Raw genomic sequence first — 144,179 nt, 5'->3', positions numbered from 1 at the left:
TGATCCCCTATCAGCATGTGATAGCCCGCAAGTGGCACAAGCTAGTGTTTCTTCCACTGGAGTTGCAGACGCAACTTCAGTGGTGGCTGGAACCATCCCGTTTTCAGCAAGGAGTGTCAATGAAGGAGCCGCAGAGGATAGTGGTGACTACAGACTTCAGCCTGTCCGGCTGGGGAGCGCATTCTCAAGGGATGATGATTCAAGGTCAGTGGTCCTTGATGGAGTCCCGACAGAGCATCAACCTGCTGGAGCTGAGGGCTATTTGTCTGGGGTTGTTACGTTTTCAGACGATGCTGCAGGGGAGTCTCGTGTTAGTGAAGACAGGCAACGTGACAGCCAAAGCTTATGTCAACCGGCAAGGGGGGACCAGAATCAGGAAACTGCAGCGAGGCCAACAGGTTGCTGGAGTGGGCAGAGAAGTATCTGCTGTCCATAAAGGCGATTCATGTAGCTGGGAAGGACAATGGGCTGGCAGATTGGCTCAGCAGACAGAGGCTAAATCAGACGGAATGGTCGCTGGACAAGGCGGTGTTCCAGTCTCCTCAGCGCAGATATGGCAGAGTGACTGTGGATTTATTTGCAACCGCGAACAATCGTCAAGTGTGACGTTTTTTGCCAAACAGAAAGATGATCAGGCGGAGGGCATAGACGCTCTCAACTGCGACGGGCCGGACGGTCTTCTGTATGCCTTCCCACCACTGCAGCTGATTCCCCAGTTGGTTCACAAGATTCTTCAGCAAACAGTGGAGCTGGTCCTGGTTGCTCCCTTCTGGCCGAGACAGGGGTGGTTTCAAGACCTCATGTGGCTGTCGACGGAGAAGCCTTGGCGTCTCCCAGCATCCAAGACATTGCTGAGACTAGGGACAGTTTGCCATCCTCAGCTGGACATGTTACAGTTAACTGTGTGGTGGTTGAGTGGTCACAGTTAGTTAAGTTGGGGTTTGACAAATCTGTGATTGACACTATGTTGGCATCCAGAAAATGTTCTACCACTTGGGTGTATAATAACACTTGGCGTGTCTTTTCCAGCTGGTGTGTGGAAAGGGGCTGGGACCCCTTAAAGTTACCAGTTCGGAAGCTGCTGCTGTTTTTGCAAGAGGGCCTGGATAAAGAGTTGGCTACTAATACCCTTAGTAGGCAGGTGGCAGCTATTTCTGCTGTTCGTGGAACTAAAAAAGGAGGTTCCTTGACATTGCATCCACATGTTAAGTGTTTTTTGAGGGGGGTGGCCCTGTTGAATCCCCCTACTGTACATAGGTTTCCTACATGGAAGTTAAATGTGGTGCTGAAGGCGTTATGTCATGCACCTTTTGAGCCCATGGCTACTTGTAGCCTGAAGGATCTTACCCTTAAAACGCTGTTTTTAGTTGGGATTACCTCTGCCCGCAGGGTGTCTGAGTTGCAGGCTCTGTCTGTGGATAAAGATCTTTGTACCTTTCATGAGGACAGGGTAGTGTTGAGACCTGATCCAACATTTATTCCTAAAGTGAATTCAGTTTTTCACCGGTCTCAGGACTTGGTATTACCCTCATTCTGTCCCAATCCCAAACACGAGAAGGAAAGGGAGTGGCATCGGTTAGATGTTAAGCATGCCTTTTTATATAAACAGAACCAAGGACTTTAGGAGGTCAGAGTCCTTGTTTGTTTCCTTTAGTTCGCCCTCTCTGGGAAAACCAGTTACTTCTTCAACCCTGAGCAGGTGCTTGGGGCAATGTATTTCTGCAGCATACACAGCATCAGGGTTAGAGCCTCCAGGAGGAATTACGGCTCATTCCTTACAGGGAGTGGCCACATCAGCAGTGTACAGGCCCTTCTCGTCCCTGGAAGGCATTTGTAGGGCAGCCACCTGGAGTTCTGCTCATTCATTCACCAGGCATTATAAGGTGGATAGGTGAGCATCTGCTGAAGCGGCTTTTGGCCGCAGGGTGCTACAACAAGTTATACACTTAATGTAGTGGTTCCTGCCCGGAGTACATATTGCTTTTGTATGTCCCAGCAGTTTCGGACCATCTCACTACCAGGGACCATCAGAGAATGGAAGATTGGAAGCTCTTACCGTGAAGCTTCCTTCTCGGTGGTCCTGGAGTGGGACGGTCCATCCCACCCAGTGTTGTACCTTGCTCCAGGCTGGTAGCTGTGGGAGCTTGGTTGTGGGAGGTGCCGGGGCACTGGCAGTGGAAGTTTCTTATTATTTGCAGTTACTTCTGCTGTTGCAGTTATTAAAATGGCGTTGCATCATTATGGTCTCTGAGTGGTTTGTTACCATGATGCAGAGTTTGTTTTTTAGAATTCTACTGATGGGGGAGCATGGCTTTTCTATGGACTGGAGAGTTTCCAACGGAGCGACCCCTCCCCCAGGCCGGATCAAACGATCGACGACCCTGTTTCCGGAGGAGGAGCCTACTCCCAGCAGTTTTGGACTGTCCCGCTTCAGGACCACCGAGAAGGAAGCTTCACGGTAAGAGCTTCCAATCTTCCATTTACAAGGCCAGGAACAGCACGTTCCAGGAACTCTATGAGGTAAGGACTCAACATTCATAATTTTTGTACTGAGAATATCCTTTTCCCCATTTTAATGTTATGTAGAGTAACGCAAGATGGTGGTTTCGTTCAGTGCCCAGCAGGAGCTCACTTGCATATTAGGCCACACCGCCTGGCCTGGGAGCACATGGCGGCTGCATGGCGGGTTGGACCAGCTGAAGCCTGGGCCAGATCAGGCAGAGCTCCACTTTTGTGGGCTCCGGGAGGGGAAAACCCTCGTTTTGTTAATGTATACCCTATGTGTTTATGTATTTTTCCCTAGGAAGGATTCCAAACAAATTTACTTGGGGTAGACAACATTTATGAGCATATATGCCTACATACTGAAGGTACGGTATAACTTCACAGATTGTGATATGAAGTTAATGGGGTGTGCTGTCTAGTGCACTAACAAAACTATCAGTACCACAAATGCAAAAGAGATACTGGCAAAGGCTTTCTTTTAGGTTTTACATGGGGAAATTGTAAGTTTCAAATGCCCTCTTCAAATGGAATTTTCTGCAATTAGTTCTGTATAATCCTGTTACTTCCCCTAAGTGTTTTAGGGGTATCTTTCCCATGTTTCTCACTAGAGGGTACTGTGCTGCAGGATTCTCCCTCCCCATCTTCTTAGGCAACCTTTTCAGCTCAAGTGCTGGAGGGAGGGGAAACACACTCACTGCCCTGTAACAGTGTTGGTCAGCTTACCAAACAATTAAAAAGGGGAGGGGGCTTGGCTACAGACACTGGGAGTAAGCCAATTCCCACCAGTATCTCAGCGGCCTGTCGCAGACCCATCTGGTCACAATGGTTCTGCAGGTCCAGGTGACAATGGTGGGCGCAAGTCATACCCATCACGATCTCTCATGTAGCCAGTCACAGCGGCATTGCCAGCCTCCCAAAGGCTCACCTCAGCTGCTTGAGTTAAACTGCTTGGAAACCTAGCCTGGTATGTTGTTATTCACCACGCATGCCAGGGGGTGTACCACTGAGAGTGAAGGCTTGCCATGTGAGATACTTGTGTACACTTTTTTGGCCTGGTTTCTGTGATAGAGGCGGCCATGTGTTTGCAGAGATTAAGGAGTATATTGGTGATTAGACCCTAACTTTATTATTTGCTTGTTAAAGGTTATTGAAATCTGTTTGCTAAATGCTTCCCCCTGAGTCATGGCTCCCATACCACCTTCACACAAGGCCCTGTATTGTTTTCCCCTAATGACACCCTGCCTAACCTGCATTTCTATGACATCATTGCAGTGGCTACTGAGAAGACAGGGGTTGCTCCCAAATCCAAGACACCCAAGTTCTTACCTTTTACCTATATTGCATTGATTATAAAATTATAAAATATATTTCTTTGCTGTGAGCTTTGCTGCTTTACCACCCCAAACATTTTTTTCAGCTGTCCTTGCCTGAAACTGGGTTGAACAATGTGAGCCAGCATTAACTCAGAATTTGAACCCTTTTCTCTCCCTCCAAGGTCCAAACTTCACATGCTGTTCACTACAGAGAGCTGGAAATGTAACCAGTGTTCTTCACTAGGTGGCGCCACCACATTTCCAAGCGAGGCTCTGACTCAGGAAAATCAAACGTTTCCTTATATACCGAACAACTTCTATGGCCCTGTGGCTGAGCACTAATATCTGTGTTTGTGTCTCCAAACTGTCAAACATGTACAAGATGAATAAAAACTTAGATTCCAAAACTTGAATCTTGGTCTGCTGTGTATCTTCCATAAATAAAAAATTTACCTTTTAAAACACCTCACTATGCTACAGTAAAGCTAGCTAAAGCAGGATTTGGGCTTTTTGGTTGTTTTTTGGGGGGGGGGGCAGGGAGTGATCACATAACTATGAAATTCGAGTCCAATAGCATCTTAGAGAACAACAGGCTTTTAGGGATATAAACTTTAAAGAGTCTAAGCTCTGTCAGATACCTTTGTCAGGTTGCCAGCTGCGGGTTGGGAAATTCCTTTCGATTGGGGGGGCGGGGGGAGCCTGGGAAGGACAGAGTTTGGAGAGAGGAGGTACCTCAGCAGGCTACTAAGCCATAGAGCCCACTTTCTAAAATAGCCATTGAAATTAAATCAAAAGAGTTTCTGGCTCAACATTAGGAAGAACTTCCTGACCATTAGAGTGTTTCCTCAGTGGAACAGGCTTCCTCAGGAGGTGGTGGGCTCTCCTTCCTTGGAGGTTTTTAAAAAGAGGCTAGATGGCCATCTGACAGCAATGAATATCCTGTGAATGCAGGGGGAGGTGTTTGTGAGTTTCTTGCATTGTGCAGGGGGTTGGACTAGATGTCCCTCCCAACTCTATGATTCTATTATTTTCTCTGGGGAAACTGATCTCTATAGCCTGGAGAGCACCCTGTAATGGTACTTTCTCTGCACCTCTTCTTCCCCCCTCTGTTTGCCTTCCTTCCTTCTTTGCAGCTCTCAAACATCTGACATTTATTATATGTGGCTCTTAAGTTAAGCAAATTTGGCCACCCCTGGTCTTGAAGGTACTAGTGCTGGACTGGAAGCTAACTGTTCTGCTGCAGACCAATAGGACTACCTTCTGAAATGATACACATAACGATGGTGAGTGATAATGAAAAATCTCCCCTCAGTCATGAAGAAATGTGGGTAAGTGAAGTTGGGGACATCATCAGGTGATTATGGTTAGGAAGCCACAAGTGATTCTGATTAAGATGCTTCTTGGAACCTCTCTAACATTCCTCTTCTAAAAGTGGCATATCTATTGTTTAAATGGAAGCTCTTGGGCAGAATAGGGCCTTGGTGCACAGTTGCTTTGCCTGCGGAAGACCTGGGTTCAGTCCCTGGCATCTCCAGTTAAATGGATTAAGTAGCAAGTGAAGTGAAAGGCCTCTGCCCATCAAAGTAGACAGTGCAGACCTTAACTGATTAATGGTCTGGCTCAGTATAAGGCAACTTCATGTGTGTATCACAAATTTTGTATGTAGGATTGGATCCAATGTGTTTTTCCGCTGAAGAAAAGGCTCCCCTTTGACCCACCAAAAAAGGCTGTGTTTGGGACCTGCGTGGACAAAAGCCATGAGGGAAGGGGGTTGTAATGAGGAAAGGATTTGGCTGTATCAAGCCCATCTTCTTCAAAAACATGTTAGATGTGGCATATATCAATGCTTTTGGTGCACCCAGTATCATCATGCTGGCTATAGCTGTGGAGAAAGTATAAAAAGATTTTAACTTTAATTTCCAATTGCCTCCCTCACCCAATTCTTCCTTTAGCTACCTGTAGAAGGTGGATGTGGCTAGTTGTGCACAGAAAGGGGACTTGTAGGGGAAGCCATAGGGTGGATGACTCTGGCAGTTAGGGCATATCCCAGTCAAGTAATAAATTTGCCCTGTAGGTAGGGTATAGTGAGGGTCGAATGCAGATTGTACCCAAGGTCAGATAGAGAAAAATATCTCAGCCAGCACTATTAGGAACAAGGGAATTGGGTGATGAAGTACCATTATCCAAGACAAAAGACTTCAGGGTTATGTTGCCTTTATGCTAGCTTTCTTGGGGGGAAGGCAACAAGGCAGCAGTTCTTAGTGTGGCTGGTGAGCATCAGGCAGAGCTTGGGTGAGGGTGCTGTATGGCTGGAGGAAAAAATGGCTTTCATTGCCCCAGTCAGGAGTAGTTCTTTGCACAAAGGAACATTCTGCTTCTGTGTTCCCCTGAAGCAGAATGAGGGGGCAAATTTTGTCTAGGGAGATTCTGGGCTGCTTCCTTCTGGCAAGGGATGATTGGGGAAAGGGGGGGGGGATGGGTGGAAAATAAAAGTTTTTCAGAGCAGCCTTTTAAACTACAATGCATGTGCATGAGACTGGAGAGGACAAGCCCCAGAGAAATGATGTAGCCATGAGATAGCCAGAGTATATTCGGGAAGAAGAGAGACCTAGACCCAATTTTAAATACAGAGTAAAGCAAACAAAAATTGTGAGGGGTTGTATCATGTGCCCAGCACTACATTTAATCCTGGTCTTCAGATGCTAACTATGCCGTATTAGCACACCAGCACAGAACCTGCTCAGCTCAGGTTATTCTAGGATCCCTAGTATGCTAAGGGAGGGCATGTAGGCAAAGCAATCCCCATTTAGAACAAATACTAGTGTATCTGGAGTGCTGTGGAGGTCAGCTTTTGTTAGCTAGGCATCATGCTTAATTGGACCCTAGAGGTCTGCTGTGTGAGAGACAGAGCCATGGAATGCAGGAGGAGAAGAAATTTCTTCCCATTTGTGAATTTTGAGAAAAACATGAGACCTTCTGAGGCTCTGGAATGAGAACTCCAAGCTGACAATCTGATGATGCTGTTGTCTGCATGCATTCTGAAATGTAGTTCCAGGGGGGTGCTGTACTAAGAACTTTTTCTGAACCCATGCATCAACTCTAAATTGGCTCTCAAGAGAGAAAGTGCAACTTCAGATACTGTACAACTCTGCCATTTCTTTGAAGTTACCCAGCTCAAAGGAGCCATGATTTCTGATTTGATGGACGACCTTAGAGACCAGTGCTTCTGACATCTAGAGCTGAGTCCTCTGCTGGTGAGTGACACGTGAAGCAGGGTCCCTGCTTTTTGGGGGGGGCGGGGGCAAGAACACATCTTCTAGAAGCATGTTCTGCCCACATTTCCATGGTAGCAGAGCCTCAGAATGCAGCAGGAAATATTACGAAATAAATTTAGCATCCTGTAAAGTGACATTCTCTTTGGAGCTCCTGATGGTTGCTGTGGGAACCAGATCTTCAAATCTCAATACATTTGTGCACAAAATTCAACCAAGGATGGGCGAGGTTGAAGAGAGGCTTTGGTTGGCTTGCAGAGAGTGGAGGACATTCTTCAGCTGAAGTCCTTTTCCAAACTGGACAAGCTTTTAGGAAATGAACTGCCCCAGATGATGGTAGACATAATGCCTTTCCTGCCAAGTTGTATTGTTCTTACATTTCTGATAGCCTTCCTCTTGCTATTTTTTAAAAACAAATTCTGTTTTTCTTCTGTCCATTGGCTAAGGTTGCTGGAGTCTTAATTCTTGGACCATTCCCAACACAATGCTTATAAGCAGCCTGCAAAGTAATTCCTTGATATATAAAGGGTTTATCATGCATCTATTTCCCAAGACAGACCTGAATGCTTCCAAGCTGTTACACATTCTTGGCAAACCCATGTCGGTCTTGGAAGCAGATGTGTACAATACATAATGAACCATGTATGTTTTGTGGCCTGATTCAACTTTGTCCACAGGCAGCTAGCTTGTGTAACTATGGGTAGCTCCAGATGGATGCGAACATCCCTATATACATGAAGCTGTTTCAGTGGGGCCAAGATGAGCACTGTGATGTATATCCAAATATGACAGACTTCTGCATTAGGCAAATTAATGAATGGTCATTCTCAATGAGTGTTACCCAGGACAGCTAAATGGACATTCTGTGTAAGCAGGCACTTTTTATATATGATGCTGCCTCATACGGACAGTATTGTCTGCTCTGACTGGCAGCAGCTCTTCAGGGGCTTGAAGTTTTTCATAACACCTTGTATCTGGCCCCTTTAACTGGAGATACCAGGGACTGAGCCTGGACCATCTCTGCCACTTAACCATGTCTGATTGCAAGATGTTGCGGCTAACAACAGAAGGTTAAACTCCTACCTGGATAGGTACTGTTAATCCAGATTTCTTTACAAAAGCCACCTTTACACACACAAAAAAAGACCACCAGGTTTTGAGGGGAAATAAATTTGAAAATCCATCATATTAATAGTTTACAAACAGTCCATCACTCTGTGTCACACAGTGGCCAAAACCCAGGTGCAATCAGGAGGTCCACCAGCAGGTCCAGAACTCCAGAAGCCCTCCCACTGTGCCCCCCAAGCACCAAGAATACAAAGCATCACTGCCCCATACATGAATTTTCAACAACATTGCTTGAGACAGGATTCTGGACAACATGAATCTTTGGCCTGAACTTGCAAAGCAATTCCTAAATTTTAAAATGCATTTTAAAAATACAAATTGGAAAATTTGGTAGACATGATGTATCTTGAAATAAGCTGCCTTGGAGGGCCAAGAAAAAGGGACACCAGAGTCAAGGCCTTCCCCTGACACTGCCTCCTATCACTGGTATTCAGAGGTTTGCTGCCTCTGGATGTGGAAGTTCCTTTTAGTCACCATGGTTAGTAGTCATTGATAGACCTATTCTCCATGAATCTCTATCTTTCTCTCTTTTTGCCATCAAGTCACAGCTGACATGGTGACCCCATGGGGTTTTGAAGGCAGGAGACATTTACAGGGTCTGTCATTGCCTGTCCTGGACTACCTTGGTTGTCTCCCATCTAAATACTAACAAGATAACCACAGCCAACCCTGCTTTAGCTTCCAAGATCTTACTAGATTGGGCTAGCCTGGGCTGTCTAAACCTTTTTAAAGCCATCCGTACCATCACTACATCCACTAGCACTGAATTCTAGAATTCATAAGAACATAAGAGAAGCCATGCTGGATCAGGCCAATGGCCCATCCAGTCCAACACTCTGTATCACACAGTGGTCAATACACACACACACACAGAGTGGCTAATAGCCACTGATGGACCTCTGCTCCATATTTTTATCCAATCCCCTCTTGAAGCTGGCTATGCTTGTAGCTGCCACCACCTCCTGTGGCAGTGAATTCCACATATTAATCACCCTTCGGGTGAAGAAGTACTTCCTTTTATCCGTTTTAACCTGACTGCTCAGCAATTTCATTGAATGCCCACGAGTTCTTGTATTGTGAGACAGGGAGAAAAGGACTTATTCAATTGTTCAATTCAATTGTTGGTTGAATACAAAAAGTATTTTCTTTTCTTCATTCTGAATCTTCACTGGGTGCTTCCAAGTTCTCGTACTGTGGGAGAAAGAGAAAAGGTTCTCTCCATACCACCAAGGGATTGAACCTGGGACTTTCTGCATTTCCAGCAAATGTTATAAATGGTTTACCACTGAGCCACAGCCGTGCCTCATCCTTAGGTGGTCTGGGTATGGGCCACATTAATAACATAGTGTTTTAAAGAGGTATATATAATATTTTTTAGGATGGTGGGCAGCGCGGGAGCCTTTGCAAGCCAGATTTTGTACACATGGGTGTTGACCAAGAGGAGTCTTGCTCCTTATCTCAGCCTGTCTTCTAGGGCCTATCTGGGTGACAGGCCAGCCCTCTGGCTGCTGGTGTAGCCTTACAAATTCTCCTTAGTGGCCTTTGAATGAGAAGAGGGGGGCACTTCACCTTGACCCTTCTCTTTCCCTGGGGTGAGCCTTCCTTCCACTCACCTCCTGGTGTGCCAGCCCTAGTTATGTGAGAAGGTGGCCTTAAATATACTCTTGCTCTCAAGGCCTGCCCCAGCCAAGAGCTGCCATCCAACCTCATTGCCATAGTAAATGGGTCACTTGTTTCTGCTGACATAGCCAATCATGGCCACTGCATGGTCCTCTCCTGAGGGTGACTGGTGTGGGGATCTGTGCTGCAGGGACTGTGAGCTGGGCACCATTCCCTCTCCCTCCCCATCTTCTTCAGGGCCAGGATCCCTTTTCAGGCAGGCAGGCAGGCACAGAATACTCCTTGCAGCTGGAATGGAATCTCTTTGCAGGCCAGAGTTTGGCAGCCCCAGCCTAGGAAGACTTTTCCTGCAGCTCCAATCTCTTGCATGTATAAGATTTAGGAGGATCCATTGGGAAATATTTCCCTTCCCTTTGTGTCCCCTGTTGCACATATCATGAAGCTGCCCACAAGACATAAGATATTACCATATTTACTCAAGTGTTAAATGTAAGACAGCCACCCTAAGATGTTACACACACACACAAAATACATTAATGGATATGACTGTAACTTGTGTACAAATCTATGATGCCCCTCTCTTTTTTTATGGCACAGCTGGAAAAAAACCCCTTAATTTTGTATTTGGGTAACCTCTGTAAACTGAATTCTAGGCATGTATCTTTATCATATTTAATTCTTATGATTACAGCTATTGCTAAGAAGGTTTAAAAATAAATACTTATCTTTGTTTCCAATATATGGAACAGGCCTATGGAAGCTAAACAAATCCAACATGAATCTAGGCAGGCAGAATTAATTTCAACAAGCCCAAAAAGAGAAACTTATGTGAAGAATATTGCATTTCAGAGGCCACCCAGACCAGAAAGTTTGTGCCACAAGTGGAAAGAATGGGAGAGGAGAGACAGAAAAGGCAGAGATGCCTAAAGGCAAGGAATAAATCTAAGAAACAAAACCTGTTTGTAAATTAACTGAACAAAAATAGATAAAGTAAAACTTGTGCCCCTGTGCATATGTAAATTACAAGCCAATTTGACCTGATGCAGAATCAGGATAGCTGTTTCTAAACATGACCTCTTTTATGGATACTTAAATCTGGAGACTGGAGCCATGAACAACAGGACATATCTTTCTACAAACCTGAGAAATGCCCCAGGTTTCAGAAAAATCCAGGGCTTTTCTTTTTTTTAGCAGGAATGCACAGGAAGGCTGGCTTGGTGTCAGGGGTGTGTGGCCTAATATGCAAATGAGTTCCTGCTGGGCTTTTTCTACCAAAAAAGCCTGTGTGAAACCAGGGCTTTTTTTTTACAGGAACGCACAGGAATGCAGTTCCGGCTGGCTTGGTAGCAGTTCCGGCTGGCTTGGTGTCAGGGGTGTGTGGCCTAATATGCAAGTGAGTTCCTGCTGGACTTTTTCTACAAAAAAGCCCTGGAAAATATATATTTTTTTAAGTTAGAGGTTGGCACAATAGGGCACCTGCCCATCATCCTTAGAACAAGTTTGTAATTTGTGTGCGTTCTGTTCATGTTGAGGAAGGGACAGTTCTGCGCAACTGGCTCCTGCAACATTGTGCTGCTCATTAAAGTAAAACCCTCATGTGAACAGTTACTGGCGCAAGTTGGGGCATCACTGAAACAGCCTCCCAGTCTCAATCCACACCCAAGCAGGATGGGTGAGTGGCTGTTCAAATTACAATATGTGTGTGTGTATTCATGAAGTGGGTTTTGGTGTCATCCTGGTGATTTTCACCACACTAGTACAAAACTTAATTTCCCCCCCACTTGATGACCTAGTGGGTGAAAATTAGTAGTTAAAAATAGAGCATTAAAAGCTGCTGTCACACATGACTAAAACATTATTTTAAGTGCATGTGTGCATTAACTAAGGGGGGCAGCCATAGCTCTTGGACAGCTTAAGTTTGTCATAGGTAAGCCAGCACAATTAAAAATGTTGCATAACTGCAACGGAATGTGTCAATTTGGTTGGATATATATCCTCCATGTTGACTGCAGTGCCTCAGCATTTAAAATGTGACTACATAGCTGAGCATGATTGTAGTCTGATTGCAATAATGTTCTGAATGTTCTACACATCTTCCTAGTGAATTCTGATATTGTCTATAATGCATCAGTTTAAGTCAGCTCAGTTTTAGGAAACCCCCATGAATTTTTGATGGAAGACACTGCAAACTGACATGAAATTTATGAGTTTAACTCTGAGCTTTATTCAAAGACTGCTGGAATGTATAGGTTAGCAAGGTTGCTCAGAATTCTGTGGAGGCATTTCTAACTCCCTTGCGGGGCTCCAGAAAGAGAGAGAGGGAACTGCTATTACTTCAGTGCCAGTAGGTAGTAGAAATATGCCTCAGATCACAAATTGTCTTACTTTTGAGCATTCAGATAAGCAGGATCTCCATGAACATGGGTGCCCTCCTCCTATGCTTAAATTTAGCAGTCTTCTCTCTCTCTGTTGGTACAGTCATTGAAAATACCAAAAGGGGAAAAAAAACCCTCTTGCTTGTGTTGTTGGTATTTTAACCCTTTGATAGTGCTGAGATTCTCACCTTGTATCCTTTTTGGGGGGGGGGGGGGTCCTCAGGATCATAGAGGGGGGAAAATTAAAAGTCAGCTTAGGTACAAAAGTAAAATGGGACAAAATAAAAGCCAAATCTACATGGATCCTCATGGATATTGTATTTAAACAAAACAAAACAAAACAGAAAACCTCCCCCCTAATCAATTAACAAATCACATATCATAGCCATGTCCACAGTTGTTATTTTTCAGTTGCACAGTTGAGTCCAACTGTTTGTGACCCTATGGACAAAGTCATGCCAGGCCCTCCTGTCTTCCACCATGCTCAAATTCGAGTTTGTTACATCAGTAATGCTGTCCAGCCATCTCAACTTTTGCCATCCCCTTCTTCTTTTGCCTTCTGTCTTTCCCAGCATCAGAGTCTTCTCCAGTGAGTGCTCCCTTCTCATTTGGTGGCCAAAGTATTTGAGCTTCAGCTTCAGCATCTGACCTTCTAGGAACAGTCAGGGTTGATTTCCCTTAGGACTGACTGATTTGATCTTCTTGCAGTCCATGGGACTCTCAAGATTCTTCTCCAGCACCACAGCTCAAAAACATCTATTCTTCCGCGCTCGGCCTTCCTTATGGTCCAGCTCTCACAGCCATACATTACTACAGGGAATACCATCACTTTGACTATACAGGCTTTTGCTGGCAGGGTGATGTCTCTACTTTTTATTATACTGCCTAGGTTTGCCATAGCTGTCCTCCCAAGGAGCAGACGTCTTTTAATTTCATGGCTACAGTCACCATCTGCAGTGATCTTGGATCCCAGAAATCTGAAGTCTGTCACTACTTCCATGTCTTCCCCTTCTATTTGCCAAGGTGTGATGGGGCCGGATGCCATGATCTTGGGTTTTTTGATGTTGAGTTTCAAGCCTACTTTTGTGCTCTCCTCTTTCACCCTCAACAAGAGGTTCTTTAGGTCCTCCTCACTTTCTGCCATTAGAGTGGTATCATCTGCATATCTGCGGTTGCTGATGTTTTTCCCAGCAATCTTAATTCCGGCTTCTGCTTCATCCAGCTCAGCATTCCTCATGATGTACTCTGCATATAAATTATATAAGCAGGGTGACAATATACATCCTTGTCGAACTCCTTTTCCTATTCTAAACCAATCAGTTGTTCCATATCCTTTTCTGACAGCTGCTTCTTGACCCTTATACGGGTTTCTCAGGAGACACGTGAGGTGGTCTGGTACTCCCATCTCTTTAAGGACTTGCCACAGTTTGCTGTGATCCACACAATCAAAGGCTTTAGTGTAGTCAATGAAACAGAAATAGACGTTTTTCTGATACTCCCGTGCTTTCTCCATAATCCAGCGAATGTTGGCAATCTGATCTCTAGTTCCTCTACCTCTCCAAAACCCAGCTTGAACTTCTGGTAGTTCCCAATCGACGTACTGCTGAAGCCTAGCTTGTAGGATCTTTAACATGACCTTGCTGGCATGTGAAATGAGTGCAATGGTGTGATAGTTTGAACATTCTTTGGCATTACCCTTCTTTGGGATTGGATTATAAACTGACCTTTTCCAATCCTGTGGCCACTGTTGCGTTTTCCAAATTTGTTGACATAATGTGTGCATCACTGTAACAGCATCATCTTTTAGGATTTTGAATAGCTCAACTGGGATACCATCAACTCCACTCACTTTGTTGTTCGTAATGCTTTCTAAGGCCCATTTGACTTCACACTCCAGGATGTCTGGCTCAAAGTCAGTGATTTCACTGTCATGGTTGTCGAGGACATTGAAATCTTTCTTGTATAATTCTTCTGTGTATTCTTGCCACCTCTTTCTGATCTCTTCTGCTTCTGCTAGGTCCCTACCATTTTTGTCCTTTATCATGGCCATTTTTGCATGAAACATTCCCTTGATTTCTCCAATTTTCTTGAAGAGATCTCTTGTCCTTCCCATTCTATTATTTTCCTCTATTGCTTTGCATTGTTCTTTCAGGAAGGCCTCCTTATCTCTCCTTGCTGTTCTCTGGAAATCTGCATTCAGTTGGGTGAATTTTTCCTTTTCACCTTTGCCTTTTGCTTTCCTTCTTTCCTTAGCTATTTGTAAAGCCTCATCAGACAGCCACTTTGCTTTCTTGCATTTATTTTTCTTTGGGATGGTGCTGATTGCTGCCTTTTGTACAGTGTCACGAACCTCTGTCCATAATTCTTCAGGCACTCTGTCTATCAACTCTAGTTCCTGAAACCTATTCTTCACCTCCACTGTATATTCATAAATGTGATCAAGGTCAAACCTGAATGACCTAATGGCTTCCCCAGTTTTCTTCAGTTTAAGCCTGAATTTTGCAATGAGTAGCTCATGATCTGAGCTGTAGTCAATTCCAGGTCTTGTTTTTGCTGACTCTAAGGAGCGTATCCACTTTTGACTGCAGAGTATATAATCAATCTGATTTCTGTGTTGCTCATCAGGTGATGTCCATGTGTAGAATCGCCTTTTAGGTTATTGGAAGAGGGTGTTTGCTATGACCAGCTTGTTCTCTTGACAAAACTCCATTAGCCTTTGCCCAGCTTCATTTTGTTCTCCAAGGCCAAACTTGTCAGTTGTTCTGGTCACCTTTTGACTTCCTACTTTGGCATTCCAGTCCCCTATGATGAGGAGGACATCTTTTTTTGGTGTTAATTCTAGAAGGTTTTGTAGATCTTCATAGAACTCATCCACTTCAGCCTCTTCTGCATCAGTGGTTCGAGCATAGACTTGGATTACTGTGATATTGAATGGTTTGCCTTGGTTTTTAAAAGTTTTATTGGTTTTCTTAAAAGTTGAGGGGGATGGGTAAGAGGGAATAGAAAACTGTAGTTACAAATATACTCTAATCTGCATATAATATACTTTCTTAGAATACAGATATTGTCACATTATCTCTTAATATTAAATCATCAACATCAAGATAATGTGTTTTGATACATTTATGTTGTAAGTCTTCTTGTTAAAATATCTATTTAAGCTAACATTTCCAATAAAAATGATATTATAATAAAGGATACAGGGGAAAGGAGATATAAGTTTACACCAAAGAATCTTAAGAGTCTTGAGTATCTAGTCAGGTATATAGTTTCACCCAATATTTTTTTGCTTCTTCCTTAGATTTCTCAGCCAACAACTGGGATAAATAGTCCAGCTCAGCCGTTTCCAGAATTTTCCCCACCAAGTCCATTCTCACGGGGATCTCCTGAAGCTTCCATCTCTGTGCCAAAAGAATCCTAGCCACTGTGTTAATGTGCGCCAACAAATGTCTCATCTCTTTGGAATAATTATTAGGATATATGTTCAATAAAAATAGTTCTGGTTTAAATTGAATCTGTGTCTTCAGATTTTTTTGTAATAGTTCATGAATCTTCTTCCAATAGTCTTTCACCACCCCACAGGTCCACCAAATATGATAAAAAGAGCCCACATATTTAGTACATTTCCAACATTTGTTAGACATGTTAGTATACATCTTACACAATTTCTGTGGGGTTATGTATCATCTATAAAACATCTTGTACAGATTTTCTTTAAAGGTTACTGACTTAGTTAGTTTAATATTGAATTTCCACAGTCTCGCCCATTCTTCTAACATGATGTTACGCCCCAAGTTTTTTGCCCATTGGACCATACAATCTTTTACTATCTCATCTTGCATCTTCATCTGTTATAAGTATGAATATAGCTTGGAGATTAGTTTTTCTTGAGGACCTAAAAAGATTTTGTCAAATGGATGTTGCTCTGTATTAAAGTCAGTTGTTTTGTCTTTGGCATATCTAGATTCAACTTGTGTTCTCAACAACCAACTCATTTTAATGTCCATGTTTTCCAACTCTTCCCTGGTTTTCAGTTGGTTATCATTTTTTCAGCAGTTCTTCATACCTATAACTCTGATTAGGTTTCAAAAGATTTGGAGGAGTGAATGCTTCCACTGGAGATACCCATCTTGGAATTTTCTGGTAAATTCTCGATTTTAGCCACGCCCATGTAGGATACAGAGATTTCCGGAACCAGTGATTTTTAAAGTAAGAATGTCCTTCTAATCTTTGATACCATAAATATGCATGCCAACCCAAATTGAGGTTGTGTACCTCTAGCAACAACTGTCTCTTTTCGTTCAGTAGTACCCAGTCTCTTACCCATGAGAGCACAGAAGCTCTATAGTACAATTGCCAATCTGGGAGGCCCAAGCCTGCTCTCAGTTTAGAGACTTGCAATATCTTTAGTTTGCTTCTTGGTTTTTTGCCTTGCCAGATATAATTAGAGACCATCTTATTTAATTCTTGAAAAAACACACTATTTAAAAGTATTGGAATAGTTTGAAATAAAAATAACAGTCTTGGCAAAATGTTCATCTTTATTGAGACTTTTCTTCCCATTAGGGATAAGTTCAAATCTTGCCATTTTCCCAGATCTTTTTAATTTCTTTAAGTAGTTTATCATAGTTGTCCATCTTTAAGCTGCTACACTTATTTGAAATGTGTACACCTAAGTATTTAATTCTTTCCTCATACAAAAAACCTGATTTCTGTTGGAGAAGTTGAATTTGTTCTGTCGACATATTCTTCGTCAGGAATTTTGTTTTATGATAGTTAATCTTAAATCCTGCCTAGTGGCCAGACTGGTTAATCTTATTTATCAGATAGTCAATTGAGTCTGTTGGTTGCTCTAATATAAAAACCAAATCATCCGCAAAGGCTCTCAATTTGTATTGTTCACCTTTAATCACCGCTCCCTTAATACTTGTATCTTCTCTTATTTAGTTATTCAGTATATCTAAACACAAAATAAAAAGGAGTGGTGACAGTGGGCAACCTTGTCTTGTGTACCCTTTTGAACAGCAGTTGCTTCTGTTAGTTCACCATTCACCATCACCCTTGCCCTTTGCGAGGAATATATTGATTGTATTGTTCTCAAAAAATTCTCACAACATTCCATTCCCTTCAATTGTTGCAACATAAATTGCCAACGAACGTTATCAAAGGCCTTCTCTGCATCCAGACAGATTAATGCCAATTGTTTCTCTGGATGGTTCTCATAGTATTCCATTATGTTACATACTATTCTGACATTATCTTTCAGGTATCTTCTAAGAAGAAATCTTACCTAGTCTTGGTGTATTGTGGACTGTAAAACCTTTTCCAAGTGTGCCAATATTGCTGCAAAAATTTTGTAATCCACATTTAAAAGAGAGATTGGCCTGAATGGTTTGCCTTGGATACGGACCGAGATAATTCTGTAATTTTTGAGATTGTATCCCTTTACTGCCCTCCTCACTCTCTTGTTAATTATAAAGGCCACACCATTTCTTCTACAGGACTCTTGCCCACAATAACAGATGTAGTGATCCGCTGAGTTAAATTGACCCATTCCCATCCATTTTAGTTCACCGATTCCCAAGATGTTGATGTTCAGTCTTGCCATCTCTTGTTTGACTACATCCGGCTTACCTTGATTCATAGATCTTACATTCTACGTTCCAATGCAGCATTGTTCTTTGCAGCATTGGACTGTTTTCACCATCAGACACATCCACAGCTGAGCGTCCTTTCGGCTTTGGCCCAGCCGCTTCACTCTTTCTGTGGTTACTTGGACTTGCCCTCCGCTCTTCCCCAGTAGCTTATTGGGCACCTTCTGACCTTAGGGGCTCATCTTCCAGCACCATACTTTTAGCCTTTTGTTACTGTCCATGGGGTTTTCTTGGCAAGGATACTGAAGTGGTTTGCCATTTCCTTCTCCAGTGGATCACATTTAGTCTGGGTTCTCAGCTGTGGCCTGTCCATCTTGGGTGGCCCTGCACGGCATAGCCCACAGCCTCATTGAACCGCTCAAACCCTCTCGCCACGTCAAGGCAGCAATCCATGAGAGGGCTCAGTCCACAGACTGAACCACAAAAAACACAGATCCAGGGCTTCATGGATATGCAGTGATACAAAACCCAAGGATCTGAGGCATGAATCCTCATTATTTCATATGATTTTTTTCCCACCATCACAAAAGAAAACCACCATCATACTGTAACTCTTATCATGGTCAATAAAGAAGCATATGGGGTGAAACCAGCCTGGTGCAAAACCATGGATGTAAGGCATGGATCCATATGTATCCTTAGGATTTTTAGAATAACTCATCCAAAATTCACCAGCAACCCAGTCATCATGCCCATTGCTGCAAACTGATCCATGTTAACACATATCATTTTTACTCTGAAACAAAATAAAACTGCTATCATATTTCAGATCTTACCTTGGTCTATAGGCAGCACCATAAAAATTGGATCTATTGGTTCATGGCACTGACATGGTGCAAAAATATGGATCCATGGCACAAATGCTCATGATTTTTACATGGATCACCCCCAACCTTACTTTCAGACTATATCACAAAAAACTAAAATGGATCCACCATTTGGTGGCACCACCATGGTGCAAAAAACATGGATCCAAAGCAGGGATCCTGATTTTGTGAAGATTCCTCCAAAACACTATATAATCTCTTGAGGGTTTTTAAGGAACTCAGATGTGAAATAATTGATCTTCTAACTGGTATATGTAACCCATCACTGAATTCTGGAGCGTGGCAAATGTTGCACCAATTTTTAAAGGAGAATCAGGAAATTATAGACTAGTCAGCCTAACATTTTTCCCAGGCAAATTAGTAGAAACTGTAATGAAAGATAGAATTGTTGGGCACACAGAGGGACAAAGCCTGCTGAGGGAAAATCAGCAATGGCTTCTGCAAAGGGAACTCCTGCCTCATCAATGTTTTGGAGTTCTTTGAGAAAGTGAACAAGCTTGTAGACAACTGTGCCCCAGTAGACATCATATACTTGGTTTTATTAGGGTTTATTAGGAAAGGGTAAAGTTGCCAGTTCTGGGTTGGGAAATACTTGCAGATTTTGGGGTGGAGCTTTAGGACAGTGGAGTTTGGGGAGGGACCTCAGCAGGGTAGAATGCCATAGAGTCCACCCTCCAAGACAGCCATTTTCTCCAGGGAAACTGATCTTGATCATCTGCAGATCAGTTGTAATAGCAGGAGATCTCCTGGTGCCACCTGGAGGTTGGCAACCATGGGAAAGGGATTGAAAATAAAATGACCAATATTGTAATCTATGGTGCAGTCTCAGTGGAATATTGAGTTCTCAGTGGAATACTATATCTCAAAAGGGACATTGCAAACCTGGAGAAAGTACAGATGAGGGCAACCAAAGTGATTAGGTGCTTAGAGCACCATCCCTATGAGGAAAGGATGAGTCTTTTCAGTTTAGAAAAGAGATGACTAAGGGGAGACATGACAGAGGTTTATAAAATTATGCATGGGGTGGCGTGTTGACAAAACTTTTTTTCCTTCTCCCAAAATTCTAGAACTCAAGGGCATCGAATGAAGCAGTAGGGTCAGGTTGGATAAAAGAAAACACTACTTTACACAGGGAGTGATTAGAATGTGGAATTTGCTGCCAGGAGATATATTTATTTTTATTTATTTATTTATTTTGTGAATTTATAGTCTGCCCTTTCCCAAGATGGGCTCAGGGCGGATTACAACACAATAAAACAGTTAAAATCATACAATAAAACGGTTAAAAATTAAACATTTTAAAAAAATATTAAACCATTAAATAAAATGAAATAAGGTGGTGGTGGTATAAACATCATTCACAAACTGAGAGACAGGAATCATAGGTGTGATGGCCACAGGAATAAACAGCTTTAAAGGGGGATTAGATAGATTCATGGAGTCGAATCCATGCTGGGACCACACACGGATGGGGGGATTATTTATTAGTAAGCTGGAAATGAATTTATTAACTTTTAACTAATTAATTGGAGGGAGTATTAGGGTGGGTTTCTTAAATTAATTAATTTGAAACATATAAGTAGTGAGTCTGAAAATTGGGGACCGGAGTGGTTGGTGGGGTGTGGAACTAAATTGCAGGTTAAGATAATCTAGGAGGGGGACGCAACTGCTCTAATATTGGTGAGATCATTCCGGCCATAGGCATGGATGCTCGTCCAGGGGATTCCAGTGCTCCTGAGGAGGGGAAGGTATGACGGTGGGAATAGACAGAAGTGTAAGGGAAGGGGACGGAGACAAAATGGTGCTCGGCCCCCTTCCAGTCTACTTCCCATCCCAACGGTGACAGGTAGTGGGGCCAAGAGGAAATGCCCTTCTCTGTCCTTGGTGTTATGCAACGCCAGGTCCATAAATAATAAGACCTTGATCCTTAGGGAGTTCCTGCTTCGGCAGGACGTGGACCTGGCTTGCGTGACCGAGACCTGGGTGCGAGATGGGGAGACGGTGGCTCTCTCTCAGATGACCCCCCCGGGTTACTCGGTCTTTCACCAATCACAGAATAACGGGCGGGGGGGAGGGGTGGCGTTATTCATACGGGAGGGTTACTCCTTCCAGGCTCTCCCGGCCCCAACGATTGATGGTATTGAATGTGCCGGCCTGGCGTGGGACGTCGGAGAGGGGTTGGCGATTTGGCTGGTGTACCGTCTGCCTAACACACCAGCCAGCGTCTTACCATCCCTGATGGAGGCGGTGGCGGGCTGGGCGTTGGAGTACCCAGGGCTTATAGTCCTGGGTGACTTCAAAGTCCATGCCGATGACATGGCCTCCACTCAGCCGATGGGTCTAGTGTCTTCCATGGCGACACTGGGACTTTCTCAATTTGTTACGACCCCCACGCACCAGGCCGGGCACATATTAGACCTGATCTTTGCGTCCGGGATTTTGGTGAACGATATTGCGGTAGAAGCGGTACCATGGTCGGATCACTTAGCCCTCAAGGCCCGTATGGAGGTACCACCCCAACCCTGTATGGGCGGAGAGCCTATTTTGGCTGGCCCCCGGAGCCTGATGGACCCGGAACGGTTCCAAACGGCTCTGGGGGATCCATGGCCCCCTGGCGATTCCCTTGATGACCTGGTGGAGGCTTGGCAAGGCCGGCTATGCAGGGCTATCAATGAGATCGCACCTCGACGTCCTCTGCGCCCTCGAATGAGGCTGGCCCCCTGGTATACCTTGAAGCTACACCAGCTGAAACAAGGGCTCAGACGACTAGAGAGGCAGTGGCGGCGCACTCGGGACGAAGTGACAAGAACATCCTACGGATCGTTTATGAAGTCTTATGAGATGGCAGTCAAGGCTGCAAAGAAAGATTACTTTGCAGCCAAGATTGCATCTGCAAATTCGCGCCCGGCACAATTGTTTAGAATAATTGGAAACCTTACCACATTGCCACAAGGCAAACCAAATGTTAGAGAATTAGAGATAGGCTGTGAGGCTTTTGTGAAACATTTTGCAGATAAAATCACGTCGCTCCGCCAAGACCTGCCTATCACATTGGATACAGTACGGGAACTTGAGGCTCCGTGCCTGTCTTCTGGTTTAGTGTTGGGTCACTTCGACCCACTCAGCCTGGAGGAAGTCGACGGAATTTTCTCTGATGCACGCCCAACAACTTGTGATTTGGACCCTTGCCCCTCCTGGCTGATTAAATCTTGCCAGAGGGAGCTTAGATGTTCTTTACGGGACATCATAAATAGATCCCTCCTGGAGGGGCGCTTTCCAACACCTCTGAAAGAGGCTTTGGTCTGTCCCCTCCTGAAAAAATGTACAGCAGATCCGGCCGAATTGGCAAATTACCGACCGGTCTCTAATTTACCGTTTTTAGGTAAAATTATTGAGAGGGCAGTGGCGTTGCAGCTGCAGAGCTTTCTGGATGATGCTTCCGTCCTAGACCCTTGCCAGTCCAGCTTTCGTCCGGACCATAGGATGGAGACAGTGCTGGTCGCCTTGGTGGATGACCTCCAGCGGCAACTGGATCGAGGTGGCGTCGCAGTGCTGATGTTGTTAGATCTGTTGGCGGCGTTCGACACGGTCAACCATTAGCTACTGACCCGCCGCCTCGCCGACATAGGGGTTAGGGAGTTGGCCTTACAATGGCTCTCCTCCTTCCTCAAGGTTCGGGGACAAAGGGTGGCAATCGGGAGCGAGCGATCCCAGAGACGCACACTAGATTGTGGGGTGCCTCAGGGAGCAGTTCTCTCCCCGATGTTATTTAACATCTATAGGCGCCCCCTTGCCAAATTGCCCGGAGGTTTGGGCTCGGTTGTCATCAATATGCAGATGACACCCAGTTCTATCTGCTAATGGATGGCCGGCCTGACTGCGCCCCAGGGAATCTGGACCAGGCACTGCAGGCCGTGGCAACCTGGCTTAGGCTGAGTGGGTTGAAATTGAACCCGACGAAGACAGAGGTCCTTTGCGTGGGCCGTGGCGCTCCAGGGAGGGAAATACCTCTCCCGGTTTTTGATGGTGCGCCGCTGAAAGCAGCGCGCCAAGTCATGAGCCTGGGAGTTTTACTGGAGCCTTCACTATCAATGGAGGCCCAGATAGCAGCCACTGCCAAGTCAGCGTTTTTTTCATCTGAAGTGGGCAAGGCAGTTGGCCCCTTTCCTGGAGCGCCGGGACCTAGCAACAGTGATTCATGCAACGGTCACCTCAAGACTGGACTACTGTAATGCCCTCTACATGGGGCTGCCTTTGTGCCGAACCCGGAAGCTGCAGCTGGTGCAGAACACGGCGGCTAGGCTGTTACTAGGACTCCCGAAGTGGGAGCACATACAGCCAGGGCTGCGCGAGCTGCACTGGCTGCCAGTTACATACCGGGTTCGCTACAAAGTGCTGGTTATCACCTTTAAAGCCCTATATGGCTGAGGACCTGCCTACCTGAGGGACCGTCTCTCCCCATATGAGCGCCAGAGAGCACTGAGGTCAGCTGGGAAGAACAAGCTGACCATCCCTGGGCCAAAGGAGGCGAAATTGCAGAACACCCGTGCACGGGCCTTCTCCATCGCAGCTCCATGCCTATGGAACCAGCTTCCGGAAGAGGTGCGGGCCCTGTGGAGTCTCGACCAATTCCGCAGGGCCTGCAAGACCACCCTTTTTAGATTGGCCTTTGCAGACTGCTGACTATGGATCGCTGAATAATGGATCCGCCAAAATGATTTGGTCTTAGTGATCTCCGCTTCTATGTAAACTGACAGAATAGCGCCAGGAACATCACCGTTACTATCAAAATATGTTAATGTGAATTAGAATGGTTTTAAGACAATATTGATTTTAAAGTTTTTATATAATTACTGTATTGTATAATTATTCTATGAATGTTGTTAGCCACCCTGAGCCTGCCTCGGGGGGGGAGGGCGGGATATAAATAAAATTTTATTATTATTATATATTACAATGATGAAGCAGTGGACCCATGAATTTTGACCATGGACATCATTTGTGATTTGAGTGACTCTCCTTAAAAATCATGGGGACCCATGTTTTGGATGCTTGTTTTCACTCCATGTTGATGCCAAGAAGTAGTGGATCTGTGTTTTTTGTGGTTCAGTCTGTGATTTGGATGTGATGAATGATTTAATTGTGAATTCTTGTGAGCCTCGTGTAAAAATCATGAAGATCCATGAGGATCTGCACTTCGGATGCATATTTTTGTGCCATGACAATGACAGGAAGCAGTGGATCCATTATTATTGTGGTTCAGCCTGTGGTCATGGAGAAGATACATAATCTGCTGGTGAGTTTTGGATGACCCCATGTAAAAATCATGAGGATCCATGACTATTGTTGCTTTGGAACCATCTTTTTGAGCTATGGCAGTGCTGTGAAGCAGTGGACCTGCATTTCTTTGTGGTGCAGACTGTGGCCATGGATGTGATGAGTGATTTGATGGTGTGGTTTGGATAATGCAATGTAAAAATAATGAAGATCCTCGAGAATCCATGCTTTGGATCCTTGTGTTTTTGTGTTATTTGGACATCACCAAGTGGATCCATGCTTTGTGGTGCAGTCTGATTTGATTATAAAGTTGGGGTGATCATGCAATAATCATAAGGAATCTGTGTCATGGATCCGTGTTTTTGCACCATTTCAGTGCCATGAACCGATAGATCCATGTTTTTATGGTGCTGCCCATAGACTAAGATATGATTTACAATATGATAATTATATTTTGTTTCAGAGGAAAAATTATATGTATTCACATGGATTTGCTGAAAATATCTAGATCCAGCTCTTATCCAGTTCCACTAAAATGTAACCATTATGTCTTATCCAGGCCTCAGATTCAGTGGGAGCTCACCGGAGCTCCTAAACCTTTCTGAGAGTTCCACCTCCTTGTCCACTGAATAGTAGATGCTGCTGCATAACAATCCCTGGATGAGCTCCACCACCTATTTTTCTACAAAACGACCCCTGGTTTTATCTGTTGTATTTTTGTGTGTGGAGGTGTATCTGTTTTTACAGATTAATCCAAGGTTTATTAACCTACTCAAGAGTTCAGTAAGACAGAACAGAATTACACCCAAGCTTTGATCTTCTGAATTACAGATTCCAAGCAGGGAGAGGGAGGCAGGATAGTGGACATGCCCTGTTATAAAAAGGAACTCGTACTAACACTAAAACGCTCTAGAACAAAGTTAACGCTCTGTCTTAGTGGTAAAAGGACGTAGGTTTTCTCTTTACTTTCCTCGTGCAGTTTCCTGGACGTTGCTGATTTCCTTGCACGTTTTTGAATTTATGTAATGCCACAGTCCTGTGCTGCCTCGCGTTCCGTCCCCCTGTAGGCTTTTTGGCTCTCGCCGGACTACACATTATAAGCGCGCTTGCTTGCGTCTTGAGTGGAACTTTACTTCCGATTAGCTATGCGGTGCAAAAGAACAGCCTAACGCTCACTCAATCGGGCTCTGGATATTTCTGCCGCCGCTCTTGCTCAACCTTCATTCTCTATCCCGCCCCCCCCCCCCCCCAGCAGCATTAACTGGCTCCTACTTCAAGAGGAAGGTTCTTTCTCTTTAAAAGCATCTCTTCCAGGATGACGTCGACGCGAACGCAGCTCTTTTGGAATGTATGCAAATAAGCCTCGCGTCCTTCCGACCAATGAGAGGCCGGTCTCGACCTTCTTCAACCAACGGCGTGAGAGCACTGCTAGGGGATGGCCAATAGATGCAAAGCGCCGGCTCTCACCATATAAGGAGCGTTCTCTCCATAAAAGGCAACATTGTATCGCTTTATATGGGGGAAGGTAGCGCGGGGGGAGCCCCAGGCCGACGCAGGGTTTTACTGTAGTGTAGTGAGCAAGCGGATAGGCAGGCGGGTGGCTACTACCCGGAGAGGGGGCCGGGCCGGATCAGCCGGCGCTGGGGCCCCATGGCAGCGCCGGCCTGACCCAACGCGCTAGTCCCGCTCGCGCTTCGTGGGAGGCAGCGGCGGTACCATGCTCCCCAGCCAGGCCGGGGCCGGGAACGGCGCTGCTGCCCTGCCTCGGAGCTCAGTGATGGGCATGGCGCGGACATCCTCCGGCCGGCCCGGCCCCGGGATTCCTCGTGGAGCCAACGGCGGCGGCGGCGCAGGAATCCGGGGCCCCGGCAATGGGACAGGCCCGCCTAGTGGGCAGGGGCCGGTCGGGGGTCGCTTCGAGCGGGACCGGGACCCGGGGGTGGTGGCGGCGGCTGCAGTGGCCAGCGGGAGCGAAGGAGATTCGGACTCGGGCGAAGAGGAGGAGCTGGTCGGCGATCGGCGCGGCGTGAAGCGGACTTTGGGCGACATGGAACTCGGGGTGGTGGTGGGGGCGGAGGCGGCGGCAGCGGGTGCGGTGGGATGCTACGGCGGGGTGAGCGGAGCCGTGAGCGGCGCCAAGCCCGGGAAGAAGACCCGCGGCCGCGTCAAGATCAAGATGGAATTTATCGACAACAAACTACGGCGCTACACCACGTTTAGCAAGAGGAAGACGGGCATCATGAAGAAGGTACCGCGAGGCTTGGGGAGCCGGAGAGGGCCACCGGCGGGCGGGTGGGACGGGGACGCAACTCCGGAGGGTGTCCTTGCATGGCGAAGGTCTGCGGCACCAGGAGTCCTCATCTAGGTAGAAGGAAAAGCACAAAGTGGGAGATGCTGGGTGTGATGCTGCTGCCTCTGTCTTGGAGATTCTCCTAACCCTCATCACGAACAGGAGGATTTAAGAATGCATTAAAGATCTCTGAGTAGTTGCATTCCTTAGAGTTACTAAAACATGCTGGCTGATACGTTTTTTAATTTATTTATTTTTTTTTATTTTGCAGACCTGACATGCTCAGTGGCATTCACATTTAGTTTTTTTTTTTTTTTAATGCACGTGTTCTTGAGGATCATGGAACTCCCCGGAAAGAAGTTGCCTGTTGCTTGCTGCAGACCCGCTAGCGGGGCAATCTTGAAGCCGCTGCAGAGTTAAACTGTCAGGGCTGATCCCTTGACACCGGAAGGGAGACAGGCATGGGCCTAGCCGTCACCCGCTCTGATCGCCGGAAGGGCACGCCCCAGTCTGGCCTGGATTCAGCTCGGTGGCGGCCCTCTTCTAGTCCGGCGCTTCCCTGAAGTAGTTCAGGAAAGGGGTTGGGGCTCGTTCTCTTTGACCTCGGATGTTTTTAAACCGGGCTAGGTGTAAGTGAAAGGTCGCAGCCTTTGTCAAGCCCCTTGTCGCATAACTCAGTGGAAAGGGAGTTGTGTGTCGATATATGGACCCTCTTTTATGAAGACTGCTTCCCTAGGCATGCTCAACTGAGTTCAGAGAGGCTTAATTCTGGGTTAACGTTTGTAGGATTGGGCTGTGTGTTTCTGTGTCTGGTACCTTGGCAAATAGTACAGCAGATAAAGTAATTGGCATTTATGGTAACTGATCCATTAGAGAAGGAAGCATTAGATCTCTTAATTGAACCCTTGCTTTTGCGGGCAGCACATTGGCAAGACTAAGTAAGGAGATGGATGAGACTTTGCAACTTGCTAAAATTTTAAATTCAAGTAGAGGGATGGCTTTGGCCACTCAAGAATGCAAGTACAGATCTACTTGAATAAATTCAGAAGTTAGAATGATTCAAGCCTGCTTGCTGGTATGTTTTTAAAAGCATGCTGTCAATGACATGACAGTTTGCAATTGTGCCATCTATGTTAAGTTTGTACTTGCCATATATATTCCCAAGGAAGTCAACCCTCCCCTAAAAAAAGTTATACACTCCTACTTTTTTTTAACCTGGTGTTGCTTTAACTTGTGTTCAAATGTAGGAGTCCCCTCCCTTTTTTTAATGGTGTACGTGGGAGGGGGGAACCTAGTCCTGCAGTGAAGTACACACTTTATTATCTTTTTGACTCAGCAGAGCAACTTTCTTCTGGTTTTCACGGCCTGCTGTGGTGCTCAGTATTCACTTCTAAGTTTTGATATGGTATAAAAGATTAACAGCAGGCAGCATCAGGAAGAAGCCTTGTTTGTTGCAACAAACCAACCAAGAATCTTGTGACTTCTTAAAGACTATAAACCTGTGATAGTCTTTGGAGTGTCACAAGAGGCTGTGCTTAAAAACCAGTATTGCTGCCATATTCTCTCAACATTGTAATGTCTGAGATGTCAGCATCAGGTTTGTTATGGGGTGCTGCAAATTTTCCCTTCAGTTAATTTTCCCTCACCATAGTCTTGTTAATAACAAAATAACCATGTTCTCGGCGTAATTGCAACCAATTTTGTAAATAAAGTACATGGAAGTAACCAGAATAGGAAAATATTTCCTATTTTGAATGTACTTATTTCCCTCTTCATGAAAGAAGAAGTAATGTATTTTTGTAAAATTTCTAATCCTGGCTGGTTTACTTTTGCAAGTTTAGTTGCTTTTCTATAGGGTGGATGAAAATGTAGTATCCTGTGTCATATTAAGGAGCAGAAAGCTGATAGATACATTTTGAAAATCATTGTGGTGTAGAGTGGGAGAGACCTGAGTTCAAATGCATATTCAGTTGTTCATTAGGTGACCTTGGATCAGTTGCATACCTTCAGCCTTATTTAACAGGGTTGTTGTTGACAAAATAGGGGAGAGATTAACCTGGTGTATCATCCCTCAGGTCCTTGGAGAGAGGATGGGGATAGCTCAAACATCATAAGTTCTTGTATTTGCTTACTTACTCAGTCAGCATGCTTTGTATTTAAGCATGTTTACTGTGTTCAGATTATTACATTTAGAAATCATTCCTGCCCCGAAAGCAAAATCTATATGTATTTTTTTTTAATTATGAAAACAAACAATCCATTTTTAAGTAGTTATTTTAGCAGTTTGGAATAAAGGAAAGGGCGTTACAGTTTTCTATGGTGACAATCTTGGGCCATGCTTATCTGAGAGTAAGAGCCACTGAATTTAGTGGCACTGGGTTCTGAGTAGACATCAAGACCCTTGGGCTCTTAATCAAGGCTCCTAGTATTGACAGGCCTCTGTATAAGGTGCACAAGGCAGGCTATAGTTTCTTTAGATTGTATCTTCCAGCAGCAGGCAGGGATTGGCATCAGAGCAGTCACCTTGAAACCTGTTTTTATGTATATATCCATGTGATACTGGTAGTCTAGACCAAGGGTGTTAAACGTCTGTCCTGTGGGCCTAATCCATCCCCCAGAAGGCTCCAATCAAGCCCACCGGAAATTAGCCATCACCTTCTTCCTTCTCCTGCTTCCTTCAGTCGCCGTTTTTTATTTCTCCCCTGTGATGAGGCAGCCAAGAAAAGAAGCCTCTTGCTCTTGCCTTCTCTTCTCCTCAGCCAATGGAGGAGCTTGGCTCCGTAGCTCTCTCAATCACACTGCAGAGGTACTGAGCCATCTCTTCCTTCTGTTGGCTGAGGCTCCTCCCCCTCATACCCTGGGGAGGGAGGGAAAGTGGGAGAGTTTCCTTTGGCCAGTTCCCTTGATCGATCACATGGGAGAGACAGAAAGAAAGCACTTTTAAAATGAGCAATGTTTTCAAGGTATGAGCTTTTTGCCTTGCTACAGAGAGAGAGAGAGTGTTTTGTTGACTTTTTCTGCCAGGTGTTTCCTGGGTGCAACTGGGTTTGTCTCCTCCTTTATCACTATTAATGTTTAAAACATATTTTAAGTATGTCTTAAGTAAAAAAAAATCTTTAATTAATGTTTGTCTGTGGCCTTTATAAAGTATCTCTCAGTTACCTTGCATTACATTTTATGACACACATGGCCCAGACCAACAAGTTCTCTTTTATGTAAGATCCAGTCCTCGTAACAAATGAGTTCAGTACCCCTGGCCTAGACAGATGCTAGGGGAGGACAGTGGCTCAGTGGTAGAGCATCTGCTTGGTAAACAGAAGGTCCCAGGTTCAATCCCCGGCATCTCCAACTGATAAGGATCCAGGCAAATAGGCGTGAAAAACCTCAGCTTGAGACCCTGGAGAGCCGCTGCCAGTCTGAGAAGACAATACTGACTTTGATGGACCGAGGGTCTGATTTAGTATAAGGCAGCTTCATATGTTCATATGTACCATTTACCACCGGTGAATTGTAGGGATTATTATGGTGCATTGGGATTCTTCTTACCCAGGATTGATGGAGTATCTTTTTGCTGCTGCTTGACATAGTGGTGGCAGATATGTTCAATGACATATTTGTACAACAAACACAATTTGGTTTTACACTGTTACTTTTGCCCTCAAGGGAATTTTAGTTCTTTGGGGAAGATAAGATTTACTAAGTGATTTGAGATTATATTTCCAGAGTTACATGGGTAAATAATCTGAGAGTTGAATTGTTTTAAAAACTTTTTGTAGGTGTACTTTAAGTTCTCCTCGAGTCTGTCTTGATGCAGCTGTTGCTGCTTCGGACACAGTGACATAAGAACATAAGAGAAGCCATGTTGGATCAGGCCAATGACCCATTCAGTCCAACACTCTGTGTCACACAGTGGCCAAAAAACCCCCCAAGTGTCATCAAGAGGTTCACCAGTGGGGCCAGAAGCCCTTCCACTGTGCCCCCCCAGCACAAGAATACAGAGCATCACTGCCCCAGACAGAGAATTCCAAGAATAAGCTGTGGCTAATAGCCACTGATGGATCTCTGCTCCGTATGCTTACCCATTTCCCTCTTGAAGCTGTCTATGCTTGTAGTCGCCTCCACCTCCTGTGGCAGTGAATTCCACATGTTAATCACCCTTTGGGTGAAGAAGTACTTCCTTTTATCCGTTTTAACCTGACTGCTCAGCAATTTCATTGAATGCTCAAGAGTTCTTGTATTGTGAGAAAGGGAGAAAAGTACTTCTTTCTCTACCTTCTCTATCCCATGCATAATCTTGTAAACAATCTTGTAAACAATTCACAAAAGAGTGTGGTGTCTTTGTCTAATATATGAACTATGGCTGCAACCCATAACTCTGTACATGCATCGTTGCCCTTTCAAAATTTAGGTTAAGAACATAGTAAGAGCCCTGTTGGATCATGCCAAGGTCTGTTCAGCCCAGCAGTGGCCAGCCATCTGCATCTGAGAAATCTACAAGTGGGGTGTAAAAGCAGTACTTTCCCCCTCTCTCCCATAACTAGTATGGGAATTGTAGTTCTTTGGTGAAGATAAGATTTACTAAGTGATTTGATGCATTTCCTGTTTGGAAGGGTTTACAGAGTGTAATCTCCAATTTGCATTTGATGTCTTTACTCAAGAGTTCCTGAACAGATTCACTTTTGGCTTCTAAAAGGTTCTCAAGAATGTCCCAAGAAGGCAGTTTCCAGATTTTAAAAATCATTTTTATTTATAATTCACTTTTCTCAATGCAGATTACAAAATTTAGCAATTCAGTAAGAATAATATATAGATAGATAGATAAAATAAGCATAGTGATAAGATTGTTATGAAGTTAGAAAACAGTGCAATTAAAACAGCATAAAACATATTAAGAAATGCCAAGTGTGGATTATGGAAATTAGAAAACAGTGCAGTAAAAACAACTGCATACAATTAACAGCACCATAAAAGATAGCTCTTACTGCTTTATTAAAACGACCTTGTGAACAATTCCAGTTTTACTTCAGCCCTATTCTCTTAAATTGTCCTCATGAACACTTCTGTTTTATGCTTTCTGTGGAATGATGGAAGTGCTGGGAGCCACTGTGGCCTCCTCAGGCAGGCTGTTGTACAGAGTGAGAGCCACAACACAGAATGGGTATGGGCACGTGCTGATTTAACTCATTTGCTGGGTGGGACCTTCAGCAAACTTTGCTCAGATGAGCACAGTGGGACATGCTGGGAGAGGCAGTCCTTTCGCTGTGTCTGCCCTACACCATGAAGTGCTTTGCAGGTGATACATCATGTCTTTAATTGAACCTGGTAACTAATTGGTAACTAGTGGAGTGACTGTGGAATAGATGTCGTATGCAATCTTCACCTAATTCCTGATAATAATCAAACTTGCAGCATTCTGTACCAGCCAGAGGTTCCAGGTTGTCTTTTAGGGCAGACCTCATATGAAGTACATTACAACAGTCTAGGCTTGAGGTTACTGTGGCATAGATCCATGTGTCCAGATCAGCCTGGTCAAAAAAGAGAATCATCTGAGCTAAATGAAGGTGGGAGAGAAAGCATTTTGGTTGCTGAATTACTTTGCTTCTTCAGCAGTAATGCTGGGCAGGGTTTAGTAAGACCCCATGACTCTTTGACCGAGTCAGTGAGGGCCAGATGAACTTGCAAGCCTCGTAGGTAAGCTGAGATGTGTGTGTGGAAGGTAAGAGGAACAACATGCAAGACCAGCAACTTCAGATGCTTAATTTAGGAGATTCAGCAGAAGAATTGCCAAGTAAGAATGGCTTACCCAGTAGCAACTAGTTTGTACCCTCTGCTTTCCCATTGTTACCATATTGCTGAGTATCTTGGACCAAGCATATTGTGTGAATGTGGGCCTCCATACTCTGTCACCATTTCAGAAGTCTTTTAACAGCTGCTCTTGCTTTCCCCAGGCCAGTGGTGTGCGATGAAGAATCTGGCAGCTGTTTGTCATATGGACACCACTGAACAAGACTCTATTTTCCGTCAGCTGTCCTGTTTAATGGTTATGATACTTCAGGATATCATTGATCACTTTCAGACTCTTCGCAGTAGTTTGCAGGCAGTCTGGCAAAGCAAAAATTAAAGCGAAGTTCTGCTCTTTCGAAGCACAGATTTGTTCCAAATTCTGCCTTGTTGAGTGCTGAGAGGCTGTTGAGCAGCTGCAGGCCGAGATTGGCAAGAGGGCACAGCTGCCTCCTTCTGGCAGGTGGAGCAGGCACTCTAGGTTCAAGCTACTTGGGGAATCCATTGGAATGGCTGCTGTGTGCCTGCTTGTATTGAATAGGCTCTCCCAACGTTTGACTCATCAAGACAAATGGTCAATCAACCAGTATCTGAATCTGCCTTGTACCCAGTCAGACCATTGGCTTATTGAGGTTAATACTGTCCAGTTAAATTGCCAGTGGCTTCCTAGGCTCTTGAGTAGAAGTTTTTCATATCACTCTACTATCAGATCTTTTAAAAATAATAATTTAAAAAACCTGGAAATTTCAGGAATGGGACCTGAGATCTTCTGCATGCAAAAAAAATGCTGTTCTGCTGACTGTCAGCCCTTCCTAATGCATGGCATTTCACTGGGATCAGCACTCACTGGGAGACCTTGAGTAGCGATGGGCACAAAACCATTTATCAACCAAAGTTTGTGACTAACTTGGATGGTTTGTTGGTTTTCAGATGCAATTCAGGCAATTGCCTTGTTCGTAAACTGCCCATGAACTGCCATGTTTTTTGCAGCAGTTTGTTTGGTTTGCAGGTCTCTTTAAATGCCTTCCCTTCACTTGCCTCAGTTCATAAACAATAAACTGGTTTCAGAAACTGAAACATTTGTGGGGCTTCGTGGTTTCTCACAAAGATCTGTTTTCCCGGTTCATGCCCATCCTTAGCCTTGAGCATCTGGCAGGTGGCAATAGGTGGCAGCTGGGCTTTGTTTGCTTTGACAGTTCACAGATTGTGTGTGTGTGAGCCTTATTTTTGATCTATCCCAGATGCATTGAAAGAGACACAGGACAGATCCTCTGTAGGTGATGGAGGCGGAGAGTTTGGCCTTGCAGGTATGTATCTGTCTTGAATAACTGGCAAGTATTCAAACCCAGGTTGGCGTCATGTTATGTTGTCTTCAGGTACAGCACCTTCAGCTACATCACTTGCAAGTGTTACTCTCAAGGACTGGGTCCAAACATTAGTTGTATGGATGTTATGGTTCTGTGAGGTCCTAGGTTAGAGGCACTGGACTATTCTTGTCTACTCTGGGTATGGCAAAAGCTAAGCCTTGTTAATTGTCCCCTAATTAGGCATAGAGCTGCATTGATTTTGTTTGTGTGTTTATACTCCTCTATACTTAAAAAAAAACAAAAAAAACACAGGCAAGAAGAACCCCATTCCTCTTAACATGGGTCTGTGGCCTTGGGCCAGAAGAATGTGGAGGAGAAACTGCTTACATACAGTCAGCTTTGCTGCAGTCATATGGCTTTATTTTTTACTACGGTAATTCCTTATCGTACAGGCATGCCTGGTTTGTTGCTTTTTCCTTCTCTGATTATGACATTCTACAGCTCGGGTGATCTGGAGGGTTCCCAGTAGGAGAGGCATGAGTGAATCCTGAGCTTTAAGTGAGCTTCAGGTCCCTCTCAGGCTGGTTTTCGATTTTTATTCGTTAAAACGGATAAAAGAAAGTACTTTTTCACCCAAAGGGTGATTAAGATGTGGAGTTCACTGCCACAGGAGGTGGTGGCGGCCACAAGTATAGCCACCTTCAAGAGCACAGGTCCATCAGTGGCTATTAGCCACAGTGTGTGTGTATATATATAAAATTTTTTGCCACTGTGTGACACAGAGTGTTGGACTGGATGGGCCGTTGGCCTGATCCAACATGGCTTCTCTTATGTTCTTAAGACCCCCATACAAAAGAATGCTTTAAGAGTGGAGAATATCTCAAACTAACTTTGCTGGCCTTCTGCATCTCAAGGAATTCAGTATTTCCTACCTGACACTTTGATTCCTTTGAGCTCCTTGCAGAAGAACCCATGACAGTAGTAATGAATATGGGCAGCATGAGCTACAGGTGGGCTCTCCTCTTGCTTAGTTTTCTGTCTATTTTTGCATTGTTTCTTCATGAATGTAAATTTGAAGGCTGAGCTTTGGGTTGCTGCCTTGCATACATCTTTCTCCAATCCTTTTTCATTCTTCAGTGGAGTAGAAACCACAGGACCTTGGTAATGTCTGCATAGAGATCCTGAGGTTGTTGTTGTGATGAAAATGCAGATTTGATCCACATTCTTCCAGCTGTGTTAAGTTTGTAAGCAGCAAAATCAAACAGGAGTCCAGCAGTAACTTGGAAACTTGATGGTATTCTAGTGTCATTTTTCTTCAGTTGGAGCTCAGATGCATTCTGTGAGTTTACTAAGTGGATCTGTGTACACTGTGGTAAGTTACCAATTGGCAAGGCTTGCCCTCTGTGGCTATACTGGGAAGGTGAGGATGCCCTCTTGTGTGTGCCAATGCAAGAAGTTGCTGGTCTTACACTTGCTCCTCAATGAGTACTGAGTTTGCTTTGGTCTGTGCAAGACAAACTCTTGCATTTCAGTCACAGAGCTCTATAGCAAGAATGGCTGAGAGAAGTATGAGAGCAAATAATACCATCCTGATTAGTTTCTGAGTTTGGTAGAGCAGCATGGATGTAAATGAATACCCTTGCAAAACCATGTAATTAAATTAACTATTGTTAGTATGTGTAAGGATGTGGGCCATTTTGCTAACCATGGATAGTTAAGGACCATCATGACAGGATCTGAAGTTGGTTTAGCGGTCATAGGTAAACTTAACTGTACATTTTGTCTGTACGTTGTGAAGGTAAGATGTAAGATGGTTGAATAGTATTGCATGCTGCTTTTGGGTCCCTACTGGGATGTGAAAAATAGACGACTGTGGCTAGATGGACCTTTGGTCTGTTCCAGCAGTGCTTGTCTTAGTTCCAAGTTGTGCAGTGGCAGAACAGTCTCTAAGCAGCAAGATTTGCCAATTAACTGCAGGACTGGTTGCCTTTCTGCTGTCTGACCTTGTCAGTGGTGGTAGGGTAAAAGGGCATCTGCAGTAGGCAAGGCTGCTTTGGAGGTCAGTGTAGGCTCTGAGAGGTCAGGCTGTGGTCTGTTACTTGGTGATGACTCTGACTAATGTTCTCAAAGCTTTACTGTGACAGCATTTATTCTTGCTGAATGATGGCCTGTTTGGAACTGTCAATCAAAGTACATTTCCCCTGTTCATTGTGTCATTGCTTTCGGCCCAGAGACAAAAGGCCCGATGGGATGGGAACAAGGCTGTTTTAAGTTGAGAGGATGGGTGGGGTGTGGGGGGGAATCACTGGTGCATCTGACTTGATGTTTATCACTGATTCAGTGTGTGTGATGACATGTGGTAAAAAATGTTAATATATTTGGGATATGTGCAAGCATTGCAGTACTCTCTGTGTTATGTGTGCATATGTGCTAATTTCCTGTTTAAGTTGTAGTAGTGTCTACAGTGGGATTTCTTATTCCCTGGCATGAGTATCAGTTATTGATGGACAGGGGGCTGCAGCTAAATGTTTTACAGAATAAAGCAGAAGTCATCAACCTTTTATAATTAAAGAGCCAAACAGCATCAAAATTCAGAGCCAGAGATCAGCCAAGAGCCACTATAAGAGAGCCTATCTACATATCTAGAGCTAAACATTATTGGTAATTGACATGTTGATTAATAAACCATAACCTTTCTGGAGCCTCATCATTGGTTGTTGTGTATCTTTCCTTTATTAAGAAGTGGCACACAGCAGGCCTGACAAGTAGTAATCTGTATACACAGGAGGACCCTGCAGAATGGTTTTAGTGCACTGTGATTTGCGGTTGGGTTATGGCAATTCTTCGCCTCTGTAATTTCCTTTTCAGTAAATAATCCCTTTTCCAATTAATAATCCCTAAGAAGCCCTTTAGTCCCATAAAAATCATTGCCTGCCATTTCCTTAGAATGCAGGGTTTTCTGGCATTAGCACCTACCCTTCCAATATACCTTAGCTTAAAAGATTTGATCATCATTTTAAAAGAGCTGTGATTTGATTCCATATTGGGCCACATTTGGCTCTGTAATCATAGGTTGCAGACATTTTTGTAGGAAGAGAGGCATAAATTTAGGGCCTAATTTTGGAATCCAGAACCAAAGGTAATACCTGAAATAATGAAGATGCTGTTTCTGAACATGTGCATGTCCCTCCATGATTGCACAACAAGAACCAGTCCTCCCACATTGGGGTATCAGTAGTAAAGCCACAAATGCATGTGGCTTCCATGCATACTTGAGTATTATAATCTCTTATTAGAGTACAACCAGTTGCAGAAAAAATAGATGTATCCTGACTGAAATAAGTAAGCACAGCAAGATGATGGGTTGGACCTAGTGAGCCATAAACATAAGGACTGCAGATCTGTCATGCATTCCCATCCCCCCTTCTACATAATTTCTGACCCTAGGAAAGTTTAGTCCCAGATTATAAGACCTCACAAAAGGGAGAATTTTATCTCCTGCATCCCTCCTGTCCAGGCAGGTCCTACAACCCCAGTGTTGGAAATAGTTACTGGGACATGAGAAAGAGCCGCAATAGCCAGCATCTTCTGCTAATGGATCCCAGCCCATATTTTTCTGTGGCCTGAACAGAAAGGGAATTGACGGTAGCTGTTGACCAACATGGTGGTTTTGGGGGCTTGTAGGGGAATGTGTTGGAAGCTATTTTGTGCTAGGATGCTATCCTGAGAAACTTCTTGAACCTTCTCAGTGGAAAGTACAGAATGTTGGGTCTTCTTGGGTTGTCTGTATGCTGGAGGGGAATTTATAAACAAGTCCAGGAGTCCCTCTTCAGATGTCACCTGTGCAGGAATAAAGACTGTCCCTGCCTCACAACTTCTGGTGTTCCAAGGAAGTCTCCCATCCAAGTACATGCCAGAGTCAGGCTTGATTGGGCTAACCGAGTCAGGGCTCCTCAGTTGTCACCTTTGTCCTTGTAAAGTATTAGGCCTCTGGATCAGAAAGTGGGACTTATTCTAATGATTTCAGAAGTTAACATGCATATCTAATATCCAGTAGTAAAGGCCTGAAGGCCCCTGAAAACTATGTGGACAATGAAAATCATTACCCTAAGGTGTGTATATGAGAGATCAGTGAAAATGTTAATATCCTTAATGTCAAGCTATATGGGCCTGTTAACTGCTTTGTAAATTCACCCAGGTGAATGCTAGAAATGGGAAGTTGCAGGAAAAAAAGATGCACAGAGCAATCCTAAACCAAGGGGAAATCCACTGACTCTGTTTGGGACTGCATTGTTAGAGTAAGGTGAAAGGTGACTGAGAGATCCATTGCAAGACCCAAGCAGCTAGCTGGGCTGGGAACTAGGAGCAAAACAGCAAGGGGTCCCCATGTTCACTCTCAAGTTATCATACTCTTTTTGTTCTTATAGGCTATGCTTGAGTAGCTTATCCTGTTATAGTATTTTCTTACCGGATGTCTGTAGTATGCACTTATTTGATGGGTAGGTGGGATGCAGTTTTTGTTGGATTTCAATAGCAATCCTCACAGAGGAGAAACGTGCATACAGTTACGTTGTTTTGATTTAAAGTGCAAAGTAGAGTGCCTTGTGTTATGTTGTTGAGTGGAATTCATTGGGAATTGTGAACTGAATGGATGTCATACAGGAACCTAGCTGTACCTTTATATAAGACTAATTTCAATTGGATTTGTGCAAGAGAGGTTCCCAGTTAATTGTACCTGTTGCAGTAAAACCTGCCCTTTGTTCAGTTGCTTCCCATAGGAAGAAAGTAACAAACAGAAATATTCTGACAACTTGAGTGTGTTGGCTGATCATCTACCTTTTAAAAGAATACTTGTATGTTGCTCTTACAGGAAGGCTACAAGTGGTTTTACAACCAGAAGACTTATTAGGTTTACACACTTGTTTAGTTTCAGCATTGATGGGGCATTGGGTTGTCACTTGGCTCCCATCATCTGGTTTTTACCCAATTACTTAATTGGTTATGGTTCAGTTAATTTGCATATTGCCAAGGTCTCACTTTTGTGTGCCTTTTTGAGGTATGGAGGGATTATTGAGAACTTAGAATTTAGTAAACAAACCCATCCCTCAGTTTTAGAGGTATAAGGAGTCTTAAGATTTTCTTTTTCCCATTCCTTATTACAATAACCCTCCGTATTCAGAATAGTGCCAAAAAATTAACAGGTGTGACCTTGAGTCTCTCAGCCTTTTAAATCTTGCGCTCACCAATTAAAGCTGGCTCCCACCAGTTAATCAACTAAAGCTTCAGTTAATTATTTTACCAATTAAGCCAGCTAAATCTTGCAGCTCTGTTTTTGAGTCACTTTTTAGTCACCAATTACCACAGTGCCTTTGTTCTTGAATGTACACCAGAATTTAGATCAATATGGCCTCTTTGCCTCTGTACCAATTACTCCTGTCTGTCTACCTATCTGTAACTTTGTGGTGAGCAGATTAGCATTGTGGCAGCTGGGATACCCACAAGCCTGTGATACAATTGTGAACTCTGAGCACATCTGTCCAGAATTCCAAATATTGTACTTTCCATAAAGAAATTTTCTTATAATTCGTTAAATAACCAGTATTATTAAATACAGCTGGAGATGGGGTGAGGGGAAATGTAAAGCTTGTTCCTGTACTTGTCTAATCACATGGGTGATTTGAAAAGTTAAAATGTTCTTCATGTTTCTAATATGAGTATATTTCCTCATTGTTTCAACTTCTGCATTTGATAGTATTCTCAACTTTGATGACTTAACTCCAGATCAAAGAATTGTGTTCTCTGCTCCAGCAGAGGAAATTGCTGTTGACTGAAGGGAGCCAGTCTTTGCTCATGTTTCCTCTGGATTCTTAGCTGTTGACTTCTCTGTTAGTAATATGACTTTGTTTAGGGAGAAATAATTTTTTTGAGTGTGATCTTCCTCCTACAGAGGTTGGTAAGTAATTTCCATTGATTATAATGGGTTTAGCTTGTATCCTAAATCTGTATGGGGGATAACTGTGATAGAAGGCTCTTTACCTCAGCCTTTGAGCAGGGGACTGGTATAGCTTAGCAGCAAAGAGAGTGAGCTGTTGTGTGTGAGATCTCCAATTTTACCTTTTAGCTCATAGACAAGTCACTTTCTCTGTTAAAGGTGAGATTAAGAACCAGCATTTTGCATTGTGCCCAAAACAGATGGTCAGCCAGTGCAGATCTTTCAGCTCAAGGGTGATGTAATCCCTGTAGCCAGCCTCCAGCAATAGACTGGCTGCTGTATTTTGGACCAATTGAAATTTCCAGACAGTTTTCAAAGGTAGTCAATCCCTTGTAGAACATATTGCAGTAGTCTAACCTGGATGTGACCTGAGAATGCGGATCATTGTAGCTGAATTATATTTTTCAGGGAATGACTGTAGTTGGCGTACCAGTCCTTTGCACTGTGGTTTTCAATGACAAAGTGTTTTTCACTCATCAGCACAACTCTTTGAGACAGGTCAGATGGGATGGCAGAGATTTACTCAAGGTCACCATGGACCTTATGGCCAACATAGGGCTTGAGTCTGAACTTTAAAAAAAAAGTTTATTGGAAGGGGTTTGGCATACAGAGCCTGAAGAGGGTGCCTTGCAAGAAGGATAGGAATAAATTGGTAAGTTGGCTTGCCTTCTGGCGGCAGAGCCATAACTGCTTATGAGCCTACCATAGCGGTGTAGTTGAGAGTCTGATGGTGTGGAAGGAGGGGTCTAAACATTTGAAAACATTATTTAATGAATAAAACTCTGCAGTGGATTTAGTAGGTGGGCTTTTGGGCAGATCTCTCTTGGCCTCAATTCTCCAACTGTGCATTGGGAATCTGTTTCAGCAGGAAGAGATGGATGAGCTAAAGTTTTGTGTTGATACCTTAACTCAAACTACACGGTGTATTGGAGATCTGGCAACATGCGTAGTCCTAAAACAAACAAACAAACTGCAAGTCCTTATTTGAGGATACATTGCAGGACAAGGGGAGATAATTTTACCCTTCTGCTACTTTGCTGGTAAAATTATTCTTCCCCAGTTAGTACTGGTGGGAAAGACAAGTGCCCTATCTTGGCAGGTTGGGCACAGTTTCAACTGGGAAAATGATGCAGAGGGGAAATAGGTGAGTCCCTCCATGTCTAGCATTTCAGTCCTGATTAAAAGTAGGGAACTTCTTCCCCAAAGTTGCTTTTAGGGTGAAAGAAATCCAGTTCAGGGTCTTCCACCATAACTAGAAGGTGACCAGTGTGGTATATGTGATGATTTCTATTCAGGAACAGGAACAACTTCCTCTTACTTTGACTGTGGGAACCCCTCTACTGTTAGTCACAAGTTAATCCATGAGAGGGGTAACTTTGTAGTATCCCCTCTTAATCTTTTTAAAGTGCTGTGAGTGGGTTTATGGACATAGCCTCATCTTTTCAGAAACTAAAAACTCTTTAAAGCTATTCTAAAACCACTCCAGCCGTTGGTCAAGGAGGGAATTATTGTTATCATGAAGGTGTTTGTGTCAGTCATGTCAAAACGTATGTACCTCTTCTACAGCAGCATTTAAAGTGTCTCTGGAGCAAGCTGTAGCTTTACCAGCACTTTACCTCTGGAAGGACTGTGAAAATCAGTTTGATCTGAATCTTTGGTGGGACATGCAAACCCATATAAAATAATGTGTGTATGTGGAAAAAGGTGGCTCTGCAATGACACTTCAGTATCTCTGAAGAGCTGCTTTCATTACACAAAATATATTTATATGTATTGTGTTTAACACAGCTGTTGTGCTTTTTAAAAAAATACAGCAGACTTGGGTACAAAGAGAGCCAGTATAGATACCATCTGACTAATTGAAGTTTTAGGAATAGAAGGTTCTCCTCCTGTCTCTCCATCTTTTCTTTGATCAAACTGTGTTCTTCTTTTACATTTCACCCCACTTGCTTCTTGGATTGCTGCTTTTTAAAGCACGGGATGTGTCACTGAACAGCATCCAGCCCTTGTACTGGATAAATGTTTAACAGAGAAACTACACTGGAGGCATGGAAGTTAACTTTTGAATGCCCCTTGGAGTACAAAACATAAATTTAAAATCCAGTACAGTATCATTTTTATGTGTCCTTTTGAGTCAGAACATATCCTCAGCCAAGCCTATAAGGAGCATGTAGCAGTCTCCGAAGCATGAATTGTGCTGCGTTTTGTGTAGACACAAGGGAAGAAAATTGTACTTCTCTCTCTGAACAGGATAACAACAGGGTAAAGTGAGTCAGCTGAGAGAGGTGCCTAGGGTTTAAGAGATAAGTAGGCCTGAGGGTTGTTTCATGCTGTGCTAGTACAAAAAGTTTCTGTCTCTAATGGACAAAATAGATGAGTGGCATACACAAGTTTTTGGGAAGCTGAGTTTCTGTGCATTAAACATAGAAGCAGCAATCCTCCGCTTTCTAGTTGTTGGCCAGCAAAAAAATGATGTACTAGGGCAGAAGGCTTAGATGAGGCTTAAAAAAGACTGAGCAAATGTGTGGAAGAAAGATCTTTTAGATATGATAGGTAAATGGAATCTCCATATTGACAGGGATCATGGGAGGGCTGTTGCTTTTGTGCTCTTCCAGGGGAGAGGGGAGGTTGCTGACTAGGGATGAACACAAACCTGCCCACAATCCTATGGTTGCTACTAAAATTGCCTGGGCCATGGTTCACTAGGATCTTTATCTTTGGTTGCTGGATGTTTTTAATAGATTGTTGTCACCCACTTTGAGCCTGGTCACAGTGGAGAGCAGGCTATAAGTCTAATAAATGAAAATGAAATGAAATTTAAACCTAACAGCTGGGTGGGTCTGCCCATCAGCTGTTAGATTTAAATGGCTGTAAAGCATAAAAGCTGTCCATTTCACTCTTCTCTGCTTTGAAGCGGGAGGAAGTGAAACAGATGGGTTGAATGGCTCACAGCCTTTCCTGAGTGATCCCCCCTTCCCCTGGCTGTGGCTTGCTGTGGATGAGAGAAAAGTAGCTTAAGCTAGCTGGTTCGGTTTGAGCATTTTTTTTGCTGGGTTTGGAGTTCATTTCGGGTCCACCCCAAACCAAACTAGAATTTTCTGGTTTGTGTCCATCCTTTTTTGCTGACTGCTGGAAGACTGGATTTGGTGGACCTCTGGTTTGATGCAGCAGGATTGTCTATAGGAGGCTGCACTACCAAAAAATCCAGTGTTCAGATGATGATGATGATAATAATAATAATTAATTAATTTATATCCCACCCTCCCTGCCGTAGCAGGCTCATGTAGATGTTCCACTTGCACCTGCTGGAATGGCCTTGGGTCAGCCATAGCTTTCGTAGGAGTTGTCCTTGAAAGGACAGATGCTGTAAGAGCTCTCTTAGCCCCACCTACCCCACAGGGTGTCTGTTGTGGTGGGGAGGAAGGTAAAGGAGATTGTGACCGCTCTGAGAATCTGAGATTCAGAGTATAGGGTGGAATATAAATCCGAAATCATCATCATCATCATGTTGACACCAAAGGCTTAGGGGGTCACCATCTCTATCACTAGAAAGACTCCCCTGTAATGTACAGTGTTATCTAGTGGGCTCTTGGGCCATGAAACCCCTGATTTGATGTGTTCCTTGTCCCCATCCCCATTTTTTCATGTGTTTAGCATGAAACTCACAGTTTATGATATCTTTTGAACAAAGCAGGAATCAAGTCCACGTTTAAGACCAACCAATTTTTATTTAGAATGTAAGCTTTCGTGTGCTCTTAAGCACACTTCATCAGACGAGGAATCCAGCACAGTGAGCAAAGCCGTACATAGCTGAGCAGAACCATACATAGCTGGTAGGCCACTGCCTGCCAGCTATGTATGGCTCTGCTCAGCTATGTATGGCTCTGCTCACTGTGCTGAATTCCTCGTCTGATGAAGTGTGCTTAAGAGCACACGAAACGTATGTTCTAAATAAAAATTGGTTGGTCTTAAAGGTTCAACTTTACTCCTGCTTTGTTCAACTGCTTCAGACCAACACTGCTGCCCGCTTGGATCTATTTTTATGATATCATGTAAGAAGAAGAGAGGGAGATTCACAGGAAATCATGGAAGTCCTTGTTTTTACCCCTCAGCCAGTTGTCTATTCTCCACTTCACTTGGCTGATTAGATGGTCTTCCTCATCCTTCTTGTCCATCTTAGTCCTCCCCCTCTGCCACCAGTCTACTTGAAAAAAAATCTTCATGTATAACAGCATGGATCACTGGGCAACCCAATTTATTTAGTTTATATCCCACTTTTCTCCCATTGAGCACAAAGTGGCTCACAAAGGAACAGAATGAATTTAGAGAAACAGCAAAATTTAAAAATCTAAAGTACAAATCCCAGCTCCTGGTCTGGGATCTACTGGCTGGCTTATTCAGAGCCAAGGGCTACAAGCCATGAGCTAGGTGCCAAGACCCCTTGTCCAGGCTTAAGTACCAGTTTGGGGAAGAGCAACAGATGGTCAACCCAGATTTGGTACAGCTATCAGGCATGTTTCCAGAATTCCCTTTCTCTGCTTCCCAGGAGGTTGTCTAAGGCAGAGGTGTCAAATGTGTGGCCCATGAGCGTGATCTGCCATGGAAAGCTTCAATCAGTCCCACCAACAACTGGCCATCATCTGCTTCCTTCTCCCTCTCCTGCCTCCTTCTGTCACCATTTTGGGATTTCTCCTGTATGATGCAGCCTAGCAAAGCCGTCTGATCCAGTCTTTCCCAGACTCCCTGATCCAGTCTTTCTCAGTAGGAAGGCAATGTGGACTATTTCTTTTGCACTGTATTCATGCCCTCCTGATCCAATCTTTCTCTCTGTTCTTGCACTGCTTATAGGAGTTGCAGTTATTTCTCTGGGGAAGACTAGTTCTGTAGATAAACACATAACCCTCAGTCTGTTATGGTGGCTTCTAACGTTCTTGACCAGCACACAAAGCAACTTAAGCACAAAAGCTCACAATGCCAATCCATTTCACGTTTCCCTTGGGTCCTAAGGCACTAAGTATTGAGCATGAGATTTCTGTAATGAATGTCAATAAATCAAAAGTAGGTTTGCAACTTACAGATAAACACTGAACAACAGCTGAACAGCATACTGAAGATTACTACAGCACATTGTCTCCAGATTTTGATGCAGTAATTCAGAACAAGAGGTGTCAGGTATCAGAGACTGGTAAACAAAATACTGCAGATGTGCTAATGTGTTAAGCATGTTTTATTTTAAGTAAAATAAATATTTAATTGTGTTTGTCTGTGCCCTTTATAAAGTTTATCTGCTACCTGGCATTACATTTTATGGCACACGTGGCTGGTCCCAACAAGGCCTCATTTATGGATCATGTGCTGAACATGAGTCAACAGTGTGATGCAGTGGCTAAAAAGGCAAATGCAATTTTGGGCTGTATCAACAGAAGTATAGTGTCCAGATCACCTGAAGTGGTGGTATCGCTTTGCTCTGCTCTGGTAAGACCTCACCTGGAGTATTGTATTCAGTTTTGGGCACCACATTTTAAGAAGGGTATAGACAAGCTGGAACAGCTCCAAAGGAGGGTGACAAAGATGGTGAGGGGTCTGGAGACCAAGTCCTATGAAGAAAGGTTGAAGGAGCTGGGGATGTTTAGCCTAGGGAGGCGGCGACAGAGGTGATATGATCACCGTCTTCAAGTACTTGAAGGGCTGTCATATAGACTAGAGGATGGTGTGGAATTGTTTTCTGTGGCCCCAGAAGGTAGGACTGGAACCAGTGGGTTGAAATTAAATCAAAAGAGTTTCCAGCTCAACATTAGGAAGAATTTCCTGACCGTTAAAGCGATTCCTCAGTGGAACAGGCTTCCTCGGGAGGTGGTGGGCTCTTCTTCCTTGAAGGTTTTTAAACAGAGGCTAGATGGCCATCTGACAGCGATGAAGATCCTGTGAATTTAGGGGGAGGTATTTGTGAGTTTCCTGCATTGTGCAGGGGGTTGGACTAGATTATCCTTGAGGTCCCTTCCAACTATATGATTCTGTGTCGGATCTGGCCATAACAAATGAGTTTGACACCCCTGTTCTAAGGGTTTGGTGGGATTTTTATTCACCTCACTGGCTACTTGGGATGGTAAACCCAGGGCTGACTCTAGACTGTGTGGCATCCTAGGCAATGCTAATTTCTGGTGCCCCTGCCCCCCGGCACTGATAATGTCACTGAGTCACATGGGAGTACCCAATTCGGTGTCCCCAGAGGGTTGGCACCCTAGGCAATGGTCTAGTTTGCCTAGTGACAGGGTTGGCCCTGGGTCAACTTGCAGTCTTTTAAAAAAAAATTCTGCAAACCTGGTGTGGCAGTCATCCTTAAAAGTCCACCTAAGCTGTAAGCCAATCCTTGTGATATAGGACACATGCAAATCCAAGTGATAGCCAGCCAATTAGAGCCTATGGAAGAGCAATTGATAGGAGGAGGGTGAACCAACCTCAGCTTAAGAAGGGTTAGGAAACTTTTTAAAAAAGTTTTCAGATAGGGCTTTCATGACTTTGGAAAGCAGTGTCAGCTTAGCCAGACTTTTATTTGACTTTTAGTTTGTGTTTGGGGATTGGATTTGGAAGAAAACTTATTTTAGTGTGACAAATAACCATCCTGTTAAGGGCTCATTATGCCAAACTAGAGTGGGTAGGTTCTATGGAAAGGGGCAGTGCGGGAAAAGAACAACCTTGAACCTTGAACCTGCTTGAGGAAACCTGTCCAGAGAAAGGGGAATCAAATCTCCCCTCAGGGTTTATTTACGTTACTTGAGAGCCAGTTTTGCTTTACATATCGAACACATCAACCCATATTAAATAAATCCTTATTAAATAAATTCTTTTCTGTTAAATAAATCTTGTTCTTTTCCATCTTGTCTGACAAATCACAAATCTAAAAAACATGATTCTGTTTACTGCACAAATAAGTAGCCTTGGTCTTGATTGTGGACGGGTGGGGTTTAAAGGACCTATAGGAGAGTTCAGAATGGGGGCTTTATAGTCTTTAGTCCAGAAGGCAGTTGCCTCAGATCCTTCTCTCAAGCCACACTTGGGCAATAATGTTCTACATGGAATAGGCACCCCATTGCTATCAGATATATGATTGAGAATGTTTGCTGTACTTGTTGTGTGGAAAGGGTCCATGCCACAAATTGGTGGCATGTGGGAGAATTGGCTTTGTGTTTTGAAATGCTAGTAGTGGGTGAGGAAGGGAGTCAGGAACAGGCTTGAAGTTGGCAGATCAGGGTTTATCATGACAATAGAATCAAAGCTGTGAGGTGGAGGCTGTGGCAAATGTTGAAATGGGGAAGGAGTGTATTCACCAGATGTCTGGTGATGTGCCTAGCAAGTTGTGGGTGTAGAAACATGCATTTATACTCTGGCAAAATTGCAGTCTTTCCAACTTGGAGGCCACCTTTCCAGCTAACATATACCAGATAACATTAGTAACACCTGGGGCCATCTCCTATATTTCATCAGTCTTCTCCTTATTAGCCATTATAATCACCGGGCAATGGCCATTCTATCTTTGAGGTGGTATATCCTCATTTTAACCCAGTGTTCTCGGAAAATGGAATTTTAAGATTCCCCTTTCACTTTCTCACGTTGTGTTTTCAATGCAATGCTGCCCTAATATCTCTATGCTTCCCAGAATGCTTCACTACTTTGGTAATAAAATTACGTAAATTAAAAGTGGAATGAAGCATACTGGGTTGGATCAAACCAACTTTTCTGCTGGTGTAAAAGAGGAGAATGTCCTCTTTGACCACCCAAAAAGGCGATGCTGAGGATCATGGAACTTGCGTGATCAAAAGCCATGTGGGATGAGGGCTGTAGCAAGGAGGGAAATTAGATGAGATTGAATGGGAAAAGCCAGCTGTGTCCATCCCGTTGTAATGTAGAGCCATATCTTTATTGAAGGGAATGTGTTTGACTTTGAAACCTACCCATATTTTAGTGAAGAGGTAATTAAAGTTGGGTGAATGGTTGGGCAAGAAGATTGTTATGCCTGTGAACAAAAGATGGGAGTTGATGTGTGAGGGCTCACTGCTATTCTGACTTTGATTTTGTGGTGGAAGTATGTTAACAAGGATTTCAGAGGCAGTGGTAGGGAAGATTTCTTGCCTGGAAGGCTTGCTGCCGGTCATTGGATAACAGAGAGCAGTAGTCTGATGCCAGAGAAGTCTTAGATCTAGCAGCTTTCAAACCTAATTTCACAGCCTTATGGGACGGAGACTTGGGGTGCAGAATTCTGTGCTCCTGTAGAATATGCACAGCCTTGGGTGCTGACATAAATCAAGCTGTTACCAATGCCTCAGGGCTATATGGTATTTTGTAATTGCAAGTGTGGGGAAGGATGCCCACAAGGAATGTTGCTTTGGAATCCTTTTTTAATATTGTAATGGAGAGATATGCAAGACAGACCCACGTCTTGACCTTCTTGATAACCCGGTGCTTTAGTACATGTGCTCCTTAAAAGTCAGTGGAAAAACTTTGCTTCAACAATAGGAAGACAGGAAGTTTCCAAGGCAGTTCCAGGTTGCTAAATAGTTGTGACTTGTTTAAATTATTTGTTTTATTTTTTCCACCCATTTTCCAAGGAGCTCAGGACAGTGTACATACATGGTTGTCTCTTCCATTTTATCCTCTCAAAAGCCATGTGAAGTTGGTTAGTCCGAGACAGCAGTTGGCCACTCAGTGAGAATTATGGCTGTATGGTGATTTGAATTTGGGCCTCTATGTTAGTAGTTTAACAACCTATACCTCAGTGACTCCATGACCATGTTGCTGCTTTTAGGGGTGAGCTCAGAGTGAAATAAAAGGCGAACGATCCGTGTTGGCTAATGGTGGAATGTGTAATATCCTGTCAGCAGTGATCCTGGAGTTTCCCCATCTCTTTCCCTCAGAATCAGGATCCTAGTATTAGCTAACTGTTGTTCCTCTCTCTTACTCTCCTGTAGGCCTATGAACTTTCCACCCTAACGGGCACTCAGGTGTTGCTGCTGGTGGCCAGTGAAACAGGCCATGTCTACACATTTGCCACACGGAAGCTGCAGCCCATGATCACAAGTGAGACAGGGAAAGCGCTGATCCAGACATGCTTGAACTCACCTGACTCTCCTCCTCGGTCAGACCCAACCACTGACCAGCGCATGAGCGCTACGGGCTTTGAGGAGACAGACCTCACTTATCAGGTGTCTGAATCGGACAGCAGCGGAGAAACAAAGGTAAACCTCATTTTTAATATTCATTTTCTTTTGAATGGGAGTAGGCTATAATGCAACAAAAGTGTGTATTTGCTTTCATTTTCCAGGTTTGCATGTCCTTGGCCTCTGTGTGTACAGCTGTTACAAAAAGCTGCATTATTTCCTTCATTGCCATGGTGCACAGTACAGATAACATGAATCTGCTTGCTAACCCTCTTGACATTCTAGAAGTTTGAGCCTCCCAGCTCTCAGAACAATTTATTTTCCTTAAGACCAACACTGCTTGCCTAGAGAGGCAGAGGTATATCTTGAAAGGCTTTTAAGGACCTCATACTTCCAAGCCACTAATGTTGAAAACTCTTCTGGTGTCATGGAGAATGAAGGTCTTTAAATTGGAAGGTACCAGGCCGAGGTAGAGGAATGCACTCTCTTAGAAGAGACCCATTTCTCATAGAATAAAGAGAGAGACTTTCACTGAACACACCACTTTCTGGGTAAGGGGCTGTAGGGGCTCTAGGAACAAGGCAATTTGATAATTAGGAACACATGCAGGGTTATAATGGGTATTTCATCTTCATGATGACATTTCGTTTGATGTGGGCATCAAGTACTATTTAGATTACTAGTAAAGTATGGGGCAAGAGTCAGCAGTCATGGGCCCTGTTCACACAGCGCGTTGTGTCCATGTTAAACTGACCCGGTTCTGTTCCGAATATCTTTGTTCCGGATATTATCGATCAGACTGCCATACTGCAATTCGAATCACTCCGCGGTGAAACCGCCTTCTGCCATCCACACGACACCATGCAGTTCTTTTTTTCTCCACTTTTATGTGCGTTATGTGCATGCACATAAGTTGAAACATTATGTAGTTATGCAGTTATGTGCATATCGCTAAGTAGTAAAAAAAATGGCGACCGTAAACCAGATATCTGAGGCCTCTTTTGCTCCGGGACAGCCTTCAGACATCCAGAAGAACTATCCAGACGGGGAAACTATGAGGTGAAACAGGAGAACTCAAAAAACACCGCAAAGGAGCAGGTAACAAAATACTCTGATTCCGAGAAGGATTGGGGGGGCTACTATGAGTTAATTCTGGGAGGCAGATGTTGCTATCTGGTCAGCCACTTTTAATCCAGTATGAAACAGCAGTGACAACTGATTATACTGTGCGTCTGTACAGCCCCATGGTGTACCAGCAGTGTGGTGGTATCTAGTCCTGAAGAAAGAGAAACGTGTTATAGTGCCCTCTAGCACCCCAACTTAACATGTTTTGAAATGCTATTTCATGTGCAGGGCCAGCTAGATATGTGGAGATTATGGGGCTCGACGTGTGGTTGAAGCAGCAGTGTTGGGGAGAGGGGTTTTAAGTTAGGACTTGGGAAACACTGAAGTATATTGCTTGGAAGCTGGTTCAAGATGGATGAGAGAAAGTGCTTCTAAATGTACCATGCATAACTGAAACTTGCAGAACTTAATTGTCACATTATAACAGAGATCACCACTAGCTCAAGTAGCTTTTAAAAAGAGAGAATAAAGGTTATTTGTTGTGGTGGGCAAATTGAACCTCCATGTTCAGTTATAGTATACCTCTGAGTACCAGATTTCAGGGTCAGACAGCTGGAAGAGGCTCTTGCTTATGCCTTGCCTGTGAGCTGCTGGAGGCACACTGTTGGCTACTGCTGGAAAGAAAATGTTGGATGTTGGAAAATGTTGGACCTCTTAGTCAAATCATGCAGGGCAGTGGTTAACCTTCTTACAGCTTTAGTTTGGGTGCCAAAAAGTGCTTGAGTCTAAATTCTCTGTGAGAAGGGGGTCGGTGGTGAGGTAGGAGTCTTGTCTGGTTTTGGCAAGAAGATAGCTGTGGGCTGAAATTGTTTTGTATGTTAGGATTCATACTGCAACTACTCCTGCTTGTGTTTTGGAGTGCCGTTGTCCCCCCCCCCCCCGCCATGTTCCCTGAGACTTGAGTAGTTCTGTGCTGTCAACTGTGCTGGACATCTGCCGAAGTGGAAGCAGGGCTGTGCCTTGCCTTGTTGGCAGAAATGGGGGGGGGTGTTCTTTTGCTGGGGGGTGGGGGTGGGGAAGGAGAATGACAGGTGCTGTTAGTCTTGCCCATACCCTTGCCGAGCAGCTTGGCTTCTCCGTTATCTCTCCTGTGCTCGTGTTCATTGATAAAAATTTGATTCTGCCTCCATGGCCATATATAGCCTCGTTTCCCTCCCCGAAGTCCCTGGCTGGGCCCCTCACATTCCTTATAAGCTGCAGCTGTCTCTTGCTTTGGTACTGTTTTGGAAGGGGGCAGGGAGGACACAGGGAATTGAAACACTTGGCTGAACAGACTATTCCTCCTGTCTCAAATAATCTCTTCTACTGGTTTAACTCTTGACTACAGAGTCTCAACAAACGTTTGGGGTGATGGCAGTAGTAATGCTTACAGTACAAAGCAGCGGCTTTCCTACACGAGGAACCAACAAGGCGTTGGTCCCATTATCTGCTAGCTTCCTTTATAATAATTTCTCACATATATAAGCTCTTTAGAATGTTCACAACTACTCCAAGCAGATTATCTCAGAACTCCCTACAACAAAATGGTCTAGTTGGCCTGTGTTTATTTTTATTCAGAATACCAACCAGAGTTCTCAAGGCAGATTACTATAGAACAGTCAGTCAGTGCTGAAATGCAACATGACACAATCCAAAGGTAATGACGGCAGATCAGTCTTTTGGTTTACAGACCTATCAGCAAAATGCCCTGATGCCAGACCGGCAGACATGAGCTGGGGTGAGTTCCACAAAGAAGACTACATCACCTAGGAGGCCATAAGCCCTGGTGGCCATCTGCCTGTCCTCAGAGGGCAAGGTCCCCCAGATCTGAGCCTCAGACAAGGACCTTAACAGTTGGGCAGGCCTGTATAGCAACACACAGTCCTTCAAATTCACTGCATTTTTAAACTTAGTTTTGTCTTGCTGTCATCTTTTGTGTGCAGAGAGTATGCAGCTCACTGTATACAGAAGTTTCTCCAAGTTGCTCACAGTTCCTGCATCCCCTTCCAACCCCTGGAAAAGTTATTTCTTGAGGTTGCAGGATTTGTAAGGAAGAGCTGCTGTGCTGGCTGGTGGTTTGGAGGGAGGAAGTACAAGGAGGAAATTGACCTCTTGTGGAAGAGAGAGGAGCAAATTCTCATGCCCTTGTTCACTCCACTGCCCACCCAAGCTTATGAGGCTATTCTGCCCTGCTGGTCCTGTGACCCCAAGAATGATCTTCTGGTGGCTGAAAGGGACCTGCAGAGAGGAATGTAGAAAAAATCCTCATTCTATTATGGAGTGGTAGGGCACACATCAGGATGTCTGACTACTTGTTGCCTTAGATTTAAAAGAAACCACAACTAAAATACGAAGCATGTCAAAGAATGTACCCCAGTGCCCTTCCAATCACGTTCCAACCTCAAACGAGCATTTTAGAACTTTTAATATTGATGCAGAGACTGGAAGTAGATTGCTTTTGCACACTTAGTAGGGCTGCTCTTGGCCTTTCTGAGAATGGGTTGTGAGTTGGAGGAGCTGTTCATTCATACTGCTATGGAGTTGTCCTGAGCTTAGGCTCCTTTTTCAGAGTTTGGTTCTTACTCTTGATTATTTGACTCTCAGGGGTTTTTTTATTCTGGAAATAGTGGTGATGGGATTAGACAAAGGTCTTTTCCTGCCCTTTGTTTAGCTGACAGTGAAAGCAGTTGAACTTGGAACCTCATACATGTCATCTGTGACCTTCTGAGCTTCAACTCTGGAGGTCTGAAGGACCAGAACTATGATGGACCTCTCAAAAAGCAAGGCAGGCGACACATGTTGTCAAATGAAGAAGTAGAGGAGATTTGAATTATACTTTTCTCAGAGTCTGAGTGGTTCAAAATCTCTTTCCCTCCTTATCCCCACAGCAGACCCCCTGCGAGGAAGGTGGGGCTGAGAGAGCTTTTTGAAAACTGCTCTTGAGAGAACAGCTCTGTGGGAACTGTGGCTGACCCAAGGTCACCCAGTAGCTGCATGTGGAGGAGTGAGGAATCAAACCAAGTTCTCCCAGATTAGAATCCACTGTTCTTAACCACTACCCCAAACTGACTCTGAAGTGGTAGAATGGCTGTGGTACCAATACTGTTTTGGGGCAGAAAATTCTAAAACAGTCTTTCATCTGTATTTCTGTTGCAGGAGTAATGTTACAGATGGAAGCATTCAACAATGTGATATGCTGCCTGCTGTCTGAAGTAGTTCAGGCCATTTTATCATCACAAAGTTGCTAGTGAAGTCTTGAATTATTCACAAAAACTGCCAGTGGTTGTGTGTGTGTCCTCTTTTTTGTAGCTGAATGATATATGTGTAGTTGCTGATTTAAGAGCTTGAAGCTATGAGAATAGGACATGTCCCTCTTTCTTGTGGGTAGAGTGGCCCTTCACTGTTGTTGCTTTGCTGCACTGATCTAACTGATCTGTGCTCTGAGTCTCCCACCTCCCTCCAAAACACAACTTCCCACCTCCCTCCAAAACTTGTTGGGCATTAGTACATAACTTGCCATGGAAAACATTTTTAGCCAGTCACGTTCTGGCACACACAATAACATAGCAACAGAAGATTGCAGCTTAGCAACGGACAGTGTCTGGTACAGCATGAAAGGTAGAAAGTGAATGGAGAACTGCAGAGCCCCATACCCCTGTTGCAGGCAATCCAGTGGCATTCAGTCTTTAAGTATAAGTGCTCTGTCTTGTTTGCAGAGACAGAGTGAAAACATGGGTAGGAAAGGTGTAGGGTTTCTGTTTCCACAATACTGTTTTTAGGTATGATTCTTCTTAACTGTTGGGCCTTGACTAATTATTATCTTCTTAACTGTGGGTCTTGACCAATTATTTTGCACTTTTCAGTTAAAAAAAAATAATAATGGCAGCAGCACTGTATGATCAGTCTCTTTCTGCATCTCACTGACAGTTGCATTAGTGTACAAGGGGGAAGTAGTGATCCAAGTACATTCCAAACCAGGGGTGGCCAAACTTGCTTAACATAAGAGCCACATAGAATAAATGTCAGATGTCTGAGAGCCACAAGACATGAACATCAGATGTTTGAGAGGTGAAGAACAGGGAGGAAGGCAGGCAGGAAAGTAAATAGATGGAGGAAGATAGGTTGAAAGAAAGCAACTTTAAATGCATTCTCCAAGCTGCTGGCTGGCTTGGCTTGGAGAAGCGATTTAAAGAAACAAATCTCTTCTCCAAGCTGGCCAACAGGGTAGTGGGGGCTTCAGGAGCCATATGTCATGTGCAAAAGAGCCACTTGTGACTCCTGAGCCAGAGTTTGGCCACTCCTGTTCCAAACATCCCAAGGTTAATAAGAGATGCTAGTATGCATGTACTTGAATGTAGCGGGCATACGACCCCTGAAATTACTCCCTGTGTCTATAAAGTGGAGTACCCTTCTTGCACCGTTGTCTTGGATCCTGTCTTCCCCTCTCCTGCTACTTTTGGTTAGGTGTGCCTGTAAAGGAGCTATAGGGCAAGAAACAGCTTTTGCCAACCTAATTCGCACTCTCCAGCAATCAGTTCTTTCTGTGAAGTGGAAATGAACAAAATACACACAGCCTACTTTGACCCCTCTCTTCCTTCTGCCCCACAATTTTAGCATCATCATTTGGCCTACATATATTATGTCTGTATATAGCAACAGACAACTCTCTGGCATCAGTACTTTCTGAAAAACCCCTTAAGATATACAAATTGTTCAATATGTATGAAACTCCAGTAGCCACAGTACCATGCCAATACATAGAATAACTACTGGGGCAAAGCAGTAAAATGAAACATATTCTACCCTCACAAGACTTTGGAAAACAGCTGTTCTGTACCCTTCTTCCTTTCAGGGATGACCTGGCATTGTATTTTGGAAATAGTGGAATATTATAGAAGCAACCCCTGTGGTAGTTTGGCCAGATAAAGCAACTCCGTTGAACAGTGTAGGTTCAGATAACTTTATTTGCAGCCTGTCTTTCTCACTGAGACTAAAGGCGGATTACACAGTGTATGTCTATACGATCAGCAGGATGGAACATTTTTTCAGCCTCTTATTGTTTGCCAAAGGAAGCTCATTGGGAGTAAACGGTGTAGCAGGGAGAGGGCTGTGATAGGGTTGGAAGTTTACAAGTGATTGTCTCTTGAGGAGGTCTTTTTATGGTTTCTGAGGTTTGTATCCAAAAGCTTGGATATATATTGTTTTTAAAATCTCACCTGCACAGCCATGAAGAGTAAAGCCAGTGTTCTGTGCTGCTACCCCGTGGCCACTTTGTGATGCCATGACAGACCTTGGTTTGACTGTGGACACCAGTGTACCTTGTTCTCTTGCTTGTGCTCTCCCTCCCACCTCACCTGATGCATAGGGAGCTATTGAAATTGCCCTGGTTTGGTGAGCCTTGCATTGAACTCCAATTTGATGTGACGTCTGAATGGAAGTGCCAGGGCATGTTGAAGTGTGATTCCTTTCTGCAAACTAGGATTCTAAATTGGGAGTATACTGAGGTTTAAAATTCTGGTTTGTGGAGAAGAAGTTTGCCCAGGCATTTAATGTCGCAGCAAACTGGAGCTTGATTTTTAAGACTTCCTAACCAGGAAGTGTTCAGTTGTGGTCCAAGCACAATGGGAAGTGTGCAAGCATGACAGACTGTGTTTGTGCCAGTCATTGGTAAACAGAACTTAGTTTGTGACATCTGAACATGGCCACCAGGTTTTGAGAGTCTATAGAAAAGGGGGTAGGATTTTTTGTATAGCAGAGTGGAGACTCTTCTCGTTCCTAGTAACCTTGGCCAGCCTGGACTGTTTTTCTTGGAATGGTGATAGAGCCAGTAATGGAAATGCTGGAACTATATCTGGTTGGAAGGCTGAGTACAGCCTAGTGACATGTGCTCATTTTTTTTAAAAAGCACCAGCCCTAGAAAGCTCAAAATGGGCAAGCCTGTTCCCAATTCTGCATGGGTAGACCTTTTAGATGATTTTTCTCCTGCAAGCCTCATTTCACTAATGTGAAATGTTGACAGTTTTAGCTTACCTGCTGAGGAGAAAAACATGTAGCTTCCTTCCTTCCATTCTTCTTTTGCTGCTCAATTCATCATCTCTGTATAATCTGCTGGTTTAAGTTCTGTTCAAATTAGCGCTCTTGATGTATGGAGAATAGAGATCACTTCAGATACGGGATTTTCTTACACAGAATGTTCTATTGTGTAGCCATCATATCCTTTAAAATCTTTTTTTCTGTAGAATGCATGCATGTTCAGGAAACTATAAATGGCTCCACGCAGTGTACAAACCAGTTCCATGTGGAAGTACCATACACAACTTTCTGCCTGCGGCTCTCGTGCACTTTCTTATACAAAAATTCCTCGCATATAGACAAATCAGAACTTTGGAAGGTGCACATGTGATTGGTGTTTTAGTAAACATTGGAGTGAAAAATAGCCAGCTGGGTGTCTGAGGGCCCAAATTCACCTTACAGAGTCTGTTTTTGTAACCAGTGATAGCCATACCAAATCTTCATTAAGGTGCAGTAAAATAATTTTGCTCACAGCTTCCCTTGAAAGAAGAAGATGAGAATAGATGTTTGCCATCCCTCCTCTGGAGTATTAAATGGTCCCATCCCTACAGTAAATACAGTAACAGTTCTGGAATCTCTGTTTCAGAAAACAAAAAGGTGACATATTGTCATCTCTCTGTTCTCACAGCTGCCTACATTTTTGAGGAAAGGTGTGTCTGTTCTTACAGCAAAGAAGTTGTTTGATGTGCTAAATTTATTGCAGCAGCTTAAAAGATTGGAAATTACCATGGATTTAATTTAGTGTTCCCATAGGTTTAACTTTTTTGACACCCTCTTAGAGCGCTAGTGCAGTGGCTAAGAGTGCAAGTGATTCAGATCCCATATTGACTGAACCCACTAGGTGGAGTTCTCCATCCACCTGCAAAATGAGGAGGGTCATATTGGCCTGTTTTACATGTGGTTGTTTATATTACCGAGAAAATTGTGTGGAAGTACTTTGGACATTAAGAATAAGTACTATATACATGCAGGTGGTGGTTGCTGCTGCTTAACAATAGCTCACTTTGGATGGTGCTGCAATTGAGATGTCTGTCTTCATTTTCTTTGGAGAATTGCCCTCTTGTATATATGTTGTGGGATTAATCATTCAGTGCTTACTCTGATAATGAGAATCAGAAGATTGGCTACTCTTAAGTCAGGAGCAGGATGGTTAATGTCGGGTAGATGACATTATTGACTTGATCTGACTTTTGGGGGACTGCTAGTTCTTTGGTTGTTTTGGTGAGCAGAAATAACAGGTAAGAGCTGTGCGTGTCTCTATGTTGCAATTCTGTGGGAGAACAGAAAGTGCAGAATCCTGTCTTGATCACAGAGTTCAGCTTCCTTAGAATCTCATTTTCTTTTAAAAAATCAGGTTTCTTACCTCTGTGTCTACAAAGATGCTCTCAAACATGTATGGGCAATGCATATTGGAATATCAGAAGCTTAGAAAGATGCCCCTTACATAATTAGTGAAATAATGTTACGCAAAATAAGTTATTTTTTGCAGATGTGCTTAGTTGGCATGACTTAGCACTGTAACAGAATCCAGCTTTTTAAGTGCAGTCTTTAGATTAGGTGTGTTAATCCTTTTTTAGCACTCAGTTGTCACCTTGCTAATATGTCTAAAGTTGTGTAACTGTCCTAAAATCTTGATTCTAATATTGTGTTACTCCCTAGGGAGATCATTGCACAGCCTGCCAGCTGCTCCTTGCATCTCTTTCTGCAGGTTTCCATTCTCAAAGTCGTCATCGCAGTTCTTTAATTTAGATAGACCCTTAGTTGGTTTTTGCAAACTGTTTTTTCATAGGGTTAATTTTTTTTTTACAATTAACACATTGCAAACTGGGTAAAGTAGATGAATATAGTTACTGGGGTGGTTTGAAGGAGACAGAAGAAAGCGGACAAACAAAATATACAATAGAGAATGGGAAAGATGTATATTTGAACAGTTTTGCTGCATACATCTGTCAAACAGTCTAGACTAGAGGTGTCGAGCTCATTTGTTACAAGGGCTTGAACTGACATAAATGTTACTTTGTTAGGCTGGGCCATGTGTGTCTTAAAATGTAATGCCAGGCACTGGAGATATTTTACCACTGATGGTGACCCACACCGCTCCTCAGCACCTATCTAACCACCCTTTGCTCAATATTCGCAAGAAGTTTTGCACAGCACAGAGAGCTGCTGCCTGACAATCAAGGTACATCAAACAGAGGCTCTCATGGCTCAAAAAGAAGCTTTTGATGAGTTGGAGCATGAAGGTCTGCATTCCATTGTTGCAGGTGCAGCAGCCAGAGACAGGTGGCCAAGTGGCATCAACCTAGAAACCCAACAAGCCCTGCCTTAAAGAAACTGCTATGGTCAACAGGCTTTGGAGGGTGGGTGGGAGGGAAAGAGGCAGTTGCATAATCCCACACCTCCCTCTGTCAAATTCAGCAACAGGCTTGATTCACAAGGGGAACTGCAATGCTCCCCAATACCACAAGCAATCTTCAAGTGCTGCCATTCTCCAAAGATGCTAGTCTACTTTCATTGCCTTTTACAAACTTTTATTAAATGCCAGATCTGTGGCATTATCCAACCACCCAAAATGTTACTTCTCATTTGCAAGTGCACAGATGCACATCCAGCACCTGCCTCTGCCATGTGCAAACCCAGCTCACTTTTCTGAATGCCTGCTTCTGACTCTGACCTTTGCCTACCCCCCCCCCCTTTCCATTCATACTGTTACATAAAGCAGCGCTTGCATGCAGGAAGCCCAGGGAGTGTGCTGGTGTTCTGGCTTTGCCTCTTTTAAAATATTCCATGTGCTGTCGAGGGAAGGTGGCAGGACAGGAGCTGTGCACATCGGGTCAGCTGGTTAGCATGTTCTGGCTCACCAACTTGGCTGGCCTCTTCCGCCACCAGTCGTCAGTGGTTTGCATGCAATGTGTCCCTTATGTAAGTGGTGGACTTTTCTTTCTTACCTGGGCCTGCTGCGCATAGCACACCTAGCCTGGCCAGTTATTCACATTCTTACATGCGCATGCACATTTCACGAGCTGGCCAGCAGCTTTCAATGGATGCATGTGCCCATGGGGTGCCTTCAAGTGGGAAGCCAGTCAGCTGGGCTTAAGCAGGTGGGGCCCAAGAGATTCTGCCTGCCACACATGAATAGCCCACCATCTCTCCAGCAGCCAAGGCAGCACAGGTAGGAGACCAACACATTCTAGCCGGAGGCGGTGGCAGTCAGTGCATACCAGCCCAGTGCCTTGGTCAGTGGCAGCAGGAAGGGTCCAAGTCAGGCCCCAATACTGGATTAAGCAATCCCTAGAGATCTTGGGGAAGACCCTGGGAAGGGCCCACATTTGGGGAAGGGAGAGACCTCAGCAGGGAGTATAATACCCTAATATGAGCCTTTCTGGTCCACATTTGAACTGTTTTTCCCCCAGTTGCTTGCAGGCTGGATAAGAACCCTGGACAGACCTGTTCCTTCCCCTGGGCAATATGTTTGACATGTCTGGTCTAGCCAAAGAAATTTTTAAAATCAGTTAAGCCAAAGGCTTCTCTCAATAGATTGGCCATGTTGTTCTTTCCCCCCCCTTAAAATAAAGCAGTGCTGTTTGCAGCACCCATTTGCTCTTTCCAACTTAATGGTGCCATAGTAGGATTTAAAAAAAAATGGTTGGGGCGAATAAGCCTACAACCAATGCACAACCAACAACCAACCAAGCCTACAACCAAACCAGGAAGGGTGAAGGAACAAATCAGGTATATTCCAGAAACACATGTAATCCAAATAAAACAGCTGTCCTATACACAAAATGTTTGTAGGTAGTAATTTCCATGTAATGTCATAAAGGACCAAATATGTTTTGACTGAATAGTCTTTAGCAGTTTCAAACACTATTTCTTCCATTAAAATATGTATGTGTGTGCAGAATCAATACAAAGAAAAGATATCAAAATATTAATTTGTAATCAATATCCTGTTGAATTATGGCCATTAGATCTTTACAAGCCTTTTTGGAAACCATAACTTCCTATTTTTGCTGAATAACAAAAAGAAAACAATGAATTTGCAAACTTGTTCTCCTACTACCTGATTCCACTGGATCATTCTGCGGATGGTCTAATAATCATGGTCACCATCTCTGGAAGCAGTTGTACACGGCAGCTTCTGATTTAGTGTTGGGCTTCTTTTGCAAAGCTGAACTCCCGAACTACAAAAGGAGGATCTCCAAATGCTGATGCTTCCCTAATCTAATTTGGCAGTTATTGAGTGCAAAAATTATGGCTGTCTGCAAAGTCTTGACAGTATTTGTTTTTTTATTTAAAGCTTTTTTTTTTTGCCTCTGGGAACACTTTTCCGTTCTTTTTCTGTTCTTAAATGCAACAGCTGTACTAATGACCTGGCTACTTCCCCTTCTGAATCTATGGTAGGTTGTGGCAAGTTTGGCCTTGCTGACTTTTCTGTTTCTGACAACTGGAGAGTCACAGAACTTTCTCTGATTGTCTTGACCCATAGCTCCTGATATCCTTATCCTGCCCTACCCTGCAAGCGGGCTCAGGGTGGCTTACATCATATCACAGAGCAATAAATAATTCCATAAAACAGTAATACATTAAAACATTAATTTCAACAGGATTAAAATTTTAGGTGGCTAATTTAAAATATACTTGTACCTAATGATTGCTCTGTAGTTAGTTCCATTCCTGCATATGCTAAGTTCATGCCAGGAGGGAGTGGCAGATCACGTTTATTTCAGATTTTTATCCTCCCCTGTTCTTTCTCCAGACGTCTTGTAAATTCTTAATATATGTTAAAATGAAATGTCTAGTTAGCTTGTTGATCTCCATTTTGTGCCCCTTTGATAGCAGCCCCATTGGCCTGATGACATTCCTGTGAATCATTTTAGGGCTCATGACAGTGAATTTAAGCTAATAATATGCTGCTGAAATATTTCTTGTGAATTTGACAGGCAGTCTTGTCATATTCTGCTTGTTCTTGTATTTTGGGAACGACATAATAAAATTTATATGTCCATGTTTTCCACTCCATTCTTGGGCTTTATATATATTTGTCTTGCTGCCTTTTCCAAATAGGCTCCTTTTCTTCCCTTTGCTTGCTTGGGAGAAGAAGGTCCTTTATGTTCTTGAAGAGTCTCTTTCCTGTTGTACCATCTGGGAGGAATTTGTGCTACTGGTCAGATGTAGTGAAAGGCTTGCTGTGCTTGCGTTTAGACGTTGCAGACTGTATATCCTCTGCATACAGTTGTCTTGTGGAATGCAGAGCTGGGCTACAACCATGAGCATGTGCATCACTTAAGGATGGCAGGAAGGAAGTTTGTATCCCAAGGCTTCAATGTGGGGTCTGTGTGTACCAGGATTGGCTTAAAGGAGAAGCCCCTCAAGTGTACAAACCTTGTAACATTATTTTACATTTGACATTCGATAGGCAGGCCAAAAATGGGGATACTTCAGCAAAAGATGCTTTTTTACTACTTGGTGTTCTGTTCACCAGTTTATGAATTCAGCTGCACTTTTTGCCAAACTCAAAATACACTTTTTAAAAAATAAACATTTGGCCTTGGAGGTTATGAAATTTTAAAGAATCATGGCTTGGTTCCTCTGTCTTTCCCACTCTGCCATTCAGCTTTTGCCATCCCCTTTATGGTGTCCAGAGATTCATTTGTTTTCATATAATGTGACCTGGCTGCTTCAGATTCACCCCCACTCCATTTAACTCCCTGGGTATATTTATTGCCCTTGAACCAGACAGAGTTACCATATACTAAAAACCAAATGGAAGCCCTGTTGAACTGTTAACTGTTGAATCCTTTATGATCCCCAGGAGGTGGAGTGTGTGAGCATGACTCTTTAAATCATCTCACTTTTTCAGTAACTTGCTGTGTTCCTTTGGACATAAGCAAACAACACTTGATATTTCTGGAAGGATCACTGTAGATGTCGTGGTTTTCTGTATTCGCAAAAGGCTTCAGAACTACAGTATACAACACTTCTTGTTTTTTGCCTCCTGCTAGTACTGCAGTACTGTGGTCTGAACTCTCTGCGCACAACCTGAGTTCGATTCCGGCGGAAGCTGGATTCAGGTAGCCGGCCCAAGGTTGACTCAGCCTTCCATCCTTCCGAGGTCAGTAAAATGAGTACCCAGCTTGCTGGGGGGAAAGTGTAAAAGACTGGGGAAGGCAATGGCAAACCACCCCATAAAAAAGTCTGCCGTGAAAACATTGTGAAAACAACATCACCCCAGAGTTGGAAACGACTGGTGCTTGCACAGGGGACCTTTCCTTTCCTTTATAAGCAGAGTACATTTTTAAAGTATTCATTGAATTTTAACAATACAGAGTGTACAAAGATTCTGTTTCTAATGTATCATAAGCCAAACTGCTGCTTTTGCTCTCTCACAATAGTTGATTTGCAGAAGTCAATGAAATGTTCATCAGAGAATGAAGAACAGAAGAAAGAAATTAAATGGGAGAAGTTGGTTAACCAGTTGAGGGCTGAGGGGACTGGTAGAAGGGCTGTTGAATTCTTGGCTAATTAGTTGAGTAGATTTGCATATAACTAAAATCTCTGTATGCTTAAGTGTGCACACATAATTTAGTTTATAAATTGTTGTTATTGGATTTCTTGTGCTGTCTGATTGAACAACAATTAATTTATAAGTTGTTGTTACTGGATGTCTTGTGCTGTCTGAACTGCTTTCTGCAGGGCTTTTTTTGAGCAGGAGCACACAGGAATGGAGTTCCAGCTGGCTTGGCATCATGGGGTGTGGCCTAATATGCAAATAAGTACCTGCTGGGTTTTTTCTACAAAAAAAAGCTCTGGCTTTCTGTATTTTCTAAACTGCCTTGAGCCTCAGTGAAAAAGGCAGGCTATAATTAAAGTAAATAAATAACATTGTTGGAAAGAAAAGCCACATTTAATGTCTACTGTTACCCAGAATGTCCTCAAAAGAACAACAGTTGTACCCTAAACTTTGGCCCACTGATCAAAATTGAATTATTGGTTTTATCAACATTTTAAAAAATAATCTGCTAATTTATAAACTAGCCTTAGTAAAGTCATGTGGGTATTTTATCCTAGACTACTTTGTACAACTGTTGTGGGGAGCTGTTGACTTATATCCAACATTCTCCACAGAATGCTGATTTTCCTGCCTCCCTCTCCTCTTCCATAACTCCTTCCAGCCTCCTGAAAAAAACCCATTCCTGGCAGGGTGGGAAAGGCATTCAGACTGTGGAGTACACTGAGAAGGGAAAAGTGCTAGAACCTTGCTCCTCTCTGCAGCCTCCCAACCCATATGGTGCTTCTTTTATGTGAGTCCCACAACTTCAGGAATTATCTTTCTGGGGATCAGAAGGGGCTGCAGGAAAGGCCTGGAGGAAAATTTCATGCACTTTCTATGCACACATTGTTGGATGCAAGCTATTATTCTTTTAAAATAGGAATCTGCAGTCCAATCCTGGGTTCTATGGGGAGGGAGTATCTAAAGGGTATTAAGGACTTAAGTGTGTTATCTTAAACTGTTAAAAATGATCCATGCTCTAGCTCAAGGGTAGGCATGTCCCCTTTTGGCCAAGTTGCTGCTGTTCCACAAAACATTTGTGTTGTATTTCTGTTTTCTGCTGATTTCCTTCACTGGCTGTACTGAAGGCCTTTGCCTCAAGAGGGCTTTTTAACAGATGTGGGTCTAGCATCAGGTTGCCAGATCTGTGTTGGAAAATACCTGAAGACTCTGGGGGTGGATCCAGGAGAGGATGGGGTTTGGGGAAGCGAGGGTCTTCAGCATGGTACAGTGCCATAGAGTCCACCATTCAAAGCAGCCATTTTCTCCGAGGGAGCTGAACTCTGCCAGCTGGAGATCAGACATAAAAGTGGGAGATCTCCAGGCCCCACCTGGAGGTCAGCAAACTTAGGTAGCTTATAGTTGATTGGGACTGGCGACAGCAGTCTAGGTTTTGGACCTCTGTGCCTCAGGATGAAATGTACTTCACGACCTCTATACAATCCCAGATATGAATCCAATGTGAGATATTACTGTTCCAGTGCACTTCAGCTTCGGGGCTGGGACTTTGCATCTAAAAGATAATAGTCTTCTGTCCATATGTGGAAAGAGTTCTGAGGCTATGAGGTTGCTGATTCTTTGGGAGGGCCAAGATTAACCTTTCTAGGAGTTCCTTTAGGGCCTTTTGCATGCGTGATTGAAACGGTGTCACTGGATCTCAATGGAGGAGTTTTTGCCTGGGAAGTTGCCCCCCTCCCTCAGGCATGCAAAGTTGCTGGCTGGCCGTGTCTCTTCATGTGCCACTCATTCCCTGACAAATGGAACAGCTGCAAAGACTCTCTTGAGGCAAGCTGCTGGAATGTCCCATGGCAGGTGTGCGGGGACCATTCCCTTAAGGCCCTGGGGTGCCGTCTGCTACTACCCTATCCTATCCCTGCTCTGCTTGGACATTTCTTTTGCTATTTCCTAGTTCCCATTCTCTGCAGAACTTTTACTGAATGTGCATACTGCATAGCCTTATGTCAAAGAGCTATTGTTTTAGTTTACTTGGTGGAGTTACCAAATAACTTTCATAGCAGCACACATGACTGCCTATTGCAGCTTGCAAAGGAGAAAGGATAGGGTATTATGATTGCCGATTTGTAGGCATGGTTCACTATTCTAACTGAAGCAACTGCAGTGTAAAAGGATCAGAGCTTCCATATCCAGTTACTTCTTTATCCACTTCTCCTTGGAGTATTGTCTAGATCTTTCCCTTTTTAATAACTGCAAGGAATATGACTGGTATTTTTTTCCACCTCCAGTTTCACATCACGGTTATTACAGTAAAACTTGGCAGCCTTAGCTGATGTTGCTGAGCCGCCCAGCTATGTGGCTTCTATGTTAATCCAGTGAGAATGACACCCTCTAGACCAGGGGTGTCGAACATGCAGCCCGGGAGCCGAATCAGGCCCCCAGAGGACTCCTATCAGGCCCCTGAGCAACTGGCTGTCATCTGCTTCGTTCTCCCTCTCTTGCTTCCTTCTGCATTACAGCTTGCTTTGCTAGACTCTCTCAGTTGCAGAGCTATTGAGCCAAGCCTCTCTTCCTTCTATTGGCTGGGGCTCCTCCCCCTGCTGGTCCCCTGGGGAAGGAAGGAAAGAGCCAGTGCTTCATTTGCCCAATTCCATGGGAGAAATACAAAAGAAAGCACTTTTAAGAACAAGTGCTAAAGTTTTAAGCATGTTTTAAGGTTTTTTTTTTAAATTATGTTTGTCAGTGTCCTTTATAAAGTTTATATCTCTGCTACCTGATCTTAAAAAGGTACACACAAGGCCTGGCCTGACATGTACCGGCCCAACAAGGTCTCATTTATGTCAGATTTGGCCCTCATAACAAAATGAGTTTGACACCCCTGCTCTAGAGCAGTGTTGTTTGAGACCCAATGTAAACATTGTAGCCCCCATGTGGAGGCTGCTAAACATTTGGTGGTGTATATGGTGTGGGTAATACATAAAAGGAGCAGATGTGCTGCATGGCATTGTGAAGGGGGACTTTCAAGAGTTAAGCTTACCATATGCAAGGCTGTGTTAGGGGCTTTTTAAATTGGCCCTCAGTTATATTGGTGAACAGATTCTGGTTTTTTGATCCAGAACTAAATTAGCATTTGAGGTCAATTTGTGCATTAGTTGTTCTATTCGGTATCTTGTGGGAATACAATAACATATTGGCACTTGGTGGTGGGAAGTACTATCTGCAGCTGACATGGTGACTCCAGTAGGTTTTTCAAGGCAAGAGACAAATAGAAGTGGTTTGCCGTTGCCTGCCTCTGTGTGGCAAGCCTTGACTTCCTTGGTGGTCTCCCATCCAGGTACAAACCAGGGCCAGCCTTGCTTAGCTTCTGAGATCTGGCAAGATCAGGTTAACCTGGGCTATCCAAGTCAGGGCAATGGGCTCATCCCTTCCAGCTATTCCCCATTATTTCAGAGAACTGACTATTTCCACATCCCTTTTCCCTATAGTTTTATGAAGCGGCAAACCACTCTGGAGGGAGTTGCCACAGAGCAGCTCTAAAAGGTTGCGCTGGTTCTCTGAGTGGGCTTTAAATGCTCCTTTTACTAACATTTTAGTTTTAGATCATGAAGAGAGCCTATGAAGTGGGTTTGTTTGGGGCAGGAGTCTGTAATAAAGACCTCTTGGAGGTGGAAAATAGGCTGTGACAAGATGTTTGGGGAGAGGAAGCTCCACTATGAGGGAGCTTGGGATTTTAGTGGAAAGAGGGCCATTCCACTTATTAAAATAGTATTTCTACCTCACCTGGATAGCCCAGGCAAGCCTGATCTCAGAAGCGAAGCGAAGCTAACAAGTACTTGCATGGGAGACCTTCCAAGGAATACCAGGACCGGGGCATTGAGGCAGGCAAATAAGCCTTCTCTCTGAACATCCAAGCCACAATAGGGGTTTGCCAGAAGTCAGCCATGATTTCCAGAGATGCACACACACGTAGATGTGCACAAACACATAATTTTAAAAAGTGTTTCTCAGCAGAAAAGTGTAATGTGTAACAATTGCCTACACATCTGCCTGTATTCAGCTTGTCTTCTGCTGTGACCTATAGTTTCATACAAGGAATTGATTTTGGCGTGCAAAATGCATGAAACCATCCTTGTACTCAGAATTTTAAATGTGCATTTTGTAACATGGTTTTAACATGTTACCTTACTTGAGCCCCTGTGGGTTATAACCTCTAACTATACTGTGCTGGCCATATGATGTCCAGATGGCAGCAGATGGATTCTAAATCACTGAAGAATGAAAGTACATCTTGTGAATTTGGGGCATGGTCTTGAAAGCCTGCTGAAGCTAAGCAGATCTGGTCTGGAGTGGAGAACACCCATCTATTCTGCTTTCAGTTCCATGGAAAGAAAGAAGAGCCCTGCTGGATCAGACCAGTGATCCATCTAGTCCAGCATTCTGTTTGACACACTGGCCAACCTCATGCATTGGAATACTAACAAAACAGAGCATATAAATATAATGTAGAAATAAAATTTCTTGTACTTTCCCCTCATATCTTGCCCCTCTCCTGACATGCTGCCCATTCCTTAAACTCCTATATCCCTCCAGCCAAGGGATATAGGAGTTTAGGAATGAGCAGCATGTCAGGAGAGGGGCAAGATATGAGAAAATCCAATGTACTTTCTTGAAAGGATATGTCATATAATCTCATACCTGCTTTAAAAAATTCAGGCTGTGCACATGTGCTAGTAAAACTCCACCATTTCCAGCCATTTTCCTGCTTTGTTCCTCCTGCAATATACCTAGTTGTATATTTTGAAAGAGAGTACATTGAGGAGATGTGTTAAATCTATTTGTTTTGGTTTCTAGGATGTGAAAAAGCCCCAACCCTATATTTTATGTAGCATCATGAAAATGAGGAATGTGTAGAAGCTAGCTGCATCATAGTGATATCTGTTTAGAAGCTCAGAAAGGGAAGGTGATTATTATTCCACTTACTTATTCTTCTTGGCAAACTTGGAGAAGTGTTTTATATATATATGTGTGTGTGTGTATCTAATCCTTACATGCATATACACACATCTCTTGCCCTCTTGATTAATTGATGTGTCATTTCCAAGCTTGGCTTCCCTGTACAACTTTTGGACTGAATGTAATGGACTAAATAGCCTCAAATGCACCAATACTTTCCCACATTACCCACTGCTGTTAGTACCAAGCATTAGTCTCTGTACGCTCAGGCACTACATGTCTCGGCTTCCCCTTTCTTCTTTTTTTGAGTGTGTCTGTGGGGGTGGGGGGTATCTTATCTTTTAACTAAATATAAAGGCAACATTGAGCTGTCTCACCAAATGTGAACCCCACTGAGTAGTTGCAGTGCTCTTGGGTGGTCTGATTTTTCTTCCTTTGCTCATCCTTTTCTCCCTTCTTCCCCCTTTTAAAACATTTTTATCCTTCTGTCCTTTTCTACCTTCCCAATCTCCCCTCCCCTTAAACTTTTTTTTTTTTTGACAGGGGGAGTTTGAGGTTTTGCACAAGAACAGCCTTGTCTTTGCATAAATGAGGAAGATTTTTTTAAAGGCTCTTCAAGCAGAAACATGTGCACACAATCTCTCTGGTTACAGTCCATGTATTGTGGTGTGTGTAGCTGTGTGTGAACACAAGCAAATCTATTCATCTTGGAACAATTCTAAATGAAGAAAAAGGTTACTAAGTGAATAGACCCTGAAACAAAACATACAAGCCAGAAGCAAGGCATACTTAAAGGAGATGAATTCCAGAGGGGTAGCTGTGTCAGTCTCTTGCAGCAAAAACAGACTCTCCAGCCAGGTCTCTGGAGAGTTGGGATATACATTCTCTAAATGAATGAATGTGCCATACTAAATGTTCAGAGTGTTATGAAAGAGGATAATGGGACCAAAGCACTTGCTGCTGGCAGATGAATTTGTGGATGTCCTGTTGAGTAGCTGCTTCTTTTCTATAATGTGTGAAGTCTGTCAGGGCCAGGCTAGGAAGTGTGAGGAAACGTAACCTCCAGTCCTGATTTGGAGCGTACATTCTCTTTCTGAGGTTGTTGGAGCCTGATGGAGTACCTTGTGCCATCTTTCCACTCAAATAGGGTCCCCAAAACATTAGAACAGCATTTAAAAGGTATATATAATTCAGTTAAAGCATATAGACGCACTACATATAATAACACAACCAGAAAGAAGATAAAGTATCGTGGTCCATTCCTGGCCTTTATTCCAGGCCCTGGTAATCCAAAAGCTTCATCCTGCAGGTCAATCACAAAGACTTATGGTGCATCCTCCAGTCCTTTTCTGAGCCAGAAGAGGGCGCTGGACACACAAACTGCTGTCTAATTAGGTGAAGTCTGAGCCTTGGGCCACAAGGCTCTTGGTTCAAGTGTTTGAGTCTTTACCTGTGGGTAGCTACACATTTTCTGTGTAGCTGTGTAACCATGAGGATGGGTACAAGAAGCTGCAACTTTGAACTGGTTCCTTGATGCGAGGCATATAGTCACCCTGCTCCTTATGGGGAGGAAAAGCAGTTAGTGTCTACTTGTACGTCTTCATGCTCTGTGGCTCTTGGCCACTATGCGATATGGTATCAGGGATTGTTTATCTCTTCTCTCATGGGGGAATTTGGAAGTGATGAGATAGTAGTCTGAGGGGTTGTGTGTGTCAGTTTCAAGTGTGTAGGTGGTCCAGCCATAAATGCAGTCAGCTTCTGAGTACCACCCCAGAGAAGCAATGAAAATGAGTCTGTGGAGGCAATACTGCACCAGCCTTGGAAACAAATCTTCAAAAATAAATTGTGGTCATGAATTTTCACTAAGCCACCTTGTCTGCATTTGTTAGCCATGTAAATCCTTAAAAGAAGGAAGCCCCCCCCATAATTTGTAAGCTTGTATGTCTGATCACCTGAAGGATATTTTTACTTGCTGCAGGTAAAAGCTGTTCACAGACTAGCACTGTACAGCAGTTTGGGAACAGGTGACTCTTTTGCTCCCCTGGTAGAGTTGGCAGGGGACACAGAGTCAGCCCTGGTTAGTACTTGGATGGGAGACCACCAAGGAAGTCCAGAATTTCTGTATGGAGTTGTTACTTCTGTTTGTCTCTTGTTTTGAAAATCCTGTGCGGTCTCCGTAAGTCAGCTGCATTTTGAGGGCACTTCCCCCTCAACCACTGTAAGGGTCCCTCATTTTCCCTAACCACAGTGACTGGAATGTGTATGTGTACAGTATAATAGCCTGGTCATGCCTTTCCTTTGGGACAGGCAGTTGTCCCTGCTGTTCTAATGAGTAGTGTGTTGGTGGTGGGTAGCAGACTCTCTTAACAGAAAGGAGTCTGCTGCTGAGATAATGGAAAGTTAATTTTCCCGACTATGCACCATTATCACATGCTCATCCTAATTCCATCTACACAGCTATGGGTGCCAGGGCTGGAGAGGAATCAGGGGCAGGCGTCTGCTGCCCAGCCCTCCCCCTTCTTCCCCTCCCCTGATGGAGCTGGGAAGGGTGCTCTGGATTGGTTGTCTCTGTCCAAAATGGGCTGCCTTTCCTTTTTTAGATGTTAGTGGAGCTGTGAATTCCTTGTTTCTGGCAGAGGATCAGGTCAGGAGCCTGGAGAAGCACATGGGAGGGCCAGCCTTTCCAGTCTGCATGGGGATGGTCAGAACTCTGACAACATAAGCATATTAACACTTTCTAGACTAGAAGGTGCTGAGCAGCTTGGTGGGAACCAAGGGACCAAGTTGCTGGGTAACTTATGTAGTTAAGTAACTTTTAGCTGGATGTAAGCCCTGCTGTGCTTGATGAAAGCAAAAGTCATTTCCAACATGCTGATTTTACTAAGAGGCCAATTCAGGATGGGTTCTGCGAATAGGAGCAAGTTTGAGTCTCAGTGGCAAGGGCAGGGAGCAGGCCTGGCCCCACTGATGTGGAATCTCAGAGTACCCTGTTTTCTTATATGGGTGCTATTCATTACAGCAGAGAAATGTAAGGAGCTGCTCTTGGGGGACATTGTTGTAATGAAGACAAAGTCATGCCAGTGTAGTTGTAGTTATTAGAGAATTAGGCTAGAATCTGGGAGAGTCAGGTTCAAGTCTCCAGTTTGCCATGAAGTTCATTGGATGACCTTGGGCCAGTCACTTTCTTACCTTGTCCTACCTTGCAAGACTGATGGGTGTTTTGTTACTATACAGTGATAGAGGCTGTGCCTGATATCTTAGCCATGGGATCAATTATGTTCAGAAGCTGCAGTGCCCAAAAGGGGAGTATCCAGTCTTGCATGTTGTATATGTTGCATCTGAATCTGCTCCCTACCTGTAGTAAGCTAGTGGAAGGAGTCTCCACGGTTCTCAAGGCTCTTTTCTCACTTTTATGTTTTGATATCTACAAGTCATGTTCCTGAATGAACATGCATATAATGCTAATGCTTTAGCATGACTCTGTCAGTGCTCTTATGTGCTTTGCATGTGTCTGGAATCTGATTCTTGCATCTCCTGGAGCCAGTGTGGTGTAGTGGTTAAGAGCTACGTACTCTAATCTGGAGAACTAAGTTTGATTCCCCAATCCTCCACATGAAGCCTGCTGAGTAACTTTGGTGCAGTCAACAGTTGTCTTAGAACTCTCTCAGTCCCACCTACCTTACAAAGGTGCCTGTAGGGGGGGGAGAGGAAGGGAAGGCAATTGTAAGCACTTTGAGACTTCTTAGAGTAGAGAAAAGCAAGGTATAAAAACCAACTCCTTTGTCTTCCTTCCAGATGCATGTACAAAGCTATTAGAAGACATCAAAATAGCCATTCCCATCTTTCAAAAATATGTATTAGGTTTATATCCCACCTGACATGCAAGATGCTCTGGGTGGTGAACAGGAGGTTTTCCTAAGAAGTAGTATCTGCCCTAAGGACACTCAGTTGCTGTTTTGCAACTTAGCAGAACTGCTGAACCAGTGGTACTCAGTGGCTCAGGAGTCACATGGGAGTCTTTGACATAATACCTGAGGATCTTCTGAGTAGAGATGGCACAAACAGGGAAAGTACTTCCAGAAAAGTACTTTCTGGGGAAATGCCAGGTGCAGGTTCAGGAAATCCTGTACAAACTAGAGACATCATAGTCACAGGCAGGGCTTTTTTTGTAGAAAAAGTCCAGCAGGAACTCATATTTTAGGCCACACCCCCTGATATCACCATTGTTTCACACAGGGTTTTGTTGTAGCAAAAGCCCAGCAGGAACTCATTTGCATATTAGCCCCCCTGACACCAAGCCAGCTGGAACTGCGTTACTGCTCAAAAAAAAGCCCTGGTCACAGGGGATCTCTGGTTGACGCTCCTCTATCTGACCTCCAGGCTTGGTGAGGATTGGATTTACAAGGTTAAGTGCTTGTAAATCAGAGTTAAGTGCTTTCTGGAGAAATGGCAGGTGGAGGTTCAGGAGTGTATAGAACAGATCCTGTACTAGCTAGAGACATCAGAGGTGCAGATGACCTCCCCTGGATGCTGCTCTACATGCCTTCCAAGATCCATTCCCTGTGAATTTGAAGTTTGGTAAACATTTAGATTGAGCAGAGACAGTCTGAAAATGTATCTGTTCATGAATAATCAGGAACAGCTTGAAAGTTCATGGAAAGTTCGTGCCATTTGACCTGCTACGAATTTACTTTTGTGAACCACAAACTGGCCAAATGTTGTCACAAACTTTAGTTAATGAGACAGTTCATGCCCATCCCTACTTTGAGTAATGTTCTCCAATGTGACACCTTGGCCAGTTTCCAGGAAAGTGAACAGGGTCATTGCCCAGCAAGGCTTGTAGCTGCCGGTTGGCTCCCACCTTCAAATGGTCACCACCACCACAGGGACTGGAAGAAGGTCAAGCTGTGGACCTCCTTGAGCTGCTGTGTCTCATGCTGTGGAGAGAGCAGGAAGGCAGATAAGGAAGCTTACCTTGGAGGTCCCTTCCAACTCTATGATTCTTTGAAGCCTTTTTCCTGAGTCCAGATGCACATGGACTGGCTAATGTTCAATGCTGATGGGAAGAGACAGCTATCTGTCGCTGCTCAGAAGTAGTATGGTAATTTAAAAGGTTTATTTTTATATGACTTATATCCTGCCTTTCCTCTTAGTTCAAGGTGGTTATAGTGGTATATTTAATATTTCTAGCTGTATCTTTAACATTATTGTATGTGTGTGTTTGGGGTGTTCCCAAGGGCATACAGTACTGGTTTGGCTCTTTTGGTTGATGGCAATTGAGCATGTGGCTGTCCGCAAGCAATGGAGTGAGTACCACTGCACTAAACTGTGTTCTCTATATGGCTGCTGATTCCTGTTCCCTGTTGGAAGAAACAACAGGAGATGCCGCCTGTTCATTCTTCTGTCCAAAGGTGGAGCTGTATCCTGATGGTACTCTGCAGCCCTGGGAAATGTTTTGGCTCTGGATGATTTGTGTGGCCAGCCAGACCATCACAAAGATGTTGACAATGCATTTCTGATTTTCACTCTGCATTTTTGGCACAGTGTATATTCTGAACATGTTCTAATTTCGGCAGCAGCCATTCCTAATAGCAGGTGCTTTGCAAGCAGATTTGATAGCCCAATTTTTCTCTCTTGAAGAAATTATCTCCTTTCCATTGTTTTTTTTTTTAAAGTTCAGTTATTCCTGATTGTTCTGTATGTTCTTTTCCTGACCAGGTATGCATTTTTATTCGGGGGGGGGGGGGGGGCCTTGGAACTATGTGCATGTACACATGCGGGGTGCATGCACACGGTATAGTGGGTAAGAGAGTTAGACTAGGATCCAAGAGACCCAGGTTTGAATCTGCACTTGTGCCATGGAAACTTGCTGGGTAACCGTGGGCCAGTCACATTCTCTTAGCCTAACCTACCTCAAAGAAGTGCTGTGAGGATATAATGGAGAAGAGGAGAATAATATAAGCTACGTTGGGTCTGCATTAGGGGACAAAGGCAGGGCATATATTAATCAAATAAATAGTAAAAAGAGAGGTACTTGGGACTAAGGAGCCATGCAGCATTGGATCACACAGGAGGGCTTGCCTTGGTAGCCAGACAGAATTTGTGCTTGCCAGTGATAGTTGTTTGAGTGGAAAGGGCAGGGGAAGAATCCTGCCACTGCTGTTGTGCTGAGTTGTGGAGACACTGGAATTGCTGCTGAAGCTGAGTGCAGCTGCAGGGACAGATGCCCTGCCACCCTCCCCAGTTCCATGCAGTCATGTCCCTTTCATAGTTTGGAGTGGGGGGATGCTCACTTTGGTAATAATTGAAAATAAATTTGTGGATCCCCTTTCCTCCTCAACCTAATTCTAGGTGGCTGGAAGGTAGCTGTAGTGATTTTGTCTTTGTGGAAGGAAATGGGTATGCGTATTTGGATACATTTTTCTTTTTAGAAACAAAGGGACCCCCCTGACAATTTTCACTGTTGACAAGAGTGCCCTTTTTCTCCCTTTGCCAGTACATATCTTAATCCACTGTATGAACGATGAAAAAAACAGTCAAGGCAAATGCCCCCTCTATGAGCAGAGTTGTGTAATACTCTATACAAAATAAAATCCAGATTTCCTCATGAAGATAAGCCTGATAATGTATTTGTACAAATTCCAGTGAATCAAAAATACAAAAATGTGCTCTTGTGCTTGATTTTATTGATTGATTTCGATTTATTAGGCCACCCTACCCTGCAAGCTGGGCTAAGGGCAGCTTAGAACAAAGATGTATAAAATAAAAAATTTAAGTTAAAACCAACATTAATATACATAAAGTATATATTGACAAACAATACAATACAGATTCCAAGATGGTGGAAAAAAATTCATGTCCACATGCCTCGGGGGGGCGGGGCGAGGTTTGCAGAGAAGATTATGTACAGGCCCATTGCTGTCCTCAACCAAATGCCTGGAGGAACATCTTTGCCTTGCATGCCCTGTGGAAAGGCATGGATGTTCTCCTGCAGAGTTCCACCAGGCAGGGGCCAGGCCCAAAAAAGCCCTGGCCCTAGTTGAGGACAGCTGGATCTCTCTTGGGCCAGGGACCACCAGGAGGTTCTTATTTCCTGAGCGTTACGCTCTTTGGGGGCATTCTGAGAGAGGTGGTGCTGAAGGTATGTGGTTTAATGATTAAGAAACTTGCTTCAAACACTGAGATTTGCAGGAATCTGAACTTCCACCCACTGCTGAAGTTTTTCACTTTTCTGATGTGAAAATGTAGCATACATTCAGACCTGACAATGGATACTTCTCCTCTGCTTCTTTTAAGTGTGGTGGTAGTAGTGAAATCCCTTTGTTGGTAATCTTCTAAGAACTGTACTAATATGCTCTTCAGATCTGTTCCCCTTCATGTGCAATTCTTTCCATACATGAGATTGATAAGGATGGGTTATGATAGTTCAAATGTTTTTACAAGGGAGATCCCAGGGTCTGTCCATTTTTTAAGCAGAATCAGTTTACATATTACCGTGAATGTCCATACACTCCGCATGTAGTCAGTGCATTACCTGTTTGTAGGAAAGAGTCAGTGTGCATTTACCTTATAAATGAAACCTGGGACAAATACCTGGATAAATGCAGCATTTCAGTTGCACGTTCGACTGCACATGAGCTGAAAATAACATGAAAATTATTCAGTACACATATAAAGAAAAATCAAGCATTCTATACATGGATTGTACGTGCCTGCACTTGAACTTATGAACAAGGCTTAATTCTGATCGCAATGAACCAACTATTATTGCAGTTTGGCAGCTGTAAACAACCCTTCAATACACAGCAGACACTCACACAATTTAGAGCACTCTGTTGTGTTACAGATTTTATGTTCCATACATTTTGAAATGAGACCTGTTTTTCCTGGTCTGGTGTAGAGCAATGCTGACCTTTCTAAACCCATTATGGGGGTAGGGGGAGTGATTTGGCACTCACTGTCTGGATGGAACTTCTCCTGACTCTTGCTACACTCTTCTGAGGTGGCTGTTATATCACAATGTCTTGCTCAAAACCTGATCCCCCCCCCCCACAAAAAAGTGACTAGTTCAAATCAATAAATTAGTTTCAGCAATTGCTTCAGCCCACTGCTTCTTACCCTGCCTGGTCACAGTGTTGCAGTGAAAACAGCAGCTATGATGAGCAGAATCTCTTTTTGAAATGGTACGTAAAGTTTTAGCAGCTCAAGGTCTGGCTTCTAAAATCAGCCTGCTATGCTCCTTTGGTTTCTTAACCCTTATTCTCCGGATACCCAAATGTCCCTTTCACATTCTCTGCTGTCTAGCTGATTGCATGTCTTTATATTGCTAAAAATTATGGGATATTTTATTCCAGCACTCATCACTCTGTCCTGCACCCATTATTTTGTCAGGTCACTTCCTATTTTGTCCCTTTGCCTTTAGCCATGTGCCTGTAGTTGGACTGTGCTGATCTGAAATGCCAGTAAGAAACCGTATTTCTACCTTTGGTTCAGAAACCCACTGAACACATGATTCTCTCTCAATACTTGAATGCTGTAAGATGATCACAACTTGGTTTGTGCTGGGTGGAGGAATAGGGTACATTTGGATTGGTTCTTCTTACACAACCTTCTTTTGCAGGACACCTTGAAGCCTGCCTTCACAGTCACCAACCTGCCAGGGACAACGTCAACCATCCAGACAGCACCCACCACCTCCACTTCCATGCAGGTCAGCAGCGGTCCCTCGTTCCCCATCACCAACTACCTAGCACCAGTGTCTGCCAGTGTCAGCCCCAACGCAGTCACCAGTGCCAACGGGACAGTGCTGAAAACCACTGGAACCAGCGCAGTAGCTTCTGGAGGGCTAATGCAGATACCCACTGGCTTTACGCTCATGTCAGGTCAGTTTCTCTCTTGCCAGCTAAGGCTTTTCCAGATTCTTCGTGTGGATTCCTCCAATACCATGGGCATGCTTTGGCCCTCTTGTTGGTTGTGAGGGGCTAGAATTGGAATGCTTGAAGCTGCATTCTCTTGAATGTGATTGGTACAGAGCTGAGTAGGGCTGAGGGTAAGATTGGTTGTAAGGATCAGTGAGTGGTAAATCCCTGGAGTGCATGAAGTTCCGTGGAAGCTTAAATGTTGCTGTCCCTGCTGCCAGCCCAATGGCTCCTGTTGGAGAGAGGTTTGTGTTCCCAAACCTCTGTTTGTGAGAATTGTAGAGTTCAGAGCTGGGACATGGAGCTGAGGGCCTGTGGGAGGAAACTTGGCATGAGCTGGGGGCTTGAAGGAGGCATTTAAAAAGAACTGGCTCCTCTAAAGCCTTTTTTCTCCCTCCTTACCGGCAGGTGCTCCACTCCCTCCTGGGACCCCTACTATTCCTCTCACTCAGTTACAGCCACACTCACTGGCTCTCTCCAGCCAGCAGAGCCAGGTGGCGGTCACAGGCACACCTGGACAGCTACAGCAGGCACAGCAGACAGTCTTCCGATTTCCAGCCACAGCCGGAGGGCAGATTGTGTCTCTGACAGGTCAGCGCTCTCTTCTCTGCTTGCTCTTGGGAGGTTGGTGTGGGTACTCATTTTGGCTGAAGCCTGTTGCCCTGCGCAGGGATGAGCTGCCTGAGACTCTTAATGGGGGAGGGGGAATAGCCAGTGGGGCAACATTTGCAAGTGGAGGTGGGAATATATCTTCTGTTAGGTGTTGAACTCAGGGAGGAAAGGAAGGAGGAGGCTGACTTTTGGGATCAGTTTGCTGTTAGACAGTGATCTATTTTAAGAAGTCCACCTTGTGGTTATATTCCATAGTTTTAAATGACTTCGTGAAAACAGGAAAAGTAAAATGGAAAATACTCAAAATGGGATTAGCAGAACATCTGAAGCAGGACTGGATCTTCGTTTTTTGAGGGGGGGTGCAAAATTAAAAAATGGCACCCCTTTATGGGCCATTCTGTTTTATGGTCCCATAGAATACAATGGACTCTATACCCAATTTGGCGCCCCGCCTCTGTTGGCGCCCAGGGCAAGCACCCTCCTCTCTCCCCCCTAGATCTGGCCCTGATCTGAAGTCACAGTGTTCTTTGTGTATGAGCCATTTATCAAAGCAATTTTGGTTTTTAAAAAACATTTTTTTTGGAACATGAAATTTCAGCCTGGATGACAGATCTTTCTTGTTGGTGTAGTGTAACAGGTAAGGGACTGAACTACATATGGGAAGTCCCCAGCTTGAATCTCTAGGTGCCTTTAGGTCACATATATACAGTATCCCCCCAGTACAGTATGGGAATAATACTGACTTGTTTTGGAGAGCTGTTGTAAGGATTACAACCAAGTAACATGTGTGAACTGCTTTGAAGATCTGAATGGCACTGTCCATATGCTGAGCAGTGTTACTGAATGTGCATGTAACATTTCTACTTGTGTTATCAGGATAGCGAGGACTGTATTGTATTGTTCAAGAGCTTTCATTGTGACTGTGGATTTTCTCCTGTTAGTGCAGCTGTTGGGGCTTATTGGCAGGGGAAATGTCTCCTTCTGAAATTGTCCCACAGTGTGTTTTTACTGCAGGGGTAGGCAACAGTCTTTAGTCTGAGCGAGGAAGGAAGTGCAACCTCTGTGATGATTTAATTTAATTTTTAGATTTATATCCCACCCTATCCCACAAGCAGATGTTGGATGTGCTGGCAAACGAAAGGGTGGGGTAATAATACAGGTTGTGCTGGCCCCAGAGGTAGCTCCGTTTGAAGGAGCAGGTGTAGTGGCAGACAGGTGGTGGCACTATATGTGCAGCTGGTAGCTTTCTGCACCTGCACTGAGCAGCAATGCTTATTTACACCTGTGCAGTACAACATCACCCACTTACTCGGACTGAGACTGCATGGAGCCCCAATTGATGATATCACTGCTTCAGCGCCCCCCTCCCCCAGTGCAAGAACTGTACAGTGGTCTGGCCTGGCTCACCTATATCTTTGCTTTGGGTGCAAGGCAAGGAGGCCACTGTGCTGAGAAAATGTTCTGGCATGCCATGTTTGCACATGTGCCAGGAGTTGCTTTCTTCTGCTTAAACGCATGTCTCATTTGTCACAGTTACCACTTTTAAGGGCAACAAAGGAAAAGCTGCTGCTGCTGTTGGGGGGCAGGGGGTTGAACCTCGAATTATGTGTCGAACCTCAGCTTTCTTTCAGAAGTTGGAAAAGAAAGCCTTAAGATGTGATTGAGGGTCTTCTAGATAGCAAACAGTAGCTTCTGTTGTTTTTTTTAAATGTGGTAATCAGGTGGTTATAGGAGGCGTGTCCTGCATTTCTCTGAGTGTTTAACAACTGACTGAAGCTGTTGCAGTTCTCAGAAGATGCCCATGAACTCTAGCAGTGCCTTGTGTATGTGCGGCCCTGACTCAGAGCATCCCAAGAATTTATGACAACCCTGATTGCAATATCAGATCTGGGGTGGGGTGGAATGAGGCCAGTTCTCACAGGAGTAGCTGTACTCGGCTACACATGTGTGGGTGTGAGTATAGGACCTACACTCCAACTATGAGTTATGAAACCGGCATGCATGTACTTTTAGTAATAGCTTTGTTATTGGGCACTCAAGGGTAGTGGGGGTTGCCAGCCAATTAAATATGCCAGATGCTCAAGCCTATTGCTCTGCTCTACCCCCTCTGTATAGGAATCCACAGCAGCCAAATCCCACCCAACTGGGAACGCCACAGCAAAACTCTGTATACCTGGTAGGACCTTCCCCCTTCCACCCAAGCCCTGGAGCTGGGTCAGCTGTGCAGTAGCCTTCTGGCAAAGCTGACTCCTGAAAGCAAAAGGTAGTAGTGGGGCACACCCCTGCCTGAAGGGACAGGGATATTGCCTTCTGGCCAGTACTGGTTATTTGCATTCTGGATAATCAGGTGCTGGATAACAAAGCTTTCACTGTACATGGGATTGATGACCAGATTGATTTCCCCGCTTGCATTCACGCATACAAGCATGTGCTGCTTGTTTGGCAGTATGAGTGTGCATAGTTTTTTCTTGGGTATGCATATGCAAGTATGAAAAGCTTAGCTTAGTAAGAATTGGTTTAAAGACTGAGAAGCTGGGAGAATTCTCTTTTGGCCAATCCTGGAAAAATATGTTGCCACAGTTAATTTCTTTTCTTTGCCTTTAGATGACTTGTGACCTTACTGAATTCAGTTATCCTGTAATGGGTGGCACTGTCTAGCTTCTGCCTGCAAAATATTCCTTGAGGGCTGATTGGGATGTCCTTTATGCGGGACTCTTCTTCTGTTCAGTGGTTTGGACTAGATAACCTAATTTGTTTTTCTCAAGGTGTTATTAAGGATTGAAAAAAGGTGGCCGCTTGCAGCGTGGTGGCCTTTATAAAAATGTTCTGTGTGGTGACTTTAACCAGATGGAGAACCATTTGGGTACAGCTTGCACTGATGTACTGAGCCATGTTTTGCTATGCTTCCTACTTATTGGATTTGGGGCTACAGCAGATGACTGATGAAGTTTGGCTTATGATCCAGCTAGATATACTGTCAGCCTGCATTTGAGTAGTTAATGTGGTAAGCAATCACCTTAATTGTAGAAATAAGGTGCAGCTGAAGTCGTGGTGGGAAAGGTAGAGATTGTTCCAGTTCTGAAGGCTTGTGAAAGAGAGAAAGGAGTTTTCTAAGTTGCAGGAGGACACCCGGGAGAATTGTAATGGAGCTGCTTAATAGATTGAATTTGAGGAAAAAGAACACCACTGAGCTGGTAATGTCTTTAGAGTAGTATAATGAATTGGATTAGGCAAAACTGAGAAAGATCACAAGGGAAGAACTTGGTGACTGGGCAGAGTAATGGCACTGGAAATTCAGGACTTGCTGACATATTTTAACATACTGTGCTGGTATGCGTTCTCTTTGGTGGCACAACCTATGCATAGGGATAACTTTAAGTCAGTATGCTGCCAGGCTGATTTCTGATTCTGTTCACGCAGTTGTTTTATGCAAACTGAAACAGCTGCCTCATCATTTCAAGATTGTTTGATTTAACCCTTCACATGGTTTTCAACCACCACTTTTATCCTGCTGGATCTGTGGTTCATGTAGATTAGCATCTTGTTTTCCACAGTACCCAAACAGATGGCCTGCATGCATATCACAGAGGCAAAAGCTTACCCTGTTGTCCCCCAGTAATTGTTTTTCTGAGGTACACTGCTTCTAAACATGGAAGTTCCATTTAGCCATCATGGTTGTTATCTATTGGTGGACATGGCTTTCATATATTTGTCTAATCCCCTTTCAAAGCCAAACTAGTGGCCATCACTACATCTAAGGGCAGTGCACTCCAAAAGTTATGCATTGCATGAAGAAGTACATTGTCTTCCTCTTCTGGACATACTGCCCATAAAGTTCACCAGGTGCCACATTTTTCAGTATTTGACGAGTTGGAGAAAAAGTTCTCTATCCACTTCCTTCTTGTCATAAAATTTCATGAACCCTTTTCATGTCTCCTCCTTAGTCATTTGTTTTTGAAATGGAAAAGTCCCAAACATTTTAGCCTTTTCCTGCAGAGAAGGTACTTCAACCACTTGGGTGAGTTGTCTGTGGCTTTAATTCCAGGTGGTGATGGTACAGGCATTAATTACTGTTGGGACAAAGTTGTCCCAGTTAAAATGGTAAAGTGAAACCCAACCTTCTGCAGTGCCTTCACTTCCTGGATAGCGTGAGTGTAGGAATGATTTGTATGGCTATGTAGAAATACAGCCAGCAATTTGGCTTATTAGCACTGCCACTGTATAGTTTTCTAACTTTTTTCTTCCAACCTGATTATGTTTCAAAAGGTGGTCTTTCTGCATCCTTGCCACTGCCTCACTGAATTAAATAATTTATTTCCTGACATTATCAGGAAGTAGGTAGAGTGGCTTGTGAGCTATAGAATGAAAGTAGGTTATCTGTAATGAAAAGAAGCTACTTGAACATTGTTTTAAAAAAAATCTGCGCAGTTCATGTGTATCAGCAGCCATTGTGTCAGTACCATAAAAATGCTACTTTCTATTAGGTGTTCTGTATAGCTCCTGCAGTGTATATACAGGTTTGGCATGTAGATCAGGGGTGGCCAATGGTAGCGCTCCAGATGTTTTTGCCTACAACTCCCATCAGCCCCAGCCAGCATGGCCAATGAGTGGGGCTGATGGGAGTTGTAGGCAAAAAACATCTGGAGAGCTACCGTTGGCCACCCCTGATGTAGATCACCAGTATTACATGGTAGTGCTTTCTTTCCTGGGACTTCCCAGGTAGTTAAAATGCAGAAATGACAATCCACATAGTGGTTTGGATCCTGGCTAATAGTTCAGAGTGTGAACAGGATGTGTGTAATTTTTGCTAATTCCCCCTTCCTGTGGCAAACTTTGACCCTCCCCCTTCCCAAGCTATTCCTGGGGATCCCTCAAGAGGAGTGTTTTGGGTGGCATTTAGGGCTGCAGAGGGGAGTGGTGGTGAGGTACTCCACAGATGAAAACACTTCTGTCTGTAGAAGTTTTAGGTGTGAGCCAAGCCCCTTGTATACATCATGGCAACCATATAATTTGTATGTGTATTTTGATGGCATGTGTGCTTCTATCTTAACATGAGAAGGAGCTCATAGAATGCTTTTAGTTCTTAAGAACTAGCACAGAGTTGAGATTAAGTCCAATGTGGAGGACCTGTTGGTTTGAAATGTTTTTCAGATGAAATGTATGAAATGTGGATGGCACCCTAATTGACTGTTACCTCTTAACAAACACTGTCTGTGTTGTGGTATGGTGGATGCACCTTGTGTGGCCCTTTTACCTTTGCTCTGCTGCAAGCTTCTCAAGGAAGCATCCTTGTGCAGCTTTTAAGAAAGGAAGAGAAAACAAGAATTTGTAAAAAGAAATAATCTGAAAAAGAAATTTAGATAGAGGAGTTTTCATAGTATTCTGTCAATCTTCATTTGCCTTTCACCTTTCTGTGTAACCAAGTTCCTCTTTCCCTTGTGGCCACTGTGGGAAGGCTGGAAAGAGTCTGCTTAAAATAGGTAGAAAATACTTTTAAGTGGGGGCATCTTAAAGTATGGAAGTGCATAAAATGGAGATCTGTGTGCCCTGTCCGATATGTCTGGTTGAAAAGGACAAAAATCCATGTGTGTGTCTGCTGAAAGACAATAGCAAGCTGAATGCATAAGTGCCAGTGGAGCTGACCACTTCTCTTTTGACCTCCCAGTGTGCTGTTTGTGTGTACAAGGTCTTGGTTGCTGCTCGGATGTAGAAAATCTTCTTGGTTAGGGCAGTAAGTATAAATATTTCTTCAGATATAAACATCCTGTGCACCAAATGGGATGGGAGTTCCGATGGAGGAAATAAAACTAGATTTCCCTCAACCAGCAGCTGAAGTACAACCCCCAATTTCCCATTTTCTGCCTCATTCTCCTCCTTCCTGCAGATATATACTCCATGTTTGCTGGCAGACTCTCACTAGGTGATAAGAGCTAGATTTGATTCCATTAGCACCTTAGAGACCAACAAAAATTTTCAGGGTATCACCTTTTGAGAGGCAAAGCTCCCTTTGCTACTAGATTATAAATGTATCTTTTCAGGTACAATATATTGTCTAGTATGGTTGTGTCCAACTAGAAGTGGAGAGTTGCAGGTTCAAGTCATCATTCAGCCATGAGCTTTACTAGGGTGACTGGGCCTGTCACCTTCTCTCTGTTTGACCTGCCTATCCAACAAGGTTGTTGAGAGAATAAAATAAAGACTTTTGTATATTATCCTGAAGGAAAGATTGAAAAAAGATATAGCAAGATAACATTTGAATTGTCTGTGTAATCTATCTCAGTGTTACAGCTAGATTTTAAAAAAACAACTTAAGTTTTTGCAGTAGCTAGATAATGGTGCTCTGAGATGTCAGAGACACTCATCTACCTCACCACTTAGATTTTAGACCCAATCTACACTATCAGCATGTCTATATATAAGGTATAGATTGCTGAACTGTAGCACTTCAAACTGCAGGTGGGAAATAAAATATTTGGTTATTTCCCATATTTAAAAAAATGAACTTCTTGCCCATAAACATACTAATGCATCAGGGAGAAGTCCTTGGAGAAGATTTCTTAAAAATAAAATATTGGTTTTTGAAGGTTTGAGATGTTCATATAGGATAAACTAGCTACACAGATTGTAATTATGGAAAATGTGAATATAGAAAACAATTTGGTAAAAAAGGGTTTGTTTTTCTGGACTACATAAATTCTAAGGGGTCAGAGGATTGTAAAATACCAATCAAATATGCAGATTTTGTGATATACTAATGCTGTAACTGCTTATGGTTATGTATTACTGCTGGATATCTTGATAATGTTACTTTAATGCTACCATGCTATTTTGCCCATATTTTAGTATTTTTTCTGAAGTTTGTATCAATAAAGGTTATTTTTCTTTAAAAAAATAAGAGGAGGTCTTCAAATATTTTATCAGACTACAGATGGAGGGAAGTGCCCTATTTGACTGCCAGTTATGTCCTGCTTGGGGAGGCAGGAGCCAAAGGGCTTACACTTTCCACCATGTCCAGGCTTAAGTATCTGCAAGGAGAGGAAGAAACACAGTCAGTCTCTGTGGTACACTCAGCTGTTGCTAAGAGGCTGTTCCCAACTTCTTCTCTGGCACTGCCCAGAAGCATCCAACCAGCCGATGTGATGTACAGGATTCTAGAGCAGATGGACCCTAGTCTGATCTAGCAGAACTGCTGTTATACTGATGTCTAAATATGCTAGAAATGTAAGGACTGGCCCATATGCCAACATAGAAATACTATGCAAAGCTGCTTGTGTGCCTGGTCCCCGAGCTAGTTTCCTTGGATATCCAGTTTTAATTCAATCTGTGTGAACATTAATCCTTGAAAAAGAAGCTGGTTTCTCTTGTTTGTTTTAAGAACTGGTGCTAGATATATGCCTGTTCCTTGTAAATTTTAAACTTGCCTTCCTCCTTGCCTCTCCTGTGCCCATGACAGAAAAAATAGTTAGATATGCATCTCAACTTTTTGATATCTCATTCAGCTATTCAATGCACATTGCATGCATTGATATTTGCATTTCTTGGTATTGCCGTGGCCAGTGGTCAATGCCACTGAATAATGTCCAACAATTTTTAAAACTTATTTTTAATATACTGTATGCTTGATGTACATTTACTTTGTGGTGCTGGAAAGGCAGCTTAATAACTCTTGCAGACAAATGAAGCCAGGAGTGAAAACAATGCTGTCTTTTCTTCTAGGGAGTACTGTGGCTCAGCAAGTTCCTGTGCAAACCATCCAGCTGCATCAGGCCCCCCAGCAGACGTCTCCCACAACTGATAGCAGCACTGACCTCACTCAGACTTCTTCCAGCGGGACAGGTAAGTGCCAGGCTTTCTCCCCAGCACACCTGAGAGGCAAAGTGGTGTCGTGTTCAGAGCAACGGACTAGTGATGGGGGACAGGGCCATCAAGTTGCAGCCAATCTATGGTCAGCCCAGAGGGTTTTCGAATGATGATAAAACAGACACACACAGTAAGAGCACTCGGAAAACCCAAAAACAACTGTGCTAATGCAGTCAAGGCCACAATATAGATAAATTCATTTGTGTCTGATTATTAAGAATAATTATGAAACCTATATACATGAGACATTACATAACATATGAAAGCAACCAGTCTGTGCAAAAATGTCCTTCATAGAGATTTCAGTCTATCAGACTCTGTAGCAATTCCATCAGTAAAGACACCAAATGTTCAAAATTCCCAACAGTCACCATTTATATGTGTCCCTGGTGGTCTTCTTCACTCCAGTCTGTCCTCTTGAAATATGTTGTATGGAAATATACTTCTGTAAAAGCTCACTTCCATAAATGCTCAACGAATTTGCCAGCTAAGTCATCCTGCATTTCACAGCCATCTGTTAAAGCCACCACTTTATCACGACCCAGTATAGTTTGGATTACAAACTCAATGCAGAAAGGTTCCAAACCTTGGCAAAAATTGGAGTGTATGCCCGTAAGAAATTATGCAGACAGTGGTGGACTGCCATTGTCTGTGTAACAACCCAAGTCTTCCTCAGCAACAACCCAACTCTCCCATCCAAGTACTATCCACGGCTGACCCTGCTAAGCTCCTAAAATCCAGCTAGAGTGGGCCATCCAGGTCAGGGCAAGGATCTGGGAAACTTAGATTCAGCTCCCTGCTCTGCCATGAAAGCTCATTAGGTGATCTTGGGCCAGTCATACTTTCTCAGTCTCGCCTACCTCACAGGGTTGTTGTGAGGATAAAATGAAGGGAGTGTGGTGATGTAAGTTGTTTTGGGTCCACACTGGGGAGAAAATTGGGCTAGAAAGAAATAGTTCTGCGCCTTGTAATCGCTTGAGATCTTCATGCCTTTTGTCGGGGACATATGAGAGTGTAGACAGTGATACCTGAGGCTAATTTTAAATAAGTCCTGTCTCTGGAGATACTTTGTGCAAAAGTGAATCACTGCCTGCAAGACTGAGTTGCCCTTGAGCTTGGCAGCTCTTGTCTGGATCATGCTGAGAAGTGAGCAAAAGAACTCAAGTAAAAGCACCGGTTGTTCTAACACAGCGTAATTCTGGTGCCATCTAGTGGGGCTAATGGGAATCTGTTTATTGAGAAAAATTCTGTACTCTCCTTTTAGTCAGATTATATAAACTCGTTTTCCAAATTAGTCAACTCATTATTGTGTCTGGATTGTTCGATATATTATCTAGTAACAAACTGGCAGACTTTGAGCAGACGTTGGAGGATGGTGGAAGACAGGAGGGCCTGGCGTGACTTTGTCCCTGGGGTCGCAAAGAGTTGGATTCGAATGTGTGACTGAACAACAACAAAAACAAACTGGCATGTGCCACTCATTGAGCTATAGCTTGTCACTATGAGTGTACTTGTTTGGTGCACATGTTTGCAAACATGGATTTGCTGTATTAAGTCTTCCTTATAGGTGTACACATGTGTTAGATGATAATCTTTGTGCACAGAGAAGGACCATGTATGTCTATGCACCCAGTAAAATGTTTATAGATAAGCTAAAGCAATCAAAAGAATCTCACTGCTTACAGTAGAACAACATTAAAACCAGCAATAAAGGCAATAAAACAGGCAGTGGGGGAAAAATCTTTAAAATCAGGCATATGGTCAGCTGCAAAAAGTAACAACCAGCACCACAGTAATAAAATGGACTATTCTGTTTAGGGCAGGAGAAAAAGCAGTATAAGACTGAACGTCAGGGAATGATATCTCACTTCCTCCATATGTATATGTGTTCTCTGTGTGTGTATATATATGTGTGTGTGTGTAAAATAAATAAAATATAAAATAAAAATATAACCAGTAAAGTAAATGTAATTAAGAAGAGCCAGTGGTAGCTGGCCAGACTATAAAAGCTGTTAAATCAAAGCAATCTAAAATGATGTTGATAAAATAATCAATGGGCTAGGAGCTGACCAGAGGACAACTAAAAAGGATTAAAAGTTTGGAACCTGAAAGAGAATAAGGTGAGCCTTAAGGGAGAGGGCATTTGAAAGGTAAGGTGCTACCACTGAAAAAGCCCTGTCACCTGTTGACATCTGCCTTGCCTCTGAAGGCAGGAGCGCAGAGAAGTGGCAGTCTGGACAATATGGGAGGAGACAGTTTTTCAGGTGCACCATCACCAAGCCATTTAGGATCACAATCTCCTTCCAGCCGTAAAGAACAATTGCCCTGTGTATGATCTGCCAGTACATTATATAGAGTCCTTCATGTAGCAAGTATACAAGAGGGACTTGCAATAGACTACTGAGCACTATGTGGCAATTTCTCATTTGCCCCCCTCTCCAAACATTTGCTTGCTGTGTGAATAGGCCTTCTGATTTTACATTTTGAAAAAGTGAAGCAACTGGTTCCATTGCTGCAGTGCAGAGTAGGAGACTGAGGCCGTATAGGGATTGACACCTTTGTGGCTTGTCTTGCCAGTGACCCTGCCAGCAACTATCATGACTTCATCGGTGCCAACCACAGTGGGAGGCCACATGATGTACCCCCCTCACACAGTGATGTATACTCCTACATCAGGCCTCACGGATGCTGGACTTGCTGTTCTCAACGCCTTCTCTCAGGGGCCATCAGCAATGCAGGTTTCACATGGGCAGGTCCAGGAGCAGGGTAAGTCCAAATTAGGACCCAGGTGTATAAAAGTGTTTCTAATATAGTGTGTTGTCGTCTTATTCTTTCTGTTGATTATTGGGTGCTTCAGAGGAATGAGGGTACTGCTAGGAGGAGGTTAACAGTTACTGGAGGGGGGTAATGGGATGCTGCTGATTGCTCCATGTATTAGAAGTACTTCACATCTTCGTGGTATCTGTGCAGTCCCACACATGGGTTATCCGCCTGGATCGAACCCGACCTCGGAGAATTCAAAGCAATCTTGAGCGTTAATTTTGGCGCACATTCCCTCCCGTTCTGGGGAGGAGGCATCCACTGCGCATGCCTAGAACGGGAGAGAGGCGCTCCAACCACCCAGTTTCTTTTTTACTGCTGTCCGGGATACTCCTACCTCACTGAGTCTCCTTTTTTCATTGCAATCTCACCTTGTTCCAGCTGCATTCTTTACCATCTGTTTTCGTGTATATATAAAAAAAGAAATCCTTCTATTCCCTTTTTTCTATCCTTTCGTCCCTTTCCTTCCTCCCCCCCCCCCACCGGGCGGATGGAAGGGAAAGACGCCAAAATCACTTTCAAAAAGTGTGTTCGGTGTGGGTCAAAAATTCCATCTACAGACGGACATGCTTTATGCTTTTTTTGTCTGGGGGAGGCCCATCGAATGGACACCTGCGTGCATTGTAGCCAATTTGGAAAGCAGGCCAAGAAAAACTGCCCGGCTAGACTCAGAAGTAATTTGTTAGAGTCATCGCTGCGGCCCACTATGTCCCACACTTTGGGATCTCATACCTCGCCTTCTTCCCTAACTACGCAAAGGGATGGGGCGCGACTGGCAGCTTCCGTGGCATTGGCTTCCAGCAAGCATAAGTCTGGGAAACACTCCAAGAACTCTGACAATTCCAAAAAGAAACATTGTATGGAATCGACTTCTAAAGGCCGAGGACCTGCCTACCTTAGGGACCGCCTCTCTCCATATGTTCCCCAGAGAGCACTACGATCTAGCTCACAAAATCTTCTGGAAGTACCTGGGCCAAAGGAGGCCAAATTAAAAATAACTAGAGAACAGGCCTTCTCTATAAAGGCTCCCCAATGGTGGAACCAGCTGCCGGAAGAGGTGCGGGCCCTACGGGATTTTAATCAATTCCGTAGGACGTGAAAAACTGCCCTATCCAACTAGCCTTCTAAGATGGAACCTGGCATAAGCATCACGCTATCTTTAACACAACTGAGATAGTAGCACCACTAAATTATATTGTTTTAGACTGTTTTTAGATTATTTAATGTTAATTGTGAATTGTATTTAATTGTATTATCCTGTTTTTATTGTTATAACATGGCTTATGCCATGTCCTGTAAGCCGCCCTGAGCCTGCCTCGGCGGGGAGGGCGGGGTATAAATAAAATTTATTATTATTATTATTATTAAAGATCCCTCGGGATCAACGTCACTAATAACCAAGTCAAAGACGGGCCATAGGTCTTCGGACTCGAGGTCTCCTGCCACGACTTCGGCACTGCACTGGACTGTCTCCACTTCGACTTTGATGCCGACGGCACCGACCCTATCTGAGGTCTCTGCACCCATCAATACCATACCTGTTGAGGTTGTCCATATTCAATCTTGATCTCCATCAGTTCACAGGTCCCTGCCGGAGAACATTCTCGACACCGAATCACCGAAATCCACACATCGAAGTCAGAAAACTAATCTCCTTGAAGCACATTCCTTCCGGGAAGTTGTGATGCCTCATGAACAGCAAACAGTCTCACCTGTGTCTCCACTCCTACAAGAGCCCTCGACTCCAAGAGAGCCAGCCAATCGAGTTCTGGTTGAAAGATCCCCAAGACATCGCAGGGAGTGCTATTGCTATTATAGCCCATCACGCTCCAGATCACCATCTCCTCGTAGGTACTGACGATACTACAGGTCACCTTCTTCAGATTCGCATTGGTATCGGCACCGTGAGGAACCATCTCTACCTCGGTACTGTGAAGTAGCTTATCAACCTACACATCGAGAGCCCCTATACTGTGAAGATCGTTCTCGGTTCCATGAGGATATTTCTTACCGATCCCATGGAAGTCCCTATCGATGCCCAAGGCATTATACTATGGTATCAAAACCATTATCACCAGCAAGATCGACTTCGGCTTGTTCGGTTTCTTCGAATCAACAGCTTGAACAACCTTCCTTGCTGACTAAGCCAGTGTCAGCATCTACTAAGCCCATGGACACCCCCATTGAGGCTCCGGAAGATTCTGAAGCTGAAGTTGAACACTCGGATTCCTCCCACTCAACAGCATTCACACCACCTTCACCAGCCTCTGACATAATCAAGCCAGCTGACCTTTCACCATCAGAGGGTTCCAAGGCCTGCTTAGACTTATTCTCCAATATGGCAAATTCACTCAATATCAAACTGACCACTGATTTACCTAGAGTGTCAGATGTAGTCCACGATTTGGTGCATGCAGACCTTCCGGCAGGCTCTTTTCTCCCTATGCTTCCAGTCCATTTGGAAGGCTTAAAAGAGGCATGGGACAAGCCCGCTTCAGTTCCACCTATGTCCAAAAGGATTGAATCTCTGTACAAGATCCATGCCCCTGATTCAAAATTTTTGTTTAATCATCCGGCACCCAATTCCATGATTGTACATTCGTCTTCAAAATCCAAACAAACACGCCACCCGGTTCCACCTGAAAAGGAAGGAAAGAAATTGGATACTTTAGGGAGAAAGATCTATTCCCTCGCCACTGCTACCTCCCAAAATTCACAATTATTTGGCTTATTTTTTCGGCATATACTTTCAATTTGACCTCCCAACTTACCACTGTGGTCCCTTCCTTACCGGACACAGCACAGAAGCAGGCATCACATATCCTTCAGGAGCTCTCTCGCGTCAGCAAGCAGCAAATTAATTCAGTGCGTCACGCAGTGGCGTGTTCTTCTAGGACCATGGCTACATCTGTCACATTACGCCGTCATGCCTGGCTTAGATCATCGTCACTGCAACCTGACATCAAATTCAAAATTGAAGACTTACCCTTCGACGGTCAAGGACTCTTCAATGCTACTACAGATGATATTTTGACCACTGTCGATGACAGTAGAAAAGGGCCAAGAGATTGGGAGTTAACCAACAACAATCCCAACCGAACTGGCAGAGAACCTGGAAACCGTCATATTATAAGCGCCTCCACTCACCTCGACAGACTGAATTCTAAAAACGCAAGGCTCCTCTGGCAAAACAACCATTCCATCAAAGGGCACGTCCACAAACCTCAAAAAAGACACCCCTGGCTTCAAAACAGTCTCTTTGACTCTTCTCTTCCATATCTCAACCACCTACAACGTCACCCAGACAGCACCAGACTACTACCATTCTACCCCATGTGGGAATCCATAACATCAGATTCATGGGTCCTGACGATCATCCACAGGGGCTACATCATAGAGTTCGATTCGCCCCCGAAGCTCCACAGATTCATCAGTACACCCCCCTCCCTTCCTCTACTGACAGAAATCGCCACCTTGCTGGACAAGAGGGCTATAGAACCAGTTCCACCACAGTTCCATCACACAGGATTCTATTCCCGTTATTTCCTGATTCCAAAGAGGGACGGAGGGTGGCGCCCTATACTGGATCTCCGCCAACTCAATCTTCATATTTGCTACAAAAAATTCTGCATGATTATTTTGCAATCTATCCTACCACTGATTCAAGAGCAAGCCTGGATGGCATCGATAGACCTGCAAGACACCTATTTCCATCTCACCATCAATTACCATCACAGAAGATTCCTCAGATTTGCTGTCCGAGATCAACACTATCAGTTCCGTTCTCTCCCCTTTGGCCTATCGACAGCACCGAGAGTCTTCACAAAGTGCATGGCGGTGGTGGCAACTATATTTCGACAGCGAAAGATCTCCATCTACCCATACATAGACGATTTTCTTGTGGTAGCTCAAACCAAGGAACAATTACAGAAGGACATCTCTTCCATCCTGTCCCTCCTGTCTGCGCTAGGTCTTCAGGTCAATCGCGCAAAATCCATCCTGATCCCTACGCAGAACATTCAGCTCATAGGGGCGCACCTGTCAACTGTATCACACAAGGCCTATCTTCCAAAGGACAGAATGCACCACATCCAATCCTTGACCAATACTATAATCACACACCGTACTCAAACAGCCTTCATCTTCCAACAGATGTTAGGTCTCATGGCGGCCACCACCTCCGTACTCTGTTTTGCGAGGCTTCATTTGCGCCCTCTTCAGCTGTGGTTCGTCCGGACATTTCACCCAAACCGGCAACACCAAATGACCCTACTTACAATGCCATCTCACATTATCCCATCTCTAGAATGCTGGGTGTTAGAATGCCATCTTTTGACAGGAATGCCGTTCATACGGATGCCTCCGTCTGTGATTGGTACAACTGACGCCTCGAAGTGGGGATGGGGAGCCCACTTGGGAACGCTGACAGTTCAGGGTCAGTGGACGGACTACGAAAAATCCCTCCATATCAATTGCCTAGAACTCCGCAGAGCTCTGAGGTCCTTTCTGCCATCTCTTCATGGTCGTCACATTCAAGTCACTTCTGACAATGTAGCCATTGTCTTTTACATCAGTCGACAGGGAGGCACAGCTTCTGTTCACTTGTGCAGACGAGTTCTATCCCTATGGCATTGCAGTATTGCTCACAACATTTTCCTGACAGCTATGCATCTACCAGGAGTCCAAAATGTTCAAGCAGACACACTGAGTCGTCATCTAGTCAACGACCACGAATGGACCCTCAACCGTCATTATCTTCAGAAGGTCTTCAAAATTTTCGGAGTTCCAGAAATAGACGTCTTTGCCTCCCCTCACAACACCCAGTGTCCACGTTTTTACACTCGAGGTCCGCCATCCCTGCAATCCGCGGGAGATGCTTTTCTCCACGTGTGGTCGGGACCACTACATTACCTATTTCCACCGATTCCTCTCATCACAAGAACACTGCAAAAAATCAAGCTAGATAGCACCAATTGTATCCTGATCACTCCATGGTGGCCCCGTCAACCTTAGTTCACCACTCTCCTTCTACTTTCCGACAACACATTCCTCCGGTTTCCCCGAGTACGCGACTTAATCTCCCAACAGGAAGGCAAGGTCCTACACCATGACCCTGCTTTTTTAAGACTGCCTGCCTGGAAGATCAGTTTTTGAGTTTTCCTCCGGATGTTCACCATGTCATGCTCAATGCCAGAAAACCTTCCACCAGAAAATCATACTCTCTGAAATGGAAACATTTTTCAGCCTATGCTTCAAATCATAATTTCCATCCTGAACTTTCCACTATAGCCCAGATTTTAACATATACGTTGTCTCTCTCTAAGGTGGGACTAACTTGTTCTTCTTTAAAAGTGCATTTAGCAGCCATCTCAGCCTTCCATCCTCGCATTGAAGGATGCACTGTTTTTTCCCACTCTGCAACTAAGGCCTTATGAAAGGAATCCTGCATATCCAACCTCCAATTCGTCAGTTACACCCCACTTGGAGTTTATCTCTCGTCCTGAGCCAACTCAAACCACCTTTCGAGCCTATGGCGTCTATCCCTCTGCACCTTTTTTCATGGAAGATGGCATTGCTGGTGGCACTTACATTGGGTAGAAGGGTCAGTGACATTTGTGCTTTCAGGGCAGATCCTCCATACACTATCTTCCACCATGATAGAGTAATATTACGCCCTGACCCATCCTTTCTACCTAAAGTCGTTTCACCGTTTCATTTAGGAAAAACATCCACCCTGCCTTCATTCTTTCAACGTCCTAGTGACGAAGGTCAATGGGCCCTTCACAATTTGGATGTGCGTAGGGCTCTTGCCTTTTACATTGAAAGGACACGTTCTTTCCGCACTGACACTAGACTTTTCGTAGCCTATGGAACCCGCAACCAAGGTCGCAAAATCTCAACGCAAAGATTTTCTAAATGGGTTGTTGCGGCTATTTCTTTATACTATAGATTGGCTAAGCAACCTGTACCAGAACGTTTACGAGTTCATTCCATTCGAGTCGTGTCCACGTCATCAGCCTTCTGCAAGGGTGTCCCGATAAAAGACATCTGCGTTGCTGCAGTCTGGTCTTCTCCATCTATGTTTGCCACGCACTATGCCTTAGACGTTCGTGCTCGGCATGACGCGTCCTTTGGACATGCTGCGCTGCAATCCATTTTTGACTGATGTCCCCAGTCTTCTATTCTGTAAGTACATTTTTTAATCGTTCATATAACATGATTAACTTTTGTCTTATTATTACAGATCCAGCACCCACCCCTATGTAGAATAGCTTGTCAGTCACCCATGTGTGGGACTACACAGAGACCACGAAGAAGATGGACAGGTTTCTTACTGATGATCTTCGAGTGGTCATCTGTGCAGTCACACACGCCCGCCCAGCCTTCTCCGCTGCTGGTTTCTTTTTTGCTCTTCAACTTACAAGATTTTTCTATACAGAGGCTAGAAGAAACTGGGTGGGTGGAGCGCCTCTCTCCCATTCTAGGCATTCGCAGTGGATGCTTCCTCCCCAGAACGGGAGGGAGTGCACGCCAAAATTAACGTTCAAGATTGCTTTGAATTCTCCGAGGTCGGGTTCAATCCAGGCAGATAACCCATGTGTGTGACTGCACAGATGACCACTCAAAGATCATCAGTTACAGGTAAGAAACCTGTCCTTCATAAGGAGCTTGGATGATTTCAAGTCAAAAGTTCTAATTTTGCTGCCAAACAAGACTTTCAAGTGATAGAAGATTGTGTTCTAAAGGCTATGTGGCCATTGTATTGCTAAATGTTCAGACAGACTTTATCAGGTTGCAGAACTAACTGGAAAGAACTTCCTGGTCTCCTAAACTGAGAAGGGCTGGAATCGAGTTGACTCTGATGTTCCTGTTTCTTCCTGAAATGCCTGTCCTGCTGTTTCCCACTTGAAACACCTAGGTTTTTGATGGCTGCTGTTGATAAGCTTGGTTATTGTATGGGTCAAACAGTCAAGCTTGGAGGCCACCAATTTAAGCTGTTCAAAATATTTCTGCTCTAATAGCAGTCAAGAAAGGGAGCTCTGCTAGCATGCTGCCAGAAAGTCCAGCACCTTCCATATCTTCCTTTGATGTGGCTGGAACTTCATTTTGTTCTGCAGGCAGAGTGTCCCTCTTGGTGGCCTTAGAGATGGTAGATAGAGCTGCAAAATTATTTGGAGTAAAAACGTTGTACAAGGGGTGTGTGGTTAGCAGGGGCAAAGTAGACTCAAGTTTTGCTTTGTCTGGAAGCTTTGCCAGGGGGGTGGGTTAGATCACTTGGTCAGGACTGCGGAGAGCCAGCATGGGCCCTGGACAAAGATTCCATCTGCTTCCACCCATACGCCCCTGATCCAAACCAAATATCATAACAAAACAAATCACTTGATTGGCTGAACATGCATCTATAATAATAAAGAATCCTTGTGTTCATCTGTTTGTTTATTTTTGGCAGGCATACCTCATAAAATAAAACTAGGAGTCTCAAAATGAGATGATCATGGGAGTTCCAGGACCAAAAATGAAAGGAATCAGAATATTGTGACCCAAGTTATCTCTAGTTCCTCCCATTCTACTTGCAATGGAAGCTAAGCCAAATTCTAACTTTTGTTTGTTTGTTTCTATTTATATCCTGCACAAGTGGGCTCAGGGTGGGTCACAAGAGTAATTTTACAAAGCCATTGCAAACAATTATAACAAATAAATAATTAAAACAATTACAAAGGCAGGTACTACAATAAATTAATAAAGTTCAACAATCCCAAATGGCTGAAGGCCACTAGGCTATGAACCAAGAAAAAGTAGAACTCTCATTAATGTGGGCAGCATACAGTTGGAAAGTTTCAGCAAGGGAAGCCAAATAATTGGCCGCCTGTCTCTTCAACCAAAGGCCTGGTGAAACTGCTTTATTTGACAGGCCCTGCAAAACTGCAATGACTTGCAGGGCCCCAATTTCAAACAGGAGCATATTCCGCCAGGGTAGAGAAGGCCCTGCCCTGGTCGAGGCTAAGTGGATGTCCTTTGGGCCAGGGACAACCACTAAATCATGGTCCACCGAGCACAAGGTGCTCTGGGGCACACATGGGGAGAGGCAGTCCTTTAGATGTGTCAGTCCCAGGCTGCATAGGGCTTTAAAGGTCAATACCAACACCTTGAATCTAATCTGGTACTCAATTGGTAATCAGTGCAATTGGTGTAGCACCAGCCCACACAGACATTGCAGTCAGCAGGTGTGCTGCTGCATTTTGCACTAACTGGGGGTTCTGGATGAGTTTCAGGGGTAAGTCCATATAAAGTGAGTTACAGTAATCAAGCCTGGAAGTGACCTTTGCATGGATCACTGTAGCCAAGTCCTGGGGGGAAGAGATGGGGAACTAGTTTCTTGATTTGCCAGAGATGATAAAGGCAGGCCTGGCAACTGTGGCGACCTGGGCCTCCATAGAAAGTGTCATCCAGAGTCACCCCTAGGCTACTTGCCTTCTGGGCTGACAGCAGTGTTCCATCCAGGGCAGGGAGCCTGATTCCTGAATCTTCTCCTCCCCCACCCCTGCCTGAAAAGATGCTGCATTATCAACATGGATGTTGAAATCTTCCAGGACTAATAGCCTGGGGTATTCTAGCACCCCGCCTGATACAGCATCTGACAGGCCGAGTATGTTATCTGCTGGTGCATTAGGTGGTTGGTACACCAGCCAGATAGCCAAACTCTCCTTGGCATCCCATGCCAGGCCAACACATTCAATGCGGGTGATTTTGGGTATGGGGAGCACCCTAAAGGAAAAGGATACTCCAGTAAGGAGTGCCATATGTTGAATAAGGAGTGCCACACATAATAATAATTTATTTATAAATTTATAAATAAATTTATTTGCTCATGTATTACCACTAAGGCAGATTAACATTCTGTTATCATGGGTATAAAGTGTGGGGGAAGCATCCTTTTACTACTTTGATAGATTATGGGAAGTATTAACTCTCCTCTTCTGCTAGCAAGGGTTTCCCCTCATCCCTCTAGTACATTTTACAGAAAGGTGGGCACCTTCCCTGTGCTCTTGCGGCTGCAGTCAGAATGGCATTAGGAAAAAATGGCAGCTGATTTGGGCCCCCAAATGCTATTTTCCCAGTCTGCCTTCTCTTTGAAGCCCTGCACCTGGTCCACAAGGAGTGCTTAAGGTGGTAGAGAACCTGCTTTGTATTCAGAAGGTCCCAGGTTCAATCTCTGGCATCCTGGGTAATAAAGGAAGCAGCTACGGAACATAGATGTTACTGAATCTAAATGGACTGCTAGAACTGCTCTTATATTTAAAGTATAAACTTTCATTAGATTTTGTTTAACAAAATATTGCTCATTTTTGTAGCAATATGGGGTTTTTTTTGCTTGTTCCCAGATGATCTTGTGAAGTTGCTTTGACAATGCTTGCTCCATTAAAAAAATTGCCACTGTGATTGCATGTGAATTGTTTAGAACTTTGTTCTGTAAAGTGTTAATTTTGAATAACAGCTTATGGCATGACTGTTACTCTCTGTCTTGCAGGTGGAGTCCCTCAGGTGTTCTTGACAGCCCCATCAGGGACAGTTCAGATCCCAGTCTCAGCTGTCCAGCTTCATCAGGTAGGTACAAAATAAAGGGCTGGATCTCAACTAGAGTTGCTGCGGGGGCAAGGACTTTTCCTCATGGAGTGTGATTTCCCCACCTCTCCCTTCCTGTGACACCCCAAAATCCCCCAACCCCCCCAGTCCTTTTGCTCTCCCCCAAGAACAGGATTTCTGGAAACATTTGGGGCTCTTTGGGAGGGAGGAGATGGAAAAATCAGGTTCCACAAGGAGATGTCATTGTGCCTGCAGAAACACTAGTCATGATCCAAGCCAGTGGCTTCCTTTTCCTAGAGTGAAACTTTCCCAAAGAAATTAAGGATGATCATTTTCTCTGCAATATTTTAAGCCTTTAGGCAAGATGAATATCTCCAATGTCTGGGATTTTGGCTCTTTCATGCATAAGTTACCTAAATTGCTTTCTTGTTGTACTCCTTATTGTGTCTTTATATGAATTTAAACTTATTGTTAGATGAGTTTTATAAAGACACCCTAAACATGAAGGTGCTTTTGTCCTGATCAATTTAGTATCCGTGACCATGACTGCATTCAAAGTTAATAACTGATCATAGTGTGTAAAACATAGTTTGATTAGGACCTGATTAGTCCTGATGCCTGGTTTGTAGTTACTTTCGTAGGAATATTTTATGGTGATTGTTTTTTTTAAATGGCATCTGAATTCACAAATCAAGTTTGTTAAGTAGTACTGTTCCCTGCAGTCACCTGGCTGCAGAGGCAGTAACACAGGGAAGATTCCAACCTGCCAGAAGGCAGGGAGGGGGCAAGAAGCGGGTAAATGGGGGTTCTATACACAAGCTGAGCTTTGTTAGGTATATACCAGAGTTTGTTGTGCAAAGGATGGTTTTAACAAGCCACTGTTTATTGGGGTGTCTGAATGTAACCTGTGTTTTAAGTTTCATGAATTCTTTCAAACATTTCAAAAATCTGAAAATATTGGGGGTTTGTTTGTTTTGTTTACCATACCTCTTCTAGTTTTATGGAGAAAGGCTTGAAAATGTAAAGTATTTTGTTAAAAGCCTTGGTGGCCATAGATGAAGCATTCAAAGGGCAGGGGATAAGGAGAAGAATTAATCCTATACCTTGTACATTTCACCCATCCTTCCACTTTGTTTACTAGCCCTACACAATTCTTATCAACTCATTTGCAAATTATTTTAATACTAATTGCTTAATATGTACATTCTGCACCACTTCAGAATTTGTTCATTACAATGTTGAATTCTGGAGCTCCAGGATATACAAGCCAAACTATTCCTACGTTTCAAGCAGAAAGGGTATTAGTCTGCATTGTCTATTTAGCCTTGTGCCTCTGCAGTGCAATTTAACACGTCCATTTTTCTCCCTCTACCATAGTACTGGAATGGAAGGGGATTGGCAAAGTTATTCAGTCTGTAGGTTCAGGGTGGAAAATTCATGGAGGATAGATCCATCCATGGCTTACTAGCAGGGATTACTAGATGGACCCTTCCCCTTTCCCCAAACAACAGCATACGACTATATGCAACTTATGGACAAATGGAGAAATGTGGCCACATCCCCTGTTTGTGAGCATTTTCCCCATGCATGTTTCTTATTGGAAACAGAATGTTGGAGTATGTGGGCTGTAACGACCTGGCTGTGAATATGTCCCTGTGTCCCCATGTTGCACTTCTACCCAAAGAATGACAGTGGGAAAACCCTGCTGGCTGTGTCTCAGGAACCTCTTGGCCATTTTAGTTTCTGGTGGCTGCTAGCTGTGATTATAACTTTCAGCAGATGCATTCTGCTAGTTCTTTTTTGTTTGTTTTGTTTGGACCCCATCATGTTTACACTATGAAGTTTTCTCCCAAGAAAATATCTCAACTACAGGGGAAATGCATGTATGTTTTCTGGGTCTACTCCTGCCTGCATGTGAAGCACATAAAAATGAGTTGGGGCATTTCATCTGGTTGCATCAGACAGTTGGATTGTCATGTGACAGTTGCAGTCGTCGGGCAGATCTCTTCTGCTGAGCTAATGTTTTCCTAAATGTCTGAAATTGAAACCAAAGATGTTTTTTATTCTTGATTAAAGTAGGAGGCTTCTTTTACTCCTGCATTCAAAAAGCTACATACATAGTTTCTCCCAGAAAAGATCTCACTGTTCCTGTGATAATGGGATTCCATTTTTACTGCCTTTTGTCCTCCTCTTTGCCCAGTCAGGCAGGACACAAGAATGAGACTTGAACAGCTGTTACTGTTTTTTGGTCCTTCCCCCCCAGAAATGGGCATCATGGGTTGAGAAGCTGCTTTTTGCCTCTCAACCTTGCTAATTCAATAAGTTTTTACATTTGTGCCATGTGCTAAACTTCAGTGAACATTTTTTACAATAGTTAGCACTTGGCAGTGTGCATCTTTCAAGCTATGAGTGCAAGGCACTTGCAGTGGTGGATCTTTTCCACCTTTTCTCCGACAACCGTGAAAGCCCCAAACAGAATTGTGGATAAAATGTTGTGAGATGCTGTGGTCAGCAGCGAGGTGGGGGAATTGGGTAAAACTGTCTTTCATTTCTCTTTTGCCAATGGAAAGCTTGATCAGCCATTATTCCACCATCAAGAGAGAAAAAGAGGTAGAGGTATAAAATTTTTGGAAATTTTCATTGGTGGGGGTGAAAGAATAGAAATGTTGGGGGAAATTGAAATATATGCAATGTTTACTTCCATATCAAACTGTTTACTGATAGAAATATTTATTTATTTAGTCAATTTGTATTGGCCCTTTCCCAAGAATGGCCTCAGGATGGATAACATCATTTTAAAATAATTTAAATTATACAGCTAAAAACAAATAAAATAGCAGTATATCAAGCAATACACAAGTTGTAAACCAAACTGTAGATTGTGGCATACTTAATACATTTTCAGAATGCTAAGATCTGTGACTATAGTTGACAGTAACACAGCAGAGATGGTGTCATAGCATAGAGGTCAGTCAAAGGGGTAGGACGCCCGCTGCCTCAACCAAAGGCCTGGCTGAATAGCTCCATTTTGCAGGTCCTGCAACAAGGTAGTAATTCAGTGGGGGCCCAAATTTCTACAGGAAGCTGATTCCACCAGGCCAGGGCCAAGGCCAAAAAGGCCTTGGTCGAGGCAAGTCGGATGTCCTTCAGGCTAGGTATGTTCAGTAGGTGTTGTGAGCTAGATCTTAGTGCTTTTCGAGGCAAATGTGGGGAGAAGTGGTCCCATAAATATGTCAGTCCCAGGCTGTGTAGGGCTTTAAATGTCAGCACTAAGACCTTGAAATGGATCCTGTACTCAGCTGGCAGCCAGTGCAGTTGGTAAATGATATGCTAAGTTATAAATGATTCATTTTATATATTAATTGTAGTTGACCATTTGGCACATTTATGACATTTTAAAAATACTAACAGTGCAATCCTGTACAGAATTACTCGTCTAAACCCATTGATTTCAGTGGACTGGAGTAACTCTGCATAGGCTTGTACTGTAAATTTTCTAGAAGAAAAACTCCAAAGTATACCAAATACTTGAGAAAGAGCTGCAGACTTCTCCACCCTATGCTGCTGTAGCACACATATTGTCAATTTTTGCCATCTGAGAAGTAGGAAAAAATAAAAGTTGAAGGTAGAAAACAAATCCTTTAGTAAACGAAAGAAAGTGCATTATTTGAAAAGATATTCACTGTGATTGTTTTTCCTTAATGCTTAAAGTTATCTCCATTTTTTGGGCCATAAAACTCTTGCTGTTGTTTATTTTCTTCATTTATACTCCACCTCTCTTCCCAGTGGGGACCACCAGGGCTTTTTTGGTAGAAAAGCCCAGCAGGAACTCATTTGCATATTAGGCCACACCCCCTGATATCACTACTGTTTCATATAGGGGTTTTTGTAGAAAAAGCCCAGCAGGGATTCATTTGCATATTAGGCCACGCCTCCTGACACCAAGCCAGCTGGAACTGTGTTCCTGTGTGCTCCTGCTAAAAAAAGCCCTGGGGACCACAGTGGTTCATATCGTTCTCCTGTCCTCCATTTTATCCTCACAGCAATCCTTTGAGGTTGGTTAGGCTGAGAACAAGCTCCAATAGCAACAGTGAAGATTTGAATCTAAGTCTCCCAGACCCTGGTCCGACACTCTAACCATTACGCCACCCTGGTTCTTAAATTAAATTTTGAAAATTTACTAAGAAGAGTGAAGAAAACATAGGCAAGTTGAAGGAAAAACAATGCAATTACTAAGTTTGGGAAATTACTGTGCTACAAGCAACTTATATATAAAAATCACACACACATTTAGGAAATAAGCAACTACAAGCAAATCTGATGGTTCTTTAGGGTTACTACTTAGGATCCAGATTCTTGCAACAATATTTGTATAATCACCTATTGTGGAGGTTTCTCTATTTCATTCATTGTGCAGTATCCTCATAATTTACACAGCACTGTATTTCATTGCATCCATAAATCTTACAGCCCCCTTTCTAAGGAAGATTTGGCTGCGATTCTGAAATTATTAGTAAAGATAGGAGGACAGCAGATGTCCAACTCTGTCACACAGTGGCCAATCCCCCACCCCAAAAAAACAACAACAGGTGACATCAGGAGGCCAGGCACTAGAAGCCCTCCCACTGCTGCCCCCTAAGCACCAAGAATAAAGTGCATCATGTGCCCCAGACAGAGAGTTCCATCTGTACCTTGTGGCGAATAGCCACTGATGGACCTCTGCTCCATATGGTTATCCAATCCCCTCTTTAAGCTGTCTGTGCTTGTAGCTGGCACCACCTCCTGTGGCAGTGAATTCCCTGTGTTAATCACCCTTTGGGTGAAGTACTGTGGCAAATCAAATGCAAGACTGTGATCAGGCAGGCAAAAAGGGACTATGAGGAGAATATTGCAAAAAACATAAAGACCAACAATAAAAATTTCTTCAAATATATTAGAAGCAGGAAACCAGCTAGGGAGGCAGTGGGACCCTTGGATGACCATGGGGTAAAAGGATTACTGAAGGAGGATAGGGAAATGGCTGAGAAGCTGAATGCATATTTTGCCTCTGTCTTCACTGTGGAAGATGAGAAGTGTTTGCCCGCTCCAGAACCACTAATTTTGAAAGGGGTGTTGAAAGACCTGAGTCAGATTGAGGTGACAAGAGAGGAGGCCCTGCAACTGATAGACGAAGTAAAAACTAATAAGTCACCAGGTCCGGATGGTATACATCCAAGAGTTCTGAAAGAACTCAAAGTTGAACTTATGGATCTTCTGACAAAAATACGTAATCTTTTATTGAAATCTGCCTCTGTTCCTGAGGACTGGAAGGTAGCAAATGTCACCCCCATCTTTAAAAAGGGTTCCAGAGGAGATCCGGAAAATTACAGGCCAGTCAGTCTGACTTCAATACCGGGACAAATTGGTAGAAACCATTATCAAGGACAGAATGAGTAGGCACATTGATGAACACGGATTATTGAGGAAGACTCAGCATGGGTTCTGTAAGGGAAGATCTTGCCTCACTAACCTGTTACACTTCTTTGAGGGGGTGAACAAATGTGGACAAAGGAGATCCAATAGATGTTACCTTGACTTTTGATAAAGCTTTTGATAAAGTTCCTCATCAAAGGCTCCTTAGTAAGCTCGAGAGTCATGGAGTAAAAGGACAGGTCCTCTTGTGGATTAAAAACTGGCTAACTAATAGGAAGCAGAGGGTGAGTATAAATGGGCAGTCAGGTTAAAACGGATAAAAGGAAGTACATCTTCACCCAAAGGGTGATTAATATGTGGAATTCACTGCCACAGGAGGTAGTGGCGGCTACAAGCATGGACAGCTTCAAGAGGGGGTTAGATAAAAATATGGAGCAGAGTTCCATCAGTGGCTATTAGTCACAGTGTGTATATATACTGTATGTGTGTGTGTGTGTGTATATATATATATAATTTTTTTGGCCACTGTGTGACACAGAGTGTTGGACTGGATGGGCCATTGGCCTGATCCAGCATGGCTTCTCTTATGTTCTTATTCTCTTTTGTCTTTGCAGATGGCTGTGATTGGGCAGCAATCCAGCAGCAGCACCAACTTGACGGAGCTGCAGGTGGTCAACTTGGATACATCACATAGTTCCAAGAGTGACTGAAGACCTCTGAGGACCTGGGAGGGGCTGGGGGAGGAGCATGTGTACCTGGCACCCACACCTGCAGCATCAGCTACCAGCTTCGTGCTGTGTACAGCCCCAGAATCAAGTATGCTCCTGAAGCTGCACCCCCGGCACCAGGATTTTGGCGGTCCCTATTTTTGTGCGGAATCCGTCACTTATTTATTGTTGCCTTTTTCACGTTTTCTTCTCTCACACTTTACATACACGCACAGACATAAACACACACAAACACGCATATTAATGTCGCTGCAAGGTCAGAAGGAGGGAACTAAGCACGGGCTACGAGGGGGGTGGCTTTGTTGTGTTTCAACGCTGCATTTACTGTTGTCTTTTCTCCCTGACTCCCCGCCTCCCCCAGCCAAAGAACCTGTGTCTCACAGGTGGGAGAGTTTGCGCTGCCATGTATATAAGCCTCCTTCTGTTTTTCCGTTACTGGAGTGAGAGTGTATTCTGTCACTCCCCCTTCCGTCCCCACCACTGAATGAACTTCCCTTCCTGGTGTCTTGTCACCAGGCACAGCAATAGGGGCTGTGGAGGAGAAGATGGAACAGAGAAGGGCTTGAAAGCATCAAAGGAAGCCTTTCTTGTCAGAGTCAGGCATCTCTCTTTTTAAACACCATGCTGGGGCAAAAAGGGCTCCCTCTTCCCTCAAAGTTCAGGACCTCCAAGCTGGCTGCAGCGTTGTGCCTTCAAGCAATCATTGACTGCATTGTGGGCTGGCCACAGTGTCGGTGGCCTGCCTTCATTTTTAGCTTGTTTCTTGCCAGAATCTCCCTCCCCCACCATGTTCTGCTGAGGTGGCTGCAAGTGGGGTGTGTGTGGGGGGGCACAGAAGGCAAAGCATCTTCAGCATACCTCCCCTAAGTTGTTCCTCTCTCAGAATGTTTGATTGACAAAACAAAAACAACCTGATAGTTGGCTGCATGGTATATAAACGTCTAACTTTTTGCCTGTTGAGTTTGGCAACATAACACATTTCATTGCCAAAAAGGGGTTTTGTTAACCTCATGTTGCCCTTCACAGAAGCACATTCAGCCGCTCTGAAGCCCAGTACCTGCAGTTGCTCATAGCCTTTTGGTGGTCATCCACCTCAGGCAGGTTCTGTTGTTACTGTTGCTGGCAGTTTCCTCTGGGAAAGAGGAGGAATTGATCCACAGTCCTTTTGAATTGGGGAGTGTTGTAAAGGAAGGGAGTGGAAAATAAAGAGAGAGAGCTCTATTTTTGTAACTTTTAAACTTGATTAAAAGCCTTCCCAAGCAGTTGTGCATAATACTGAGGCATTACTAGCCAGGGGCGCAATAATCAAAGTTGGTCCACAGCTTTTCAGGCAGCCTGAACCATTGTTGCATCATTGTCAACATGTTCAATACATATCTGCCAGGAGGCCCTTGGTCCTTCCTTGGAATGGGATGGATAGGACAAGGCAGGCTTAGCCCAGGGCCGATGAGGGAAATCCTTTCCCCGTGTGGCAAAAGTGGGAAGTACAGAAGTGGTGGCAGCTACTGTTGAGTCCTTGTGTTTTTTTGTTTTAAACTCCCTGTCACGTTGCTTCAGCATGTGGCTTGGGGTGAACAAATGCAAAAATGGGGAAAAAGGGAAAGCTGCAGGGCTACTGAGTCTGCAAGGGAGAACTGGAGAGTACTTTGTGCCTCTCATTGGGAGTGCCAAAGTCTCCCATGCTAGAGAAGTTGTGCTGTTGGAGAGATGCTTGCAAACAATCATGCACTTCATTCTAACCAAACAGGAAGTGGTAAGGGGAAGGAGTGTTTCATCCTTTCCACAGGAAAACAAGGAGTATCTTGCAGCAAACAGCTTTGTGGTTTTGCCCCCAAGGGCCAGCTGTGGAGCAAGGAGGCTGCAGACTTTTTAGAGGAAAGGAAGCAGCTACTGTAATTTTTTTCTTTCATTTTTTTAATTAAAAGAAACAAAAAACAAAAGAAGCCTTGAAAAAAAAGACTTTATTTTTCTAAGTGTTAAACTCAGTATTTATGTAATTCTTAAAGGAATTAAAGTCTGGCTCCTGTACAGTTTTCATGGGGTTTGTACTGGGTGGGGTGGGATAAGAAATGGGCCATGGAAGGGTGGGGAGGGGAAAAGGAGAGGAAAAGGGGCCTTTGTATTGTAACCTTTTGAAATTATTTCCATGAACATTAGCGTTTAAACTAGTCTCCTGTTTCAAGCTCCTGGATATGGCTTGGTGGGAGGGTTGAACCAATGTGGGAAGGAAGTTGTAGATTTGCATTGGCTGGTTTGCTTCGGTCAGCAAAACTGAAACACTCAAGCCTAACCCCTGTTTGCATCAACCTCTGTATGTTTAGTAGCAATTCTCTGGCATCCATGAGAGAAAGAGAGGCAGATGGAAGGTGCCAAAGCATCCTTTTGGCAACCCCCCCCTTTCCCCCCTCCAAGCATGATCAGGCCACAAAACCTCTGAACTTTACAAAAATGCTCTTCTCATTTGGCAGAGAAGGCAGTACAGGAGTGGTGGTGGCTACTGTTGAATTGATGTGCTTTCTGAAAACTGGTGTTGCTTCATCATGTGGCTTGAGCAAATGAAAACAACAACAAAAAGTGTTTAACAATTCTACTGTTGCCTGACAGTGTTCCTGTGCAATGATTTAAAGATCATTATTTACACACTTCTGCATTCTTACAAGTGCAACCCAAATTCAGTTCTGCTTGCCTGCCCGCCCTGCAGGCTGCAACATCTCCATAGAACTGGGAAATTAATACTGTGGTTGTGATTTGAGCTGAACAATCTCTCCTTCCATCATTAAAATATTTTCTCCTGAAAATACATAGATGCCAGAAATCAGGGTTTTTAAAACCCCGTTTCCATTGCAGAGCTTTATGTTTCAGTCTTTTTGATGAGTGTTTGGATTCAAAGAAACATGGCATCTTGAGCAAATACAGAGCATTTTTACCAAGTAATAGTTTATCACTGTGTATATTGGAACTATTTTGTTAAACTAGTGATCTCTATCAATCTGTCAAATTATGAGAATTTCACTACACCTGTGTATTGAATCAGAAATCTTGGGTGGCAGGAGATGAGTAAAATTTTCCACATGACAGGTTGATATAACATTCAATCAATTCCCAAGCATGTGGGTAAGCGTGTTCCTTGGTAAATAGGCAAAATGTCTTCACGCAGTGTGGAATGAAAAAGCATGAAGGAAAACTACATTGAGTGTGCAATCCTTTTGTTTCAAGAGGAAATCTTATGAAATATTATAGTGATGCTATTTGAGACAGAGGTGTACTGTCAAAGCAGTAATTCTCTAATCATCATGTTGCCAACATGGTGATCTCTGCCAAGTGTAGCATCTGTGTTCTGCTCTGAATTTCTCTGCAGACCTTCTTTTGACTTCCAGGGCTGCAGATCTTGCTTTGGGAAGTCCTCCACCTCAGTCAGGAAGTTGCGCTCCTTCAATAAAGTACCTGCAGAATAAACGCTAATGTTGCATGTAATTTAAAGTGTTGACTTGTAAGAACACTTATCAGGGAAGAAATGGCATTTATTGTGTGGTGATCTTTTTTTAGTTCACTTTACAGATTGTTTGGGGGGGGGTTGTGTGTGTGCGTGTGTGTGCGTTCGTGTGAGTGTGGGGTTTGTTAATTTCCAGGGTTGTGTTTCTGGAAGGATGTGACAGTAATCGCAGTACTATGTACAGAGCTTTCTTTTGTATTAAAAAAATACTCTTTCAATAAATGTATCATTTTGTGCACAGACTTAATATTCTCAGTGTTGCCTGTAAGTTCTAGAAATTGGAAACAACTAAAATTCGGATTGCTAGCAAAGTCTTAAGCCAAAAATTATAGAACCAAATATTTATGGGTTTAGAATTCTTTGTTCTTTTACTGTTTGGACATCCAGATGCTAGGTGGAACTTATGTTTCCAAGCATATGTTTGTTTAGGCTAACTTATGCAAGGAAAGAATCAGTGGGCAGGGAAGTCTTTAACCCTTCCAGCAGAAATGCTCTTTCTGGGTCATCCCTCCCCTCCCCCCAGGCTTAAAAGTTGGTTTTGTACAGACTTGCACTTTTCTAGACATAGTGTTTGCTGGACAATAAGGTTCTGCTAGAATACCATTAGGTGAGGAAGGGCCATCACAGTCAGCCTAGACCAGTGTTCCCCAGAGTGGCACTCACTAGTGGTTTCTTGGCATCTTATTAAATATATATATATATATATATTCCACAAACAAAGATCAAATCCTGGCTTTCTTCTACTTCTGAGGAGCAGGAAGTGCTGCAGCAGAACCTAGGAGATCACTTTTATCTGCAGGGAAGCACCCATCATACAACAGTTGCTTCCATCATGCAACAATATTTTACTTGTAGCCTCCTAATATTTTGCAATTGTCTCCCACATCCCTACCAGCAGCCATTTATTGGTGGTATATACTATTCACCATTCTCAAAATTCCAAAATCACTCAACAAGATTGGAGATTCTGGCCTAGTCTACTTCTCATGGTACACGGTGAGACTATCTCCTGGGCCTTTTTCATTATGTGACTATTTTTCAGGTTCTTTATAGGGCATATTCTGTCAGTGATCAGTGATGTTTTTGGCCATGGAATTCACCAATACAAGGGATAGGACTGAGTCTTCCTGCTACCACTCTGCCTGCTCTCTAGAGTAATGAACAGAAATATTAAAACTGCTTTGATGTGTACCCTATCATTGACTCTGCTGTTCTGTTGGCTGTTTTTGCTGCAGGACCAGTTTATACGTTCCACTAAAAACAGTTTATACACTCTTTCTGTTTTGCTGCCTCCTTGATCACTGATTTTGAGAAGAGGTAGACAATACTTGAACCATGCATTTTGTTATTTTTAAATATACCAACACAAATTTGATTGTAATGTAAGTCACATTTTGTAAATGTGTTCATGGTGCTGTGGAGGCCTCCTTAAGGTAAATGAGATACACAGTCATTTTTAAAAATGTGAAGGGATTAGTTTGAACATTACTTTACTATGGGCTGATCAACTCCATACTTGGCTGTACTGGAAAAGAAATAGCAACATTTAGGAGTTTAAATTTTTTATTAAGTTTCAATATAAAGGGAAAGGAGTCGTGGGGATACAGAAGCAAAAAAATAAAGAGTTGGGGGAGGAACAAAACAGGAAAAAAAAAGAGAGAAGCAGCAAATATAGCAGTTACATTTTTACCTTCCAAATCTGATACTAAATTCTTTCTACCTGCAAGTCTTAAATTTTAACCCAATATAACCATTACATTCTACAGTCTTATTATTTTATTATATACTTTTTACTATTCTATTGCTTATAATATAAATCTAAGCTATTCATCTTTAATACAAACAAATGAGAAAAGCAAAGAAACCAACCACAAAACAAAATCCGCTGGTTAATTTTAACAATATTAGGGATAAGCACTAACTTTAACAATATTGACAATAGGCATAAGCAGAGAAGATGAATATAATTTCTTTATCCTTAATACTACCTTTATTGCTTCCAACAAAGAAATAAGGGGGAAAAAAGAAAACCAAAATAAAATCTAGCAGACAATACTTTATTTCAATATAAACAGATTCTAATGCTAAAAAAAAAGAAACTAGGAGCAGATCTTTAAAATTTTCAAATACCTGTGTTGTCTACCTTGTTATAAATTGACCCAAATTAATTGTTTGTCTAGGTTGAATGTTTAAAATTCATTAAACATTTTGGCGACTATATCTCCTATTTTTATATTACTCTAAGAAGCACAAGTTTAATAAACAGTGACAGCTTCATTTCCCATACTTATTATTTTTACCTAGGTAAGCAATCATACAATCTCTATAACCCACTCTCTATTAAATTGCTCTATTTAACTTTAAAAAAAAGTAGGATCCCTAGATGAAAATGTCCTCTTCTCTCACGCTTATTTATTTTTGCCTATGGAAAAAATCATACACCTCTATAACCCATTCTCTATTAAATTGCAGTATTCAGCTTTGAAAATGTACAACCCATAGATAAAAATAACAAACAGAAGAGAAGAATTCAGATTGTAAAAGTCTCGTTTGCCATTTCAAAGCCGCACGCCTCTAGAAGTCTCGCCATTTCAAAGCCGCATGCCAGTTTCTTTTTATTAATTCCATGTCGACCAATTACGTGAAAGAGCAACAGTTTATAATCCCTTCTTTTTGAAAGCTTTCCAAGTCTTGATCTTCTTGAAGCAGTCTGCCTTTTCTCCCTTTGGCACATAGATCCATTTTACTAAAAGTGATTGTTTCCATGCCGTCACATCCTCCTGTAAAAACTTTAATCGGCTTGATTTCTGCCTCCTTTTTGTAACTGCGCACAATGTCTCCATTTTGATTTCTTTCGACTCCTTTCCCACCAGATCTTTATCCACTTCTCTTGACTCCGTAGACATCACTGGGATTCCTTCACCACTCCACTCATGTAAATTTTTAGTTTCACTGTGTTTTAAAATAAAGGTTTCCACCTTGCCTTGTATCAGCTCCTGTCAACAGACCGATTTCCTGCTTTAAGGAGAATATGGTAACCAAAATATCTTTTTTATCAAGCACTTCAAGTTGAATCGCCATCTTCTCCACAGTATAACTCAGTCTGATAATCAAAGTCAAAAAGTAACTCAGAGTCCCAGATAGTCTATCTAAATCTCCTCCAGCTGTGTGCTTTTTTCTTACATTCTGGTTCTAATAATTTCAGTCCCAATCATATATCAAGAGCATTTCTCTTAAAGATATATCCAGCTTTTATTCAGATTGTATTGTAATAAAATAATGTTCTCATTATAGCTTGTTCAATTGTAAGCCAAATCCATTTGAATATCTGTGTTCAATCCAATTTAAGTTATTGAGAGTTCTTAAGTTTGTTGTCTTTTTGAAGCCTCCCTTGGGGGAAAAAAGGGGAGGGATATCCTCCTCTACCCCCCCCCCCTTTTAACAGTCCCAATTGGCATTATAGTAAAAGATCCATTAATCGATATTAGTAAAAAGAAAGACTTACTTGCATGATAACATTTCAGTGGTTAAGGTAGAAATATGTGATAGAAGCTTGTTAAAAGAAGAAAGCAGTCGGGCGTTCATCTCTTGCTGCCATCATGGTGACCGCGACGGTGGAATATCGGGGCAGACAGGAGGAACCAGCTTCCGGAGGAAATTCGGGCCCTGTGGGAATTTGAACAGTTCCGCAGGGCCTGCAAGACTATCCGTTTTCGATTGGCCTTCACCGACTAAGGGGGAAACTGCTAATGAAATTCACCATTTGTATAATAGCACCACCATATTAATATTTTATTGATTTTAGAGTTTTAGTAGAATTTTAATTAAATTGTTAATTAGTTTTTGTTTAAGTATCTTGTAAAATTAATGTATTGATTTGTGTTGTTAGCCGCCTTGAGCCTGCTTCGGCAGGGAGGGCGGAATATAAATAAAACTGATATGATATATGATATATAGGAACAGAGACCAGCCGCTGCCGTTTCCCTGGCTCCTGTAAAGCTCCTTGCTGTCAGAAGACCCCTCCAGGGTCTCCCTCAAGATGCCACAGCTGTGGCACCTCTCCTACCACCTGGTTCAGGTAGCCACCGAGAGCGAACTCCAAGGACCCCACTGAGCTCGAGATGCCAAAACCTGGAAGTCTGAAATAGCAATATTTCAATGATGATAAACTGGTTAAACATATGACAAATGATGAACTGCTGTCTTGATGAACCATGTACCTGGGAGATCCATGCCGGTATGATCAGAATGCTGGGGTAGGAACTAGGGGACCCAGGTTCAAATCTTTACAAAAGCTTGCTGGGTGGCCGTGAGTCAGACAGTCACAGTCTCCAACTACCTAGCCTCACAGGATTGTTGTTGCTCAGATAAAATAAAACAGCAGCATGGTGTAAGCTGCTTTGGATCCCCATGGGGAAAAAAAGCAGGGCATGCATATCCAAATAAATATAAGGAGAGTGATTATGCTGGTCTCTGTACTGTTAAACATTTCTTGCTATTGAGAAAAGTGAGATGGTGGTAGTTACCAATTACCATGTAGCTTTTAGATTTGTTAAAGTGCTATGAGCCAACTCAACTTGTAGGGCTGTTCTTGAGCTATCAAGAGAAAAGCAGGCATCTAAACCTTTAAAGTAAGTAACATGACAGTTTGCACAGGACAGGAGTGAGGGTAGCTCTGTGGCAGAGGGCTGACATCGCATATAGAAAGTCCCAGTTCAGTTCCTGGCATCTCTAGTTGAAAGGACCTCAGCTGACATGTGCTGGGACAGATCTTATTTTAGTTGAAAACCTGGAGAGCTGCTGCTCAGACAGTACTGAGCAAGATGGACCAATGGTCAGAGTCATTAGAAAGCAGTTGCGTATCTTCACTGTCAAAGGGGAGTGTGGTTTTAAAATGTGTAGGCCTTTAGAAAACAGCCCATTGTATTAGATAGGGCTTTCACATCCCTTCTACTGAGCAAGATGTTGTTCCCTTGTGCTTCAAATAATCATTATCACAGCTCAAAGTTCAGTTAACTGCTTTATCAAATTCAACCGGATTGTTATGGGATTGCTAAGGGTAGTAGCCTCCATTTTGTGAACAGATCTCTGTTAGGTTTATCTCCCGCTCCTAGGAGACATGTCAAACCACCTGCATCTCCATGTGTGTCTACATACCGAAGGCTTTATAGGTAAATGTACTAACAGGTTATCAAACATTCATATGAAGATGGGTTGAAGATCCTCTCCCACTAGTTAAACTATGTTTATGGCTTATGTGAACTATTTCCATTGCTGACTGTTTCAGGCCATGTACCTGTTCTTTCTCGGTAATGTTTATCTTTGGACTACTTCTACAACTAACAATTTGCAGGTTGGAGTGGATAGCCTTTTTCTATTTAAACTGATCTCTAAATGGAGAGTACCAGCCCTCCTCACATGTCTCCTGTGAAACCTGTATAAGGGTCAAGAAGCAACTGTCAGAAGGGATATGGAACAACTGATTGGTTTAGAATAGGAAAAGGAGTTCAGCATGGATGTATATTGTCACCCTGCTTATTTAATTTATATGCAGAGTACCCTGCTTATTTAATTTACATGCAGAGCCCGCCTTGGCGGGAAGGGCGGGATACAAATAAATTTTTTTTATTATTATCATTATGCGGAATACTGGCCTGGATGAAACAGAAACCAGAATTAAGATTGCCAGGAAAAACATCAACAACCTCAAATATACAGATGAAACCACTGTAATGGCAGAAAGTGAAGAGAACCTAAAGAACCTCTTGTTGAAGGTGAAAGAGGAGAGCACAAAAGTAGGCTTGAAACTCAACATCAAAAAAAACTAAGATCATGGCATCCGGCCCCATCAATCCTTGGCAAATAGAAGGGGAAGACAAGGAAGTTGTGTTAAGACTTCACATTTCTGGGATCCAAGATCACTGCAGATGGTGACTGTAGCCATGAAATTAAAAGACGTTTGTTCCTTGAGAGGAGAGCTATGGTGAACCTAGGCAGTATAATAAAAAGTAGAGACATCACCTTGCCGACAAAAGTCCGTATAGTCAAAGCGATGGTATTCCCAGTAGTAATGTATGGCTGTGAGAGCTGGACCATAAGGAAGGCTGAGCGCAGGAGAACAAATTCTTTTGAGCTGTGGTGCTGGAGAAGAATCTTGAGAATCCCTTGGACTGCAAGAAGATCAAATCAGTCAGTCCTAAGGGAAGTCAACTGTTCCCTGGAAAGTCAGGCTGAAGCTCAAATACTGTGGCCACCAAATGAGAAGGGAGCACTCAATGGAGAAGATCCTGATGCTGGGAATGACAGAAGGCAAAAGAAGAAGGGGACGGCAAAAGATGAGATGGCTGGACAGCGTTACTGATGTAACAATACAAATTTGAGCAGACTTCAGAAGACTGTGGAAGATAGAAGGGCCTGGCATGACGTGGTCCCTGGAGTCGCAAAGAGTCGGACTCGACTATGTGACTGAACAACAGGCTTACATAATGTCCAGTTTTTATGCAGAGGTGTTGAATGAAACCAGATTTTTAAAAAATGTGCATATCATATAACTTCTACATATAACTTCCTGTGCAGAGTTGGGTTGGCAACCTTCAGGTTGGTGCTGGAGTTCTGCTGGTATTGCAACTAATTTCTAGACTAGATCAGTTCCACTGTAGAAAATGGCAGCTTCAGAGGGTGGATTCTAAGGCATCATATCCTTGTTGAGCTCTCTCCCCACCCCAAACTCCACCCCACCCAGCTCTGCCCATGAATCTTGAGGAATTTCAGAGCCTGAAGTTGGCAGTTCTAGTGCAGACCTACAGAAAAATGCTGTGGAGATGGACTTTGTGTGATACAAGTGGTAGAAGTTTGTAGCTCTCCTGGCCAGAAATATGAAGATCCTTGGGCCTGGCTATACCAAAGTTAGGTCTTTGCTCACCATTGCCCATTCAATGCTGCACAGCTTTCTGTCAGAGCCAAGTATAGGATGGGAGTGGGAGACACAGCTGTACATCTGAATCCCCATGTGGATCTGGAGGAGGTTGGGGAAAAGTGTATACCTGTCCGCCCCCCGCACACACCTGCAGTCACCACTGCCAGCTTTGTGATGTGTGGCCCCAGCACTGGCATGCTTCTGAAGCTGCACCTGATACCAGGATTTTAGTGGTCTCTGTTTTTGTATGATAAAATGTTTTCTAGGTTATACTTATTTTACTTCATTTCTTTCCAATGCAGGCACATAGCTACAATGGGGCCCAGGGGGAACCTGGCCACTCCATTTAACCCCCCTTCTATCTGTTTGGCCTCTCCATTGGAGGGTCTCCAATCTTCCCCCATTTGCACACCACCACTTGCAGCTGCTCTGAACAAGTGCAGCATTGCTACTGTAGGGGTTTCAGACTGGCCGGGGGTGGAGAGGTTTTACTGAGTTAGGCAAATGAGGGGGGGCTGTTGCTTGAGAAGCAGAGAAAGTGTTTAGGGCCAAACTGGGTGGCTCCCTCCCCCCCCCCCCCAAATGCTGATGCTGGCCCGACCAAACATGAAATCCTGGCTACAGCCCTGTACCCAATGAGGCCCAAATCAGTTCATATTATTCTTTCCATTTTATTCTCCCCACACAGCTCTGTGAAGCAGGTTAAGCTGTGTTTGAGTGACTGGCCCACTCAAACACTTCTGTGACTGAGGGTGGAGTTGAACCTGGTTCTCCCAGATGTTTGTTTGACACTAACCACTGCATTTTGCTGGCTCTTTCCTGTTATACAGTTAACATCATTTCAGAAGTTCATTCTCCTGGCTTACTACAGCAAAAGTATGTAAGGAAACAAATGCTGAGTAGTGTTTCCCTGTTTTTCCATAGGATACGTTTTTAATGGGAGGTTAACTCTGAATATACTCAAGGTTACTCTCATGTTATGCAGCATATGTAAAAACCTGCTTCCAGACAGATAGGAAAGAAATGTACAGACATGTTCCTTTTTAAGGTTGGTAGAAGCAACTGGATATGTACAGAGGCATACAGAGGTAGAAAACAAAATCTGGCAATGCTCGTAATAAGGTCAACATCTGCATAGAGTTTTTAAAACAGCTGCTGGTTGCCACATCTGATGCATATATGCAGTTTTCTTTCTGCCTCTATTACATTGTGTTAATGATCCAGTCTGTTGAATGTGAATAGTTCTGGAAGCAGAGCAAGACACTAACATATATCAATACATTATATTTCTCAATGTTTCCATCTCATTAGTAACTGGAAAAAGGAGAATTAGTACACATGAATCTGATCAAAATTGCCTTTTCTGTGGATAAGAAAGTCCAGAAGGATGCCAGTGTAATTAACAGCCGGACTCTAGGAAACTATAAAAGGCAATAAGGCTTCCCTTAGAATGCCCAAGTTAGAACAAAGAGGGTTACATACTCTGGCAAAACAAATGTAAGTTCACAGGAAGACACCCCCCCACAGAGAGAGAGAGAATGTCACAGAAGTGAGTACACCCCCTCACTTTTTGTAAATATTTAAGTATATCTTTTCATTTGACAGCACTGAAGAAACGACACTCGGCTACAACGTAAAGTAGTGAATCTACAGCTTGTATAACAGTAAATGTGCTGTCCCCTCAAAATTTTGCAACACATAGCCATTAATGTCTAAACCAGGGGTGACCAACGTTTTTTGCCTACGACTCTCATCAGCCCCCGCCATCACCCATGCTGGCTTGGGCTGATGGGAATCGTAGGCAAAAACATCTGAACAGCTACTGTTGGCCACCCCTGGTCTAAAATGCTGGCAACAAAAGTGTGTACACCCCTAAGTGATAATGTCCAAATGGGGCTCAAAATGTCAATATTTTGTGTGGCCGCCATTACTTTCCAGCACTGCCTTAACCCTCTTGGGCACAGAGATCACCAGAGCTTCACAGGTTGCCACTGGAGTCATCTTCCACTTCTCCATGACGACGTCATGTAGCTGGTGGATGTTAGAGACCTTGCGCACCTCCACCTTCCATTTCAGGATGCCCCACAGATGCTCAATAGGGTTTAGGAGACATGCTTGGCCAGTCCATCACCTTTACCCTCATCTGGGACACATGGGTTCAAATCCTCTCCATACCATGAAGCTCACTGGGTGATATTGAGCTAGTTCTCCCATCTCACCCTAACTTACCACTCAAGGTGGATAAAAAATTGAGAAGGAAGCATGATGCTTTTAGATCTTTGGTGGAAGGGTGGGATAAAAATGCATTAGATAAAGCTCCTACATAAACTTAGCAGTCATGGTATACGAGAATGAGGTTTGCTTGTAGAATTATGGGTTCAGGGGTTAAAGAAACAGGAGTAAATGAACAGTTCTTGTAACAGCCTGAAGTAACAGGATGCTGTAAGGACCTGAAATGGGCCAGGTGACTATTTAATAGAGAGTTGATCTGGAAGAAGGGCTGAGCAGGGAGGTGACCAAATTAGTGGATAGTGAATATAAGAACCCTATTGGAGCAGGCCACTGGTGCATCTAGTCCAGCCTTCAGTTGCGCATAACGGTCAATCAGTTGTCCTAGAGCAGGGGTGTCAAACATGCAGCTTGGGGGCCAAATCAGGCCCCTGGAGGGCTATCAGGCCCCCGAGCAACTGGCTGTCATCTGCTTCCTTCTCTCTTTCTTGCTTCCTTCTGCATCACAGCTTGCTTTGTAAGGCTTGCTCAATCACAGAAACCACAGAGCAAAACCTCTATTTTTTCCATTAGCTGAGGCGCCTTCCCGTGGAGAGGAAGGAGGGGAAGCAGAACTTGCTTTGCAAGGCTCTCTCAATCACACAGCAGGCCTACTGACCCAAGCCTCTCTTCCTTATATTGGCTGAAGCTCCTTCCCCTGGGGAAGGAAGGAAAGAACCAGAGCTTCCTTTGCCCAGTTCCCTGGATCCCATAGCAGAAATACAAAGACAGCACGTTTAAGACTGAGTGCTAATGTTTTAAACATTTTTTTTGTAAAATACCTTTAATTGTGTTTGTGTCCTTTATAAAGTTTATATCTCGGCTACCTAATCTAAAATAGGAACACGCATAGCCCGGCCCAACAAGGTCTCATTTATGTCAGATCTGGCCTCATGAGTTTTACACCCCTGTCCTAGAGGAACAATGAATAAAGTGGAGGCTTTCCTCCTAATCATATTATACAGAGGTTTACTGCCTCTGAATATGAGGTTCCCTTAGTCACCTTGAACCTACCCTTCATGAATGTTTAATTCCCATTTAAAGCCATTTATGTTTGTAACTACTGGTATGTTAAAGGTAAAGGTAGTCCCCTATGCAAGCACCAGTTTTTTCTGACTCGGGTGATGGCACATCACAACGTTTTCATGGCAGACTTTTTTTTAATGTTTGGGGAGGTTTGCCATTGCCTTCCCCACTACTGGTATGACTTAAACTAATTAATTACTTGTTGAAAAAAGAAGTTATACCATCTATGCTGAACCTGTTGCTCATCAACTTCATCATTCAACTTCATCAGGTGGCCCAAGCTGTAGCATGTGGGAGATGGAGAAAAAATTATCTCAAATCCATTTTCTCTAATCTGTGTATAATTTTATGAATGTCTATCATGGCTCAATTAGCCACTGGTTTGTTTTTTTTCCAAAATTGAAAAGCCTGAAACTTTTCAGGCTTTTCTCATAGAAAAAAGACTTCAACCCTTTAACACTGAGTTGGTGTCTTTTGCATATCCTCCAGCTGTGCAATCCCTTTTGGAAGATATGGTGAACAGAGCTGCACACAACATTCTAGATGAGGCTGCATCACAGATCTATATAGGGGCATTACAATATTGCCAGGGTTTTTGTTTGTTTGGAGTCTCTTTTCCTTATAATCCCCATCACAGAGCTTGCTTTTTTAAGAACTGCTCCTTGAGCTGACATTTGCATTGTACTGTCCACTACACTCTCAGTCTCTTCAGACCCTATCAGCAGATATATAAATTTAGGTTGTTTTGTTCTCATGTGTGTCACCTTACATTTACACTGGAACAAGTTAAAAAGATCTGTGGGGAACTTCAAAAGAATATCTCCAAACTGGGTGAAAAGGAAAATTACGTTAAGTGAAAGTAAGTATAAAGCAATTGTTGGGGAATTTAGAGGTCCAGGTCCCTGTCTGGGATCCCCGAACCTCTCAGGGTTCTTTTCTATAGATGGATGAAGACTGGCCAGGGAACCAAGTCCACTAGAGACATAAAGAACAGTTGTTCTGAACAAAAAATTATTAGTTCTTATATCCATACACAAGCAGTACTCAATATCATATAGAAAATTCCAATAACATACAGAAAAAACCAATACCTGTCACAGTGCACTGTATATTTAATATAAAAGGAATATTTCTGTCTGCTCACCAAGGACTCTCACAAGAGATGTTGACAAACAGCCCTGAACAAAAGCAAACATGGGCAAGATATACTTTTTGCACCGTCAATCAAGGAAGTGAAAAACTCATCAAGACCCAAACCCACATATGTTGACTGTATGAACTTTGTTCAAAGTTATTTTGCTATCTGTTAGGTCAAATAGCTGCAGATAGCTTTTCATCCAGGACGAGGGGCTAAGACACCTAGCAGCCTGGCAATCAGTATGTTTAGACTCTGTGTAGTACCCATGTCTCTTGGAATGTAAGCTATGTTTCTAGGCAAAAGGGCACAGGCAAAGCAATACCTAGGGACAGCTAGAATGCAAAGCCTTGTGGGAAGATAAACCAAATAAAGGAATATGAGGCTAATACAGAAAGAACCAGAGAAAGCAGAGGCCCAGTCTCAATTTCCATAAAATATTCCCACAGCAATACATATTGGTACAAAATATCCCAGCTTCATAACTGTGATCTGAACTGAGATTATAGATACTTAAATGAAAAGAGCAAAGTGATTTGTGGCAATGAAACATTAACAGGATTCATTTAAAAAGAGCATGAAAATAAAATTGCCAATAATGTATTTGGATGCTATAGGTTTGAATTGCCTGTCTTTAATTTGTGTCTCTGTGAGGTAACTTCTGCTGATTCCATTCTCTTTGGGAAACCTCTGATTCTTCCCAAATTATTTCTGGGGTGCTGCACCCTCCCCCAGCAGCATTTCAAGGGTTTTTCCTAGGTTTCTGTGGCAAAGGAAGGGGAATTGGCACCCACCCCACTTTGCATCTGTGGAAATCCTAGGCAGGATCCAAGCCACTGGATACAGTTCTGTTTGCTCCATCTCAAAAAGGATATCAACTATTACAGGTCCCCCAGACAAAGTATACACAAAATGCACAGGGATCATCAACTAATTTTTATTTTTAAAAACCTCCAACCCCCGCAGCAATCACTGTTTTGCCTTGCCCTTACTGATGTGGCCCTCTTTTCTGGACTTTTATATAGGGTGGACTAGGGACATATTTTATTTCTTCTTGCACAATACTGGAATGTGGATGTCCCCTGAAAAAACTAAGTGACACAATTCAGGACACAGTTAAATGCTGTGCATAATTAATATGTGGAAGCCGGGCTGTAACGTATATTGGCTACAAATTTAAGTGGCTTTTAAAAGAGATTAGGCAAATTAATGAACAATATATATAGTTTGGCTATTCTTAAACTAGTTGCTATTGCCTTGGATAAGAGGACGTCGTTCTATATCAGCAGAGTTTTTCTTCTGTTCTATTGTTTCACAAATATAAAGGCTAATAGGGTGGGAGGAAGACAGACTCTGAGTTCAAAGCAATCAAGAATCGAACATCATGCACAGAACTACCACTGGCGAGGAGCGGGAACCTTAAAGCACAATCAGCGCAAAGAGTCTCCTAGTTGTAATCCGACGGCAAGAACACCGTGAACGGACAATCATTTACCCCGCGAAGACGGCCGCAACCTCCGCTCTTGCCGCGCGAAACATCTTCATTGCTCGAAACTGTCCCTCGTACGCATCCGTAGCAGAGCAACCGCGGAGAGGGCGGAGGGCAATAGCAAGGCTGGGGTCCACGCGCGCGAGATTACGCGCATGCGTTTCAGTCACCCGGAACTTGTGGAACTGAATTGACCGGGAATAGGAGCAGCGGGAGGTGGTGGTGCCTCAGCCGGCGCCGTGTCTCTGGTGGTCGTTGACCAGGTAACGCGTTTCGAGCTGTTTCTCTCCTCTCGGTCTCCGGTTTGGTCTTTTCAGTGATGGGGGTGGGGAGGAAATGCCTGTGCTGTGTGTGGGTAGTTGAAGCAGCCCGCCCTCCGCTGGCATGGGCCCCTCACTGGCCCCTTTTCCCGATCGAGGAAAAGCTTTGCACAGCTGGGGCGTAGCGTCTGGTTCCGGTCTCCTCTCAGTGCTTCTGTCTGCAGCTTCTAAGGGAGGGGTCGAGGAAGGGAGATTAAATAATACCTCAGAGAGCGAATTCACCCGTTTGCTCGGTGATGAGCACCGGCCAAAAGATTCTGTGAATGGGAGTATAAAGCCAATCCGTGGAAGCCACCGGTAAAAACGGTGGAGCAACATAAAAACAAAAGATGATTTTAAAAAACTCAAGAGTTCTACATGTCGATCACGTTGTTTTGTAACTACACAATTCAGTTATATTATGTGTTAAAAGGATTTTAACAAATTCTATTTTACACTAATCTTTAAAACTGAACTGAGTATCCTTGGTCTGAATGTAATTCTGCATTGAATTGAAGCCCGCCTTTTCTGTGTGAAGAGGGAAAGCGTGGGAAGATGTCTTGTCTTCTGCAAAATGAATATGGCATGGTAGAAGATGTGTTGAAGCTGTGGATGTTTCTGATTGCTGAATATGTTGTCTAGATGTGTACTTTCCATCTCATGAAGAGAGTTTTGCTCGATGCATGTGACAAAACTGTGCTGATGATAGGTGCAGAGGGCTGTTACTTTCCTCCTTTGTTGTGTGTGTCCATACTAATGTTGATACAGAACCTGCATGTATACAACTTGTACGTGCGTGGACTGTCCCCTCCAGCTGTTGGGATAAGCTATGAAGGAGGAAGTGTTAAAATTTTGCAAAACTGTCCTTGGCCTTCAGGATAGGATTAGGCATAAATAAAAATAATGAACAACTTTTTTTTAAAAAAAAGTTATTTCTTCCTCAAGGCATAGGCCATCTTTAATGTTTTATTGCAATTTGGAATTTGAAATATTTTATTCTACAGTGATTAACTAAAATGACATTGTTTCTAGTGTTTTGTATTTCCTATTTAAAAAAATATTGGGCACTGATTAAAGTTGCATGCTGTTTTTTTTCCATTTTTGTCCTCTCCTGTTCTAACGCCTTTTGGGGAGCTAGCCTGATCTTGTCAGACTTCAGGAGCTACGTAGGGTCAGCTGTGGCCAGTATTTGGAAGGAGACCACCAAGGAAGTCCAGGGTGGCTCCTGTGGTTGCTGCTGCTGTCACAGCACTCTACAGAGGTAAGCAGTGGCAGACTACCTCTGAATGTCTCTAGCTTTGAAAACCCCACAGGACATCATAAATCAGCTGTGACTTAACAGCAAAAAAAAAAAGTTTAAAAATGCAGCAGAAGACTATGCAAAATAACAAAAAAAGTTAATGTTTTGTTTTGATGTAGTTCTTACCGTTAGGGGAGAAATCTATAGTATTTACTAATCAAAACTGTACGCTAAGTTTGGATGTAAGCTGGAAGAGAAAGTAAGTTCCTTTTTAATTATATTGATAGATATGTGGAATGTTTGATTCCTTAGTACTGCATAGCACTAATATCACAGCTTCTAGTTTGTCCTTTGTATTTGAAAATATCTAATCGGACAACCTTAGCACCCAGGTTCATGTGACAGGAAGCTGGCACATGAAACACAATGGGATTGCTTCTCTTTATATGATTCTTGGTATAACTGCCATTGTGGTGGAAAAATCTCTGTGTTATTGCTGGCTTCTTAAAATTTATGTGAGAAAACCAGTTTTACTCTGACAAACAGGGAACTGATATATACGTTGCAGTCTAGTTTGTACCCCTGTGAACTAGGGTGTTTGGATTTTTTCTTTAAAAAATTGAAAACATGAGTTTAAATGGGTTCAAAAGCAGAATTAAAATAATTATATTTATTTCTAAACAGTACTTTTCAGGATCAGTGCACTAGTTATGCTGTAATCTGTTTAGAGGTCATGTGTGAGCCAGCAGCTGCTTCACACATGCTTGTTTTCTTACACAGTTTAGGAGAAGTAAAGAATGGATTGTTTACTTTTGTGAAAATTGTCCATGTGTTTTGGATCAGCTGTGTGTGTTTCACATGAGCAATTTTTAAATATGTAATTGTGGAAAATGTAATCTGGTTTTCATACAGTAATGAATATCACATGTAGTTTTTCCTAAACTCTTGCGGAAAATGTGATGTGTAGTACTGTATACTGTGTTGTGGAATTTGATGTGAATTTTTCTTGTATAGGTTTAAAAACTGCTCAGGGTGGTCCTTGTTTTACCTGCTTACATGCCTTTCTAACCTGATAATTCTTAATATGCAAGTAGCTCTTCTGATTCTGTAAAATGCTTTTTAAGATCTTAGCAATTGGTACAAGTAACCTGTATGGTAGGCTATTATCTTTCTGATATTCCAGAGTGAGATTGAAGTTTGAAAGTGTAGTGTGTATTTTAAGGCTTCTTAGTGAACCTAAGAGATCTTTGGCTCACACTTCACCATCTTAATTGCTACTTGCTTCTTGTACTGAGGAGTTCAAGAACCAGAACGAAAAAAGGATATCCATATGTACAATTTTCATGAGAATATGAGAAGCAGCATATGGTTAACCACACTGTGCGTTAAATGGAACAACTCTGGAGCAGCTACTTTACAAATTGTAGTGGTGTGGGTGTAACCCGTGGTGGATTAACAGTCTTGTGGGATTTATTTATATTTTTACTAGAATCCTCATAGTCCAAAGATGTTTTGTTTTTCCAGAAGAACAGTGCATGCTTAATCATTTCATAACGGTTAAGCAGACCTAATCTTTGTTAAGTGGTCTTTTTTTCATGCTTGCTTAAGAATGTACTAATTGCATTGCTAGATTGGGTCAAGACTTATCCATTCCTGCCCTCTTTGCAAGAGGTTCAACAAGCAGTTGGTGCTCCACTGTGTTCTTTCTAATGCTCAGTTCCATGTAGATTAACCTCATTTTTGTTTATATAAAACATTTTGGGAAAAAAGTAACAGGAGAGTTGGCAAACGAGATACTAAATTAATTAATTATCAAAACTAAATGGCACTTATTTTAAGAGACCAACTTGGTGCTTCTGTAAGTCTTCTGCTGCTGCCGTGAAATGCCCTTCAACAGGTGGGGCATTTAGAACACATGTAAATCAAGATTAGCTGAATTTTGAGATATCCAGGGAATTGACATACGGGCAGCCCAATCCTGACTTCCGTGGCAGCTGGCCGTGGCATAACTAAGGCGCCGTGCATCGACTCCCAAAGGGCTTTGGCACGCTCAGGCGTAGGGACAGGGGGAAAGAAGAAGCGTAGGTCGCCACATGTCAGGCTGTCGCCATGGCAACTCTGCTGGAGTGCGGACTCCTGGCACATGGAGGGGAGGGCCAGCCCAGGCCCCTTGGATTGGCCCGTGCTGGTGCAGGCGCCATGGCAGGTGACAGTCAGGGGCAGGAAGAGGCAGCCCTGGAGAGGCTGATCGCCTTTCCCACCCTGTCAGAGAACTGAGCCAATCATGGGCAGACAGTAAAAGGTAAAGGAGAGAAGTCCCACCAGCATGGGGAGGGGACAGGAGTGAGACTGGACGTGTGTGCACGAGAAGCCTGGCTTGCTGCTGAGGTGGGGCAGGGGGGAGGGAAGGGGAAGTGCAGAGCTGCAGGATTGGCTGTTTCCATGGCTGCGCCCACCCACTGTCAGAGACTCGTGCCAATGGCAAGCAGGTGAGGAGAGTCATGTGCCCTCCCCACGAGCCATAAACAAACATGGAAAACATAGTGCAGGAGCCTGCAATCAGGGAAACCAGGCAAAACATGTGTATTGGAATGAGCAGACAGCGTCTCGGCATGCCACTTAGTCCCACAGGGAAGCCCTCCCCGGCAGAGACAGAGTCTCACCCTGATATCCCCTGCTACTTGCGGGGAATCCCTCCTCTGGTGGCAGCAGGACACAGAGTGTGAGGCACCAGCCAGGTGCCTGTTGTATTGTTACCCCCCTCTGATGTGTGCCATAGAATGAGGGGGGGGGGAAGACCCTCTGGCTTCCCCTGTCCAGCCTTTTGTGGAGGTGGCTCATAGTTTACCCCCTTCCCCAGGAAGCAAGCAAGCCTGTCCTCCAAGACATTCCCTCAGGGAGCCCACGGACAGAGTGGCAGAGGAGAGGGAGAGGGGCACAGGGAACGTGCAGCAGATGCCAAGCAGGAGAGACAAAGTAGGGCACAGCTCAGACTTTATTGTGCTGGAACCGAGTGCAAAGGTATCCCAGGTACAACTTGGACAGTCTCACAGGGGGCGGGGCTCCACTCAGAACAGTGGGCAGGAACAGCTGACTGAGCGGGGGTGGGGTTGAAGCGCCACACATGGAAGCCCTGTGTTGAATTCCCACCTGCAAAACAGAGACAGAGATCAAGAGCAGCAGCTGGAGCAGGGGGCGATGTTTCAGCCAGGGACTCTCTTAAAGGGACAGTCTCTGACCCACCTCCCCACAGGCATCGGATCAGCTGCCAGAATGCCCCGCAGTGCCCTGTCAGGGGTGGGATCAAGGCAGAGGATAGACCAAGGGAAGGGGGCCAGTAGCAGCATGGGGGGGGGGCGCCCCCCTGCCTGAGCCCACTGCCTGGTCTAAGTGCCAGAAATGCTGTCACACCACCCGGCCTTGAGCAAGGGGAGGAGGAGGATATTGGGGGTGCACAGTTGCACTTACCCAGTCATGGGCGACTGTCCTCGTATGCTGAGCCTCCGGAGGCTAGGTACCTGTTGAGACCTGGAAAAGAGAGTGGTTAACCCCAGGGGAGAGACCTCACTCTCCTCCTTGCAAGTCAGAGAGCTCGCCTGATACTGTCTAAGCGGCCTTGCTGTGCAGTGTCCACCACCAAAGTGCCCTGGCCCTTGCTCTTAAGTCCATGCATCAGGGAGCTCCCTAGCAGAGTCCCATGCTGCATGCCCTGCCCTACCTAAAGAGTTGTGTGGGCCGGGATGGAAGGCTTTGTAGGAGGGGGTGTGATTGGGTACTGCTGAGGGGACTAGTGCGGGGACTGGTGTGCCATTTAGTCAGCTCCCAAAGGGGTTTCAAGGCTGTGCGAGGAGTGGCAGCAAACTTTGTTTTCAGGATCCATGGGTCTCTATGGGATACGCCTGCATTCCCATCATCGTAACTTTGTGCCTCTTGTGGGGGGTGTTTCCCGGCTGAAAGATCTTAGGGAGCCAACTGATGGTGACCACACTCCTGGGGCCGCCCCCTCATACGCAGGAGTAGTGATGTACGCCGCAGTTCCACTGCTGGCTTGGTGTGGTGCTACTCTGCCAGAAGCCATGGGCGGGCATGTGCTGAGGCGCCTGGGGAATGGCGCAAGTCCCGTTTGTGCCGGCAGGGAGGGAGTTAGAATGGCGCAACTAGCATTTCCACCACCGTAGCAGTTAGTTTGCTCCCAAAGCACTTTCAGCTCCCCCCCTTAGGATTGCACTGTAAATTTATTTAAGTGAGCTTTGAAGTATCAACCTTGATATAGTGATGCACAGACTAGTATACTTTCATGCTGAAAAGGCAGGGAAGTTTAGGAAAGAGGGTATCTGTTGGGGGAGGGGGACAGTAAAGAAGTCACTAACCAGTGCATCTAATTTTTAGGTAGAAACCATATAATATTACTGGCAGATAGGACTGTTGATGCAAATTTTAGTGAGCTGAATCTTATTAGAACCTCATTTTAGGGCTTTTAAGACAATATCCTTTTAGTTAAAAATAATTTAAAAATAAATTCTCCTTCCGTGGGGGAAGTCATCCAGAATGGTTAGGCCACGTCCCTTTTTGCTTCAGGCAGGGCTATACAATTTTTTGTATGCCTTACTTGGACAGAGCAGGGGTGTCTTTCCAGTTTGAATAGCTCTGCCACTCTGAGCAGGACACCAGAGCCTAGCTTGGCTTACCTGACTGCAAATAGGATTAAACTTTGACCTTTTATTCATGAAGGAACACAAACTTCAGGGGAATGGAAGATAATGTTCTCAAAAAGATCCAGCAAGCTGGATTTACCAAAAAGAAAGAAAAAATGAGAGATGAGCTGCCCCAGTCCAAGGCCTTGGACAAAGAGGAGGTCCAGCATTTACAGGCAGTGCCCTCATTTAAATTGGGAGGAAGAATGGAAGGCTCAGAGGCTATGAAATCGCCTCTTTAATGGCTTCCTGCTCTGCTTCCGGATAGGGCCAGGAGGACTTGTGTTGATGCTTGTCCACGGAGGAAGAATGCTGCTACAGTGAAGCTGAGGCCTCCAAAGCCTATGAGACTGTCACAAACCGGACTAGCCAAAATAGTAGAGGTGGTGAGTTTGCACCCCTACAGGGACCACAAAATGCCTTAGAAAATTACTGATCCCTTAAGACCCTAGAACAGGCCTTTTTGATGAGAGCCAGTTTGGTGTAGCAGTTAAGTGCGCGGGCTCTTATCTGGGAGAACCAGGTTTGATTCACCACTCCTCCACTTGCACCTGCTGGAATGGCCTTGGGTCAGCCATAGCTCTGGCAGAGATTATGCTTGAAAGGGCAGCTGCTGTGAGAGCCTTCTCAGCCCCACCCACCTCACAGGGTGTTTGTTGCGGGGGAGGAAGATAAAGGAGATTGTGAGCTGCTCTGAGACTCTGAGTGGAGGGTGGAATATAAATCTGATGTCATCGTCTTCTTCTTCCTCCTCTTCCTCTAATGGGTGGTTTCCCCTTCTTCTTGAACCCTCCAGCATAGCTCAGATCAGCAGCAGTGGTCGGAAATTCAAATGTGGCAGGGTCTCCATTTCCTTTATAGGGCAATCTCCAATAGACAGGGGGTTGCAACTTTTCGAGACCAAGTTGGCCCCTCCTCTCACAGTCTTCTTACCCAATGACACAGTTTCTACGGCTTGATATGGGGAGTGAGAGGGAGTCCCGGCGGCCATTGCAAGGAGGCTAAAATTTAAATAAAACTTTTAAAGTGTTCGGGACATTAAAAATTGGTGGAGCTGACAGAGGTGACGATTATAAGGTAAATGCTATGAAGCCTTTAGAGGAAAAAGGAAAAAAAAATTAAAGTGAGGCAGAAAGTTGCGACCGCCATTTTGGAGAAAATAAAAACTTTAAAAATTAATATCTGAGCCTAGGAGGCTTGGAGGACAGCGAAATTAGGCTTATTAAAGAAAGAAAGCTTCACTCTTTTAAATCTGATAGTTGAAATTTAATTTGGCGAGGTCAGCATTTTCGGTGTTTTTACATGTCAGACCACAAGCAAACCTGTGCAAGGACTGCTTCACTGGAGAAAATGCAAGACCAATTAGATGCAATGGAAGCCAGGATAATGAAAGGGATGAAGGAGATAACTGCTTCAAAAAAAGAAATTAGAAAAGATATTGAAGAGCTAGAGAAAGATATAGAGGATCTCAGAAATGAGACTGTGGTAACATCAAAGAAAGTGTAAGAGGTGGAAGGGAGAATGAAAGTACATGATTCCACCTTGTTAAAAATACAAGAAAAAGTGGCAATTCATGACTGCAAATTAATGGAGACCCAGATGCGTCTGAGAGGGAGTACCTGAGGATGAAGAAACTGACTTGAAAGAATATATAATAAAAATAATTGGGGGGCGTGGCATGCTCAGCTGAGAGGAAGACGTGTTTTGTTTGAGCTCCCGGTAGAATGCTAAAGGGAATTAAGTATTCCTTCTTCTGGTGATAAAAATAACAAAGCCTTGAAGACTTTAAAATAAGTCGGTGATAGTTGTGAAGTGGGAGTCTGGAAGTTGGCCAGAGGCTAAAGTCAAAACTAATTGGTGCTGAGAGAAACGGCAATGGCGACCTCGGACTCAGAAGTTGAAAGTGAAGATAAGGTAATGAAACCAAAAGACTTTCAATTAGAAGTTAAGAGAGCTGTGGAAGCTGCCAAGAATAGCATTATTAAGGCAGTATCAAAGATTGTGGATGAAAAAATAACTAATTTAGCTGAGGCCGTTGAAGCCATGGCAGAGACTGTGAATAGTGCATGGGAAATGGCGCAGCTAAATGAGAAGAAAATTAACTTGTTGCAAAAACAGTCCAGACAGTTGGAAAAGCAAAATAAATACCTTAAAGATAAACTGATGGACTTGGAAAATCGGGCCAGAAGGTCAAATTTGCGGTTGAAAAATATTCCAGAAACGGAGGACATGGATAATGTGATTAAATGGATGGCTGAAATGCTCCCAGACTTAGGAATTTCAAGGGAAGATTTGGATCGTATTCATCGAGTTGGGAAGCAGACAGCTGAGTGGAGGTGGCCGAGAGATGTGATAATGTGTTTTGGAAAATATACATTAAAGGAGCAGGTGCTTAAAGGCATGAAGGCCTTGGATAGGCAAGATAAGTTACTGTATAATGATAAAAAAGTGTTGGCTTTTGAAGATTTATCACAGGAAACAATCAACAGGAAGAAAAAGCTAAGAGTGTTTACCAAGGTGCTGCAGGATAAAGGAATGAAATACAGCTGGAGAATGGCACCCTTTGCTCTGAAAATGGTGCATGAAGGAGTAGAGCTGTTTGCAGAAGATCAGAAGCAGATGGAGGAGCTATTTAAACGTGTGGGACTGCAGCTGCCTAAGGATTACAAGCATTCCCCTGACTGGGACTCAGAAGGGGAAAATAATTTGGAAGAGCAAATGGGGAACACTCAGAAACAGAAGAAGAAGAAAAAGGAGGAAAAAAAGACTTGGGACTTCAGGGAAAGGACTAAGACTAAGAAATGATTGAGGGAAGATGGATTAAGGAAGAAGGAAAGAAGATAGAAGGACCGGAATAGCTCAACATGAACAGTTTTTTTGGTGTTTTTTTTTAATTGTTGCTGTTGCTCTTTTTGAGTTTACAGTGTGGGAGAGATGTCTTTTTTCTCCCCCCCCCCCCCCAATATGGATGTTAGTGGTAGTTGGATGTCTGATGTGTTTAGTGGTAGGATTGGGAAGAAGATGTGTAGATGGTGGCTGATTGGGATGATGTTGGTATGTTTGGATGGTGTGATTGGGGTATGGATGGATAATTGGGACTTAAGGGGTGAATGGGTGGATTATGAATGGAGTAAGAAGGTGAGTGAATGCATATTGGGTAGAATTCTTTATACAAGAGATATGCCACGAGCATTGGCATATTGCATTTTTCTTGGATGGGTAGAATTGGTAATGGAGGGTAGGTGGAGGGTAGATAAGCAACATCAGGTGGGGTTGGTTAAGGGTGATTGGGGTTTAGAATTCCAGGCTGGTAGAGAACAGAAGAGATATGGGGAAGAGCTATGGTTAGGTATAATATGATAAAAAATGTTAATGTTATATGTACAACTCTTAATGTTAGAGGGCTAGGAAATCCAGTGAAACGGGCAAGAGTTGGGAGATATATTCAAGAGTTAAAAGCAGATGTGCTGTTCTTGCAGGAGGTATATAATGGGGGGGAAAGAGAGATGAATTTCCCTGGATTTGGGAAAGGTAAGAAATTTATTGCTCCAGGCTCCTCAAAGAGCAGAGGGGTGGGAATAGTATTTAATTCTAAAATAGATTTTGTTGCAGATAAAGTAATGAGAGATAAGGATGGAAGGTTTATTTTTGTACAGGGTCATTTGGAGGGAGAGCCGGTGGCTTTAGCTTCTTTGTATCTCCCTAATGTGCATCAGTTGAATGTATTGTATAGATTTTTGCAGAAGTTTGAAAAATTTTCACCCTATACTAAAATAATAGGGGGGGATTTTAATATTAACTTGCAGGGGAAAGGTAATGTTAAAAAAAGGAAGGCGGAGAAATTTAAAAGAATGTGCGGGAAATTTGGTCTGCTAGAATCATGGATGGAAATGTTTCCTAATGATGATGTATATTCTTTTTACTCTGCCGTGCATGGAACTTACTCAAGATTAGATGGAATCTTAGTCTCTCAAGAAATGAGGAATTGGGTAAAAGATATGGAGATCGGGATGATTAAGATTACTGATCATGCCCCTGTTTCAGCCTTTTTGCAAATAGGTCATTGTAATAGATCGTATAATTGGAAGTTTAATCCATGGTTAGTGGCAGATGAAGAAAGTAAGTGTAACATTAAAAATGCAATGGAAAGATATTTTGAAGAGAATAGGAAATCAGATACTTCATTAACAATAGTATGGGAAGCAATGAAAGCCACTATTAGAGGTGTGTGTATACAGAATTTGGTGAGATTGAAGAAGGGTAAAGATAGGAAAATTAAAGAAGTAGAAGAAGAAGTTAGAGTATTGGAGGAGAAATTTAGGAAATCTAAGAAGAAGGAGGATAAAGAACAAGTAATTAGGAAAAGGGAAGAGTTGAATGTATTGGATGTTAATAGGACTACGTTAAAATTATGGTATAACAGACAGAAGTATTATGAGTTTGAAGGGAAAGGAGGAAGAATTTTAGCAAATAAAATTAAGAATTTTCAGGTTAGGAAAAATATTAAGGCAATCAGGAACGATATAGGGTTTTTGGAAACTGAACCTAAAATGATACTGGAGAATTTTATAGAATTCTATAACAAATTGTATGCAAACAAAGGGATTAAAAAGGAAGATATAGAAAAATTCTGTGAGGGGTTGGAATTTTTAGAATTAAGTGAAGATAGTAGGAAAGAATTAGATAAGGATATAACGGAAGAAGAAGTTAAGATGGCTATAGATTCTATGAATATGCAATCTGCACCCGGACTGGATGGTTTTAATGCGGTATTTTATAAGCATTTTAAGGATATATTGGTGCCTCATGTGACTGAATTGTTTCAAGGAATTTTGGATGGATCTCCTACACCGCCTACATGGTTGGAGTCGAGATTGGTGTTAATTCCGAAACCTGGGAAAGATCAGACTTTAAGGGATTCATATAGGCCAATTTCAATCACCAATATGGATTATCGAATATTTGCAAAGGTTATGGCAATGAGACTCAAAAAATGTATTGCACAATTGATAGGGAAAGAGCAATTTGGGTTTATGCCTCAAAAATATTTAGTAGAGGCAGTTAGGAAGGTGATGGGTATGGTTTATTTAGCTAAAAATAAGGATTTGCCGCTTACGCTTTTGGCGTTGGATATTTATAAGGCCTTTGATTCTGTGGATTGGACATACATGAAGACTATATTTCAAAAGTATAGGTTTGGGGAGAAATTTCAAAATATGATTGAGGCAATATATTCTAAATCTAAGGCGTTGATAGGAGTTGGTGGTTCAGTAGAGGGATATGTTCAGGTATTGAGTGGTACGAAGCAGGGATGCCCTTTATCCCCTATGTTATTTATTTTAGCATTGGAACCGTTAGTGAATAAATTAAAAAAGGATAAAAGAATTATAGGCTTTGAAGTTCCAGGGAAAGGGAAAATAGATGGGAATCTCTTAACAATGTATGCAGATGACATGATGGTGACAATTAAGGATGTGGCGCCCGCAGTGGCACCTTTAAAAAAGATACTACAGGAATTTGAGGAAGTGTCAGGGTTAAAAGTGAATTTTTCAAAATCTTCAATGATGTGTGTTAATGTAAAACCAGGGTTACAATTAGCAGCTTCAAAAATTTTGGGTATTCCCATAGCAAATAAAATGGTGAAATATTTAGGGGTTAATATTCCTAGGAATATTAAAAAAATATTTGAGTATAATTATAAAAAAATCTGGAGTGGAATTCAAGTTAAAATGAGAGACTGGAGGAAGAGGAAGGAGTCAATTAGTACAAGGAATGCCATGGTTAAAATGTTTCTAGTTCCTAGGTTGACTTATTTATTTTATGTATTGCCTTGGCATATACCAGAATACGTACTGAAGAGATGGCAAGGAGATATAGATAGATTTGTTTTTGCATCAAAGAAACCAAGGACAGCCAATAGGTATAGATATTATGGTATTAAAGATGGGGGATGGGGGATTCCCAATATAATTTACTATTATGATGCATATCAATTAAGGCACATAATGATTTGGTTGGAGGGAGAGTTAGGAGAAGAGCTGAACGGGATAGAAAAGGAAAATTTAGAGGTAGTAGGAGGAAAGGAAAGTTTATTTGATAGAACGAAAAGGAGGAAGAAGATAGGTGATAAATTATCAACCTTTATAGGGCCCAGTTGGGTATGGGAGAAGTGGAAGAAAGAACTCGCTCCGGAGATATCATCTATTATTAAAATGTGGTACTATGATAAATTTGCTCCATTAAGGGGATCACTGTCAAAGGAAGTAGGAGATAAACTGAAGAGGATTACGATTCAAGAATTGAAAGAGGTTTGGGGTACTGATGGGGTGAAGAAAGAGGAGTATAATATTTTGAATAATATTAATTGGTTGTTAAAAAGTCAAATCTCCTCATTGCTGAAGGAGGAAGAACTTAAAAATATTGGTAAAAGAATTAATACTCCCTTTGAAAAATTGGTGAAAGAGTATAGAGAAGATAAGTCAAAAATAGTTTCAAAATTGTATAAGATTTTATTAGGTACAGGGAAATCCCCGAGAGAATTTTTGAAGGAACATTGGGAAACAGATATTGGAGATAAAATTTTAGATGAAGATTGGGAGAGGATGTTTAGATTACCTCCCTTTGTTACAACATCTAGGTTAGTGCAGGAGCAGGGATTGAAGATGATACAGAAATGGTATTATACACCCATTAAGATGTATTATATTTCTAAATCAGGGAGTAAAAATTGTTGGAGGAAATGTGGAGAAATTGGAACTTTCAGTCACATGTGGTGGGATTGTCCCTTAGTGAAAAAATTCTGGATGCAGGTTGGCATAGAGATGACAAAGATTATGGGATGGAAAATAAGTATATCCAAAGCAATGGCAATTATTAATTTGGATGGTGTGGGATTAAGATCAAAAGAGGATAGTAAATGGATTAATTTGATGTTAGTAGCAGCAAGACAAGTGATAGCAAGGAATTGGAAAGAAGCTGAGGAATTGACAATTAATCACTGGAGGGATAGAATGAATAGTATAATTATTTTGGAGTATTTAACGATGAAGATACGAAGAATGAATGGATTAAAGGTTAGGGAACAGGAGGAGGGGTGGTTTAGGAAGATGGTGAGATATTTGGAAAAGTTTAAACAATTTAAGACGATTGGTTGGTTAATAAGAAAATGAATGGATAAGATGTTTAAATAGAGTGACGGAGTTGTATTTGGACGAAATGTTAATAGTTATAAATTTATGGAATATTATAATGTATCTATGGCCTGGGACTCTCACAGAGGTGGATTGGTGGTGGAATACATAACAATAAAAATTTTTATTAAAAAAAATAATAATAAAAATAATTGCAGAATTTCTGGAGGAAGATCCTGAAGGGACTAGAAACATGTATGACTATATGTATAGAGTGAACTCACTTTATGAAAAAAAAATAATCTACCAAGAGATGTGGTTATAAGATATATGACAAAAGAAATGGTGTGAAAAATCATGAATAAAAACTTTGAAAAGACATTGATAGTGGGAGGCAGCAGAGTAAGAATTATGAAGGAGTTGCCAAGACAAGTGATAAATGACAGAAGAGCATATAAGAAATTGACAGAAAAATTACGGGACAATGAAATTAGGTATAGATGGATAATACCTGAAGGTTTGAGCTTTGAACTTCAAGGAAAAAGGATTACAATTACAAACACACAGGAACTGCATAGATTTTATGAAGAACGTAAAGAATTTGCACCATGATGGATTACAAATTATTATCTTGGAATGTAAATGGACTAAATTCACCACAAAAAAGGCAATGTTTCATTGGATTAAAAAGCAAAATTGTAATATAGTTTGTTTACGAGAAGTACCTATCAAACAAAGGGATTACAAATTTTTATGGAATAAGCAATTGGGACTAGAATTTCATTCATTGGCTGAACAGAAGAAAAGGGGAGTGATTTTTTATATTAAATAAGAATTGGGTCCGAAATTAGTGTTTAAAGATAAAAATGGAAGATTTGTAGTGGTAGAAATAATATTAAATGCAAAAAACCTGTTGTTATTGGGATTGTATGCACCAAATGGAGCAAAGGATGCTTTTTTCAAAGACATTATACAACAACTTGATGAAGTGACATATGATCAAGTTTTGATAATGGGGGACTTTAATGGAACAATTAAGAATACACTGGATAGGTCTGGGGGAAAAAATAATAAGGAAGGAAAATTGCCAAAATCTTTTTTTGAATTGGTCAAACAAGAAAACCTGGAAGATATCTGGAGAAAATTTAACCCTGAAGTGTGGGACTATACCTTTTTTTCACCAAGACATAATACTTTTTCCAGAATTGACATGTTGTGGGGCACTAAGGATTTAGGCCTTATAACAAAGAAAAAAGAGATTTTACCTAAAATAGGAGCTGATCATAACCCAATAATGTAGATTACAAAATTGTCTAAAAAGTTGAGAAGATGGAGATTAAATGAAGATTTACTACAGAATAAAGAAATAGTGACATCTCTAGAAAATGAAACTAAAGCTTTCTTCCAAATAAACGATAAAGAAGATATAGAATTTCAGACGGTGTGGGATGCTTCTAAAGCAGTAATGAGAGGGATATTGATTACATTGAATAATAATAACAAGAGGGCAAAAGAAAAACAGATGTTGGACATTCAAAATGAAATAAAGAAAAAAGAAGGGGAACTGAGAAAAAGGCCAGGAAAAAAGAAAATTATGAGGGAGATTACAATATTACAAGCACAAATGAGACATTTGTTAAATAAAGAACTGGAATGGAATCCGAAAAAATTACAGCAGAAATCTTTTGAGGGAGCAAATAAACCTGGAAAATATTTGGCCTGGCAACTGAAAAAAAAGAGAGAAAGCAAAATCATTAATAAAATTGTGGCTGACAGAAGAGAGGTGGTAGATCAAGAAGGAATAAAGAGAGAATTCTTTAAGTACTATGCTAAATTATTTAAGGGTGTTAAAATAAAGAAAGAAAAGTTGGAAACGTATTTACAAAATATTAAAATAGTACCCTTAACAGAAAATATGAAAAAAAGTTTTGAATGACCCAATTGAAAAAATAGAAATTGAAACAGTGATTAATGCAATGAAAAATGGAAAGGCACCTGGGCCAGATGGATATGCAGCTAAATTTTTTAAAACCTTCTGTGATGGTAATGAATGGGTTAACAAGAAAACTAAGGACGCATAGAGCCTGCGTCAGGTGATCTGAGGGTGGGGGCCAGCGTGCTCGGAACTCTGAGGTGATTGACAGCTAACGGCTGAGGGCAGTTAGTGACAGACAGAGTTTGAGGGAGACTGCTGAAGAGAGCAGTTGATCTGAGAAGGAGCTGAGACAGGAGCTGCAGAGAGTCTTCGAGAGAAGCAAAGCTCACTGTTCACTCTATTTAGACAGCCACGGGGCTGTGTGTGACTAGAGAAGAGTCACAGTAAAAGACCTGAGAGGTCACAGACACAGATACACGTCTCTTAAGAGCTGAAGAGGTGGTTGAGGGAAAGATGTGGGTCTAGAAGTCTGAAGGGCTGGGAGAAGGGTCTTGGCACATTATACCCAAGAGGCCAACCCAGAATAGTGTTGGGAGAGTGAAAGCTGTATGATCTGTGAAACCTGAGAGACCTAAGGGAACTAGATATTATAAAGCCTGAACGACGAAGAAACTGTTAACTGCTTGAGATACAATATAGCCCATGTATATATTTCCCATTCCCCAGTTGAAGATGGTGTGTGTATGTTAATAAATTTCTGTGGTCTACTTTAAAGTTCTCTGGTGCCAGTATATTGGGAAAACTATCAGAGCTGCTGTGGTCCCCTACAAACTGAGTTTATATCCATCTGAAAGCAAAACAACCCCCCCGAAGAGACGAGTATTGAGAAATCCATAGTACAGATGATTCAACAAGAAATTTCTAGGATCTTGGGATATGAATTTAAGAAAGTTGCAGAGACTTTTCTGTTGGGATTACAAATGGAAAAATTTCCAAAAGAAGATAGAACTATAATTTGGTACTTGCTTTCAGTTGCTAGGACATTGTATGCGCAGTTGTGGAAGCAAGAAAAAATACCATAGAAATGGGATTGGATTGTAAAAGTTATGACATGGAGTGAAATGGACAAGTTAACAAGAACTTTAAGAGACTATGATTTAGAAGTTTTTAAGATGGAGTGGAAAAAGTTCAGAAGCTATGTAGAAAAAGAGTGGAAAATAAAAGGACATTGGACAATTTTTGATAATGATTAAGTATTAGAAGGAAGAAGGATATTAATTTTTGTTTTTATTAGTTATGGGTACCTTTAAATGTTAGTATCTTAAGTAAATAACACCGGCAGGGGTCAAGTAATGGGGGGAGGGGTGGTTAGAAGGTAATATATGGGATAGATAAAAATAAGTTATTAATGATGCAAGAAATAGATATTGTTACCATATGTTACTAAATAAAATTCTTTTAAACTGGGGTCCTCTCATTGTTAGAACACGGATACAAGATCCAATTCAAGTAGCTTTCCCCACGACTTTTCATTCTGTTTCCAATACCAAGAGAGACTCTAAAATGCAGAGAGCTGCAGGAAGCAATCCAATATTTACTGGACATTGGAGTTGTGGAACTGGTACCTCCACATCAATGTTTTCGGGGGTATACTCTCCTTTTTATTGTTAAAAAAACCCTGGGAAATGAAGGGCTATATTGAATCTAAAGCAGCTCAGTGTTTGGGTCTCTTTTTGGATGGGATCTCTTCACAAGCTCTTCATGGGGACAACTTTCTGACCTTCGTGGACCTCAAGGAGGCCTATTTGCACATTCCAGTACACCCAGCATTCAGGAAATACTTATGCTTCATGTTTAGAGGACAGCATTACCAATACTGGACACTCCCTTTTAGCCTGTCACCCTCTCCTTGAGTTTTCACTAAGGACCTGTTCACTTTAATAGCCCCCCAGAGACAAAGAGGGGTCTGTGCTTGCTCCTACTGGATGATACCTGGAGAGGAGCTTCCTCTGCACCAGGACCACCATCCACTTCCTCCAAGCACATGGTCTCCTCATAAACACACAGAAGAGCTAACTGCTTCAAAAGCCATCATACAGTTGGGAGCAAGGTAGATATTCAACTTATCAAAGATTTCAGGTTTTCACGGCTGGTAACATCATTAGGGTTTGTAGAATCTTTCGGGCTCAAATAGAAATAGCAGCTCTCCAGCAGCCCTGGCCTCACTCAATGCACAGCAGCCAAGAAGGTCAGAGCGCCTGCTCCGGTTGCAACGCCACTGAGGATGTTCTCTGCAGCCGAGAACGAAACGTCTGGAAGAAAAACTTTCTCCAGTAGAATACGGCACTTGAGCCCGAAAGATTCTACAAACCCTAAAGATATTCAACTGTCCAGAGTGTTCCTTCCTCTAGAGAAACAAAGATCTCAGCAAAGCAAAGATCTCAGATTTAATACACACTGTCATAGATCAGCGACATGCAGACGTAACGAGACTGTCTCAACTATTGGGAATGCTCATTGCCACCATAGATTTAGTGCCATGGGCATTCTTTCGGTTAGGAAAGGGCTCTGTACCTTTCACAAAGACTTAGTTGTTTTAGGGACAGACCCATCTTTCATTCCTAAGGTTCCTTATCATTTAAACCAACAGTTGGTGTTACCTTCTTTTGTCTTGAACCTTCTCACCTGAAGGAGAGACTGACGCAAGCTGGATGTCTGGAGGACCCTCTACATCTACATTAAAAGAACTTCCAGCTTCAGATTATCAAATGCTCTTTTTGTGTCTCGTGGGATTCAAATTTGGGTAAAAAAGTTTCCAAAACAACTATTGCCTTTTGGATAAAACTGTGTATTTGCAACGCCTACAAGGCTGTGGGTCTTAGAGCCCCTTTGGAGATCATGGTTCATTCCACCAGAGCTGTTGTGATGTCAGTCACTTTCACCACCAGAGCTTCCAATCCAGATATATGTAGGGCAGCGACCTAGCCTTCCCCCCACGTTTGTTAAACACTACAGAATAGTAACAATAATTTGTATATCTCCCACTCAGGATTTTGCTTGTATATATTACCAGTCTGGATGATTTCCCCCACTGAAGGAGAATGAAACATTAGACTTAACTGAAGGTTTCTTCTCTTCAATGGGGCAAATGCATCTGGTTCTTCTACCCTTGTCGTCTTATCCTTGATGAATGTTGCTAGTTTACAGTTTCTTGATTTCTTGTCCCTGTGTTGAATATTACTATTAGAAGTGTTATGGGTTTATTATTCATGCCATGTTTTGAGCTGGTCTATTGTATGTCTGGAAGGACAGCTCTGCTCTATCCAGTAAGGCACAAAAATTTGTGTAGCCCTGCCTGAAATGAAAGGGGGTGTGGCCTAACCAATTTGAATGACTTTGCCCCACTGAAAAGAAGAAACCTTTCGGTAAATCCAATGTTTTGTTCTGTATCTGAATCCTGGGGGGTGGGGAGGATAACACACATTGCATGTGGAATCCATTTCTTGTTTTGGATTGCATATTATCATATGAAAGGAGACTCTTCTAGTCTCAAGGAGCTTCAAAAAAGTCCTGGGTTCAAATTCCTGTTGTGCCATAAAACTGATTTGATTACTTTGGGGCTAGTTACAATCTTTGAGTTTAAGCTGCCTCACAGGGTTGTTATGATAAAATGGTAGGCCACATGCTCCAGCCTGAGTGCTTGTAGATTACACAAATCAACATAACAAAAAGCTTGGCATTGAGTCTTTCTTGTCTACTGGAACCCTTGCTCAATTCTTCCACCCTTATAGGCTTCTGAGATCTGATTTGGGCATCACATATTTTCACACCTATTTTTTCAGCTTTGGATAGAAAAGCCAAAAGTGAGATCCTAAGGTTATTGAATCTTGTCTAGTTACTTCATTTTGTGTTTATGCTGTCACTGTGCTCTACAAATATGCCCAAAATGTTTCAGTGACACATAAATGCACCTTTTTAGCCTATACAAACAGTTGCAGGTAACAGAGATAGAAAATGCTTTCAGTATTGTAGTGCTTTTAATATAAGAATCACTTCCATGTTGATGTCAAGAGGTTGGTTTTGAATATACCCACTGAGGATGGGGCATGGGTAGAATGGAGGGTGACAGACCCACAGACAGAGATGCTGCATATTCTGGAGAAGACAAGTCTGCCAAGCATACAGAGAAGTACATTTAATTGGCACTAATTGAGTGGAGCTAGGAAAGTACTGGGGAAACAAAAGCAAGACCATATGTGGCAGGCATGTATGTAGCAGAATACGCTGGCCAGCAGTGAAGGCTTTGAAAGGTATAGGGTGTTCCTTTATGTAGAATGGCAACAGCTCTGTCTTTCAGTTCTGGCTCTTCAACACGCAGTACCTAAAGATGCTATAGAAGGAAGTAGTGATGGGTAACGCAGAAGCAAAGGAGTAACTTTGGTGGTGGAAGAACTCAGGCTGATGAGCTGTTCTTTCTGTTCTTTCTTTTTTAAAGCAACTGCCAAGCAACAAGAGGGAATAAATATTTATATTAAATTGGTGCCAGGCACTTACAGACCAAAGTGTCGGGTCCTTGTTCTAAAAGTTCACAGCTAGTAAAAAGATGGAGAAGTTAGGAGTTGGTAGCTGAGTAATGGAGATGAGGATGAGAGAGTTAACTCATTGTGGAGAACAGGGAGAGAAGTTGATGGGACTCAGGAGGAAAGATTTTTGCTAAAGATGTGCAAAGACTTGAAGTAAGAGAAGTGGGGGATCAGCCACAATGCAGCAGGAAACACATCCGCACAAATTTGAGGAGGAGGGAAAAAAGGGGGTCAACAGCAGATGAGCTTGTATAAGAAAGAGCAAGGGAGATCTGGTACCAATTTAGGGGATTGCAGAAGAAATGGAAGCTAGGCTTCAATGAAAGAGTACATCTTATTCAAGTATAGCTGGCAAGAATGAGTCTTAAGTTCATTTGCATGATGGGGGACTTAAGGTTGGCTGAGCATAACACTAGTGACTATGGTTTTAAAAAAGATAGTAAGAAATCACAAATGAAGAAAAGGTCAGAAGGTATAAATAGAAGTATGAGGAAGACCCACTTAAATCCATGACTGTCAGCTGGTCAAGAGACTAAGGTAGAGTGCCGTGCTGAAGAGTGCCCTAAATGGAAGGAAAGCATTGAGAGCATGGACGTGTCAACTAATAAGTTGAAGAGATCTGGTTGGTTTATTATTATTTTTTAAGAGATTGGTATCACCTGGGAACAATTCATGGAGCAGGTCAGGTATCTTCTCTGTTTGAAGATGCCATTGCAAACATCAGGCTACTGTGAAACAATTTCTGGCTTTGAATAATGATTAAGCAGAAGGGGAGCAATGTGGTGACCCAGTTCACAGCACCTTCAGAATGAGAGTTAGGGAGGTAATCAATGACACCATTAAGAGCATTTTGTATGAATCATTCATTCACAATTCCTTTGGGTTGGGGTAGATTGCATTGCTTTCTATCCTGCTCCTTTGTCCACAACTGTCATTTAAGTTGTAGTGTTCAAGCTGTGCTGTAGTTTCATGAATTTGAAGTGCTGAGAAAGGCTAATCTCGACAGGGAAAAGACTGAAGAGGTTTATTTCCAGGGTTTAATACTTGACAGCTTTAATCATCAGTGAGTCTCTGTGTACTCTGTGGCCATGTAAACTGAATACTTTAAATCTAAACATAAATTGTGTTTTAAATCAAAGGAAAGGTGGAGGTTTGATTTTCTTCAGATAGTTCACATGAACTGGATTATCATTCTCACTTTGAAGGCCTGTGATTTCTTCACACAGTTTCTGATCTGCCGGGGCTGGTACACTTGAACATTAGAACTGTCAAAGTATCACAGTGGTGGAGGGGGCAAGCTTTGAGCATCTCTGATGTCCTTCTCATTCAGATCCTTCCCTGAGATTCTTGGCTCCTCCCTTCTGACTACAGAGATACAGAACTCTTTCCTCTTTTGTGGCTTTCTAGACACCCCTATTTCCTAGCTTCCAAGCAAGTTGTCTGTCAATTCTCCCTCTAGGTCAGAGGAAGGAAATGATGGTTAGAATCCAGGACCAGTGAGCAGCTGCCAAGGCCCAGGACTTCTAGCATGGCCCACTCTCTGCCTAGGCCTGTTAGAATCTGCTTCCTCTGGCAGGGTTTCTGCTTTTTTGTAATCAGCCCTCTCGTTTATTTCCCCTTTTCATGCATTGAGATCACATCAGGTTGGGGAGCATCCTGAACTTCTTCACCTTGTAATATCTCATTATACTTAGCAGTGTGACTGGTATGAACTATTCCAGTGATTTTGTTGGGACAGTCTTCTAAGTTACCTGTTTGTAACATGATATTGTTTCTGTTTTAACATGTGGGATCCAGTGAAGGGTGAATAAAGCTCACAGAATGAGGCTTTCCTGTCATTCCATCCTGTAGCAGCACACTGAGTTGCCAAAATTGAGATGCGCCTCCCTCCCCCAACAACATGGAGGCCAAACTACTATTGGGATCAGCACTAGTTAGCAAGAACAAGTAAAAATAGGCACTGATGGAAGGGCACTGATGGAAGTGCCCTTCTTCTGTTGGCAGAAAATAGTGGCATGGTACAGCCCAACCTTTCACAGAGAGTTACCATTTGAACTTGCTTCAGCTCCTGTTATCAAAACCTCTCAGCTTCTTTTCTTAAAAATCTATACTTGGAAAGTGCATATTTCTAGATACTAGTGGGGAAAATGTCAAATTTTAATTTGTATATAATGATATAAAATTACAGTATAGTTTAGTATTTTAATATATGCATAAATAACTGCTGCATTGTGTGTTATAACATTCTCCACACAATACCCCCTTTAAAAAGATATGCATGAGGAAAGCTGCTTGGGAATGTGAGGAATTTGTCTGCATAGCTCACCTATGTGAAACAACCCGCATGCCTTTTAAATTGGGTAGATTCTTTTTTTAAAAATTGTTACTAACTACCCTGCTAATGCATCTGTAGTAGGATTGCTGATTTCTTTCCATAATTTAGGTCTGGCTACTTTCCATTGTGAAATATCAGTATGCAATACAGTTGACATCTTGCGAAGCATGCATCACAAGAGGAAAGGCTATGTGTGAGGCATTCATTATGAAACCTGCCACCTTACAGATAGCAACCAGGCCGTCTTCTAATGCTAGCAGCAGACCAGACAGGAATTGCAAATTCTGTAGAGATGACTGTAGGAAAGCTGAATATATTCTATTAGTCTGCCTGAGCTCATGAGGTTTTCTGCTGGAGCTCTGGGAAACATGAATGCAAGGAGTCTGTTGTCACAGTAGTTTAATTGTCATGACTTTCACAAAGAATCCTGGGAACTGTACTTAGACAAGGGTGGTAAGAATTTTGCCAGAAATTATTTATTGCCTTTCACATCCTGATGGCTCCCTGAAGTTAAGGAATTACTGTTAAAAATAGTTTAAAATATATGTATGCTCTAAACTTCTCTGGCAGAAGAGCATCCCCTTTTCAGATTCCCTGTATAGGTTCAGTACAAGTGGTGTTTGAACTCTAAAAACTAAGCAAGCTGCTTAAGAGACAGGTGGGTTACCTCTATGCTCTTCCCTTTTCTCTGACTAGAGCAGTATATAGCAGAACATAAGAGAGGTTCAGCTCTATCAGTCTCATTTAAAAAGGGTGCAGTGCGGCATGACCTTGGGGAAAATGGTATAAGTTCTTTTAAACATCTGGTTTCTTCTGATCCTGTTGAAGTAGAAAAGGGGTGTGCAAGCAGCTTTTCCTTCCTTTCTTCTGGAGAGAGGGGCTCGATGGGATTTTGTTGGGGAACTGTTGAATAAGTTCTTGTATGTGTGTTCACTGTACATCCTGAAGTGCTGCCTTCATCAGATACATATCTTATGAAGGAAGCTTTGACTCTTGAAAGCTTATACCCCCTAAATCATGTTGGTCTCTTAAGGTGCTACTGGGCTTGGATCTAGCTGTTCATCATTGTGAACTTTCTCAGATGAAAAATTTAGTCTTCTGGCATCGGGGGCCTTTTTGTCTCCAATTTCACTGCTGTTACGGGATCATTATTGGGATCATATGGGTCAGTTTGTTGACTCGCTTCTTGATTATAGTATCATGGGTCAGGAAAGCAATAGTTAAATGCAGGCATACATGCAGCTGACTGTCACAGCAGAGCTATGGCGTCAGGGATCATCTTATGCATGCACTCTTGGCTGAGATCTTCTGCTCTCCCACAGGATACTAAGGCCAAAATCAAAGACTGTTCAAAGGTCAAGAGCTGTTCAATGTGTGAATGAATGATGTCCTAGATCACATTCACTAAAACAAGCTCACCACTAAATCATTGGATATCACCTCCTCAAATCCTCAGCCTTATAGGCAGAGTATTTTCCAAGATCTAGACAAATGTACCTGCCTTCTAGGTCTTACAGGTTCCCTGATGATAGATTTCAGGCCCCTGAAAACCCTCAACAACCCTACAGGCTATTTTACAATCAAAATCCCTAGGGCAGGAAACCTTTGAAACCAAGATCAAATACTCATCTCAGTTCTCAAGGGAGCAACATTCAAGGGAGTCAGCTTCAGCTTGTCAGTTCAGGTTTTGTATCTGGACTGGTTGTCCTCTTTTTCAAGTCTGGTTGTATGTGGTGATGCTTGGGTTCTCTCTGTAATAAAAAAGGGTAATTTTGTTGAGCTTGAGTCTATGCCTCCTCTTTATCCTGTGCAGCTTCCTTCAGCACCTCCATCTCTCTTCCTCTCTCAGGGAGTTTCCTCTCTTCTCTCCAAGGCAGCTATTGTTCAGTTGCTCTTGAATGCTAAGGGGACAGGGTTTTTGCCCAGATTTTTTGCTTTCAACAAAAAAGATGGTAGAAGGAGGCCCATATTGGACCCCAGGGACCTGAATAAGGATGTCTGGGTGTCCAAGTTCCATATACTCCAAAAGCTTTTACCTGTTATACAACAGGTTCATGGTTTGCAGTCCTTGACTTAAAGGATGCCTACTTCCATATTGCAATTAATGAGACTACTAGGAAAATCCTCAGGTTCCCTTATGTTGAGGTGCACTATGAATATAACTACTGCATCTAGGGTGTTCACCAAATGTTTATTGATGATCATATCGCATCTTAGGCTTAAGATGTTTCAGTCATTGACTCTTTATTAACAGCTCCAGAGAGGACCTCCAACAGGACCTGCAGTTAGCACTAACCCTAGCACAGGAGCTAGGCTTCTTCATTGGGAAAAATTCTGCTTTTCTCCCTCCCAATACGTAGAGTTTATCTGAGCCACCTTAGATGCAGTCCTAGGGAGAGCTTCTTACCCACGACGGCCTCAGTCCATTATTGGCCTGGTCCAGAAGGTCCAACAGGTTTCAGCTTGCTAAGGTTTTTCAGAAACATTTGGGATACATAACACCAACAACAGTGGTCATTCCTTTTGGTTTCAGAATGGGTTTCTGAGGTCCTTTAGTTTTAGTTTTATGTCAGACTCTCAGTGAAAGATGTTTTCTATCCCTAGGGTAGTTGCCAAAACTACTTTGG

General features: G+C 43.1%; 1 protein-coding gene across 1 annotated transcript; it reads left to right on the top strand.

Annotated features, from left to right (window-relative positions):
* The first annotated feature begins 25,497 nt into the window (after positions 1-25,497).
* Positions 25,498-106,803, top strand: SRF (serum response factor). Its single transcript, XM_060247953.1, has 7 exons — positions 25,498-26,219; positions 48,308-48,574; positions 75,754-76,015; positions 84,380-84,499; positions 87,101-87,289; positions 96,873-96,949; positions 102,955-106,803. The coding sequence occupies exons 1-7, from the start codon at positions 25,689-25,691 to the stop codon at positions 103,048-103,050; spliced, it is 1,542 nt and encodes a 513-aa protein (XP_060103936.1). The 5' UTR covers positions 25,498-25,688; the 3' UTR covers positions 103,051-106,803.
* Positions 106,804-144,179: the final 37,376 nt, after the last annotated feature.

The sequence above is a fragment of the Heteronotia binoei genome, chromosome 1, assembly GCF_032191835.1.
Source record: "Heteronotia binoei isolate CCM8104 ecotype False Entrance Well chromosome 1, APGP_CSIRO_Hbin_v1, whole genome shotgun sequence".
Lineage (NCBI taxonomy): Eukaryota > Metazoa > Chordata > Lepidosauria > Squamata > Gekkonidae > Heteronotia > Heteronotia binoei.
Note: the sequence above shows the minus strand (reverse complement) of the source record. Positions and strands in the feature narration are given on the sequence as shown.

Bases quoted from the DNA above. Each gene is read 5' to 3' on its own strand.
- SRF (XM_060247953.1), top strand. From the start codon at position 25,689: ATGCTCCCCAGCCAGGCCGGGGCCGGGAACGGCGCTGCTGCCCTGCCT. The intron at 84,500-87,100 runs GTAAGTGCCAGG...TTGTCTTGCCAG, and splicing joins GACTTCTTCCAGCGGGACAG to TGACCCTGCCAGCAACTATC. The intron at 96,950-102,954 runs GTAGGTACAAAA...TTGTCTTTGCAG, and splicing joins CAGCTGTCCAGCTTCATCAG to ATGGCTGTGATTGGGCAGCA.